Source organism: Cryptomeria japonica, chromosome 5, assembly GCF_030272615.1.
Source record: "Cryptomeria japonica chromosome 5, Sugi_1.0, whole genome shotgun sequence".
NCBI lineage: Eukaryota > Viridiplantae > Streptophyta > Pinopsida > Cupressales > Cupressaceae > Cryptomeria > Cryptomeria japonica.
The window spans coordinates 119,821,462-119,965,640 of NC_081409.1; the positions used below are offsets into that span (position 1 = coordinate 119,821,462).

At 36.9% G+C, this 144,179-nt stretch overlaps 1 protein-coding gene across 2 annotated transcripts; it reads left to right on the forward strand.

The window, feature by feature from the left end:
• The first annotated feature begins 93,772 nt into the window (after positions 1-93,772).
• LOC131875596 (protein NEGATIVE REGULATOR OF RESISTANCE-like) lies at positions 93,773-95,033 on the forward strand. Of its 2 annotated transcripts, none has more exons than XM_059220183.1 (2): positions 93,773-93,989; positions 94,214-95,033. In XM_059220183.1, exon 2 carries the CDS (start codon positions 94,232-94,234, stop codon positions 94,676-94,678), a length of 447 nt encoding a protein of 148 aa, XP_059076166.1. In that variant the 5' UTR covers positions 93,773-93,989; positions 94,214-94,231; the 3' UTR covers positions 94,679-95,033. The 2 variants fall into 2 exon arrangements, with proteins under 2 accessions (XP_059076166.1, XP_059076165.1); XM_059220182.1 differs by having other exon boundaries at positions 94,220-95,033.
• The last annotated feature ends 49,146 nt before the right edge of the window (positions 95,034-144,179 follow it).

Genomic DNA, 144,179 nt, shown 5'->3' on the forward strand with positions numbered 1-144,179 from the left:
TGTCAAGAATACTGATGGACTTGGTTACTCTGGTCATGAGGAAGGTGAGACCTCTAGTGCAAATGCTAAAGCATCGAAGAAGCAACTGACATTCAAAGGTAAAGGTAAGCAAAAATTCAAACCTGTTTGCTTTAACTGTCTTAAAGAAGGACATATTGCTAATGTGTGTAGGAGAAAAGCCTACAATAATTTTCCTTACTTTATAAACAATGTACCTAGATCCAATAAGTTCAATGGTAATTGTTATGCATGCAACAAGTTTGGGCACAGAGCATCTGAATGTAGGTATTTTATGAACAACACTAAAAGATATCCTTAGAGGACTCAAGGAGTTGGTCCAAAACCTTTTGTGAACTAGAATCCCAACCGGTTTAATACCTTTAATCATCAGTCAGGTAGCAGTGGCTATCAAGCGGCAACCGGATGGAGAGAAAACTGTTTGATTTGTCATTGTCATGGTCATACTGCTGCAACATGCAAGAGGAAGAATGGTAACATGAATAATGGACCATGGAGAGCACCTGGAATGGTTTTCTATCATTGCAACAAACCGGGTCACATTGCCAGATTCTGTAGAATAAGAAAGAACATATCAAATGACATACCAGTCACTCCAGAAGGAAAGATTGATATTGAAACTGTTCAAGTGGATATAAACAAAACCTAGAAAAAGAAACCATGAGTGTTGCAAGATGAACTGGTTTCTGCACCTAGTGTGGAAATTTAGAAACCAGCAAACTAAGCTACAAAAAGCTTAGGGGGAGCAAACGGTGAAATATCTCAAACCCCCGATTGACACCGATACAAGACCTTAATCGGTATGAGATACCTATCAGTCAGCAGAAGACTGGAAATGGTAAAAGGAAAATTAGGGTTTATGCCCTAATAGTGGAGCATTTATTATGGTAGGTGGAGAACCTATTTAAAAGGAATTTTCAAATCATTTCTCACTTATCATTTTTTAGTGAAGAAGTTTTGCAAGTTTAGAGCAAAGAAAAGTGATTTACACTATGATTCAAAGAATTTATCATAATCCTGAAGAAGAATCTGAGGCAATCATCTGTTCGAGAAGTGTAGAATGCAAAGCAGTATTTCAGCAACCCAAGGAGTGTGTAGCAAAGTTCAAATTGCGAAGCCCTAAATTTTGATCTACGAAGGTATTTTTCAAAATTCTCTGTTTATCATGGCTTCTGCATCACATGCTAGTTCTAGTGCACCTGTTGATTCTGTAGATTTCATCAAACGAAAGGAAAAATAAAATGCCCTATCCCTAGTACCCATTGGAGTTATAGTGGAGGAAGGCATTTCTGATTACATAGACTGTAAAATCGAAGACCTAGGGTCTCTTGTGATCCATTCCCAGTTGAGTTTCTTCTGCGGGAAGGATAAGAAGATTAAACTGGAATTCAGCATTCTGGAAAAGAAGAAACTTCACAACGCAGTCTATTTTCTTGAAGAATTTTTAGATGATCATATTCGCATCATTCTAAGAATACTACATGGTGATAAAATGTACTTAGAGCGGACACATGACATCACACCGGAAGTGTTTCATGCCATCACTGATTTCTGTAACATAGGGTAAGTGCCAACCCTAAGGAAGGTCAGCAAGACTGAAATGTCCAAGCTCACCGGTTCAATGAGCGACTCATGTGGAATGACTGTCAACTCAATCAAGGATGATCTGGTCAAGTATGCCTGCATGGTGATAAAATGTACTTAGAGAGGACGCAGTCTATTTTCTTGAAGAATTTTTAGATGATCATATTTGCATCATTCTGAGAAGATTGCACGGTGATAAAATGTACTTAGAGCGAACGCATGACATCACACCAGAAGCGATTCATGCCGTCACTGGTGTTTGTAACACAGGGTAAGTGTCAGCTCTAAGGAAGGTCAGCAAGACTAAAATGTCCAAGCTCATCGGTTCAATGAGCAACTCACGTGGAATGACCATCAACTCAATCAGGGATGATCTGGTCAAGTATGCCTGCATGGTGATAGGTTACCGGATGTTCTCTACTAGCAGAATTAATTCTATCTTTATTGTAGCGGTAAATGTCGCTTACAGGATGATCAAGGAAGATGCATCATTTGATCTATGCACTTGTATGCAAAGACAACTTCTCATGAATCTTAATTCGATCAAACAGGACAATGCACTAAGATTTAAGTTCGGACAACTACTGGTTGGGTTGTTCTTTTACTTCCAAGGCTACTTTCTAGGAGTAGGTGATATTTAGTGGTCTGCTGACCAACCAGTGACAAAGAAAATCAAGGAAAGTCTACAAGCAGTTGGAACTGGCTATCCGGAAGTACTGAACAAATGCTTTTATGAGTTCAGACGCAAGATGAGCCAAAGGGTAAGAATATCCAATGATATAGTCAAAAAGTATGAGGAAGACATCTGCTTCACCATCAAAGTGGATGAATCCATAATGGAGGCCATTGAGCCAAGACAAGAAGACGTGGAGCCTATGAGATATGAGGTAATGTATGATATACTGGATGGGTATGCTTATACCCTAATTGCCTCACCCCTTGATTCTAAGGCAAAGAGAACCAACACCTATTTGGAAAGGGTTACACCGGTTGAAGAACCCTCAGTAAAGAAAGGAAAGGTAGTGCCTTCAGCATCGACACTGGTTACTGCAGCTAGTCCCAAAGTGACCAAGCAGTCACCAGCTAAGAAGAAACCGAAAGCGGCACCTGCCAAAGTCTTTGAGAGGAAGCGGAAGACAAAAAGCAATACACTGAAATTAGAAGAAACTATGTCAAAAGAATCGCCTAAGAAGACTAAGCAAATGAAGAAAAAGAAAAAAAATGAACTGACAACATCTGCATCGGTAAATATTGATATTTCTTCTTACAAACCTTTGACACATTGTCAAAGAACTATAAAGAATATTAGGAGAAAATTGGTGAATGATTTAATTCATTATTTTGATGACTTCAATGATGATGAAAAGGAATAAGTTGAACAAGAAATCATTAAGTATTTGTGTGTTAATGACTGGTCGCCTTTATAAATTAGATCTGAGACACCAGATTCTTTGTATAATTCTTTAGACAACAAATGGTGCATTGCCATAGAGAAGGAACAGGAAATAAGGGAGAAAGTATTTGCCCAATACTTTCCTGACCTATCCAATTTTGAGCTATTTGAAGTCATTAACTGAAACAAAGGACTCTTCTTCACTAGAAGGAGAAGACTTTGGTTATTAGAAGAGAGAATTGATGATGTTGAAAAAGACACTCATCTTCACATGATTAGTGTTGTACATACTCATGAAATGCATCAAGCCAACAAGAAGGCTGACCAAGAACCGAAAATATCAAAACTGGATGAAGTATATGATAGTGAAGGGGAACCAGTCACTGAACAAATGGAACCCATTGACGTTGATGCCTTAGATGGTGACAAAGTTACTTAGGGTACACCATCAGAAGGAATGGGTTAGGAGAAGAAGGTAGAAGAAGAAAAGAAGCAACAAGAAGTAGAAAAGAAGAAACAAGTAGATGAAGAGGATAAGAGAAAAGAAGAGGAAAAGAGGAAAGAGGAAGAGGATAAGATAAAAGAGGAGAAAAAGAGGAAAGAGGAAGAGGATAAGAGAAAAGAGGAGAAAAAGAGGAAAGAGGAAGAGGAGAAAAAGAGGAAAGAGGAAGAGGATAAGAGAAAAGAGGAGGAAAAGAGGAAAGAGGAAGATGATAAGAGAAAAGAAGAGGAGAAGAAGAGAAGAGAAGAGGAAAATAAGAAACAAGAGGAAGAGAAAAAGAAGAAGGAAGAGGAAAAGAAAGAAGAGGAGAAGCAGAAAGAGGAAGAGAAGAAATAGGAAGAGGAGAAGAGGAAGAAGGAAGAGGAGAAGAAGAAGGATGAAGAAGAGACAAAGCAAAAAGATGAAGAGAAGAGACAAGAAGAAGAGAAAAGAAAGAAAGAAGAAGAGGACCAGAGGAAGACTCAAGAAGATAAGCAAAAAGAAAAGGACAAGGAAGCAGCAGTAAAGAGCACACAGGTGGAGACCCCAATGGCAACCGGTAGTTAGGCTAAACTTGCTGACATTACTAGTCCCATTGACCTCTAGTCTGCAAATGAATCAAAATTGTTGCAGAGCATTAAGGTTCCTCAAGAACGCCTAGAAGTGATAAGGAGGAAAAAGGAGCAAGATGTGATCCAAGCTGTGGTGGACACTCTTACCAGTTTGATACCCGGTATGAACCTTCCTAATACCGATTCCTCACTTGCACAATTGAAACTCCTATGCACAGTTGTAGAAGACCAGGTGCAAAGCCTAGAAGAGTTTGCGGAAGCAAATGCCAAGAAGGAACATCAAAAGGCTCTGGACACTGCCTTGCTGAGAAAGTTAATAGAGCTCCGGTATGATCTTTAGAAGGCACAAAAGGACATTAGAGATGCAATGAATGAGGGAAATCTACTACTCAACAAGATTTGTCAACCTCATGTATTCTGTGATGATGTGTTCACTCAGAAGGACAAACTACAAATTGATATGCAGTCATTTATTAGTACCTTCAAGATGCCATGTGACTCCTTCTCCACATATGGACAAACTACCCATCGGTTTCAACTTCAGTCTGCAAGACTAGAGGCAGAGATAAGCAACCAGACTATGTAATTTGCAGGAACTTCAACTGATCCTATTGCCAAGACTGCAAATTCTCCAGAAATGCTACCTCAGTATTGATGCCCTAACGGTTACTCAAGAAAAGAGTACCATGGATGCCATGGAGGAAAAGGTTTATCAGATGCAAACGGAGCATGAGGTTGCTACCTCATTGTTTGAATCATGGTCTTTATCCCTGAAGACATTTATGCAGGACTTTAAATCAGTTTTTGACAAGTTTCACTCTTTATTATCATAAACTCTTTAAATCAGTTATTAATGCTAAAGGAACAGGGGTTATTAAACTATACTTTGTCATTGTTCGCAAAGGGGGAGAATTATACTAGTACTTAAATTTTGATGCATACTATGTATACTTTCATGTTATTTCGGTTAAGGAGTAGTATACATTATATTTTCTGCAAAAGGGATAGTGTATATGCTTAGGGGGAGTAATTTTGATTATGGCATATTTTTTTGTTGTAAAACATTTAGATGTCAAAATTTTCCTAAGTGTTGCCATCAATACAAAAGGGGGAGATTTTTGGCATTTTTGATGATTGATACTGTGATTATCATTGATGGACACACACATTATTTGAGATAACTTTTTGTATGTATGAGTTAAAGCTCAACCGGTATTTGTTCCAACCGGTATGATGTATTATAGTCTTTAGACTATCGATGTTTTGCAGAAAGTGTTTATCAGTCTCAAGTGGTATGACGACCCCAAGCAGTTCAAGGATCTCAAGCGGTACGAAGGAACGAAGCGGCACAACTCATATTTCCCAGTCTTCATTTTGTCAAACCGGCAACCGATATTTTGCTTAAACTGGTATTTTGTTTGAACCAGTAATGCTCTATGATGAGTTACCAACCAGAATTTTGTGATGAGTTACCATCCACCGATTGTCTGGCGGTCCCAACACTTTGGCGGTGCATTTGTGTCATGTTACCAAAAGTGTCCAGATGCATTGAACCTAGGAAATTGTATTGTAATCCTATTGGACCAACTTGAAATCAGATTCCTTTATAAGGACATAATGTCTAGGGTTTTAGGGTGTTGCTAGGGTTTAAGGTGGTTGATGAGTTTTTTTAAGTGTGTTTATAGAAGAGAAGTTTAGGTCTGTGAGAAAAGGTAGAGTGTGAATGTGTTGAAGACTGAAGTAATGCAGGAATGCATTAGGAACGAGCTATCAAGGATCTAACCAAGCAATCTGTGTTATTTGTTAGATCACTCACTTGTTGATTACTCACATCTTCGACAAGTGTGAAGCCCTTAACCAAGTAGGCCCAAAAAACCTTTTGTAAATCCTCTAACAAGGTGGTTCACATCTGTGGATCTAAAATCCTCTAGCAAGGTAGTCCTTAATCGGACTTATCTCCTAACACAGATTGGGATTCCTAGCAGGATCTATTCTGGTAAAGAACATTGTATGACCTTGACCGGTCTAGTTCCTATTTTGTAGATAGTTACTTGTGAGTTTCATCTCACCATGGTTTTTCCCATTTGGGTTTCCATGTCAAAATCTCTTGTGTTATGGTGATTGTCCTTCTATGGGTGAATGCATTATTTTCTATTTGGTTTGCATGTGTGCTAACCAGTTTGTTTGCTAAATAGTTTTACTGGTTTACTACTAGACTAGTAAAGTGTTTAAGTATAGTAATTTTTGGCATACTAATTCACCCCCCCCCTCTTAGTATTCATCATTCTGATCTTTAGCCAGGTTTGGTGGATTAGGTTGACTCTATGTAGGACCAACATATCCATTCTTTGTAGTATCCCATATGTCTCTTCCAATGCAATTCAGATGTGTCTCCATCTTGATCTTCCATATACCATAGTTAATTCCATCAAGTTTCAAACTATCCTTCCTAAAATAGTTGGTTGCCATAGAATCTCCTCAAGTTGTTAAACTTTTGCAAAAAGAGGACTTAGCTCTGATACCAATTGTTAGAACCCGTAGGCAACTGAGAGGGGGGGGGTGAATCAGTTGTCTATTAATTTCAACCCAAATATAACTTAATCAAACTTGATGCATAATATTGATAAACCAAACTTAATGTCGGTTGACAGTTTAATAGTTAATAACAATACCGGTGAAGCTTAATGCATGAAAGAGGAAGAGAAATAACATCCACAACACATAACACATATATTTGTACATGGAAACCCTGTAAGGGGAAAAACCACGGTGGTAAACCTTACCCACAATTAGATGATACTACTGCAGATAGTATGTGTGTAGAAATGGGGTCTGCAAATGCAGTAAGGCCAACTACCTAGAGATCACTACTCAAACACAAAATGAGAGTCACATTGACTAGAATTGGATGCTTAAATCTAATGATAATGTACTGCTCAAAATAGCATCTCCATATGTTGGATTCAGTACCGGTTAAGCTTTGATTGTCTTCTTCAAACCTTCCTTGAAACTTGAAATGATGTCTGCATGAGTAGCTCTACTCATATTTGTATATACCGAATATCATAGCCTTATAATACCTTATGTCCTTCCTCTACCACATAATCTCACAAATGAGATCTTACATATATACCAAAACCTAATAGCAAATGTGTAGGTTGACTCACTAAGAATATTACAATAGAATCAATTACAAATGAATCAATATGTGATGCATCATGTCGGCTCAATTCATTTACAATAATAACCAATCAATAAATCATCTACATAATGTTTAGTGCTGATTTGAAATAGATAATGCTTGCCAGTCCATAACCTAGACCAATTATTGGTAGCAATAAATATGAAAACTTGATTAGACCAATAACCAAATCTCCAAAACAAGTGTCCAAAGCATGTCTTCAACATAACCAAGTGATCTCCAGATGATAACAAATCATCCTCAGTGTCGGTGAACAATATAACCTGTCAGTGAACCAAATACCGGTGACTATGTATAAGTCACTGAACATGCTGGTGAACATAACCAAAGATTTCCTGAAAGATAAGTGCTGATAAGTGTTGATATCAATGGAAAAACCAATGCAACACATCCATAATACCAACTTCAGATTCATCACAATGGATTGCATTTCATTCTTCAAGGCTTCATTATCTCTAACAAGTTTTTCACATTCATCTATCTTGTCGTTTAAGACTTGGTTGTCAATGCTTTGGGCTACTTTCTCCACGAGTTTATCCATAAGCTCCTTTCTCTTTTATCTGGATGTGTTCACATTTTATTTCAATGATTTAATGAATTATTTAGCATCACTTACATTTCTTCTCAGGCTATTTTCTTCTTTTCTTGCTACATATCTAGATCTTCAAGCACCACTGTGAGTTATTGAAGTGTAAACTGGAGTCCATTGATTCACTATTCTAGATCTTCCTCAAGATGTTAGGCTTCCTCTGAGGAACTAGGCTATGATAGGTCAATTGTTGGAATCAATGAACACTGAAAAGGGGGGTGAATCAATGTTCTACAATTTTTAACTTTCATGAAATGATTCTTAAACCACTTGATGCAAATGAATAAAAGTAAAGTGCAAAAACTCAATGCAAACAAGCACTAGAATTTTACATGGAAACCCAAAAAGGGAAAAACCACACTGCGATTGAGACCCACAATATTAAAATATTGCACGATCAGGAGTATAATAATATTACATAGGCAATGTGCATACATTCAGGCACCCTGCCTATAACTCACTACTCAGTTACAAGAGAGGGCTACAACCCCCAGAAGACCCACTATCTTACAAATGATTACAAATAATAACTTGAATGTCTAAACTGATGAATAGCATCTACAAATACCATAGTGCAGTTCTGGTTAAGCACAAAGTTTTTGTCTTCCACTATTCTGGCACACTACTTTGTTCTGTTGTTCTGTCATACACCGGAGCATAGATCCAAAGATAGCACACGTGAAACTATGCTCAAACACTCATACAATCTTCATAGACAAACATCAATCTCCAAAATGACCATGTAGATCGGTTTTATATATCCGCATCACATTTTTTAAGTCAACAATGTCGACTCCAAAAATATTTGCAAAATATGAAATGTGTAAAAAGAAGTCGGCTCAATTCAATTACAAATTCACATGTGGAATTAAAAAAATTATTATATGCTTCACATATGTCAGCTCAACAACCTCAAACTTGGAACCAATGAACAAAATTATTCCAAAGATTCTGCATAATACGCTACACCATTACTCACCCAAATAACCCTATTCTTACTGAAATGCCAGATGTCGGATCTTCAATCCTGCATGAGAATCAATACTAGATTGTGGACTAAACTATTCCAATCATCCAATCAACTACCTCTTCCACCATAGAGAAAAATGTGCACCCAAAATTGAGTTCTACTCAATGCAGTCTTACTGTGTTCCACCTTCTAGACTTAATCAAAATAGATGTCGAACTTCCGGTAGAATGATTCTGTATATCCCAAATGTAGCTTCTGATTTGAGTTGCCATGAATGACAACACCCAAACATTCCTCAAGCAGTTATCTCTTCCGATAGTGTCTCTCGCCAACACATTGTTTTATCTTCATGGATGTATTATTGATTGTAATAAAATATTCTATAAAAAATAAGTATGACAAGATTTTATTGAAAAAAGAGATGATATCATCTTTGCTAGTTGGTTATTAATTTTAGGTACCTATGGGTGTCCTTTCTATTGGATCTATGCATTAAAAATACTATATTATGAAGCTATAAATTAGACAACATAGAAAAGAAAGGTCTACAAAAGTTGAAAAATAAAAACATTTTTAAAGGTTTGATGGATTATAATCTGAGAGTTTTATTTTTTTCATGAGCCTTTTATTTTTATTTATTGACAATTAAATTGTACTTAATTTTACTTGATTTCACATACATATTGTGGTATTCTAAATCTTATTCATTATTGTCTTCTTTATATTGTTTGAGTAAATATCATTTACTCATGCTTAAGTCCAACCCTAGACATCATTATTTAATATTTTTCATTTATATTAATATTAATTGTATTGCATATTTCTTAAATGCATTGATACTTGCATCATACCTATCCTTGCATCTAATTGGGACACATATAATTTTATGTTCTCTCACTTCTCTAAGCTATTGCCTATATAAGCAAGCTGTTGCACACATTATAATATATCTCAACTCAATATATCATTTCCTAATAATTTATTATGTCTCTCTTTCTATGAAAGTGTTTGTGTTCAGAATCCTGACGTGGGAGCATTGCTCCAACATAGTATAAGAGTTTATAGATCAACATCTCTTCCTAGTCAGAGATCTCACTAGCTGAGTTGAGGTTCCCACTGTTCGTTTCTTCAGCTAGTATGATTTTTTAAGCAATTGGTGATTGCGAATATATTATTGGTGGCTACAAGCTCTTGGCAATTTCCTTGTGTTTAAGGGCAACAATGTATATCTAACGATTGTCAGGCGATCATGTTTTTTCAATACTTTTTGTAAGATTTGAGATTGAAAGCCATATTACTTGACCAACCCAGATTTGAGATTGAAAGCCATATTACTTGACCAACCCATCCATTGAATCTGACCACTACAGCATTATCTATTGGAGCATTTTTTTCGGTGGTGTTTTAGCTGCACCTCTAACTTTTATCTACAGAAGTCCATGTATTGGTATGGCATGGCTGTTTTTCGAATATTTTGTAGCAGTTCATTTTTTTTTGCATGGCCTTGCAGATCAAGTTGCATTTGGCTCATGGTTTAAACTCTCCAACCTATAATTTTAATGTTGTTTGGCTGAGTTCTTATTTATGTTACTTGACTTATTTGTGTGGCTCTCTAATTCGTCGATTTTCTATTATGGAATTAATTTTTAATATAGTTTCAAACATTTATATTTAAGGTTTTACACCCTTTCATGCATAGTGGAGATGAGGTGGGCTCGTTGAAGGTAGAGGAGTGGTTTCCCTTCATTCACCGAGTAACAAGGCATTTTATTGTTTAAGTCGAGTGCTATCATAGGTTCACCTAGCCACGCTGGACCTCTCTAACACGTGCACACAGTTTGTTGTTCTCCCTTGCTTGCCACAGTGGCATGTTGATTTGTCTGGATCATTGGTGATTAGTGCTTAGTTGGCGCGGCTTGCTCGCCAACTCCCCAATAACCGGTCCTCCGGGCCCCAATATTTATCCTTATGGACAAGGTACCTCTTTAATTTTTTGTCCATTATTTTTAGGTACCTTCTACAAAAAATTTCCTTTTTTTTTTTTAATCTTTGCAAGTTATTTAGTGTTTGGGAATTGTAGAGTAAGATTGTATCTATTTTGGGAGGAGTATGTATAGTACATTTTTGACTTTTGTATGTACTTATAAATCATGTTAGATCCTAGGATTGAATTGCTCACTCTACACAACTATCGTATGTGGAATCTTAAGGTGTTCCAATTTTTCCAATCTTGGTGTATTTGGAAAATGTTGGATGCTGGCCAAGGAAAATTCACTAAAGAATTTAAGCAGTTTGTTCATAGAAACAAAATGGATGGGGCAAAAAAACTCATAGATCTTCATGTGTTAGATAATTTTATTATTTCATATTGTTGAGTGCACAACACCTAGAGAATTGTGGGATAAGCTTGCCAAGTTGCATGGTAAGGTCAATCAATTCAATGTCTTATAGTTTGAAGCCGATCTCACCTCTCTCTCTCTCTCTCTCTCTCTCTTGACGCATTTCTCACCATCAATATTTCTTTGCATAGTTCAAGTTGATTTTTTCACAGTTTAAATGATGCGGTCATTCCAAAGAAGAAAAAGAGAGTATTTCATTGATCTTCTCTAAGCTTTGAGGCTTATTTGAAGTGTTTTCCTTTGTCTTCTATTCTACTATGGATTCTATAGGAGAATATCATAAGATGCCATTTTTTGAGGTGTTTTGTGATCGATTGACTAGGGCGCAAGCCAAGTTGATTTAGATGAATTCTCTTTGTAAGAGTCATGCTTTGATGAATCAATCTTTTAAGGGAAAGGATAAGAATAATAGCAAGCCCAAGATAGCATCTAGTGAGTCTCCTTTCACCACTTTTATGGAGGCTCATCATAAGAAGGTAGACCAAAATGTACCTTTTGTAAGAAACTCGACATAGTGAAGAAAATTTCTCATCACATGTGGATTTTGTAAGAAAGAGGAACATGGCGAATCCAGTTTTTACAAATAGGAAATTCATGAATTGAAGCAATTCATCAAGGAATATCATATTACATCTCTACCCTCTTCTTCATCTACCAAATATGAGGATACTTCTCCCAGATACAAGGGAAAGGGTCATGCCTTGATCACCACTCAAGCTCATAGAGATGTTGGGTAAATTGTTGATTCAATACCTTCAATTCACATCACCCATTCAAATGATTCCATGATTCTGGGTTTTCTTAGAGCATCACTTCAGGATAGATCTTAAGTACCAATAATCAATTTTTTTATGTTGTAGTGTTTGGTGATAGTGGTGAGGGTTGATCATCAGTGCAAGGTGCTTAGCTTTGACCACTTCATTGATGATGATAATCCATATGTGCCTTTGACTCTTTCATCTAGTTAGGGGAGTAATTTAGTTCTTCTTAATAAGTTTGTTAATCTCCTTAAGCTTCCTCCTACACATGCTTCTTTAGATTTGGAGATTTATTTTGTTCAACAATTTTATCATAGTGTTCCAACTTACTTTGATAGAGGAGTACTTGGCAGGTATTTCATGTTTGTTTGTTGAGTCTCATCTTGAGAATTTGGGAGACATACTTGAAAGGTTTCCGCTCCTCCTTGATTATAATTTGAGCACCATTGCTGGTTCATCTTTGGAGATTGAAAAGTTTCCTCAATTACTTGATTTTTCGCTTTCCTTGGTTTCATTTTATCATGAGCATGTGCTAGCTTACTCATACTTGGAGACTCCTACTTAGTTTTTAGAGAATTCTATTTTGAGACTTCCTTCCTCCATCTTTTAGTTGAACTTATTTTTTCCTAAGGGAAGATCTGTTACTTGTAGGCATTAGATAATCTTTTACTTCCAAGCATACTTCATCTACATTAGAGCTTCTTCATTATAGGGGGATATTATGTCTCTCTTCCTCCTTCCTATGGGGTGATTCTTGATTGTATTCTAATGATGGATGCACTTCTTGGGGGATATTGGTGCTGAGAACTTCATTCATTAGTCATCCTATCACTTATATTCATTTATATTATCTCTATTTTGGAGAGGAGTTTTGTCCCATGAGGTTCTCTCTATTTCTCCATTTGTGAGAGATTAGTTGCATTTACATTGTGCTTGGGTACATAACAAGGCCTAGTTGTTGGGACCCATATACTGCATTCTCATATTAGTATTGCATCGATTTATATAATAATTCTTCTCCCTAATGTTATCCTTAAGTTGTACTTAAGGTGGGTGTTGGAGTAAAGATCATTTACTCATGCTTAAGTCCAGCCTTAGGAATAATTATTTAATATTTTCATTTAGGTTAATATTAGATATATTGCAAATAGAACCATTAGAATATTCACATAGTTGTGTGATGCCATTGTGCGAAATTGTCAATATTAAGGTTTGCTACAATGGCTCTTGGAGCTCATCCATGAATGGTCTTCCTTGGTGGTGTCAGTAGGATCAATGGCCCTCTTTCCATGGTCGTCATGCCTCCTCAAACCATGATAAATTCTCCTTCTAGTGCTAAAACACTAGCAACCATCCTTTTCCCAAATTAAAATTTTTTCTCCAAAATTCCTATATGGGTAAGACTCTTGAATTTACCATTACATTTATAATTTAACTCCTGGTTTGAGGAAATTAGAAACTCTTCAGGAAATTTTTTTATTTTTGATGATGGGTCCTCAATGAACCCACACACAACCTCCACTGACATTTTGGCTGAAATAGACATCACCAAAGATCTATCTACAAAGATCTCTTCGAGCAATACTTATAGATGTTGGAACTAGATGGTATACTATGAAGGTATTCCCTTTCATTTTTGAAGATGTTATAATGTTAGACATATGGATGCCCAATCCTCTAAAAAAATGATGGATAATCAGGCTATGTAATGAAAGGATGTCTCTTATCATAATTATATTGTGGAAAATATGGTTTCATGCCAAGAGAGGAATATGATTTCTATCAGTATTGCCAAAGATTATTTTTCAAAAATATATTCTCCAACATGCAAGTTTGATCCTTTGGTCCCTTCAAAGTGCCAAGTTGATCCTTGAACCCCATCGAGGGCTTCCAATCCTGGGGCCAAAGCTAGTTCACCATCATCTAGGAAAGAAAATCCCAACGTAGTCAATGCTTCTCCCCCAATCATGGTGTTGTGTGGGATCTCTACATTCTCTCTTGCTAAGTCCCTTGGGGTTTGTAATTCTATGAAGGAATTAAAGGGTGAAGATGGTGATACGGAGAACTAGATAGTGGTGCAATGAAAAAGTAAGAAAAATGTGACATCTTTCAATGTTCTTGTCCACTCACAAAATATTAGTAGTGTTGTTTGTTGGAGTGAACTCTATTTATGGGGTCTTTCTTGAGATAAATATGGGGCCTCTCTTGAAATGGGTGGTTCATAGAATTGAAACTTCCAAGAGATTTGGGCAGTTTTTTTAGTGAAAAAAGATAGTTTTTTATAAAGTTGGTTTTGATTGAAGCCTATTGATGGGCTCTAGTGGCTCTTAGTCAAATATGTGAACTAATTTAATAGTAATGGAAATTAGTGAAGCTCTTTAGCTACTATTTACCTACCAAAAAAATAGATAACTAGATGTATTGCATATTTCTGAAGTGTATTGATACTTGCATCAGGTAGATATACTTTACCTTCTCTACCTACCCTTGCATCTAATTGGGACATGTCATATTTTATTCTCTTAATTCTCTAGCTTCTTACCTATATAAGAAAGTTATTTTACACATTTTAATATATCTCAATTCAACATATCATTTCCTTGTGATGTATTATCTCTCTCTACTTCTATGGAAGTGTTTGTATTTGTGATCCTAGCTTAGGAGCATTTCTCCAGCACATAATATTGATATTTCCTTGGTTGAATTTAAATATTAAATTCTTATTTATAGATGATTATATAAAAGTAACATGATTTTACTTCTTAAGGTTAAGTTTATATTTTTTAGTAATTTTAAAATTTTCAAGTAATTATTGAATTGGAGACTAGAAAAAAAAATGAAATTTTAAAGAATGACATTGGTAGTCACTTTTTGTCTAATAATTTTAAAACATTATGTAAGAAATATGGTATTTAGATATATAATAGAAGTCAGCAATCATTTTTTATGTGGAGCCTAATCAATATCAAAGTGAGAGATTACTGGTATGTGGTGATTGATCATGTTTTTTATTAAGGAAAAATGGGTTTTATAGGGACTCGAAACCATAGAGTTTACAAGCTAGATAAAAATATTCAACAAAGTTCACATAGAAAGAAAATCTACATAACAGATAAAAAAGGACAACAACAATGAACTAGAAGTCAACAAAAGCCGACACTAGATAGACAAAGCTAACCTAAGGACTTTAAGTTATCAATAATCTTAGCTTCAAGGTTACACATCTCCTAAGCCACCTTCTTCAACTCCTCGATCTCCTGAGGTGAATAATCTTCTTTTCTCTTCAGATTGGCTCTAGTCCTCTTTGAGGGGCAAAATCCTCTTTCTGGCTTTTGTCTTCGTCAACTTCCAAGCCTGCGAATATGGTCCCCTATTGGGTTTTTTCCGGCTTATCCACCAAGGTGCTCATAGTGGTGATTGATCATGTTGCTAGGCTTAAATGTTGACATTTTCACCCTAGGTTAATTACAAGGGAGCGCAGGGGCCAGATTCCATCTTGTATCTTGTAGGCTTAAATGTTGACATTTTCCCCCCATTAAGGCCTAAAGTTGAGCTGATGGTAGGGGTCTGGAGGCTACTAGAGATAGTTCCCTTGAAGAAAAAAATTGCCAGTATTTAAGAAAGGAGTTGATTGTTGGCATTTTGGCAATAAGTTATCATTGATGTCAACCGGTGGAGATTGAGCATGGTGGATGGTTACTTTGTTAATGATGAAGAGGTAGAATGTTAAAATGTGCAACCGGTACAGAATGCTACATCAGTCAACAGAAGAAGAACACTCTACTGGAAATGGGTTTTATCATTATGCGTTTGCCAAACGGACTGTATTTTGGGAGGCCGTGTCTTAATCGGTGTGATGTCGTGTGAAGTTAAGGTGGCAAGTAGGGTGTGGTTGGTGAAGCTTCATCCATAGGGTTGATGAAATAGATATTGACCATTAATGAAGGAACTACAAAGCAAGGGATTGCATCAAACTGAATGTAGCTCGAGGAAGAAGGAATGACAAAGGAAAATCGGGGGATTAGTTGGCGCCTGGATCAAAGCAAGAAGATTGGATTCAAAGAATACCTTGAGAAGGAAATAGTAGAGGCATTAATAGCAGTTTGACAGATGTAGATCTATATAATGGATCGTGTTTCCCTTCTCTGAAAAAAATGTATTGAAAGGGGCGAAAATGATAGAGATGAATAGATGAACATCAAGGTGATCATCTAATTGGATTTGGTTTTCCTCATAGATGGTGAGAAAACCTTAACTGTCAAAACTTTGAATTACTTCTTGGCGAGAAATCATCTGATAAGAGAGGTGAACTATCGATAGCAGAAGATTATGTAATTGTGAAGATTGTGTAGAGGAGAGAAGATAGTGAAAGCAATGAGAAAACTTGAGAAGGGGTTCCGATCAAGTTATAGTGTGTGTAGGCAAGAAAACTGGTGAGAGGATTCTATAGGTAGTTTCATAGTTAGGCACTTGAGCCTAACCGGTAAGGTGTGGCAGAGCAGGCATCATCCTAGTGTGACATGGTGCATTGAGAGACTGTGTGTGAAAGGGAGAGAAAGATAACAAGAGTTAATTGATTCAAGAGTTGTAGAATTCATGTGCAACAAGAAGCCTTAATTGTATTCAAATAGTATTTCAATATACATTGACAAGTTGAAGCTTGGTATAGGGGTTGGTGCTCCTTGGATAGGTGCCCTAAAAGTGCAGGGGTTGGTGTTCCTTGGGTTGGTGCCTTAAAAGTGCAGTGGTTAGTGCTCCTTGGGTTGGTGCCCAAAATCTTTGTAATTCAGTGTTTTACCTATGATGATGGATTGAAGTAGTAGTCTTCAGCAGTTTTTCTCACCAAGGTTTTTCCCATATTGGGTTTTCATCATAAAGTTGGTGTTGTGAATTACTTGTGTGTGTATGGTCACTTTGGCTTTCTTTCTTGTATTATCGGTTGGACCATTTAAGTGATTAAGTGCATAATTGATATTCTCAAGCTAGATCAGAAAGGGAAAACTTAGGAACCACTGATTCACCCCCCTCTAAGTGGTACTTTTTGTTCAACAATTGGTATCAGAGCCAAGTTCCCGGCTATCTCTAAACCTTGTGTAGATTCTGGACTTTGAGCACAATGGCAAGAAGTGAGTCTGCTTCCTCAAAATCCCCCATGTTTGATGGATCTAACTATGCCTTCTAGAGCAAAAGAATGGAGAAATATATTTCATCTATTGGCTTTGATGTATGCATGTTAGTCAAGAATGGGTATGTCATTCCTAATACTCCTCCCACTGATCCGAATGCAAAGAAGGAGTGTGAAAATAATGCAAAGGCTAAACATGCCATCTTGAGTGGACTGTCCGATAATGAATTTGTCAAAGTCATGCTCTATGTTTTAGAAAAGGAAACATGGGACAAGTTGCAGAGGTTGTTTGAGGGAGATGCAAAGGTCAAGGAAGCCAAACTGCAAACTCTAAGGAGCCAACTTGAAAGAATCAAAATGAAATATGATGAAAAAATTATAGATTACCTTCATAGATTTGATGAAACTGTCAATAATATTAGAGGACTTGGTGAAGAGATTGCAGATGAAATTCTTGTCAAAAAGATACTTAGATCTCTCACTCCCAAATATGACACTAAAGTGTCAGCCATAGAAGAATCCAAGGATCTGAAGACTTTTACTATGGATGAACTATTTGGTTCCCTAACACCCTATGAGATGAGAACAACCGGTGAGACTTCCTCAAGAGAAGAAGCTACTTTCAACACCACCAGTCACATACTTGTCCCAAAATAACCTTATGTCCCCCATGACATACACGCCCATATCTCCCCATATGACCCCCTTTGCATAAACATAAAAAGACAATGTAACAAGGGTCCCATAACCCTTGTGTATCTCTCTCTTGTAAGAAGAGAGTTTCTATACTCTTAGGCTGTCAAGCAGCCCTTCACCCTGAGGGATACTCTACCCTCCCAAGGGTGAGTATGGCCTTGAAAACACCCAAATACATAAACCAAACAACACAAAAAAAATAACAAAAGGAAGAACTCAAAAATGATCTTCCCAATCTACATAAACAACAAGCAAAAATCATATGCATTCTTTCCTTCACTATGACAATAAAATAAATTTATAAGAATAAAATTCCACCAACCTTAATTCTACAAATGGAATAAGGAGATGTTGAAGGAGAGCTACCCAATCCACTATTATTTTTCCTCTCACAACTTAGAGAATGCAACTCAAAAAAACCAAAACTTCAACAAGAATTCTAAGTCTCCAAAAGTGGAGAGTGGGTGATCAAAATCCTAAGTTTGAATCCCCTCCCTAAGTAGAATCTTGTCACACTTTCCAACCTCTTGGAAAGGGTGTGATATTTTATAGTGTTGGTATTTTGGATATGTTGATATGTTTATTTCATTAATGTCAACACCTGTCATTACTTGTCAACACTTATCAGCACTTGGAGAGCTTTGGTTATGTTCACCGACAAGTTAGAGACTTATGCACAATCACCGGTATTTGGTTCACCAAGAGATTATATTGTTCATCGACACTTGGAATGACTTGGAGACTACTTGATTATGTCAAAGACATTATTTGATCACTTGGTTTTGGCGATTTGGTTATTTGTTTATTCGGGTTTGCATATTTGTTGTTACTAGCAAATAGGTCTAGGATATACACCAGCAGGCATATCTATTCTAGATCTGCATGACATGTTATGGAGATGATTTATTATTATTGTAAATGTATTAAGCCGACATCATGCATCAGATATCAATTTATTTGTAATATCTTTTAGTGAGCTGACCTATTCAATTGATCTTAGGTTATGGTATAAATGTAAGATCTCATTTGTGAGATTGATATGCGATTGGAAAAAGAATTATAATAAGGTATATGCGAAAATAAGCAGAGATATACATGCAGACATCATTTGAAGATTGAAGGAAGGTTTTTTGTGAAGGCAATTAGAACTTAACCGATACTGAATCCATCATATGAAGATGCTATTTTAAGTAGTACATTATCATTGGATTTAACCATCCAATTGTAGTCAGTGTGACTCTCATTTTGTGATTGAGCAGTGAGCTCTAGGCAGTTGGCCTTTCTGCATGTGCAAAATCCTTATTGTACACACATACTATCTGCAGTAGTATCATTTGATTATGGGTAAGGCTTCCCACCATGGTTTTTCCCTTTACAAGGTTTCCACATACAAATATTTGTGTTATGTGTTGTGGATGTTAATGTCTTTCTGTTTCATGCATTAATCTTTACCAGTACTACAATTAACTGATAAACTGTCTACTGGCATAAAGTTTGGTTTACCGGCATTAAGCATTAAGTTTTGGTTAAGTTAATTTTGGTTGAATTTATTGAACAATTGATTCACGCCCCCCACCCTCTCTCAGTTGTATCTAGGACCTAACAATTGGTATTAGAGCCTTGTCCTTGTTTTGGCAGAAGTTTAATAGCTTGAGGAGATCCAATGTCTTCTAACTTTTTTAGGAGGGATACTCCGAAACTTGATGAAGCTAACTATGGAATATGGAAGATCAGGATGGAGACACATTTGAATTGCATTGGAAAGACATATGGGATATTACAAATAATGGCTATACTAATCCTACTCAAGTTCAACCTAATCCACCTAACTTGGCTAAAGATGAGGAAAATGATTGCGAAGCAAGAGAAGCACTTTTGAGCGCACTATCAGACCACCAAGTCATGGGATTGTCAGATAGATCTACTACTAAAGCTATTTGGGAGAAACTGGAAACATTGAATGAAGGAGATTCCACAGTCAAAATTGCAAAACTTGAATGCTTCTGGGTTAGGTATGAAAGTGTGAAAAATGGAAGATGAAAGAATTTCTGCTTTTATGGAAAGAGTAAATGAAATTATTTTGGGTATACAATGTTGTGGAGGAACCTTAAGTGAAGGTGAGATTGTTTCTAAAGTTTTAAGAGCTTTTCCACCAGCATATTAAATGAAAGTTACTGCTATAAATGAATTGAGAACAATGCCTAATGCATCAGTATCTAGAGACACCTTGGTTGGAAAACTTTCAGCTTTTGAACTTGAGGAATTTGGTCTTGTTGCTACTATTAAGATAGATCTAGCTTTCAAGGCATCATCATTATCTGCAACATCATCATCATTATCTTAGAAATCTGATTTGAAATCCTTCTATACAAGAGAACTTGAAGAAAGTAGGAGATAAAATGAAGAACTTGAAGCACTATATGCAAGGAAAATGCCTAAAGGACCAATTGGAAGTAAGTATGAAGGTAAAGCACCCTTTAAATGTTTTAACTATAATAAGATTGGTCATATGGATTCTAGATGTTCTAATAGACATGCAAGATTAAGAGAAGAAGCTAAAAGAACATATAAGCCTAACCCTGATTATCAGAAATACAAGTTTAAGAAGAATACAGACAAATCTTGTTATTATGCTGATGAAGGAGTTACTGGTGATTCTGATGAGAATCCAACATACAATGGATGGGATTTTGTTGCTATAATAGAAGATCAATCAGCACCTACTGTTCAATCGATAGAGTAGGCCTTGGCAGCTAAAGTTGAAGATAAGGATAAATAAATTATTGATTCAGGATGTTCACATCACATGACTGGTGATAAGAGTAAACTCCTAACCTTTCAGGAATACAATGGAGGTCTAGTAAGATTTGGAGATGATAAAGCTTGCTTGATGAAAGAAAAAGGCATTATACCTTTTGATGGTAAGCACAACACTGATAATGTTTACTATGTTGAAGGTTTGAAGCATAATAGTTTGAGTGTTGGTCAATTAGTTGAGAAAGTATTTCAGTTACAATTAAAGAATGGTAAATGCAAAATCTTAAACAAAACTGGTTTGGAAATTGCAATCGGTAATCAGACAAGAGGTAATATCTTTCATTTGAACAACAATGAGAAAGCATGTTTGATTGCACATATTGATGAAATTTGGTTATGGCATAAGAGCCTTTGTCATGTAAATCTTGATTGCATTGTGAAAATCAGTACAACTAAGGCAGTACAAGATTTACCTAAGATTGTTAAACCTCACAATCTAGTATGTAAGGAATGTCAATTCGGAAAGCAAGTTAGAGCAACTTTCAAGAGTATTCCACATAAGTCTAACAATGATCTTGATCTAATTCATGTTGATTTATATGGTCCAACAAGAACTAGAAGTATACAAGGAGATAGGTATTTTATGCTAATCATTGATGTGCTAGGTCCTAGAGACAACTGAGAGGGGGAGGTGAATCAGTTGTCAAATGAATTTCAATCAAAATTAATTTAACCAAAAACCAATGCTTAATACCGGTAAACAAAACTTAATGCCGGTAGATAGTTTATCAGTTAATTGCAGTACTAGTAAAGATTAATGCATGAAACAAAAAGACAACGACATCCATAACACATAACACCAATATTTGTACGTGGAAACCCTGTAAGGGGAAAAACCACGGTGGGAAACCTTACCCACAATTAGATGATACTATTGTAGATAGTATGTGTATACAATAGGGGGTCTGCACATGCAGAAAGGCCAAGCGCCTAGAGCTCACTGCTCAAACACAAATAGGAGTAACATTGACTACAATTGGATGGTTAAATCCAATAATGATGTACTGCTCAAAATAGCATCTTCATATGTTGGATTCAATACCAGTTCAGTTCTGGTATGTCTTTAGAAATCCTTCCTTCAACCTTCAAATGATGTCTGCGTGTATAGCTCCTCTTATTCTCACATATACCTTATTACAATCCTTTTCGCATTCCCATTCCTTACTTCCCACTTCAATCAAATAAGATCTTACATATATACTGAAGCCTAAGACCAAAATGTATAGGTCGGATTTACAAAAGATATTACAATAGAAACAATTTACAAGTAAAACAATAACGATGCAATATCTGATTCAACATGTTGGCTTAATGCATTTACAACAATAATAAATTGTCTCCATAGCATGTCGTGTTGATTTGGAATAGATAAGCTTGTTCATGCTTATCCTGGACCTATTTTCCAGTAACAACAAATATGCAAACACGAATATAACAATCAACAAATTTCCAAGATAAAGTGTCCAAATGATGTCTTCGACATAACCAAATGTTTTCCATGTCATTCCAAGTGTCGATGAACAATATATCTTGTTGGTGAACCAGATACCGGTGACTATGCATAAGTCACTTGCTTGTCGGTTAACATTGTCAATTTAGTAGGATGACCAGAGTTGATAAGTGTTGACATCAATGACAAAACCATATCAACATATCCAAAATACCAACATGACGACTATTCTAGAATGTGTTGGGTTACTTTTCTCAAGGAAAAATTTGAAGCATTTGGGAAATTGAAACTACTCAAGGTGATGGTAGAGAATGAAACTGGCAAGAAAATCAAATGTTTGAGATCAGATCAAGGAGGTGAATTCACATCTAAGGAATTTAATACATTCTGTGAAGTGAATGGGATTTAAAAGACAGTTATCAGCACCCTGAACACCCCAGCAGAATGGAGTTGTGGAAAGGAAAAATAGAACTATCTTGGATGCAGCCAGAAGTATGATATCAGAAGCAAATCTACTTCATATATACTAGAGAGAAGTAGTCAATACAACAGTTTATACATTCAACAAGGTTCACATGAGAGGTGAAACTGATAAGACCCCTCATGAACTATGGTTTGGGAATACTCCTACTCTTAAATATTTCAAAATATTTGGATGTAAATGCTATCCTAGAAGAGATGAGTATATTGGTAAATTTGATCCTAGAAGTGATGAAGGAATATTTCTTGGTTATTCATCTAAGAGCAAGGCATATAGATGTTTTAACAAGAGATTGCAGAAAATTGTTGAGAGTACAAATGTGAAGATTCATGAACAGTTTAGAGGAAATTCAAGGTACATAGACTCTGAACCGAAAATAGAGATAATGACAAATGAACCTTCTGTGAATACACCAGTACAGAATGGTGATCCAGTTACACCGACATCATCTGAGAATTCAACAGTCACTAAAGAACAACATCAAGCAAAAACACCCCAGTATGTAAGATTAAATCATTATGAAGATCAGATAATTGGAAACAAATTTCAAGGAGTTATGATTAGAGGAAGATTGGCAAATGAAGAGGTATGTCTTCTTTCTCATATTGAACCTATATCAATTAATGAGGCATATGAAGATAAATATTGGATTAAAGCTATGGAAGATGAATTGGAACAAATTGAAAGCAATAACACTTGTTCATTAGTTCCCCGACCTAAAAAGCAAAAATGTAATTGAAACTAAATGGGTTTTTAGAAATAAACTTAATGAAGATGGTAATGTAATCAGAAACAAAGCAAGATTAGTGTGTAAGAGATATTCATTGAAAGAAGGAATTGATTACAATGAAACCTTTGCACCGGTAGCTAGAATTGAGGTAGTCAGACTGTTATTGGCTTTTGCAGCACACAAGAACTATAAAGTATATCAAATGGATGTGAAATGTTCATTTCTGAATGGAGATCTTGAAGAAGTTTATATTGAACAACGTTATGGATTTTCTTTGATAGATAATGTTGAATCTAAATTTTACCTTGGAAACAAACAACCTTATGGGAAATTCAGTGATGGGGGACCAGTTGCACGGGTTTCACTAAATGACCTCCGGGATTGAGAAACTGACTCTTCCTTATGGGTTTGGTGGAAAGGGAAAAGAAGGAAAATTTTGAAACAATAAATCTAGACTATTGAGGAAATGCGCTAGAGCATTTTTAGAAGACACAAGCATACAAAACCCAAGTACATATGATTTCAAAGCCCATTCAACAATCTACAAGTCTGAATTAGGAACATAACTAAGACACAATTAAATTTCTTTGCAACATAAGGAAATACTTATCATGCATTTACCAGATAACAAGTGCAAAACATAGTTTAATTGACAAAATCTTAGATAAATGTATTCCCAAAGTTATTGGAATTTTAATAGAACAACACATAAAAGAGCATCAAAGCATACTGAAAGAAGTATCAGAAAGGCCACAAACAAAGTTTGAATAACCTTCTTCAGATAACAATAATTGTTTTAAAAGGCTAAAATTCCTACTAAGCAAACTTAATTGTTCTTCTTGAAAAGTTCTGAACCCCCACTAACAGGGAAAAAGCAAGTATAAATAGAGCCCACGGCTCTCGAAATAGCTCCCAAACACACCAAAAAGGCATAACCACCTGGAAATAGAAAACCATGTCATGTCACCCTGAAGATCACACGTAGCAAAATGACCCCAAGACTTCACTCCCTGCTGCAATGATCTTCATACTGTCATAAACCGAAAAGATTTCACTAACTACAAAGGTGCAAGCTAGGAAATCCTTCCAAACTAAAATGCACCAGCCAAAACATGACGGTGTTGGGTAACTGTTTGCTTTCTGTGCTAAAAGGTGGGCCCCGAAAAGAAGCCCAGTCAGGGATGTCTTTCCATTCATCGCCATCATGCTACTCCAAAAACTGAATGCCAAATACAGACTGAGGGAGTAATGTCAAGCTAATAATGGTCTTTTACGCCCCGCGTTGCTGGAAAGCTAAAAAAGGAAAAATTAAGCAACCCGACCAAAAACCTTAGTTATGGGCAATTTAATGTAAATAGTTCTTGGAGACTAATAGGGGAAATTTCGCCTGCAGAATATGGGAACCCAAAATTATTGGCTCACAGACCAGACCTTCTACCAAAAACGGAGAGAGCAGATTGAAGGCCTGCTACAAAGGGCAACCATTTATCCTCAGACAGTGAAACCTGTGCCTCTAAATTCTGGATATACTGATCTAGAAAAATCACTTCATCAAAAGGTAAGGATGCAGGTTTGTCCTGGACCTGCTTTAGGAGAGAAAAAAGCTGGGCCAAAGGGTGTAAAAGACACTCCACCTTGGCCGCCAAAATAGGATTGCTTAGGCACTGCAAGAAAGCTCTATCTTATTGCAAATTCTCAACCTGGCTTAATATTTGCTCAATCCTTAACACAATATCATCCACCAGAAATAGAGAAGGCAGGCCCAATGAAACAAACCTCTCTAAATGTCGCTTGACATCCATAGCTGAAAACTGTAAGGGTGCAAGGGTTACTTGATAACTTAATGATGAACGAATAGTACCAAACCGGTACTGATAGGGGGGGTGAATCAGTACATGCAAAATATCAATCTTAAACCGGTTTGTCAACTAACACTTATGCACTAACAAAAAAATAGCAGCATCGGTCCTTCAACAGAGTTCAAACGGCATAACCCAGTGTAACTAAGATGAGCAAAGACTGGTTGACACTTATCTTCTCATATAATCTAACTCTTCATTCCCATTTCACTCTAATGCATGAACAGGCAATCTACCATCAAAGATGTACATATTACAGCAAGATCAACATGCATCACCACTTAATCGGAAAACAATCATAACATCACACATGACACACATATTTTTCACATGGAAACCCAACTGGGAAAAACCACGATAGGGATGAATACCCACAAGATTGTTTTTGAACTCTTTGGAAGTCCGCTTTGTTAGGAGCCTTGTCCAATTAAAGACATATACAATAGGTTCTGTTAGGAACCGATCCTATTGGGGATCACCCGGTTAAGGGATGGCTACAATACCTGGTTAAGAGTTAAAACCTGTTAAGAGTACCTTGTTAGAGGATTTCAAGAACTCAATAGCTAAAGGATATCAATGACTCAATAGCTTCGAGTTACCTTGTTAGAGGATTTTCAACAAGCCGGTTAAGGCTACCCTATTAGGGGATTTCACAACTATTGAAGTAGTTAAAGATCAATAGGTATATCAATGACCTGATAATAGCACTCAATGCCAATGCAGATCCGCTTAAGCTCCTCTTCACCTTCTGCACTTACACTCTACAGATACGACTTCTCTCCTCTAGTCTGGCAAGAATCATGTATCTCTTCTCTTAGATACACACACACAACATTTGCCAACAAAAACTAAAAGAATCATAACATTGACCTTATAGAAAACAGTTAGGTCAGAAGCATAAACCCAAAACCCTAAACCTAATAGGTTAAGGAATTCAAACGGTTCAATCCTGACCATTGATCATACTGTATTGAATGCAATAGTCTTGATCCAATCTCAAGACATTCTCCTTCGTTCATTTTCAACCAATTTCATGGCGACTGATAACCCATCACAAGTTATCACTGTTTACAAACTTTGCACAATCCCGAGGTAGATAGGAACACTCTTCTTTTTGCAAGATCCTTCACATGCACAAGGCTTACATGGCAACACTATCTGTTCTTTGTTATCATGCTATCTTCATCACATAAAGATCATCGATTGAGTCACACAGGCTTAAGATACTCCAACTGGAAATCTTGAAGTGGAAACTACCTACCAACCGATAGTCATACAATGCTTCCATGTGTCGATTCCCATGACTACATTTCGGTTCACCTTGAACAAATATACCACTTTACTTTAGCATATATACCGGTTCTCACATATGTCGATTCTCTCTTCATATCACATATTGACATCAATGACAACATACAAATCATTATGTCCTCATACCGGTTCACATAATGCCAACAATCTGCCCCTTTGGCATTGATGGCAATATACAAAGATATCTTTCTGCAAACTCATCTTCTCCCCAATTTCTGTAGATATCTTCTCTACTACACTTCTTCTCCCCATTTGACAACAATGCCAAAGTGGAGGCACAAACATCCTTGTTCCATTATGCTTCTCCCCCTGAGGAGTAGCATCCTTCAACACATCAATAAAAAAAAAATTGACTATGCAATACCTGACTGATGTGGAACAAATACTTTTAATTTACCTCCTGAAGGGGCAATACCCCCAATTCACCTCTTAAATACACAAATGTAGTCTTTGGGAGAGGCTTGGTGAATTTATCTGCTAACTGCTCCTTACTGGAAACATGTTCCAGTGCAATCTCTTTATTCTAAACCTTTTCCCTCAAGAAATGATACTTAAGCTCAAAATGCTTGGTTCTAGAATGTAAAACCGGATTCTTTGAAATATTGATAGCACTTGTGTTATCACAGAATATACTTACTGGTTCAGATACAGGGATTTTCAAGCCATCTAAAACATGCTTCATCTAGATTGTCTGAGTGTAGTTAATGAAAGCTGCAACATACTCCACTTCCGCTGTAGACTGAGAGATACAGCTCTGCTTCTTACTCATCCCTAAGACCACTATATCACCGAGAAAGAATGCACCACCGGTTATGCTTTTTTGATCATCCACATTACCTGCCCAATCAACATCTGTGAATACTTTCAGGTTGAAATCATTGTTGTATGGGTACCACAATCCATAGTCAACTATTCCCTTCAGATACGTAAGAATCCACTTGACTGCAACCAAGTGGGATTCACTTGGATTTTTTCTGGAACCTTGCAATAATGCCAACTGCATGTGCAATATCTGGCCTGCTATGCACTACATAATGCAACTTACCAATCATTGATCAGTATTCCTTCTCACCAACCAATGCGGAATCATCCTCTTTTGATAATTTGTAACCGATCACCATCAGTGTACCAACCGGTTTTCTATCTTCCATGCCAAAGGTCTTCAACACCTCTTTGACATACTTGGACTGAGTGATAAAGATTCCATCATTCATCTGCTAGATCTACAGTCCAATGAAGAACTTAATCTCCCCTATGAGTGACATCTCAAACTCTTCCTTCATCTCATCAGCAAACTCATGACTCATCTTGTCATCTCCACCAAAGATAATGTCATCAATAAAAACTTCACATATTAGGATCTGATCTCCTTCAGATTTCAAGTAGATATTGCTATCTTCACTTGTTCTCTCAAATCCAATCTTCACAAGATGGGAATGTAGACGTTCATACCATGCTCTAGGTGCCTACTTTAGACCATATAAGGCTTTACATAGCCTACACACCATGTCACTGTCTTCAGATAGGGCAAACCCATCTGGTTGCTCTATACACATCCTCTTCAAGTACACCATTTAGAAACATAGATTTTACATCCATTTGATATACTTTGAATTCTTTAAAAGATGCATATGCAAGAAGCATACGAACTCCTTTCAACCTGGCTACAGGAGCAAAGGTTTCTCCATAGTCTTCTCCTTCTTCTTGAGCATGTCCTTTGCACACCAATCTGGCTTTGTTCCTGATCACTGTGCCATCTTCGTTTATCTTGTTTCTTTACACCCATTTGGTGCCAATGGCATTTTTATGTTCCGGTCTAGGTACCAGGGAACATGTACCATTTTTCTCTATCTGGTCAAGTTCCTCTTCCATTGCCTTGATCCAGTCTTCATCTTTATGAGCCTCTTGGAATGACTTAGGCTCAAATTTAGAGATCAAACATGAGTTTTCTTTGATCTTTCTTCTTGTAAGGATTCCTGCATCCTTATCTTCTATGATCTGCTTAGGATCATGATTCAGCTTGACATACCGAGGAATAGTCTTGACTGGTTCTTCTTGCTTTTCCTCTTCATCCTCATCTTCTTCAGTATCAACATTCATTGGTTTAGGAACACTATTACTGTGTTAGTGAACAGATTTGTCCCTTTTACAAATGATCAATCTTGAACTCTGTCGCCTTATTTTAAGAACAAGTGTTTCACTAAACAGTTGGGTAAGTGTTGTTTAAATCGCTTCCCTCTGAATTTTGCATAGGTACAACTCCCTATCTCAGTTTTTCAAGGAATTCTCTAAACTATTTATTTTGAATAGTAGCTTTTTAACCCGAAGGAATGTAAGGCTACCTACTTCATTCTTGGATGAGAGGCTGATATTTCACACATGTTTCCAAAAAGAAGAAAACAATTTTTCCTATCTTTTCAATAAATGAGATGACAGCAAATAAAACAAAGTTCAGTACACCATTTCCACAGGTTTAATAAAGAATGAACAGATTTAAGAAACAAAATCTGTCTCCAAACATGAATCTTCTCTAGAAGTAAACAAACACTCAAAGGAAAGAATATCAAAAGAATAATAATTTTCTGTAATGGAAAGATCATTACTGTTATTTGATCAGATAAACATATGCAAAGACATGTATCTACACAGATTTTCCTTCTCCCAAGAACAATATGATCAGTCTATATATATATATTTTTATGCAACAAAGGCATGAAAATACATCTACAAATCTTTTTCCATTCCAAATTTAGTAGTCTAATTCTTCCTTCGACCAAAACAGAAAATACACAAAATGGAGCGAAAAACCAAAAAATGGTCACAAAATCTAACCCCACTACTATCTATCTATCCTTAATTTATAGTTTAGAACAGGGGAGGTCTCCCTATAAACTCGACCATCCCCGTAAATAGTTATGAAACCAACAAGAAGTATTTTGGGACAGATGTCTCGAAGTTTTTGCACAATCATGAGAAATTACAAGAATAAATGAAACCGGCCCTAAAGTAATGCATTATGTCATTTTTCTATCATCTTCATCCTCTCCGCTTTCGTGGGTGTCATGAGCAGTTGTGATTTCTTGAACAATGGATTGGTTCAGAACTTTCATCGCATTGAGCTTCGCCTTCGCCACCTCCTTATTCCACCGGTGTTGCACCATCTTCTCGGAATGTTTCGGCAGTTGATCATTTCCAATGAAAGTCATAGACTCAATTCTAGCCACCCTAGTTATATATTCCAGAGTGAAATTACCCTTGGCCTTGATCTTCTTCATGTTCATCCAGAAATATCTGATTGCATCCTGTGTGTTCAACCCGCAAATTCCCAACTACCAATCATGGTTAGGGTTAACCACCTTGTTAGCATTAACTATGCTGCATTGGAGATCCTAGAGTTCGTAAACAGATGTCTTTGCATCGCTGATCACAGAATTGAAGGTAAGCACTCACCACATTATGATTTTCTTCAGCATAAAAAACTGACATTCATCTGCCACCAGCTTAATTGAGTGTTCTGTCAAAAACCTGGTAACTCCATACTCTTCTATTTTGGCAAATAGAGGCAAGATATTCTGCCATTTGTGCTCCTCCTTCTCCCATGGCACAAGCTAATTTTGAACCTCGCCAATAAGACCCTATATTTCATCACATAGTCTCTGAGAGTCGGTAATGCACTTCTCGCCATCCTTGATTATCCCCTCAATCCATTTCTCCACAGCTTCAGCAATACTCTTGGCCCGTTGAACTTGGTTCATTAGCTTTTTATTTTCCGGCAAAGTTGGGTCGAAGTTCTCTGTAGCATGAGATATTGGGAGTGCCCCAAGGCAACCAATACTATCGATGAACTAGGCCAAAATGTTTATGTGTCGCTTTAGTTCTCTCTTTTCTCGCCCATCCTTCTCTGACCTAGTGAGCATTTTCTTTGCCAACAATTGCAAGAAATGGTTGTCTGTGTCTCTACTCATGTTTCCCAATTCCACCTTTGTGATCTCAAAATCATAATGGCTAGCCTCCTTGTTTTCATCCTTGGGTTTATACGAAGCGATTTCAGCAACCCATTTTCCATTTCCCTCATCATTGTCCAAGTGAGCAGCAGTCTTGAACCTCTTCAGCTTTGGATTCTTCTCTGTGTATTTAACAACCATTTCCTGAATCAGAATAGTCACGAGAAGAAAACTCCATTTTTTGTCCACCGAGGTGGTCAACCACTTAGGAGTTGCACTAGAATGAGTGGTTCCTTTCATCATCTTTGAAGGTGGCGTCATAGCCATAGTCACCGTATGAGAATCCAGGGCACTAGTAACTTCATCATCCAAGTCTTCAATTTCAAATATCTAGGCATCAAGCATGGTATCTTTCACCCCCTTATCCTTTTCCTGATCCATCTCTCTTTGAGCGACACTTCATGACCAGGTATGCCGAGGAGTACAAAAATCCAAAATTGAATTAGACCTATGTCTAAGCTGGGGCAACTTGTTATCCTTACCTGTACGAATAGGAATAGAAGCATTGTTAGAAAGATGCTTTGGTGAAGGTAGAGGATCCTTATTACTTCTCGCAGAATTAGACTTAATGCTTGATTTCATTGCTTTCTTATTGGCCACCCATGCTGCGGTCCTTTCCAAAACTCCTTTGGTTCTTAATTGTATATCATCATTCTCTTCCTTGTCCCAGTTAATTGGAGGCATTTCAGCTTCTGCACGGGCCAAGTGCCCTAGTTCCAATAGCTCTAGATAATCCTCTTCGAGCCCCTTAGTATCCAACTTTATCTGCAAAGAAACAACTTGTTCTAACACCAATCTCATGTTTCCCCTTTTGAATATTTCAAGTTCATTTGTACAATCTTCCCAGAAATCTTCTAGCCGTGGCATGGGAAGATATGGCATTAGACCAAGACTTCGGGAAAATCCTTTATTATCAAAACCTTTCCTTTCAAGATATAGGGAAAAATTGAAATTTCTGAGGTCTGCTCCTATACTCAAAGCATCAGACATTGAACTACAGGACAACACATCGAATTGGATGGGAGAATGACTTTCCCATTTGTCCCTGGGCTATGCCTTTTTGATTACAGAGGTTAGTTGCCTGCATACCTCTGCTAGAACAAAGCAATCTAAACAAAAGTGAGGGATCTTGAAGGGATCCTCTTTAAAACCACCCACCCGTATGTAACATAAGCGTGGAAACTGGATATAAAAACTACCAAACCTCTTTATCAAAGTCTATGCATCATCAAAGATTCTTTTAGCTTTTATATTCTTCAATCTATGACACAAATCACCCAGAAAAGCGTTGTGCACCCTTCTGAAATCCTGTAAAGCTTTATCCTTTTGCAGCATAGGATAGAACTCATATACAACAACATCCTCCTCAGTGAGCTGTTTTGGTATTCCAAACAACTCCTTAACACAAGCCAAATAATAAAAGAGATATGAAGACATAAATAAATTTTGTTTGAACTGTTTAGCCAAACTCAGTTGTTCTCTCATTAAATCAGTGATCAACTCAGCTCAATCCAAATATTGCTTTCCTTCTAAAACCAACTGCACATAACAATAAATCTAGTCATCGAAGCTATAAGCTTCAACGGATCCTCTAGCTCGGTGCAACAAAAGCATTACATCATGGATGTGTGGCAACATGTGATTCTTATTAGGATTCTTGGGTAACCTGGAACCACCTCTTTGAGGAACCTTCAGCCAAAATTTTGCTACATTGTTTCGGTGTCTGGTTTTGTTTGTGTTGAACTTGGTGATTGACTAAGTAGGAGAAAAGTTGGAGAATTGGTAATCAGGTATCTTGAAGACTGAGGAAATTACTTCATGATTTATGACAAGAAGGGTTTCACCATTGTCTCTCCTAATGGTTTCAAACACTGGGTCATATCTAGCAATACATTCCTGAATCAATTCTGGGCAACGAGTGGCTGGGGGAAAAGTTTCGGCTTCTATGAGACCACTACTCAAAATATCCATACCAAAAGACTTGTTAATTCCCTTGAACACCCTTTCTTTCAACACCTCAAGGTTTTCCCCTTTTAGTTCAGTATCGATAACTATGGGTTTAGTGGATACTAGGCTAAATACATTCCCAAACAAATGCAGTGTGGACTTCATAATTTTAAACAATAAGACTAAATTGGTTACAGAAAAACTTTCTATAAGAGAAAAAATGCAAGCAAAAACCACTGGAGAGGACAAGGAAAAGACTCACCTTCATAGTTGAACAACCAGACGACGACTAGTAGCAAACAAGACTCCTATCCAGGAAAGACAAAGACACAGTAGTGAAGAACAAATGCAGAGTACTAACAATCCTTCATACTTTATTAGTGAAGGCAATGATACGGAAACATTGAATGCAATAATTCTAATTTTCAGTCTGAGTGTGTCGATTTTGTGGATTAGACATTGCACACATGCATTGAATGCATGGCAACATTTTGGAAGTAACCGCCAGTTCCCGAAATGATTATTTACTTCGAAAAACCAAAGATTGACGTCACTTAAGACATGGTTCTGCGTCTTCATATTTGGCAATGAATGCACCATCAAATCATTAAAACCCGCAGGACCCACCAACATTGAACACATATAAACATCCTGAACAGACTTCATGGGTGTTCAAGTAGTTCAAGATGTACACCGCGCTCAAGGAGAATTTTGCCGAGAAAACAAATAATACCAAGTTGCTGACCACTTATGCTATATTGAACATGTTGAACATGTTTGAACCTCTTGAACTTAGTTCAATGAGTTCAAAACTCGGCAAGTAATAAAGTGACATATCACCGAACAAGAAAATTTTAGAGAGCCGCTGCAAGACACTTAAAGAAAACATTAGTATGAAAAACCTCCCTAAACACCTTGGAACCTATGGAACCTAAATGAACCTGGTTCAAAATGGTTCAACATGTTCATAGAGTTCAACCAATTATCTAAACTTGACTTTTATGATTGAAAAAGGATTTACAGATGTATTAAGGACTTGAACCGAGGTATCACTAGAAGGATTAGGACTCCAACTGAAAATCTTAAAGGATGACTCACTCTTACCATGAGGAATAAATGATGTACTAATATTGGCTCTGACTGGGGATTGTATTTTTCAAAGGAAAATGCAAAGAACTCACAGACTCTGGTTTCTCATGACCAAAAACAAAAAGAAGAAAGGATAAGGGGACACACAACTAAGAACACCTAAGGTACTATATACAAAAATCTCGATCATAGGACTTACAATTTGTAGAGCTTGAGATCTTGCCCATTGTAGGTATAGGGCATAATCATTCCTTTGGTGTAGTTGAGTCTGAAAGCATTTTGTCCCACTGATTCACAGATCTTGAAAGGGCCTTTCCACAACGAATCAAACTTGTCGTGAGCACCTTTTGGCTCTTTCCTTTTATCCCATAACAGCACCTCGTCTCCTATTAGGAAACCTCTTGGCTGAGCTCTGATGTCAAAAATCCTCTTCACTCGGTTCTGATGCTTCGAGATTCTATCCACCAGCAACTTCCTCTCCTCTTCCAACTTCGTCAGGTACATAATTCTTTTCTCCAAAGCTCCAGCTTGGCTGCTGATAATTTCAAAGGTAAAGAAAGTTTTTCTCTGACACCATACACAAGTTCAAAAGGTGCCATTCCAATGGCCCTCTTGGGCATGGTTCTATCTACCCACAAAGCCTCATACACCTTCTTATGCCAATTCTGAGCACTTTCGTCAACCAACTTTTTCATGATGGCTATCAGGTTCTTGTTGCTGGATTTTGCCAGTCCATTACCCTGTGGAAAGTAATCAAAGGAATACGAGAGGGTAATCTAATGATCATAGCAAAACATAGTCAACTCTTCAGAAGAGAAATATGATGCGTTATCCGCCACAATCTTTTGGGGAACCCCAAAACGGACTAGGATGTAATCTTTAAGAAAACTACACACAACCTTTGAGTTTGCCTTTTTAGTGGGAATGGTTTCTACCCACTTGGTAAAGTAGTCAGTTGCTGTCAAAATGTACATATGACCAGCACTGGAATGAGGGTTTATTGGTCCAATGAAATCAATGCCCCACTGTTTGAAAGGTTCATCTATTACTACAAGCCTTAAAGACAGAGTTGCCAAATGTGGCTTCCCAGAAAAGAGTTGGCATTTCTCACATTCTTTAACATAAATATATGCATCCCTAAACATGCCTAGCCAATAAAAACAATTCCTCAGAATTTTGAAAGCAGTAACAAACAATGAGAAGTGTCCTCCACAAGCTTCACCATGATAGGTCTCCAGGATTTTTTGCTGTTGAGGTTTATCTACACACCTTAAGTATGTTCCATCTAAACCTTTTTTGTACAAAACATCCCGCCAAATTACATACTTAGAAGCTTTTAACTTAAGATTCCTTTGTTCTTTTGTTGACAAATGACTTGGGCAACTACCATAAGTCAAATAATAAGCCACATTAGAGAACCAGGTATCCTGCAATCCAACAAAAAGAGTTAATGTCAATTCGGCTTCAGTTTCCACCACATTGTCTACTATCAACCTGCATAAGCCTTGTCCTTTGACTGTCTTTGTAGGGTGAATATCTAAATCATATTCTTGAATTTTTGTCACCCAAGTTGCTCTCTTATTTAGTCCAACCTCTTGCTGAGTTAAAATGCTTTTCACTACGGAATCTAGGGCAAAAACCAAAGAGTGGGAGTGCAGAATGTAGTACCGAAACTGTTTCACAGCTTTAACTACAGCATAGGCATGTTTCTCCAAGAGTGAGTACTTAAGCTCATGCTTCTTGAGCAAGATACTCATGAACGCTATAGGTGCTTTGGCCCCAGATTCATCCAACTGTAATAGTATTCCAAACATCGTATGCTCTGATGCATAACAATACAAAATGAAGTCCTTTGTGAAATCCGGGTTAATAAGAGTAGGCGCATTTGCAATTGAACCCTTGATTTTTTCAGAAGCATTTTTGGCCTCTTCAATCCATTTGAAAGGATGTTGTTCGCTTAACAAGCTGATAATGTGTTTTGTGGTCTCTGCAAACTCCGGAACGAATCTCCTTAAGAAATTCACTTGACCAAAGAACGACCTTACTCCAGTCCGGTTGGAAGGTAAACTGAGACGTTGAATCACATTAACTCTTTCAGGATCGATCTTGACTCCTCCCTTTGAGACAATATGTCCGAGCAATTTGCCCTCCATGACACAAAAAACTGATTTCTTTGGGTTCAAGGAGATTTTGTGCTCTCGACAACGCTGTAGAATTGCACTCAGATCCCTAAGATGGTCCTTCCTTTCTTTTGAAAATACCATGAGGTCATCCAGGTAAACAACAATAATTCTATCTCGAAAATCCTTAAAAGAGGAATCCATAGCTCTTTGAAAGGTGGCTCCAGCATTTATTAAACCAAATGGCATACGATTATATGTGAATGTTCCCCATGGAGTGATGAATGCTGCCTTGTGTTGTTCATGCTCTGCAACACTAATCTGATTGTAACCAGAAAAATTGTCCAACATCGACATCATCTTTGACCTGGATACCGTCTGCAGAATGTGGTCCATATTGGGTAAAGCGTAGTTGTCCTTTAGACTCGCTTGATTCAGATTACGGAAATCAACACAAATACGAATTTCCCCGTTCTTCTTCCTTATGGGCACAATGTTGGCTACCCAGGTAGAATGATGAATTCGATATATGATTCTGGCCTTAAGAATTTTAGCAACCTCTTTAAAAATTGCATCTGCCATTATGGTGTTAAAATTCCTCAACTTTTGCCTGAAAGGAGAGGCACCTGCCTTCAACAGAATCTGATGCTGAAAATGCCCATTTCTAAACTCCTTTAGGTCATCATAGGACCAGGAGAAGACATCAATGTATTTTTTAGCAGTGTGCCAAGTGCTCACTTCTCCTCCATAGAACAACACTTGCCAATTGTTACCTCTTTGGGGTTGGATTCATCGCTCAAATTTATTTTCTCGCAATTTCCTTTTCCATCATCCTTGGGAACTTTCTTGCCTATGAATGCATCATCTCTGGTGAAAAACCTCTCTAGAGTCACTAGCCCTTTCAAAATTTTGTTGCCTTTGAGCTGAATAAAACTTTTTGTAGGATCAACCTCTGGATCTGGACTAAACTCCTTGCAGACATTTTCAGAACCTTCAAAATATGATTGGGAGAATGACTAAGCACATTCTAGGAAATCTTTGATCTGTGCATCTGCATCAAACACTTGCCAATGATTTACATTATCAGGGACACTGGGCCTACAAATCATTTCAATCCTATATGAATTATCCTTAAAGTCTGGATGCAGTAATAAAAATGAAGTTGAAACGGCTAACAAATCTGTCCTACTATTTTGTTCCCTCGGAATGGCTTCAATCGAGAAAGCATCAAAGAATTCTAACTCATCCCAAACCCTATTTCTATAATGTCTCAATCTATCATTCTTAACCGTATAAATATTTCTCACCTATCTGACAATCAACTCTACATCACCTTTAACTTTGAGCAATTTGATACCTTTACATCTAGCCTCATTTAATCCTAATAATAATGCCTCATACTCTGCAGTATTATTAGTATTCTTAAAATCCAACTTGAAGGAAAATGGGAAAATATTACCAGTGGGTGACAACAAAACTACCCCCACTCTAGAGCCAGAGTTGGCGCAACTTCCATCAAATTCCATCTGCCACAACCCGCCAAGTTCGTCAACAGCCTCTTCCGGTTCCTTTTCACCAGGTGCAAGAATGAGATAGTTTCCAAACTCGCATTCTTGAAACAAAATTTGGGCTTTGGGGTTGTTTGAAGGAAAAACAATGTACTTATTTTTAGGCTTGGGTTCAATCTTGATTCTCTATTTTCCAAGGGGAATAATGGCCTCAGACCAGTCCATTTTGATTTCACCTCCAAGGTCCTTGCAAAAAATTCTACTCAAAAGCATTCCCTAACTTGCGGGAATATTAGCAACCAGGATAGTTAATCTTACTCTTTTATCAGGGCATGCTGCTAGCACTGCCTGGACGCCTTTTACTTGTCCAATAAGAGGAACTTGTTTCCCATCCATCAAAAAGCATCTTCCAAATGTTTTAGTGAGGGTCAAACCTAGAGACTTAGCCACAAGTGAAGGCATTATGTTGTTTGATGCTCCTGAATCTATTATGCAATTGCTAAGCTTCTGACCATTCAAGAGAAGGGATATGTAGAAAGGTTTAGGTTTCGGGATCTCAACCTCAAGCCCATTTTTTGCATCATGGAAAGCACAGGGATCAGCCAAGTTAGCTAATGAGCACGGGACGGATGAAGACTTTTCAGCAGCAATTAAATCACTATTCTCCACACATCCATGTACCAGGGACTCGGAAGAAGAATCTCCCTTCACATATTTGACCAGTTTATCTAGTTCTTTTGGGTTCAATTTCAAATACTCAGTAGTAGGAAGTTGAACAGTAGAAGCTTTACAAAACTCAATGATGTCAAAGGAGGAGGAAGAGGAAGGGCTATTATTATCTTCATGGTTCCTTTGCAAAATCCTAACTTCAGGGATCTTTGAAAAGCTATTGCTTGGGAGATCTTTACCTTTGAAATTGCTTCCAGAAGGATTCACAAAAGAAGAAGCCTGGGAAGTTTGTTGATTCCTTGTTAGAATTGCACATGAAGGACCTTCAAAGGTTGCCAAAATGTTACTACCTTTTTTCGAATTTGACTCATACTCGAGGTAGAATGTTCTAGAGTCACCAGGTACCTCTTGAATTCTTTCTGCTTCAGTGAACTCAGCTAATTCATCTTTTGTGTTTTGCATCTGAACATGTCTTATTATATCAGGACAAGAATCCCCATCGTGATCTGTGGTGAGATGGAATGAACACATGACACCTTTGTCAGGAGGTGACTCTATTTGTAATATTTGTGGAACAACAGGCAATTGCAACGGTCATCCATAGTTATATTGATTTGGAGTTTTCCTGCTTATATCCTGATAAGGCTATGGATAAGAGATTCCAGGCTTGGGTATCTGCCTCTTCAGAGAAATCATATCATTGACAAGCCGCTGAACAAATGGGTCAGTGGAAGAGGTAGATGCCTGAGATTAGCCCTGAGGAGTTTGTATATCTTTCCTCCATTTTCTGGCTGTTGTCAGATCATCTTCAAGCTGTATGGCCTCATTTTGTGCAGTCTCTAGATTAGCCAGCCTACTTCTTCTAAGGTGGAAACCCACGTCAGGTGGCATGGAATTTATGAAGAAACATTGTTGATTATCCGCAGTTGGTCTTTTGGCTTGAGGAATTTTGTGGATAATCTTATTATACCTAGCTACATAATCCCTCATTGGCTCATGAATTTCCTTTTTCATTTGTGTGAGTTGATCTAGGAGCAAATGTTCATCGTCAGCACTTTTGAACCTTTTCTCAAAAGCTATTTTCATCGTTTGCTAGTTAGTTATCGACCCTGCTTGTAGATGGCTGAACCATTCTACTGCCCCCTCGGTGAGAGTTTGGGAAACAAGCCTAACGGCCACGTCTTCATATTGGACTACCAAAATTCCAGTGGCCACATTAAAATAATTCAAGTGCTCTTCAACTGGGACTTTTTCATCTCCATTATATTTAGGTAAAACATCCCTTACCACTTTTGGAAGTGGATTATGAGTTGCAAGAGAAAGAAGTCCAACAACAACACCCCATGGTTGGGCCATAATGAAGATAGGATAAAGGGTTACAATGGGAGGAGCTTGAACTCCAGTAAGCATTAATACTTGCCAAGGATTTGAAGAAGAAGGTATAGGAGTAACTTTGACAAGAGAGGAAGGTCTACTCTTAGCTTTTCTTTTGGGAGTAAAGTTTGTGGCGAATGACAACCCTTGCAATTCTTCAAAACATATATCAACTATTCCTTCTCTCCTTTGCGCTCTAGTATATGGATGAGAATCCAGTATTATCACCCTTAGGAATGCTAAGCTCTTTCAAGCAAATCTCAATCTCAACGGTTTTCCTGAATTATAGAACTGTGTCTTTCACAAAGCGACCTTTATGAAATTTTGCCAATTATAGGCTCAATTTTGTTATGTCTATGGCATACTAGTCTACTGAATGTTCGGTTTTCTCTTTGTTTCATTTTTTTTTGATCCCCAGTAGAGTCGCCAAAAATTTGTTAGTGAACAGATTTGTCCCTTTTACAAATGATCAATCTTGAACTCTGTCGCCTTATTTTAAGAAAAAGTGTTTCACTAAATAGTTGGGTAAGTGTTGTTTAAATCACTTCCCTCTGAATTTTGCATAGGTACAACTCCCTATCTCAGTTTTTCAAGGAATTCTCTAAACTGTTTGATGCTCTGCAAAAAGAATTAGAAAATCTGTTTGATGGCAACACACAAAAGAGCACAAGAAACAAACGTTAGTGTTAGCAACAAAAGTTTATCCTAAACAGGCATATCAAGAGAGATATTAAGCATGAAATAGAAAGCATATAAACATAGAATAAAATAGCTAATCAAGATGCTCATAGTTGCTCCTCCCTTGTTCCTCTCCTCTCCAAGTCCCAAATGAGTGTAGCTCTCAGCTTTTAGCACTAGCCATGGATGCCATATGGAGATTCAAGATGGTTGAATATGATAAGCAAATCCTATGCAAGTGTAGATAGTGATGCTATGAGAAAGCTCTATGCTAATGCTAGTATAACAACAATACTCTAATGCTTCCTTTTTTTCTTGAGGAGAAGGGTTCTATTTATAGAAGAAATGGGGAAATGAAGGGTTAAGATTGAATGGTTTAATCAAGGGCCAAGTTTGAAAGTTGGGGATCCATGTGCACAATTGGCACCAATAAAATGGTGACAAGTGTCAACATAGGATTGGGTTGAGAGAAGAGGTTGGAGGCATTAAAGGCCTGAGAAGACCTCATGGTTATCTAGAGGCTAAGGGTCAAGTCCAAATTAAGATTACCCATTGGATTAAGAATTAATCCAAGGATAAACCTTTGTGCAAATGTTTAAGAGATAATCATGGTCAAAGCATTAATGGCCTAATGAGACCTTTGGGTTGGGTAGAGGTTGAGTCAAAACAAATGTTTTAACCATGTGGGAGGGTTTGAGGTAACCATTAATGGTTATTGGAGACTTTGGGGATTAAGTGGTTGAAGGTTGAAAGCCTTCAATGGTTATCAAAGACTTTGAGCCATTTAGTGGTTGAAGGTTGAACGCCTTTAATGGTTATCAAAGACTTTGAGGGTTTGAGAAGTGACTTCCCTTTTGCTTAGGAATGTGACAAAGTTTAGAGAAGGGGTTAGGTTATTTAGAAGTGATTAGAAAATTCTAGAAGGGGTTTAGGCATGCAAGTGGATTTTGTAGGAAAATGCAAGTGGGAGAAATAAAATCATTTATTTCAATTAAATGGTGTAATTTGCATTTGGATAAATATTCAAATAAATATTAATTTATTTAAATGAGAAAATGAAGATAAAGCATTAAAATGCTTGAAGACTTTGAGGGAAACCATTAAAGGCTTGAAGACTTTAAGGAAAACCATTAAAGTCTTAAGAAGACTATAGAAGGAAGCCATCAAGTTTGAATACTTTAAGGGAAACCATTAAAGGTTTCAAGTGGGTGAGGATAAATAGGATTTTAAATAAATAATTTATTTAAAATAGTTGTGCAACTTGCTTTTGTAGGAAAATACAAGTGGGTGGAGGATAAAGGTGATTTTAAATAAATTATTTATTTAAAATAATTGTGCCACTTGCATTTGTAGGAAAATACAAGTGGGTGGAGGATAAAGGTGATTTTAAATAAATTGTTTATTTAAAATAATTGTGCAACTTGCATTTGTAGGAAAATACAAGTGGGTAGAGGATAAAGGTGATTTAAATAAATGTTAATTTATTTAAATGTGAGAGGTGGGATTTTGGGGGATTTAAATAAATATTAATTTATTTAAATGTGAGAGAAGATTTAATTAAACAAATATGATTTATTTATTTAATTAATGGTCTGGATTTTGTTAAGTGAATTAAATCAAATAAATTGAATAATTTATTTAATTAATAGGAGAAGATGGTTAAGTTGAATTAATTAAATATATTAATTTAATTAATTATTAATTGATGGTTAAATAATCAAATAAATACTAAGTATTCATTTAATTAAGTGGACAGATTTATGTGACTACATTTGCCCCTCTTTGAGACGGTGCGGTTTATCACGTCGTTTCAAAGAAAGAAAGATAGGTATGAGAAATATGCCCCAAAAATGTAAATTTAATGGGTGGTATGCCCCCTCGAAAGATGGGCCGAATTTTATTATTGTTATTATTATTTTATTTTTTTTTGAAAAATCGGGCGGTCTCTCGGAAAAGAATGAAAAGTGGAGGGGATGTAGAATAGAACAAATTAGAACTAATGATGAAAGAATGGGAGAAAATGGAGTGAATATGAAGAAACAACAAGCCAGCAAGTACCCTGAGGTCATGCAAGAGATACATAGCAGATGTAGTGTGGGGTTTGGATTGATGCTATACAATTGATCAAAATTGGTTGGACAATCTGGTGCAATCGGTTTAATTGCCCCAGTCAAGTCAAAGCGTGACAGTTGATGTCAGTTGGTCGCTTGGACATGATAAAGTCTGAGTAAGTGAATCAAAGTGACCTGATGTGACTTTAGACAATTGATATAATTGCCTGATAAAGTCAAGGTATATGAAGCAAAATACTCGTTGAGACGTAGACAATTGATGTAATTGTCCCTTGGATTGTGTTTGATTGGTTGATCAATTGATAGTGTGTGCGTGTGATGGATGGTTGTGGGGAATCATGGCAGCCCCGTTGAGACTAGGTCATTATGATAAATGTCTGATGTAGTCTAGGATTACCATAATTGATTACCTGTTGAGACCCGAAGATACTTGATCAGAGTATCTGTTGATAGTCTAGGTGTGTGTGAGTCGATGTATCTGTGTAGATAGAGTAACTTTCTTGACTTATTGGATGACTTAGGATAGGAAACACAATCCCTCCTCTTTAGAGATGGATGGTGATGAACGTGGCTTGGTTAGGTTGATTGGGACACGATGTAGGGTATGTGATGCTGATTGTTGAGATGGGGAGGGTGGGGGGCGGTTCAATGTTAGATAGAAGAAATGGAGGACCTATTACATTCCTATGGAAGAAGAGGAAAATAGAGTATCCATTGTCATTACTATGTATGAATGATATGCAGCTATTTATGAATGTATGGATGGATGGAATGCAACGAAATGCAATATATACAAATGAGATGGAATGATGATCCATGGTGCTTTATTTTTCATCATTGAGCTTTAAAATGTTGTAAGAAAATACAAGCAACTTGACATAAAGATTCAAGATGACCAAAGTATTTCTTACATGGATTTTGATATAGCAAGTTAATACAAGCAACTTGATATAATGGATCAAGTTGACTTGAGTATTGCTTGCAGAACAGACAAGGATTATCTCCATTCATGCATGACTTGGATCGTCCTCCTTGATCTTAGGTTGATCATATCCTGAAACAAGTGCATACCGTAATAAGAGATAAAACCTTTATCCAGTTTGGATGAGGTAGGAGGAACCAAAGAAAAAGCATTGTACCTGCAAACAAACAGTATATACATAAAGAATAAAGAATAAGGATCCTTGGTAATGGTTCATGCTCATATGGTCGAGGTATACACTATAGTCAGCAAGTCGTAGTGATCTATGATTGTATTTTTGCCTATGATCTCATAGCTTAGTGAACTTCCCACGCAGACACCATTAGTACATGCCCCAGAACTTCATCAGAAATAATGCACAAATGATACAAAATAATGCTGAAAGATCCTGATACAGATAAACGAATGATTGTACTCACAAATCAACCAAGTATTTGATAGCTTAACATAATTTTCTTGTCAAAGAAAATGTCACTTTTGTCTTTGTTTTGGTAAGGAAGGATGCATCCTTGTTGAAGACAGTTTCATTATTGATGTTGATTGTGTGGTTGATTGGTAAATGGTCATTGTGTGAGTAGTTTGTCAATGTTTATTTTGGTATCTGCATGGATGGGTATGTACAATGTATTGCCATGTTTTTTTGTTTGATTTTTTTTTGTTTTCCGATGTTTTGGGATTTTGAATTGTTTTGAATGTTTTTGGATTTTGTGAGTCATTTTTGAATGTTTTTTTGGATTTTGTGAAATAGTTTTGAATGTTTTTGGATTTTGTGAAATAGTTGTGAATGTTTTACCCAATGAATCACCATTAATGTAGAATTCACTTCCACCAACTAGATTTAAGGGCATTGCCCCCAAGTGTAGACATGACTATGACAAAGTGGGATGCAAGACGCATGAAGTACTTTCTTTGATTATAGATCAAATAACAAGCCATGGTTTAGATGGATGGATGTGTGGATGCATGAATGTGATTGCAACGAATCTGAAAGATACTGGAGCCATTGTCTTTACGAGTGGTGCCTGTTTGCCAGGTTTTCACCATCGCACTTACCCAAGGTGCCACCGGAGTGGTTGTTCACCGTTTGGATGCATGATTTTTCTTTACTTTTTTTGAATGTTTTTGTATTTTCTTCAGGACATTTTTCTGATTGTTTTTGGTATTTTCTGGTATGTAGGGGAGCCTGATACTCTGTACAGCTTAGGTATAAAACCGTTTGAGGTGCATGCTGTTGATTGGATCTGCAAGCGGTTCTCCTTCTGATGTAGCCAACTGATATGCCCCCGACCCGAACACAGCAGTGACAACATATGGGCCTAGCCAGTTTGATTCAAACTTGCCCTGATGTTCTCGGTTTGGTTGGTTGCGAGGATTCTCTCGTAGAACAAGATCACCTACCTCAAATGTACGAGGTCTAACTCGGTGATTGTAGCTTCTGCTCATGCGCTGCTGATAGGCTTTGAGATGGTTGTATGCAGCTTGTCGCTTCTCATCAAGTAACTCTAAGTCTTGAAGACGTGAGACTCTGTAAGCTTCATCATCAATGAGATTGTGCAAGGAAACCCGTAGTGATGGTATCTCAACCTCAATAGGCAAGATAGCTTATGCACCATAGACCAATGAATAAGGAGTTGCACCTGTAGGGGTTCGAATGCTAGTTCGATATGCCCATAGCGCTGGATTTAGTTGAACATGCCAATCATGGCCAGCATCATTGACTGTCTTTTTGAGGATTCTTAATATGTTTTTATTGGATGCTTCAGCCTGACCATTGCCTTATGGGTAATAGGGGGTGGAAAAGCGGTGTTGGATATGAAATTTCTAACAAAGTTCACGGACATCCTAATTTTTGAAAGGGAGACCGTTATCTGTGATGATGGACATGGGCACACCATACTGGTAGATGATGTAGTTGAGGATGAATGAGGTGATCTGCTTGCTGGTGACTTGGGTAAGTGGAACAGCTTCGATCCACTTTGTGAAATATTCGGTGGCGGTAATAATGAATTTGTGGCCATTGGATGAAGATGGATGAATCTTACCCACAAGGTCAAGGCCCCATTGATAGAAAGGCCATGGTGTCGTGATTGGTTGCAGTTCCTGAGCTAGTGCATGTATCAAGTCGCCATGAACTTGACATTTCTTTCATTTTCTGACAAAGTAGTAGGAATCCTTTTCCATAGATGGCCAATAATATCCAGCTCACAGGAGTTTCTTGGCGAGTGATGGACCACTTGAATGAGTCTCGCAAATTCCTTCATGTACCTCTTCCAAAGCCTTTGTTATCTCACCTTGTTCCAGACATCAAAGGAGAGTACCATCAAGACCGCGTCGATATAGGGTTTCGACAATAATGGTATATCGAGCAGTTTGGTGAATGAAGGTTTTTCATTGGTTATTTGATTGGTTGGGAGGAAGGGTATGATCGCGGAGATAGGTGTAGAACTCACCGTACCATGGGGATTCAGAACCGACAAGGCGACATATCATCTCGGATTCAGGGATATCATAAGCGGGGATCCAAAGTTGTTCGACCAAGAACTCATAGCGTGTTGAATTTTGTGGAAGATCTAGGAGAGATGCGATGGTAGCCATGGCGTCAGCAGCTTGATTTTGATCTCTTGGTATCTGCTCAAAAGTGATAGTAGTAAATGATGTCTTTAGAGTGTCCACCATTTGCTTATATGGCATGAGTTTATCATCTTTAGTCTAATATTCATCGGTTGCTTATCAAATAACCAGTTGTGAGTCGCCATATACTTGCAGTTCTTGTAATTTCCATTGTACGGCTAACCTGAGTCCTGTGATCAAGGCCTCATATTCTTCTATGTTGTTTGTGCATGGGAATGTGAGCCTGTAAGACTTCGGGATGCTATCACCTTGGGGTGTGATAAACAGAATGCCTGCTCCCGAGCCATGCCTAGTGTACGAGCCATCAAAGTAGAGTTTCCATGGTTGTGTTGTTGTGATCATGAATATCTCTTCATCTGGAAAATTGGAAATAAGAGGATGATCGCCTATGAGAGGTGCATCGGCCAATTGATCTGCAATAACTTGACCTTTGATAGCTTTACGGTCCACATACTCAATGTCAAATTCACTTAGAATCATCACCCATTTGGCCAAGCGACCTGTCAATGTTGCTTTGCTGAGTAAATACTTGAGTGGATCAATCTTTGCAATGAGTTGTACCTTGTGTGTTAACAGATAGTGCCTCAATTTAGTGGCTGCCAGGATTACTGCTAGGCAAGCTCGCTCAATAGGGGTGTAATTGAGTTCATAGCCTACTAGTGTGCGAGAGATGTAGTAAATAGCACACTCTTTTCCTTCTGCATTATGTTGTGCCAGTAATACACCTAATGCTGTACTTGTTGCCGAGATATAGAGTAACAATGGTCTACTTGGATCTGGTGGCATCAACAATGGTGGATTCATGAGATAGTTTTTAAGCGTCTGAAATGCTTGCTGGCATCGGGCATCCCACTGAAAGCGGATGTTCTTGTGTAGCAGATGTGTAAATGGGTGACACTTATCGGCCAATTGTGCAATGAATCTTCGGATGGATTGAAGTCGCCCTTGTAATGTCCTTAGCTGACTGATATTCTTTGGTGGTGGCATGTCCATGATTGCTTTTACCTTTTCTTGAGACAATGTATCCTAGAAGCTTCTCGGAGGTCACTCCAAAGACACATTTCTTTGGGTTGAGTCAAACATGGTATTGTTCCAGTCTATCAAAGATTTTATCTAAGATGTGGAGATGTCCTTCTCTGGTGAGTGATTTTGCTAGTAAGTCATCCACATAATCTTCCATCATGGTATGCATCATGTCATGGAAGATGGTGGTCATTGCTCTTTGATAGGTTTCTCCTGCATTCTTGAGGCCAAAAGGCATTACATTCCAGCAATATGTGCCCCATGGACATGTGAAGGTTGTCTTATGTTGATCTTCTGGTGCGATCTTTATCTGATTGTATCCTGAAAAGCCAGCCATGAGTGAAAGCATGGCATGTCCTGCTGTTAGATCCACTATGATGTCGATATTTGGTAGGGGGAAGTCATCCTTAGGACAGGCCTTATTTAGATCTCTGAAGTCAGAACAAATGCGGATGCCCCCTTTTGGTTTGCCAACTGGCACAATATTGGAGATCCATTCTGCATAATCAATTGGTCTAATGAAACCAACATCTAGGAGTTTCTTGAGTTCTATTTTGACTAGCACTGTAATCTAGGGATGCATCTTACGAAGCTTCTGCTTGACAGGTTTGGCTCCTTCTGCGACGATGAGGTGATGCATGACTAAATCAGGATCAAGCCCAGGCATGTCTGCATATGACCATGCGAAGTTGATCTGACGCTTCTGGAAGAACTCTATAAATTTAGGCTGTTCCTCTGGAGTGAGAAGAGATGCCAGATGTATGATATGAGGATTTTCAGGAGTCCCCACATTGTACTCTTTGGTTTCCTCGATGAGAATTGTTAATCGTTCCTGTTGTGTATTATTAGGGAGAATGTCAAACCCTTCATCCTCAAGCGCCTCAGAGAGGTTTTCACCATTGGATACACTCTTTCTTTTTACTTTTGTCGGATCAAACAGTGCCACAGTGTGGTTTTCATTGGAAGATCCATGTTTTAGTGTTATATTTTTGCAGCTGAAAGGTTTGGCATCCGCCCCAAAGTATGTTGCACTATTAAGTTCAATGGCGAATCCAGCTTTGTGATCCCCGCTTGGTAGGTTATCCCTTAATTCCAAAAAGTCAATGATAGCCTCATCGTTTTGGAAGAAGTCAAGACATGGGGGATTTGGTTGGTTCCATTCGATGAGTTCAGGGTGGATAATGGGCATTACTTCATCGATTAGGTTAAGTGTGTTAGATGTATCAGTGAGGGTTAAGACATTATGGTGAAGGTCGTTAATGGTACTCTCCCTATCAGAATCAGGCGTAGGATGAAACGTAGGGTTTGTGGAAGATGTTTCCAGCTCAGGAACCCAAGTGGTCTTTATCTGTGCTTCTCTCTAAACAGGGATGTCTTTGCATGGTGGAGGTGGTGATGTGTCTTCCTCATCTGAAGTATTAAGCTGTACCGAATCAAATTTCCATTCATGTGAGTCAGTCTTTGAATCACTTTCCAGCATCTGATTGCTATACCATACTGGGATGTCTTTTGAGTTAAACACTGCAGGTGTGATTGGTTGATGTACCTTTGTAGTGATCGGTGCTACAGGAAGTTTGATGGGGATAAAAGAATCTGGCACAGGAAGTATCGACAGTGTTGACTCAGTGGCTTCTGTGGGAACTGCTGGTACCATAGATGCTGCTGCGGATTCTGATACAGTTGCTGCTGCTAATGGTACTATGGATGTAATGGTTGTTGCGAATGGGATTACTGGTTTGATTGGTGGGATGATTGGTATTGTAGATGGTTGTGTTGGGGTTGTGAGCCTCGATGGGGCAGTCGGGATGGTGCTTAAGGTTGCTTTAATGATGAAAGGTGTCCTTTTTACAGTAGGTTGACATAATGGTTTGCTAGGTTTTCCTTTGAATCTGAGTTTAGGAAAGATTTCTTTCTCAAAGCCTAGGCCTGTATTACCTTTGGGCTTTAATTCTGGCAGCAGAGGTTCATGTCGTCCTTGTTTGCAATATCCTAAAGCACTCTGACCATCATACCCCATTCTTTGCATAATGAGGAGGCCTTTGCCATACTGATCCATAGGAAGTTTAACTTGTGGTAGATCAGTGGTGATGGGATCTTTGTAGATCCATTTTGCTAAGTCCTCATCTTGGGTTTCTTCTTCTTGACTCTTTCCAAGGATGAAAGGCGTCAAAGCACATGTAGGCGTGATTAGTGGTTGCTGGAGTAACTGCTATGGTTTACCATGTGTTCTAGGAGAAGTGGGCATCTGTCCCACACAAAAGAGTTGACTCAAGTTGTATTCCCCGGGACCTTCCTCTGCTATTTTCATCTTAAGCTTTTCTTGCTTTGGTATAGTGGTGTTCGAATTGGCAAGAGAGGCTGGACTTATATATGATGTGGAGGAAATGGCTTCTCTATTATTAGGAACAGTAATCTCTGGTTGATGGCTGATATTATGGCAAAATGCAAAGGGGTTTGCATCGCCCAGAATTGTGATCTCTACACCGTTATGTGGGAACTTGATACATTGATGGTAGGTAGATGGAATGGCTTGCATGGTATGTATCCAAGGTCTCCCTAATAATAGATTGTATGGCAGAGGAAGGTCTAGAACCTAACAGATGATGTGCTTTACCACAGGGCCCATGTGGATTGGTAGTACCACAGCTCCTTTGGATGAACGCTCTGCATCGTCATAGGCTTTGATTGTGATCTTCTTACAAGGATCCACTGATTCTACCGCATAGCCCAATGCTATGACCAATTGTAGTGTACAAATGTTCAGGCCTGCTCCATTATCTATCAAGACTCGCTTGATCCTATGTTGGTTAATAAATCCTTCGATGTGGAGTGAGGCATTATGAGGTTGCTGGAAGGAAGAGTTGTCACTTTCGGAAAAAGTGAGACAAGGTGAGGACTTTAGATTTCCAACCATGGCTTGAAATTGGTCTGTATTCAGATTTGCAGGGACTGACGCCTCTTGGAGTGCTTGATCCAAGATAGTTTTATGAGATGGCGATAGATGCAAAAGCTCTAAAATGGATATAAGTGCAGGGGTTTTGTCTAATTGTTCCACAAGATTGTACTGCTTTGGGATGGAGGTGGTGCCTTGTGGAGTTGCCTTTATGGTAACTTTGCCGCGACGCGTAACAACATTGCAATTTGAGTTGGGATTTTTGAAGGTTATAGTTGCAACTTGTTCATTGGCATCATACAGATGATTTACAGTGTAATTATATGCAGCCTGTGTATAATCAGTGGTATCAGTGCCTCGCCTAGAAGTGGAAGGACCCCTTTGATCTTGTGATGGAAGTGGATTTTTGAACATCAGATGATCATTATTTGTTGTTTTTGGTTCATGTCCTTCAATTTCAATTTCTCCTCGATCAATAAGATCCTGAATGAGATCTTTCAATCGGTGATAATTACTTGTCTTGTGTCCTCTCCCTTGATTGAATTCACAGTGTTCAGTATCTCTCCACCATGCTGGTTTGACTTGAGGCTCATAGCTTGATAGCTTAGGCAGAGTGACCAAATTTTGAGAAATGAGTTGTCGCAATACTGTTTCAATGGGTTCCCCTAAGGGAGTGTATGTGCGTTTTTGTTTTTGTTGATGAGGTCTTGGTTCATCATGAGATGTGATGCGACCTTGATTTGTAGGACCATTTGTGTTGTTTTGAGGTGGAGGATTCTGTCCTACAAACCGAACCACAGGTTGTGCATTTTGTATAGTCCTAGCATCCACAACCCCATCATTGACGATATTCTTGTTTTTATTCCAGAAGCTTGGTTTATCACTATTGAAGCGTGGGCGAGGACCATCTTTTGGTTCATTAAAGATTTTGATGAGTCCTTTCTTGATAAGTGCCCTTTCACATTTCAAACCCTTGCTGATCATATCATTAAAAGAGTCTGTGTCTTTGACATCCAGGTGAAATTCCATTTCTTCGTTTAAGTTGGAAATGAATATTTCCACTAGTTCTCGTTCAGGTAACTGAAGAGAACATCTGCTAGACATTTGACGCCATCGTTGTAGGAATACTGAGAATTGTTCACTTGGTTTTTGTTTGGTGTTGCACAGATCAGCCATGGTGATGTCGCGTTCAATGTTATGAGAGTAATGAGCTAGGAACTTATGGATGAGTTCCTCAAATGTTCTAATGCCACCTGGTAGTTGGGAAAACCATGATGTGGTTGTGCCTCCCAAACTTTGGGGAAAAAGGCGCATTAGGTATGTGTCTTCATATGCCACTTCAAGACAAGCAGAATAAAATTCTCTGACATGATCACAGGGATCTCCCTTTCCTCTATACTTTTCAAATTTGGGTGTTTCGAATCCTCAAGGAAATGGTGGCATGTAAAGATTCCTATCAAAAGGATAGGGACAGATGTCATTGAGTGAGAATTGGTTAGTCTTGACACCACTATGAAGCTGTTGGGAGAGATTCTTGACTTGTTGCCGCAACATCTCCATTTCATTGGGAGGAGGAGGAGGTGGTGGATTACCTCAAGGAATGTTATATCTGATGGGATCTCTATCTCTTTCCTCTTCATGGCGACTTTGTCTTTCTGATGCTTGTCTTAATTGGGCAAGATCAAAGTCAGATGGGAGTTTTGCTCCTTCTCGAGCAAGTCTTAAGAAGTGAGCATCCGCATTGCTCCTGAGTATTTCGTCAAAGAATCTGTTAAAGAGAGGGTTATGCTGAGCCCTTTCTATTGTTGCAGGAGTGCCAGTACTTGGGTTTTCATCATCTGCATTTCCTCCAAGTGCTTCTTGAAATTCATTAAGATTTTCCTCTTCTTCTTCTTCCCTTTCTATTTCTCGTTGCCTGGACTGTGATCGGGTTTGGGCCATTTTGTTTATAAGCTTTTTGTTGAAGTGGTGTGAAAATGATGATGAGTTTTTGATGAAATGAGAGATTGATGGTTGGTGAGTTGTGTTGCACGTGGATCTCTAGCACCTTTTAAGATGGATGTAACCGAAATTCCTTCTTTGAATTGCTTGTTTGTTTGATAAGTTTTGATGTGATAAGGTGTAGAGAAATCTGAGATGTGTTACAGATTTAACTACCTAGTAATGAGAGGATTCACTCATGAACTAGTTTTAACCTGCGTAGATGTGTCTCTTAGGATGAGCTTATCCTAGATGTAGAAACAATCTAAAAAGTGATGTGATGCGTTTGATTCAAGCAATATCTAAAAAGAGAACTTGGAGCAAGAACCTCTTAATGTTTTGAGAGTTGGAATGGATTGATGATGAAGTGATGATGTATGAGTGAGATAATGGATGAAATGTTTTCAACTTCAATAAAAACTTTGTGTTACAAATGGGACAAACTCTATCTCTTCCCTTTCGTGTGTTGGTGGTATTTCTCGAGCTGTGTTGTATCTGATACAGACGTTTGGGAAGAAGTTGGGATTAATCTTTCCTCCTTGGTTTTTGTGATAACTCAGAGCTCTATATTGCATAAAAGCTCTGCGGTTCAATGATTCGGAATCAAATTTGTTTGTTTTGCCTTGAAGATAGAGACACATGTGACGCAAGAAAACTCTATGGGAGACAAAGATTTGTCTATTGATATAGAAGAATTTCCTTTGTTTGATCAAAGCCTTTGAGCTTAATTGTCTTCTTTTCAAGTTGATATTTTGATGACGCTTCTTCTTTCGCAAGATGTGAAGAATGGTCATAAAATTTTTGACTCTTTTGTTGTTTGCACTTTGTTTTTGATGTTTTTGGTTGTTTTTGAAAGATGTTTGGTTGGATGAATACTTTGTTTTTGGGATTGATTTTCTGATTTGATGTTTCTTTGACAAGAAAACAAAGCAAGCACACAAACACCAAAATGTTGCCTCAAAGGCACAAATGAGTATGGGTCTAGATCAACCCAATCTTTGGACTTGTATATGACCCTTCCTTTAGATGTATTTTAAGGTGTATTTACAAAGCTTGAAGTTGGCTCAATTTGCACTTGGTCTTTAAAATGAACACATTTCAAACACTTTTTGTCCCTAAGGTCAAATGGCCAGTTGTGATAAATTTAGCCCACATCTTGATATTTCTTCGACTTTGTTACTACATACCTTATGAATCCCGCCGTGGTAGGTAAGGATGTGATATACTAAGTCTTGCACGAGCATAACAAATAGATGATCCCTATGATGGGGGAGTCACCACTCTTATCAAGCCACAAGTGACTTTTCAAAAAGCTATGTTTCTACTCAAGGAAATATGTATGGTGAGTATCTTGAGAGCAAAACCATCTATGCTCTTGCACTAAATTATATTGCAAATATCCTCAATCAATAGAACGGGTGGGCTACTACTAAAAGGTGTTTAGTCATGTTCGATGTTTTTGGACATAAGTTCATTCTGCAATGACTCACTTAAGAGCCTTGTAACTGGTGGTGGGGCCCATTTGTCCTTTCGGCCAGTTACGCTGTAGGAACAGCTATACCCAAGGCTACAACTTTCGCTCTCACCTGATTTCTATAGCGGCTCGAAGGATTTACCGCTCAAGGTCGTTCCCAAGAGTATCGATCCCTTGGCAGGCCTCTCTTAAAAAGATAAAATTTTGAGTGTTACTAACACTTTTCTCTTGCACCTAGGACCACGAAAGCCAAGGGAGAGGATAGTGTGTGTTAGAGGTAGGACCACTCGACTGACTTTTTGCACAAGTGTGCCAAGTACGAAAGACACTTGTTCTTTTTAATCCACCATTACAAATGTGATCTAACTATTTGGAGATGTTGCTCCAACAGCCATGGTGTTCTTTTTAACTTCAAAGGCAATGTGTTTTGTAACCTAGAATTCGGAAATCCTGGTCAACTTAATGAAAAAACACGTTTGCTTGAAGTAAAATTTGTTTTTGCAAAAATCAAAACAAGTGGATTGTTCTTTTTATTTGCCCAAAAATTGAAGTGTGACTTGTGGTTTTTAAGTTTGATGTAACAAAGAAAATTTGTTTTGTTGATTTTAAGCACCAAAACAAAATGTATCCCTAACTTGCAATGAAAGCAAAATTTTTGAAGTTTGTTGTTTTTTTTTACTTTGCAATAAAGAAAGATGAATTTTCTTTTTAAGCACCAAAAACAAGTTTGAGGTTCATTTTATGCACTCTAAAATAAAATGTGAGGTTTATTTTAACTTGTGCAAGAAGGAAAAATGGATTCTTTTTAACCAACTTTTGTTGAAAGAAAGTAAAAAGAAACTTTTAAAGCATTTAAACTAACTCCTTCCCCTGCACAAAAAGATTAGAACCTACATAAAAGACAATTAGTTAGAAAAATCCGCATGTTTTGGTGGGCTTCTACAAGCCTAATTTTTATTTTTTTTGGTTACAAGGTGATTTGTACAACGTTCTGTTACAATAGCGCTAGTCTGTGTCTGAACAGAGGCGCTATTTAACACAAACGCACTAAAAGAAAGGGAAAGACAGAGAAGGGAAAAGCGCTAAAACCAGGTGAATAGCACCAAAACAATGTCAAACGTGCCAAAACAATGTCAAAAGTGCAACCTGTGTGACATTTTCAACATTCAAACATGTTATTGGTTAAAAAAAAGTTGATCTTTGTGGTGTTTGGATTCACGTCGGGTTCACCAAATGATGCTCTGCAAAAAGGATTAGAAAATCTGTTTGATGGCAACACACACAAGAGCACAAGAAACAAACATTAGTGTTAGCAAAAAAAGATTATCCTAAACAGGCATATCAAGAGAGATATTAAGCATGAAATAGAAAGCATATAAACATAGAATAAAATAGCTAATCAAGATTCTCATAGTTTCTCCTCCCTTGTTCCTCTCCTCTCCAAGTCCCAAATGAGTGTAGCTCTCAGCTTTTAGCACTAGCCATGGATGCCATATGGAGATTCAAGATGGTTGAATATGATAAGCAAATCCTATGCAAGTGTAGATAGTGATGCTATGAGAAAGCTTTATGCTAATGCCAGTATAACAACAATACTCTAATGCTTCCTTTTTTTCTTGAGGAGAAGGGTTCCATTTATAGAAGAAATGGGGAAATGAAGGGTTAAGATTGAATGGTTTAATCAAGGGCCAGGTTTGAAAGTTGGGGATCCATGTGCACAATTGGCACCAATAAAATGGTGACAAGTGTCAACATAGGATTGGGTTGAGAGAAGAGGTTGGAGGCATTAAAGGCCTAAGAAGACCTCATGGTTATCTAGAGGCTAAGGGTCAAGTCCAAATTAAGATTACCCACTGGATTAAGAGTTAATCCAAGGATAAACCTTTGTGCAAATGTTTAAGAGATAATCATGGTCAAAGCATTAATGGCCTGATGAGACCTTTGGGTTGGGTAGAGGTTGAGTCAAAACAAATGTTTTAACCAAGTGGGAGGGTTTGAGGTAACCATTAATGGTTATTGGAGACTTTGGGGATTAAGTGGTTGAAGGTTGAAAGCCTTCAATGGTTATCAAAGACTTTGAGCCATTTAGTGGTTGAAGGTTGAAAGCCTTTAATGGTTATCAAAGACTTTGAGGGTTTGAGAAGTGACTTCCCTTTTGCTTAGGAATGTGACAAAGTTTAGAGAAGGGGTTAGGTTATTTAGAAGTGATTAGAAAATTCTAGAAGGGGTTTAGGCATGCAAGTGGATTTTGTAGGAAAATGCAAGTGGGAGAAATAAAATCATTTATTTCAATTAAATGGTGTAATTTGCATTTGGATAAATATTCAAATAAATATTAATTTATTTAAATGAGAAAAATGAAGATAAAGCATTAAAATGCTTGAAGACTTTGAGGGAAACCATTAAAGGCTTGAAGACTTTAAGGAAAACCATTAAAGTCTTAAGAAGACTATAGAAGGAAGCCATCAAGTTTGAAGACTTTAAAGCCATCAAGTTTGAATACTTTAAGGGAAACCATTAAAGGTTTCAAGTGGGTGAGGATAAATAGGATTTTAAATAAATAATTTATTTAAAATAGTTGTGCAACTTGCTTTTGTAGGAAAATACAAGTGGGTGGAGGATAAAGGTGATTTTAAATAAATTATTTATTTAAAATAATTGTGCAACTTGCATTTGTAGGAAAATACAAGTGGGTGGAGGATAAAGGTGATTTTAAATAAATTATTTATTTAAAATAATTGTGCAACTTGCATTTGTAGGAAAATACAAGTGGGTAGAGGATAAAGGTGATTTAAATAAATGTTAATTTATTTAAATGTGAGAGGTGGGATTTTGGGGGATTTAAATAAATATTAATTTATTTAAATGTGAGAGAAGATTTAATTAAACAAATATGATTTATTTATTTAATTAATGGTCTGAATTTGGTTAAGTGAATTAAATCAAATAAATTGAATAATTTATTTAATTAATAGGAGAAGAGGGTTAAGTTGAATTAATTAAATATATTAATTTAATTAATTATTAATTGATGGTTAAATAATCAAATAAATACTAAGTATTCATTTAATTAAGTGGACAGATTTATGTGACTACACTATTTATTTTGAATAGTAGCTTTTAACCTGAAAGCATGTAAGGTTGCCTACTTCATTCTTAGATGAGAGGATGATATTTCACACATGTTTCCAATAAGAAGAAAGCATTTTTTCCTATCTTTTCAATATATGGGATGACAGCAACTGAAACAAAGTTCAGTACACCATTTCCACAGGTTTAATAAAGAATGAACAGATTAAAGAAACTAAATCTGTCTCCAAACATGAATCTTCTCTAGAAGTAAACAAACACTCAAAGGAAAGAATATTAGAAGAATAATAATATTCTGTAATGGAAAGATCATTATTGTTATTTGATCAGATAAACATATGCAAAGACATGTATCTACACAGATTCAAAACACGTAGATTTTCCTTCTCCCAAGAACAATATGATCAGTCTATATATATATTTTTATGCAACAAAGGCATGAAAATACATCTACAAATATTTTTCCATTCCAAATTTAGTAGTCTGATTCTTCCTTCGACCAAAATAGAAAATACACAAAACGGAGGGAAAAACCCAAAATTTGTCTCAAAATCTAACCCCACTACTATCTATCTATCCTTAATTTATAGTTTAGAACAGGGGAGGTCTCCCTAAAAACTCGACCACCCCCGTAAACAGTTATGAAACCAACAATCATGAGAAATTACAAGAATAAAGGAAACTGGCCCTAAAGTAATGCATTATGCCATTTTTCCATCATCTTCATCCTCTCTGCTTTCGTGGGCATTGTGAGTGGTTGTGAGTTCTTGAACAATAGATTGGTTTGGAACTTTCATCGCATTGAGCTTCGCCTTCACCACCTCCTTATTCCACCGGTGCTGCACCATCTTCTCGGACTATTTCGGCAGTTGATCATTTCCAATGAAAGTCATAGAATCAATTTTAGCCACCGTAGTTATATCTTCCGGAGTGAAATTACCCTTGGCCCTGATCTTCTCCATGTTAATCCAGAAAGATCTAATTGTATCCTGTGTGCTCAACCTGCAAATTCCCAACTACCAATCATGGTCAGGGTTAACCACCTTGTTATCATTAATTATGCTGCATTGGAGATCCTAGAGTTCATAAACAAAGGTCTTTGCATCAGTGATCACAGACTTGAAGGTAAGCACTCACCAAATTATGGTTTTCTTTAGCATAAAAAGCTGACATTCATCCGCCACCAGCTTAGTTGAGAGTTCTATCAAAAACCTTGTAACTCCATACTCTTCTATTTTGGCAAATAGAGGCAAGATATTCTGCCATTTGTGCTCCTCCTTCTCCCACGGCACAAGCTGATTTTGAACCTCGGCAATAAGACCCTGTATTTAATTGCATAGTCTCCAGGAGTCGGTAATGTACTTCTCGTTGTCCTTGATTATCCCCTCAATCCATTTCTCCATAGCTTCAGCAATACTCTTGGCCCGTTGAACTTGGTTCAATAGCTTTTTATTTTCCGGTGAAGTTGAGTTGAAGTTCTCTATAGCATGAGATATTGGGAGTGCCCCAAGGCAACCAATACTATCAATGAACTGGGCCAAAATGTTTATGTGTCACTTTAGTTCTCTCTTTTCTCACCCATCCTTCTCCAACCTAGTGAGTATTTTCTTTGTCGACACTTGGAAGAAATGGTTGTCTATGTCTCTACTCATGTTTCCCAATTCCACCTTTGTGATCTCAAAATCATCAGGGCTAGCCTCCTTGTTTTCATCCTTGGGTTTATACGAAGCGATTTCAGCAACCCATTTTCTAGTTCCGTCATCATTGTCCATGCAAGCGGCAGTCTTGAACCTCTTCGGCTTTGGATTCTTCTCTGTGTATTTAACAACCATTTCTTGAATCGGAATAGTCATGCGAAGAAAACTCCGTTTTTTGTTCACCGAGGTGGTCAACCACTTAGGAGTTGCACTGGAATGAGTGGTTCCTTCGATCATCTTTGAAGGTGGCGTCATAGCCACAGTCACAGTATGAGAATCCAGGGCACTAGCAACTTCACCATCAAGTCTTCAATTTCAAATATCTGGGCATCGAGCACGATATCTTACACCCCCGTATCCTTTGCCTGATCCATCTTTATTTGAGCGGCACTTCATGACTGGGTATGCCGAGGAGTACAAAAATCCAAAGTTGAATTAGACCTGTGTCTAAGCTGGGGTGACTTGTTATCCTTACCTACATGAACAGGCATAGAATCATTGTTAGAAAGATGCTTTGGTGAAGGTAGAGGATCCTTATTACTTCTTGCAGAATTAGACTTAACACCTGATTTCATTGCTTTCTTATTGGCCACCCATGCCGCGGTCCTTTCCAAAACTCCTTTGGTTCTTAATTGTATATCATCATTCTCTTCCTCATCCCAGTTAATTAGAAGCATTTCAGCTTCTGCATGGGCTAAGTACCCTGGTTTCAATAGCTCTGGATAATACTCTTCGAGCCCCTTAGTATCCAGCTTTATCTGCAAAGAAACAACTTGTTCTTACACTAATCTCATGTTTCCTCTTTTGAATATTTCAAGTTCATCTGTACAATCTTCCTAGAAATCTTCTAGCTGTGGCATGGGAAGATATGGCATTAGACCAAGACTTTGGGAAAATCCTTTATTATCAAAACCTTTCCTTTCAGGATATAGGGAAAAATTGAAATTCCTGAGGTCTGCTCCTATACTCAAAGTGTCAGACATTGAACTACAAGACAACACACCTAATTGGATGGGAAAATGACTTTCCCATTTGTCCCTGGGCTATGTCTTTTTGATTACAGAGGTTAGTTGCCTACATACCTCTGCTAGAACAAAGCAATCTGAACAAAAGTGAGGGAGCTTGAAGGGCTTCTCTTGAAAACTGCCTACCCATATGTAACAGAAGCATGGAAACCGGATATAAAAACTACCAAACCTCTTTATCAAAGTCTATGCATCATCGAAGATTCTTTTATCTTTTATATTCTTCAATTCATGACACAAAGCACCCAGAAAAGCATTGTGCACCCTTTTGAAATCTTGTAAAGCTTTATCCTTTTGTATCATATGATAGAACTCATATACGGGAACATCCTCCTTAGTGAGCTATTTTGGTATTCCAACCAACTCCTTAACACAAGCCAAACAATACAAGAGATATGAAGACATAAAGAAATTCAGTTTGAACTATTTGGCCAAACTCAGTTGTTCTCTCATTGAATCAGCGATCAATTCAGCCCAATCCAAATATTGCTTTCCTTTTAAAACCAATTGCACATAACAATAAATCAAGTCTTCGAAGCTATAAGCTTCAGTGGATCCTCTGGCTCGGTGCAACAAAAGCATTACGTCATGGATGTGCTGCAACATGAGATTCTTATTAGGATTCTTGGGCAACCTACAACCACCTCTTTGAGGAACCTTCAACTAGAATTTTGCTACATTGTTTCGGTATCCAGTTGTGTCTGCGTTGAACTCGGTGATTGTTTGAGCAGGAGAAAAGTTGGAGAACTGGTAATCAGGTATCTTGAAGACTGAGGAAATTACTTCATGATTTATGACAAGAAGGGTTTCACCATTGTCTCTCCTAATGGTTTCAGACATTGGGTCGTATCTAGCAATACATTCCCGAATCAATTCTGGGCAAGGAGTGGCTGGGGGAAAAGTTTCGGCTTCTATGAGACCACTACTCAAAATCTCCATACCAAAAGACTTGTTAATTCCCTTGAACACCCTTTCTTTCAACACCTCAAGGTTTTCCCCTTTTAGTTCAGTATCGGTAACTATGGGTTTAGTGGATACTAGGCTAAATACATTCCCAAACAAATGCAGTGTGGACTTCATAATTTTAAACAATAAGCCTAAATTAGTTACAGAAAAAATATCTATAAGAGAGAAAATGCAAGAAAAAACCACTGGAGAGGACAAGGAAAAGACTCACCTTCACAGTTGAACAATCGGATGACAGCTAGTAGCAAACAAGACTCCTATCCAGGAAAAACAAAGACACAGCAGCGAAGAACAAATGCGGAGTACTAACAATCCTTCATACCTTATTAGTGAAGGTAATGATACGGAAACATTGAATGCAATAATTCCAATTTTCAGTCTAAATGTGTCGAGTTTGTGGATTAGAAATCGCACGCATGCATTGAATGCATAGCGGCATTTTTTAAGTAACCACCAGTTCCCAAAATGATTGCTTACTTAGAAAAACCAATGATTGACGTCACTTAAGACATGGTTCTGCCTCTTCATATTTAGCAATGAATGCACCATCAAATCATTAAAACCTTTGGGACCCACCAACGTCGAACACATATGAACATCCTGAACAGACTTCATGGGTGTTCAAGTAGTTGAAGATGTACGCCACGCTCAAGGAGAATTTTGTCAAGAAAACAAATAATACCAAGTTGCTGACCACTTGTGCTATATTGAACACGTTGAACATGTTTGAACCTCTTGAACTTAGTTCAATGAGTTCAAAACTCGGCGAGTAATAAAGTGACATATCACCGAACAAGAAACTTTTAGAGAGCCACTGCAAGACACTTAAAGAAAACATTAGTATGAAAAACCTCCCTGAACACCTTGGAACCTATGGAACCTAAATGAATCTGTTGAACCTGGTTCAAAATGGTTCAACGTGTTCACAGAGTTCAACCAATTATCTAAACTTGACTTTTATGATTGAAAAAGGAGTTATAGACATATTAAGGACTTGAACCGAGGTATCACTAGAAGGATTAGGACTCCAACTGAAAATCTTAAAGGATGACTTACTCTTATCATGAGGAATAAATGACCCAGTAACATACTGGTACTCAGTTGACTGACAATCAGTTCCTAGAAGGTTGCAACCGGTTCACTTACCGCTTGCACACTGTCGGTTTCCTCAGTTTTCTCAGAGGTTTCATCAACTCTTACATTGATGCTTTCCACAATTCTTTGAGTCTTGTTGTTGAAACACTTGAGAGCTTTTCTCTTGGTGGAATATCCTAGGAATATTCCCTCATCACATTTCCCATCAAATTTGCTCTGGTGTTCACTTCTCTTGATGTAACATTTTCTATCAAACATTCTAAAGTAGCTAACCACAGGTGTCTTATCAGTCCAATACTCATAAGAAGTTTTATCCTTACATTTCTTGATGAGTACCCAGTTCATTGTGTAGACTATAGTGCTTACCACTTCTCTCCAAAAGGTGTGAGAAACTTTTCCTTAAATCAAAATGGTTCTAGCTGCTTCAACCACAGTCCGGTTATTCCTCTCTGCTAGGCCATTCTGCTGTGGAGTCTGGGGGGCAGACAGTTTCCTCTTGATACCAAATTCTTCACAATACTTGTTGAATTCACTGGACACTTGATCCTTTTACCACTTTCCTTCTCCACTAATTCTCTAAAAGCTTTGAACTTCATAAAGGCTTTAGACTTGTCTTTCAAGAATGTGACCCACATCATTCTTGAGTAGTCATCAGTGAGAATCATGAAGTACCTATCACCCTGCATGCTCCTAGTTTTCATAGGACCACACAAATCAGTATGCACAAGATCAAGCAAGTTGTCAGCAGTGAAAGATTTTCCTTTAAAGGTTGAGGAAGACATTTTCCCCAATTGACACTCTCTACACAAGGTATTATCCAGTTTCTTAGCACCGACAACCCTCTAACTGCCTTAATGTTGCTGGCCTTTACAATGTTATCAAAGTTTACATGGTAGAGTCTCCTATGCCATATCCAGCTATCATCAAATTTAGCTAGAAGACATGTACTTATATTTGCATTTAGATGAAATAGGTTACCTTTGGTCTGCATGCCGGTGGCCACCAATTCACCATCTTTTCCTTTGATTCTACAAACTCCATTCTTGAATTCCAGAGTGAGGCCATTATTATTCAGTTGGGCAACACTTAGAAGGTTGTGTCTGAGACCATCAACCCAGTGCACATTGTCATCACTACTCTTTCCATTCAGAGAGATGGACCCTCTGCCTTTGACCATGCATGGTGCATCATTTCCAAAATGAACCACACCACCATCATACTCCTCCAAGGATAGGAACTTGCTCTAGTCACCAATCATATGGTGAGAACAGCCACTGTCAATGATCCACTCATTGGAATTATCAAAGCGGGAGACAAGAGCCTTCTTGTCTGACACATCTTCCTTTACAACAACAAACACAATATCTTCATTCTCTTCATCTTCTGATTCCTCATCCGTGACACCTTCATCAACTGCAACAAAACAGTTTCTCCAATTTCCTCCTTTGAATTTCCTGAATCTTTCCGGTTTATCCTTGTTGTCACTATTAGGACAGTTCATAGCAATATGTCCTCTCTGGTTACACAAAAAACATTTCAAAGGGAGCTTACCTCTGTATTTACTGCTTCCTTTTGGAAATTTCCTGGTAAGAAGAGCTTCAAATTCCATCAGAAACTCCTCATCATCCATTACTCTGCTATGTCTTAGTTCACCACTAGTGCTTGCTTCTTTTCCTTTCTTGGATGGTATAGCAGAAGCTCTAAAAGCTAATTCAGTCTTTTGAACACTACCATCAAAACTATTTAGCTCATAGGCTGTCAACTTTGCTATGATGGAGTCCAAGGATACTTTAGTCTTGTCTATTGATCTTAGCTCCTGAATAGCGGCAACCCTTATTGCATAGACCAGCAATAGGGATCTTAGGACTTTGCTTACCACAGTGGAGTCTTCTATTTTACCACCTGCACTCTTGATATCTCCAACAATGATTTTGATTCTTATTCCATACTGTTGAATGGTCTCACCTTCAACCATCCGCATATCTTCAAACTTCCCTCTCAGGCTTTCTTCCTTGACCTGTTTTACATGTTCATCACCGCCATAGATATTTTCAAGAGCATCCCATACCTCTTTGGGATTTACCTTGTCCTGAACATCAATAAACTCAATGTTAGATAGACTACTAATAAGGGCTTCCATGAATTGCCAATTTTCTTATATCTCTCTCTTTTGATCATCGGTGAGAGTATCGGTAGGGGCAACATAGGGATTCTCAACATAGTTCTAGTGTTGAGCACCCATGCTATTGATGTAAATCTTCATTCTATCTTTCCATATACTGAAATTTTCTTTGTTAAACTTTGGACCTTCCCTCTTCATCATTACAATAGGATCTTTCCCTCAAGTAGTTAAGCTTATAACATAGAGGACCTAGAGGACACTCTGATACCAATTGATAGCTTAATGATGAATGAATAGTACCAAACCGGTACTGAGAGGGGGGGGTGGGGTGAATCAGTATAGGCAAAATATCAACCTTAAACTAGTTTCTCAACTAACACTTATGCACTGACAGACAAATAGCAGCACCGGTCCTTCAACAAAGTTCAACCGACAGAACCTAGTGTAACTAAGACGAGCAAAGACCGATTGACACTTATCTTCTCATATAATCTAGCTCTTCATTCCCATTTCACTCTAATGCATGAACATGCAATCTATCATCAAAGATGTACATATTATAGCAAGATCAACATGCATCACCACTTAATCAAAAAATAATCATAACATCACACATGACACACATATTTTTCACGTGGAAACCCAACTGGGAAAAACCACGGTGGGGATGAATACCCACAAGATTGTTTTTGAACTCTTTGGAAATCCACTCTGTTAGGAGCCTTGTCCGGTTAAAGACAAATACAATAGGTTTCGTGAGGAACCGATCATGTTAGGGATCACCCGGTTAAGGGTTAAACCCTGTTAAGGGTACCTTGTTAGAGGATTTCAAGAAATCAATAGCTAAAGGATATCAATGACTCAGTAGCTTTGAGTTACCTTGTTAGAGTATTTTCAACAAGCCGGTTAAGGCTACCCTGTTAGGGGATTTCACAACTGTTGAAGTAGTTAAAGATCCATAGGTATATCAATGACCTGATAATAGCAATCAATGCTAATGCAGATCCGCTTAAGCTCCTCTTCACCTTCTACACTTACACTCTATAGATACGACTTCTCTCCTCTGGTCTGGCAAGAATCACGTATCTCTTCTCTTAGATACACACATACAACTTTTGCCAACAAAAATTGAAAGAATCACAACATTGACCTTATAGAAAATAGTTAGGTCAGAAGCATGAACCCTAAACCTTAAACCTAATAGGTTAAGGAATTCAAACGGTTCAATCCTGACCGTTGATCATACTATATTGAATGCAACAGTCTTGATCTAATCTCAAGACATTCTCCTTCGTTCATTTTCTACCGATTTCATGGCGGTTGATAACCCATCACACGTTATCACCATTTACAGACTTCACACATTCCCAAGGTAGATAGGAACACTCTTCTTTATGCAATATCCTTCACACACACAAGGCTTACATGGCAACACTATCTGTTCTTTGTTATCATGCTAACTTCATCACATAAAGATCACTAATTAAGTCACACAGGCTTAAGATACTCCAAGCAGAAAGCCTGAAGTGGAAACTACCTACCAACCGGTAGTCATATAATGCTTCCATGTGCCGGTTCCCATGACTACATGTCGGTTCATCTTGACATGCCGGTTCACCTTAAACAAATATACTGCTTACTTTGGCATATATACCAGTTCTCACAAATGTCGGTTCTCTCTTCATATCAGATATTGACATCAATGACAACAAACAATATCATTATATCCTCATACCAATTCACATAATGCCAACATTACTGAAACCTACATGATTACCCTATGCCGATTGATGAAAACATTCGTCTTTCTAATCAATTGTCGATATCGACAATTCCCTTTTTCCTTGATTCTTCATTTTGATTAGAATACAACAATTGAATAAGATCCTGGGCTACCCGGAACTTAGGACCGATGACAAGCATGTAACAACTAATGAGAGTATTGGCCTCAGCACAGAGGGATTGTGCTTCACTAAGGAATCTTAGCACAGGTTTCAGCAAAGGGCAGTACTATTTTACCTTTTCCCAATGAGAAACATACAACTCTGTCAACATGGTAGAAAAATCTTGGGAAACCTACTCCAGAGGTGGAATGCTCAGCAATTGCAAAATTTCATTGTCCTTCGCAACCATCTCCTACTGGAGCCTACTGCATTTGCTTTGTTCAATGGCCACTTGATTCTCCAAAGTGAGGATCTTTGCCTCTCCATCTTGTTGCGACTGTGATGTATCATCTTGTTCATTCCGCAAAAGGGTCTCCATCTCAGAAATGCGCTCACCGGATTTTTCGAGACTAGCCTCTCTTTCTTTTAGCTCTGCTTTGAATTTCATCTTTTCTTTAGACAATGATACTTGAGCCTCACTCAGTTCATGGGCATAACCTTGTTTTAGAAGAATTTTCTCACACAGCTGCATTTGGACCTGAGTAACATCCTTGGAGGCTGCCTTTAATTGTTGTATCTCCGCATCCTTCTCCTGCAATTCTTTTAGAGCCATGTTCCTTATCACCTCTTGGCCTTTTAACTGAGAGCTCACATTGTTGAAGGCCAAATGCAGCTTCCCTTTTTCTGAATTAGCCTGGGCCAGCAGGCTTTGCAGACGATTGATTTTTGAGCTCCAAGCTTTATCTTCCTTTCTTTGTTGGGTGAGGGAATCTCAAAGACTAGCATTGTCCGCTTGGATCTTTTCTAGATGGTGACTCTTCTTGATTAAATCTATGGATATGGGTTTTGAATTCTCCTCCATCATCTCTACTTTGTCATATGTCCTCGCAGTTTGAAGGCTAACACCAATGGTATGTAGTGTGTAATCATTTGGTCTCATCTGAGATTCTGGCTTGTCAAACTTGGGGAAAATATTTGCAAAGTAGAGACAATCATTTTTTTCATTGAAATGTGTCTGCAAATGAGGGCAAGCTGGATGAGAACCTTCCTTTTCCTTTCGCTTGCCCATCTTACCAAGGCGAGCAGTTCTATCATAAGCAACCTGATGCTGGAACTCATCTGGATTATCGATATCCAGACCCGCAAAAGCTGCACCAGGAGGAACTGCAAAAGGGAATTGCAAAATAAGCCCAGCAAAAGCAGTCTGGATGGGATGGGCCAGAGCTGATGGGGAAAATAATGGGATAAAGAGGGAAGGTCTTAACAAAAAAGGGCTTGAGGATGCTATTCCCATAACCTGAGTAGAGGATTCTCCAAAACTTAGCCTATGCGACACAGGGGCTGCTTCTGATATTGGCGAGGGAAAAGCTACAGATATAAAAGCCATGGACAGGAAGGGCAAAGAGGCCTGCGGGAGAACATTTTGGGGATCAACTAGTGTTCCTTCTAGGGCTAAAGTGAGAGTAGTAGGGATCGAGGCTTGCATTGTGGTCATGGGGAAAGCTAAAAAATATCCTAAGCAAGAGATGAGGGAAAAAAGGGACGTACCTGAGCAGTGGAAGACGCTGGCCACTAAAGATCTGAGGATGTTTCTGGGGTTTAAGAGGGAGGGCTCCCTCCTGATGTGCTAGGATGTTTCCTCTTCTTTGGAGGGCTTTCACATGACTGCTTCTCAGACCACCTTTTACCCACCTATGAGAAAGGTCTATGAGCTGCGCTATCCAAAGGAAGGAGAATTTGTGGCTCCAGATCTTTCCTTTCAATATTTATAACCTCTACCTCCTGCCGTGAGACAACCTCAGGAGACAAGTCCCTGCGTGAGGAACTGTCACCTGTCTCATCATCAGATTTATTTACCTTACACCATTCCTTCTCAAAACACTTATCCAAGGGGCATTTCCAATGCTAGCTCTAGGCTGATTCACCTCTTGCTGATAGACCCAAAAATATTCCCTTTTCCTTTTGGGCCAAGCTAAATTCTTCATATTATCCAACAATGTCCAAGGGATAGGCTTCGCGGGGTTGAATTTCTGCAAGGGGGAATAAAACTTTAGCCATGGGGGGCGTCTTAAGACAAGAAAGTCATCAGGGCCCACATACAAGCTCGGGTCATCAACCCAGGGGTTTGTGCGCTCCACCCATGAATTTTGAGGCTCATGCCTAACAACATTATTTCTTTTTCTTAAGCAACCGTCAAGGTTGTAGCTCCAAGAGTCATCAATCGCTACAAAACTGAGCTGCGCCAATTTTGACATCAGGATCGCTTTTGCAATTTTCCTTCTTAATAAAGTGATTGGGCCAATGGCCTTGTTATCTTCAATAATAGAGGTATCATGCTTTCCCGCTCAAATGGCCCCTTCGATCATTACTAACTGCCTTGCGATTTTGAGAGCCAGGGTTCAATCAGTTACGTAAGTAGGCAACTGAAAGGGTTCTTCAGAGAACCCATGCACCCAGATGAAAGAAAAATCAAGGTCCACGAACTAGTCGCAAGGAGGGTGCTCATTTTGCATCCAGTTCATCTGGACCTGGGAGAAACAAACTAATGGCTCATTGGGGATCACTCCAAGGTCTTTGAGCACGGGAGTCATGAAAAGGTCCAAAAACTAATATGAATCATAGGAGGCCAACAAAAGAGGTTTCCAACAAGACACCGACATTATGTTTTCGATTCATCGTAAGTGGTCAATTGCATGAATTGACTGAAGAAAGCCTCATTTTGGTGTAAAATCAGGTGCACCAATACTGAAGAGAATCTGAAGTGTCGCAATTGCTGGAACTCTGATAATTGCTTAATAATGGCCCTAGCAATAGTCATAGAGAAATCAAAGTGAAATAGATCCCTTTGTTTCCTACATTTGAAGAGAAAACCCATCATGGAGGCTGTGATATCCCACTCGTTGTCATGACCACACAGCCATGCCAGGGTAGAAGAGATATCCTTGAGGTCTTCTTACCTTAGATCACTGAAGGACAAAGGGAACTTTGGAAGTCCAGAAGATAGACTTTGATTGAGAGTGCTTTGATAGAATGTCAAAGCATCCCTCCTAGTGCTCTAGAACTCCTCCATTGAGCTTTCTGAGAAAACTTTTGTTGCTTCATAAATCGAGCAGCACATCATCTCCCTAATGGCTTCTAGAGATATTACCAATCTCAGGAGGGAGTCGTTGATAGAGCATGAGGTAGGATCGAAAACCTCCATGCAAGTTGCTATGAGCTCAGGGCAGTATGCGACCATGGGAACCATGCATTGGGGAGAACCACTACTCTAGAAACATACTGCCACAGATTAGGAGTCAGTTCTATGATGAAGCATCTGGGAGCATGCAGCCTCTCTAAGACTCTTAGGTTGCTTATGAACTTTGGGTTCGAAAATATTTTCAAGGAGTCCAGAACAGTAGATGCATTCCGAGTTGTCGTTTTAGCCTTGGTCTTCATTCTTGGATATTCCTTCTTTGGAAGGATGACATGTGTAGAATAGGATAGTTCCCCAAAAACAACAACCCAGAAACCTCCGGGAACAACACTTGTGGATGCAACCTCAAACTCCATTATGGACAGAAAGACTCTTTCTTTTGCTAGAAAAATTCTAAAATCGGGAGAGAAAATTACCTCGTCTTGCTTTTTTTTTTGCTTTTCAAAAATAGATGGATAAGAGGGAAGAGCCTCAAGCCTTAATTGCAAAATGCGATTAGATTTTTGCAAAAGCAAATGTTTAATGGCAAGTACCTGCTTACACGCTCGTCAACTCAAATTACTGCTGCAATAAACTCCCGCAGATGAAGCATGCCATCATTCCCGCTTCCCAAGACTACCTTTGGCTACCCCGTCATTACTCAAGGAGAATCATTTAGGTAAATCTTTTCTTTGATCGAGAGGATCGGCTGATAATAAAGTTCATGCAGGCTAAGACATTCTGGTGGAACTTGGTATTTAAAACACTATGTACCTATACATACACGTGGCTCTTGCTCATATCAACCTCCCTCTCGAGGTAATTGGCAGGACATCGATATTCTAAGAACAAGCCCATTCGCATGATGCAAATTAATGGAGATATGACAGAAAGACTGGGCTTTGGGAAGGCATGCACTTTGAGCATTCGCCATCTCCTACTAAAATTCTACTATAAATATGTCTTTTCAGACATTCTTTTACCACATTGAAAGCTTTAGCGCTGGAGCTTCTGTAGTCATGGATACTCCAGTTAGGCTCGTTAGTGACAAAGCGCAGGTCACTTTATTGGGAAATATCTCTGATCGTAGATTATAGAGGATGACGTGTAGGAAGAATCATTTAATATTAGTCGCCATTAAATGGATACTTAGAGAAGATTGTATTGATAATATAGACTGATACCGAGTGAATACGGACATTTGTTTGCTATTCATAGCCTCTCTGCTGGATTGCGGTTAGTCTGGGTTGCTAGCTTTGCAGCTAACTGAGGCTATCTTTTCCAAGGATTACTTGGGCAAATTGGAGAATGTGGTTGCATACTACATCCCTTTCTGAGGGATTCCCCTGTCATCTGACCTAGAGCAGTTTGTCACACACAACGAGGAGGTAGTTTGGCACCCGCTCATCAGTGGACTGAAAAAGATGACGTTCTCCTCTCATCGGTATTGCATCAAGCTTGCCGCATAATTTCTTTTGCGCATCCATTTGATAGTCCCAGTCCTGGAAGGTATTGACTAGTATATTGGATTCAGGGACTATATCTTCCCAAGGATTCTGATGCCAGATCAACAACCAAACCTGGTTGTTATTTTCATGTCCGGGGAGCTTGAGAGCGCTTCTGACTTAGAGTGGTCGGGAGGAGCAGAAACTTCTGGCACTGATGAGGATGAGACTGAAGAGAGTTATTGAAGATGTGATGAAGTTTTCTCTTCGACTTGAGCAAAACGATTGTAGAAAAGGAGGGGCCAAGAGCCTACTCATTTTGTAATGAAAATACAAAAATGTTTTTAATATAATAGATTTTTCGCTTTTCTCCTTTCTCTATTTTCTCTTCTTTCTCTACTTTCTCTTCTTTCTATTCTTGCTTGCTTGATTCTAGCTGGGAATAAATAAGATAAATAGGAACTAAAAATACAATATATACATTATATACATTTAAAAGGGGATGAAACACCTAATGAAAAGGTTTGAAGTGGAAACCGTTAACTAGGATTAGGAGGGGGTCCCCATTCATTTCTTCTAGCTTGAAAGCATTGAAACCTTTGCAATGTATAATGCGGAAAGGTCCCTCCCACAGGTAGTCTAACTTGGTGTGCTGACCAGGCTTTGCCGCCCTCTCATTATATTTCAATACAAGGTCCCCGAGGCTGAAGACTAGATCAGAGATTTTTTTACTGTCAAACCATCTTTTGATGACTTCCTATCTATCTTAGAGGGTCACGAAGGCTACCTCCCTCGCTTCTTATAGCTCCATAATCTCTACCAATCTTACGGCCATAGGGTCATTTTCAGCCACTTCCATTGATTTTAGTAATTGCAATGCTGGGATCTCTAGCGACATGGGGAAAAGTGCATCCTTTCCATATACCAGCTTATATGGGGAGTTTTTTAGAATCTTCTTGGGTGTTATGCAGTTTGCCCATAATGCGCTTCTCAAATGGTGATGCCATTCCCTCTTGTATTCAAAACCTATCATTTTAAAAAGTCTGATCAAGTTTTTGTTAGTGGACTCGGCAAGTCCATTCCCATGAGGATAGTAGTTAGAAGAGGTTTTGAGATAAATACCTCTGCTGAGGACGAATTGGGTAATTCGTGAGCCTATGAATGCACGCGCATTATTCAATATAATGGTTTTTGGGGGACCGTATCAGCATGCCAGATCCTCTAGGAAATCCAACACCTCACTTTTTGATGAATTCTGTAAAGGAATGACTTTCAACCATCTGGTGAAATAATCAGTAGCAATCAGGATCCACTTATGTCCAGCTGAACTTGGGGGGTTGATCATAATGAAAAAATCAAGGCCCCATTGAGAAAAAGGCTCTTCCACTGACACGGGCTTGAGTGGCATTGCAGCTTTCTTGCTCCTTCCCATGTAATACTAGCACTTTTTGCATCCCCTCACTAAATTATGTGTCTTTGAACATGGATGGCCAAAAATACCCGGCTTGAGTAATCTTGATAGCGATTGTGGGTGCAGAGAAATGGCCTCCCGAGGAGCCGTAGTGTAACTTGTGTAGGATTTTATTAGCTTGGCTCTGGTCTACATAGCGGAGCAGGACTCCATCAAAATTTCTTTTGAAAAGAGTTCCATCTATTAAGCGGAAACCACTATTTTGGATTTTGTAAAATCTCCTCTTAGCCAGGGGGAGATCTTCGGGAAAAATCCCGTTCTTCATGAATTGCTTTCTTTTGTCAATCCACCTATTGTTTGGAACATCAGGCAAAAGGATAACCATTTCCTCTGTGGCTACTTCACCATTATGGGGCTCACACTCTTGAGCTATATATTCATGTAGGCCTCTCTCATGAATGAGCTTTGTTGGCTTGATATCGACTTCATATTCCAGGATCTTGGTGATCCAATTTGCCCTTTTCTCAGTGATGTCACCCTCCATAATGTATTCCCTTACTATGAGATGGGCTACGTACACCATGGTTTTATTACAGGCAATGAAATGCCTAAATTTCTTTAGTCCTTTTACAACAGCTAAGGCCTGCTTCTCGACAAAGTTATATTGGGCCTCATAATCCTTAAGAGTTTTTGAATGGAAACAATGGTATGCTCTCCTCCCTTTAAGGCATCTTTTTGGGTTAAGACCATGGCGATGCCATGTTGACCAGAAAAAACATACATTATGAAGTCCTTTGACATGTCTAGGTTAGACAATATAGGAGCGGAATAGATAGCATTTTCAATTTCATCAAAAGCTTTTTTGGCTTCAGTAGTCCATTTGAAATGCATATCTTTTTTTAACATGAGGGTGATGGGTCTTATTATTCCAGTAAAGTTAGAAATAAAACGACTAACAAAATTGACCTTTCTTAAAAAAGATTGGACTCCCTTTTTGTTGACAGGGAGGGGAAGGTCTTTAATGGCTTTGACTTAGTCTAGGTCAATGGAAACACCCTCTTTTGAAACTATATGCCCAAGTTATTTTCCTTGAGGAACCCCAAAGATACACTTTTTTGGGTTTAAGAAAATCCCAAATTCAAGACATTTTTGGAGGACTAATTCGAGATGGTCAAAATGATCCTCCCGATGCTTAGAAAACACAGTCAGGTCATCTAAGTATATTAAGATGATCTTATTAATTAGTTCTTTGAAAGCTAAATCCATGGCCCTTTGAAAAGTTGCCCCAGCATTTGACAATCCAAAGGGCATCTTTTGGTATGAAAACGTCTCCCACTTAGTGGTGAATGTCATCTTGTGCTGGTCCTCGGATTTCACACTTAACTGGTTATATCCTGAGAAACCGTCACATTGAGAACATTTCTGATCTCGCCACTGTGCTCAGTAATTTCTCCATTGATGGTAGAGGATAGTGGTATTTGAGAGAGCGCTTGATTTAGATCTCAAAAATTCACACAAAGCCAGATATCTCCATTCTTTTTTCTAACAGGCACCAAATTTGACACCCATGTACTGTGTTTTATGGGGTAAATGATCCTTGATTCGATCAGTTTTTTCAACTCCTGAGCCATGAGAGACTCAATTTTTGGGTTAACCGGTCTTTGCTTCTACCTGGACTAGTTTGGCCTCATTAGAAAACTCAATGGTATGCTAGATGATATTAGGATCATATCCTCTTAAATCCTCATAAGACCAAGCCATGCATATTCATCAAATATCGGGCCAACTTCTTTCTATCTTCAGAGGAAACATCTTTCCCTACCTTGAAAACTCTCCCACTACACACTAACATTTTGACGTAATCCTCTTTGTTTGCTATGAGCTTCCGCTTATCTTTTTTGGCATCCTTGTGAACAAACAAGTTCTCTAAAGTGATGAAACCACTAGGGAGCTTGTTAGATCTCAACTGGATGACCTAATTCCTGCTGGCTTCCTTTATCTTAGGATGCAGCTAATCAACAAATTCTCCCATGCTTTGGATAAACAAAGCAATCTGTTCATCTCTCTCGAACACCTTCCAGTGAGTATCATTATCGAGGATAGCCGGGCAGACAACCACGCCAACTACTTGGGAGCTGGTGAGTAAGTTCGTAGCAAGATCAAATTCTGCTTCGATGGTGGCCATTTGGTCCGCTGTGGTATTTAGTTTATGAGGAATGCTTATGATTTTGAAAGCATTGAAACTCTCTATTAGATCTCACACTCTAGTGCGGTAAGACCTCATGCGGACATGCTTGGCATTGGATATCCCTCGAACTTGATGGACCACCAGATCAGAATTGCCAAAGACTTTCAAGTTTTTAATGCTCATCCTTTCCACCATATTCAATCCTGGAATGAGTCCTTCATACTCAGCTTCATTATTTGAGCACGTGAACTACAACTGGAAAGGCTTTAGGATTTTTTCGCCTGAAGGGGTACTGAGACAAACTCCTACTCCAGAGCCCATCTTGTATTTGGTGTCATCGAAGTGTAGGGTCCATAGTGCCGAAGACAACTCCTCTTCAGAGAATGGATCCTTAGTAAGCTTTGGGATGATCTGATTTCCTCAAAATTTCAATAGGTACCCAGGGTGGTGGCATGGTAGTTAGACAAGGGATCTGAATCTATGAACTCATTCAAGAAGGCCTCTTGCTTGGGTGGAGTTTCTCATGTTACTTCTTCATCTTCTAAAAGCTCTACCACCTTTCGTTCATCATTTGATATAGAGGTGTGTGTAGGTTCAAAATTGATCAAGGCCTGGTTGGCTATATGCTCAACATGGAGGGGTTCTGAAAGGATTTTCAGCTTGGCACCACGTTGGGTATGGAGGATGAGATGGGACCAATCTAGGGACATATAGCCTCCTATTTTAGTGATAAAATCTCAAGAAAGACAGAGCCCAAAAACAGGCGAGATATCAATGACCACCACTTCTTGAGACACTGTCACACTCGGACATGCAAACAATGTTAGGGGAAGGTTTTTAATGAGGCCTATCGTCTTAACCCTATTCCCATCAACCTTCATAAGCTCTTTATTGAAAGGGTCATACCTGATGTTTAATACTTCGGCGATTTTATTAGGCATGACGATAGTACTAGCCCCAGAATCTATCATGGAGTTATGCAAAAGTTTATCTCCAACTATAAGGATAAGGTAGAAAGGATTTGGCTTAGGCTTACCTTCTCCTTGGGTAGCAGGGGTGATCCTTCACTTGTTAATACGGCTAGAGAGTGCACTTTACCTGATGTGGGTCGGAGACCCATTCCGTCAGTGTGAAGAGATTGTGGAACTATCGCGCTTGTGTCTTTTTTCTCATGAGGCAACACCTCTCTTAGTTCATTCTTTTGCTCTGGAATACTCAAGAGGTCCCACAAAGAGACATGAGTTGGGGCCTTCTTCAATTATTATACCACGTCTAGCACCTGAGGTGTGAGAACCTTTGGCTTATAAGGGATGAACTCTTTTCTCGAATAGGCAGAGTTAGTGACCGGTTGTTCAGGGGGTCTATCCATGGGCACTACTCTCATACTGTCGGTGCTTTCCCCGGTCAAATGCCTTTTGGAGCAGAGATTGTAATCTGAGTGCACGAGAGGGGTTCCATCCTTCAGGGTGATTGCACTGTTGGTTAGCACAGAATCCTCATCTTCCATCCATGAAAAAAACACATGATCAGGGGCTATCTCTACTTCTTTTTGCAATGACATCCCTTACATCTGAGCAACAAAGGCCGCATTATCCATACTCAAAGATGTATATGCAGACTCATTCGATGTTAGGCTTGAATTTATTTGTTCTGCAAACCTCTACTACAAATTCCCTCTTGGGAAATTCCTTGGAGTCTGAGCATTGTTGCACGAAAAAGACAAAGAGATGGTGTCGTCAGCCACGTTATTTTGGCCCACTGTTAGTTCCCTACCAGTGGTTGGGTAGACAACCTGCAACGAATTGGGGACTGGGACTATTTGGCCATTCGGCTGAGGAGGTTCATCAGCATGATGATTTGTATGTTGGTATGGAGGTCGATTCCCTTGAAAATTTTGCTGAAAAGGGGGCTTGGCGGGAGAGACCTAGGCTCTTTTTAGGTTGACAATCTCATTGGAGAAGGATCTTAGGAGAATCTTCATATCACTAACTTGAGCAGCCAGAGAGGTAGTTTGGGGAGTAGGGAACGAATACATAGACTGTGGAGCAGATGTACTAGGAGTAGCTTCTTCTAAGACTTGAGTGGATATCTCAGAGAATACTAGCATTATAGGGACATCAGCTAGCTTCCCAGCGTTGATAAGGTTATTTTCAGCTTAGACTGCTATGTCAAATGCTTGCGGAAAAGTATTGCCTCCTAAAGATTGAATCATCAATGATATGTCAGAATTGAAATCTTTTAAGTAGAATACACATATCCGCCAGAGGGCGAGCAGACAAAGGTATCCTCTGCCAGGTTCATTGACTCAGATTAAAATCAGTTAGGGCTTCGATCAAAGCCCTCTTTATTGTGATGAGTTGGTGCATCAAGGACGATCTATCGACTTTATCCGAGAATCTCTGAAAGAAATGATCAGCCAACTGATCCCAATCTCCTATAGTGCTAGGACCTAAGGATCTGAACCAATATAAATCTTTTCCATTTAAAGAGGCTACGGGCAATCTTAGAGCCACATTTTGTTCAGTGATACCATGGACAATGCAAATAGTGGCTACATCTTGCAAATGCTCCCCAGGAGTTTTACAATATTCTCCTATGAACTTAGGAATGACCTTAAGAGTAGCTGCAGGCATGGCTCCCCAAACCACAGGTGGAACTGGGGGAATGAGAGGGCTACCATTATCCCAGGTCACAAAATTTCTAGGGGGAACATGTACCATCACAACATGTATGGCTGCAGGAAAACTCTGTGAGGATGAAGCTGTGGTAGAATGAATGGTCACCAGTGCCAGAAAAAGAAGTTGAGGATTTAAAGCTATTTGACTCCTGGTGATAGGCTTATGACTCATAAACTAGCTTAGAGATATATTTGAAGTAAAAGGTCCCACCGGGCGTACCAGAAAAAGAACTCTTGACTCAAAATTTTACCTTGGAAACAAACAACCTTATGGGAAATTGAGTGATGGGAGACCAGTTGTGCGGGTTTCACTGAATGACCCCCAAGATTGAGAAGTCGGCTCTTCCTTATGGGTTTGGAGGAAAGGGAAAAGAAGGAAACTTTTGAAACAATAAAGCTAGACTATTGAGGCGATATGCTAGAGCATTTTTAGAAGACATGAGCATACAAAACCCAAGTACATATGATTTTAAAGCCCATTCAACAATCTACAAGTCTGAATTAGGAACATAACCAAGACAAAATTAAATTTCTTTGCAACATAAGGAAATACTTATCATGCATTTACCAGATAACAAGTGCAAAACATAGTTTAATTAGTAAAATCTTAGATAAATGTATTCCTAGAGCTATTGGAATTCTAATAGAATATCACAGAAAAGACCATCAAAGCATACTCAAAGAAGTATCACAAAGGCCACAGGCATAGTTTAAATAACCTTCTCTAGATAATAGTAATAGTTTTAAAAGGATAAAATTCGTACTAAGAAAACTTAATTGTTCTTCTTAAAAAGTTCCAAACCCCCACTAACAGGGAAAATGTAATCATAAATAGAGCCTGTGGCTTTGGAAAAAGCTCCCAAACATGCCAAAAAGGCATAACCACCCCCGAATAGAAAACCATGCATGTCACCCTGAAGATCACACCTAGCAAAATGACCCCAGGACTTCACTCCCTGCCTGCAATGATCTTCATACTCTCATAAACCGAAAAGATTTCGCTAACTGCAGAGGGGCAAGCTAGGATATCCTTTGAAATAGAAATGCACCTGCCAAAACATGATGATGCCAGGTAACTGTTTGCTTACTATGCTAAAAGGTGGGCCCTGAAAAGAAGCCTAGTCAACGATGTCTTTCCATTTGTCAACGTCACACTACTCCAAAAACCGAACGTCAAATACAGACTGAGGGAGTAACGTTGAGCTGACAATTGTCTTGTATGCCTTACACTGTTGGAAAGTTGAAAAGGCAAAATTAAGCAACCCGATCAAAAACCTTAGTTATGGGCAATTTAATGTGAACAGATAACAAAGACATGGTTTGCAGGTTAAGGAAAGCTTTATATGGACTAAAACAAGCTCCTAGAGCTTAATATGCTAGATTAGACAAATATCTTTTGAAGCTTGGATACACTAAAGGTAATGCTGACAACAATCTATACTACAAAGTGACTAATTATGACATCTTGGTTATTGAAGTTGTTGTTGATGATATAATCTTTGGAAGAGAAGATGGATTGTGTAAAGACTTTTCTAACAAAATGCAACACGAATTTGAAATGTCTATGATTAGGGAGATAAAATTATTTTTAGGATTGCAGATTTCACAGACTGATAAAGGTATATTCCTATGTCAATCTAACTACTTGTAGGAATTACTAAAGAAATTTGGCATGGAAAACTGTAAACCAGTAACCACACCTATGACTACAACTAATAAATTATCTTTGAAGGATGAATCAACACCTGTAAATCTGAGTAGGTACAAGTCTATGATAGGAGGTTTACTGTATTTGACACAAACAAGACCTTATATTATGAATGCAGTATGTATTGTTTCAATATTTCAGAGTAATCCTAAAGAAAATCATGAATCAACAGTGAAAAGGATTTTTCGGTACCTACAAGGAACTACAAATCTTGGTTTATGGTATCCTAGAGATAAAAATTATGATCTATGTGCATACATAGATGCTAATTGGGCAAGAGATGTGGATGGCAGAAAAAGCCACCAACGGAGCATTTTTTCTTGGTAGAAGACTAATTTCATGGTTTAGCAAGAAACAAAGCTATACATGTGTATCAACAACAGAATCAGAATATGTTGCAACAACAAATAATTGTACACAGGTATTGTGGATCAAACAAATGCTGAAGGACATAAAGGTAAAATGCAAGGAACCTATAACTATTTACTGTGATAATATGGCAGCAATTGATATATCAAAAAACCCCATATTTCACTCTAAGACTAAACATGTTTCTATCAAATTCAATTTTCTAAAAGAGAATGTTGAAGCAAAAGAAGTGAAATTGATTTATGTGAATACTAAAGAGCAGATTGCAAATATTTTTACAAATCCTTTGCGTAAGGAGACTTTTGAATATCTTAGAGAGCAACTTGGAGTCCTACCCCTACTGGTAGAGACTTAGACAGTTGATGTTTGTCATCACCCGAAGAATTAATAGAGAAATATTTTATTTCGGCTTTGATGAGGAGAGCTACTTCTCAGGGGGACTAGTTGGCATAATAAGTTGTTATTTTGTATTCGAATCTGGTTTTTGTATTGCTTTGGCATTTGATGTCAAAGGGGGAGAGATATTATGGAAAAAAAAATTTGGGGAGAGATATCTTTGGGGAGAGATTATTCCTAGGGGAGAGACATTATGTATTTTAATTTTTGGTTAATGATCTCTTTGGGAGATTGTTGGTTTTTGGTTTTTGACATTTCTATTTTGACACTTTGATGGTTTTTCCATCTTGTGTTGCTATCAATGACAAAGGGGGAGATTGTTGGTATTTTGGATATGTTGATATGGTTTTCGTCATTGATGTCAACACCTGTCATTACTTGTCAACACTTATCAGCACTTGGAGATCTTTGGTTATGTTCATTGGCAGGTTAGAGACTTATGCACAGTCACTAGTATTTGGTTTACAGGGAGGTTATATTGTTCACCAGCACTTGGAATGACTTGGAGACTACTTGATTATGTTGAAGACATTATTTGATCACTTGGTTTTGGCAATTTGGTTATTTGTTTATTCAGATTTGCATATTTGCTGTTACTAGCAAATGGGTCCAGGATATACAGCGACAAACATATCTATTCCAGATCCGTACGACACATTATGGAGATGATTTATTATTATTGTAATTGTATTGAGCCAACATCATGCATCAGATATCAATTTATTTGTAATTGATTTTATTGTAATATCTTTTAGTGAGATGACCTATTCAATTGATCTTAGGTTATGGTATAAATGTAAGATCTCATTTGTGAGACTGATATGTGATTGGAAAAAGAATTGTAATAGGGTATATGTGAAAATAAGTAGAGCTATACATGTAGAAATCATTTGAAGATTGAAGGAAGGTTTTTTGTGAAGGCAATCATAACTTAACTGGTACTGAATCTAGCAAATGAAGATGCTATTTTAAGCAGTACATTATCATTGGATTTAACCATCCAATTGTAGTCAGTGTGACTCTCATTTTGTGATTGAGTAGTGAGCTCTAGGCAGCTGGCCTTTTTGCATGTGCAAAATCCTTATTGTACACATATACTATCTGCAGTAGTATCATTTGATTGTGCATAAGGCTTCCCACCGTGGTTTTTCCCCTTATAGGGTTTCCATGTACAAATATTTGTGTTGTGTTGTGGATGTTAATGTCTTTCTATTTCATGCATTAATCTTTACCGGTACTGCAATTAACTAATAAACTGTCTACCGACATAAAGTTTGGTTTACCGGTATTAAGAATTAAGTTTTGGTTAAGTTAATTTTGGTTGAATTTATTGGACAACTGATTCACCCCCCCTCCCCCCTCTCAGTAGTCTCTAGGACCTAACACATAGGTTGGTCTTCCCAACCTCTTACAGGCTCTCTAAAAAAGGCAACCCAAAAAGGTAAAAGAAAAATGGGGAAGACCAACTATCACTTAATTGGAAGGTGTCTAACTTAGGAGAAATCCTCAAAAGTTGAATTTCGGCCATCTTGGAAAACTCAACTTTTGAGGTGACTTGACAGTCACATGTGAGTGGACACATGGTTAAAATTGACCTTTACCCATAGGTATAACATATGGACCTTTAAAAATACCCCTAACCTAACCTTACGAGTTATTTTGACCCTCTAGAAACTCACCTAAAGTTTACCTACGGGTCAAACTTGAGTTGACCTTTCTAATGGCTCTCTATCCAAGACTCTCTTGGGACCATACTAAGATATTTTAAAAAATGCATTGGTTATATAAATTCCCTCCAAGGGACATGTCACTACCAACTCACTTCACAACAGAAGTGTCAAGTGACACCATAAAAATACACTATACTTAAATACAAATGGCAAAGTCCCTTTTTGGAATTAACAAATTTAATAATTTCAATTTAAACACACATTCAAGCATCCACATCTACAAATAAAACACATTACACACGAGGTGTTGTCTCTCCAAATAGACAACCCTTGGCTTCACAAACACACATAGTTTTAGCTTGATTCTCCAAATAGTTTCCATGGTCACATGGATTAGTTTTCTTGCACAACTCACTTTGCACATTAGTAATCCCAAATAATTGCATGTAGTATTAATATATGAAAAGGATATAATCCAGACACTTTGCATACAATTGAAGTCATAAAAATCAAATACCAATTATCCAATAAAATCCATATAAAATAATTTACTCAATGGCATCATCATAATCATCATAAAATTCAATAATTCATAAGGCATGCATCCATAATTTCTAACATCATAAATAAATGACATACACCATCTCAATGTTATCCAATCAGTAGATCATATAGAATCTATATTCATAATGCATCAAAATAAAGGATCAATAACAGGTCCAACATGAAAAATAGCTGCAATGCTATGACGACTCTGGGTAGGGCCTCACAACAACACATAATCAATTCATCCATAATGCCAACAATATCTCCTACCTACCCTTGTTTCTTATCGAGCCACATGTCATTTTTATGTGCTCACATATCCATATAGCCTTGCCTATAAAAGCAGGCTCATATTCAGTAAATGTAATGATTGATGATCCAGTTGATCAGTATTTTCATCTTGATAGAATACAGTTTATTCCTATCATCTATTTTATCTCTCTATTATACTTTTCATTGAGCTCTTGATCTTGGAAAAATATCACATGGTATCAAAGCCTAAAGGTTTTCTTTGATTTGTCTTGCAGAGGCATTTTCGGAGGCTTCAATTTTCGGATATGGGGAGGTGCTATTTTTGGGGGCGTCGTACAATGATTTAGACATCATGGTTGCGTCCGGGAGGCCATTTCCATATAAATTGAGTATAAAATCGACCTATTTTGAAGGAAGTCAATTTTGGAGCTTGGAGGAAAATTTTCCCCGATTTGGGCAGTACGGTATGATTTTCCCAAAAAAAATAAATAAATAAAATATATTTTTTATTTTTCTGCGAGAAATTTTTTTCTTTTTTATTTTACCTTTTCGCAGTTTTTTTAATTGGATTGTAAAAGATTTTATTTAAGAAAAAATAAAACAAAAAAAAAATTGTTTTTACGGGGGGTTTTAACCCCTCCCCATCACCGTACCCTGCAATTATTCTCCATAGGGACCGTACCACTGCCACCTCAACCAACCCTCACTTGGTACCTTCGTCACCGCTGCTGTCTCACCACCTCGGTCGCTCTGTCGCATGCTCCCCTCCAAAGCCGGTGTCAACTCCTCAGCCACCTTCTTTGGGTCATCCTTTCGGTCACCAGTACTCCAGCCATTGTGCATGTCTGTGGCCTAAACTCCATGCTTCCTGACGTGTGTTTGCACTGTTGGCAACCTTCCTAGCAATCAGGGCCCGAACTCCAAGCTGCTTGACATAATTTGCCTCCTGGCCCACCACCGCTTCATGCCCCTCCGACGTGGCGCCCTGTACCCTACCAGCTCACATGCCACATCTACAGAACTGTACATCACGTTAGGGCCACATGCCCGTCACATCACCGGTACGGACATTTTTGGGTGCACTGCTAACATCATATTATGTACCATTGATGTCATTTTCTGTATGATCAGAGAAGGGAGCCTCGATTTGGTGACGACCATACGGTCATCAAATTAAATATCATAAAATGCTCATGTCATCATTACAGCAACAATTTTTTAAATTTTTTTTACCTCTTCTCATTGAGCTTTTCAGTTTTGCAGCTCAACTTTGGAAGGCCATGTCTTGCTCCTTTTTTACTGCAATGTTTTTTGATATGGTCTACAATTTCATGCTCTTCGCAGTGGTGGAGGAATTTTCTGATTTTGATGGACGAATTTTTCAAAGTATGCAGATGTTCATGACTGTACCTATCTAATCTCCGATTTTGCAACTTCAAAGGATTCATTTGGGGTCATATTACCTTATTTTTAGGTGCCATTTTTTTTAATGTGCATAATTTTTCATCTACTTTCATAATCTGCCTTTAGTTTGCAGTGATTTTGAGTAGAAATTGTACTTTCATTATTTGGTCATTTTTGGCCTATTAGGTACTTGCATTTTACTTGGATCTCAGTTTAGATCGCTTGTAGTATTTGTTGGAATCTCTTATAGCCTATTTGAGACAGTTGTAAAATTGAAATCAGAAGTCCATCTTTCCTTGTTTGGCAAGTGTCCCATTATATACGCACTAAGTATAAAGTGCCAAATCACCATTTTGGTGGCGGTTTCATGATTGAGTATTTTGGGGGGGTGTCTTGCGCGATTGTGCCTCTCTCTATCTTGTTTTTTTATTTATTTTGGTGCTATGGGTTCTCCTAAATTTCAACTTTTAACTCCTCATAATTATGCTTCATGGATGATTAAGTCTTGGAGTAAACTAATAGAAAAATGACTCATTCATTATGTAAATGGAACTATAACAGCACCACCTGATCCTATGGCTGATCTTAATGCTCAAATTGCTTGGAACTCTTAGAAAGTATGTATCAGATGACCTCATTTTTCACATTGAGAAGTGTACAACAATCAAAGAGGCTTGGGATTTTTTTGAGAAATTGTATGGACAAGTTGATGGGATTAAGAGCTACAAGCTTGATAGTGAATTCACAACTTTGGATCCCAAGGATTTTGATTCAATGCAAGATTATGTCACAAAAGCAATTGAGCTAAGAGAAAAGTAAAGGATTGTGGAATTAACAAAAAGGATGCTTAATTGGTTTATAACTTGTTGAACAAGCTTCCTTCAGAGTATGTAGCCTTTGTATCTAGCTTTCACACCCATAGGTTAGCTCAAGGTTCCTCATACACTTCGCCCTCATTTTATGCATTCACAGAGATGTTGATACTTGAGCAATCTAAGTTGACCAAGATGGGAGTTCTCAAATCTTCAAAGTCACAAGCTTTGGTGGCTAATAAGGGGAATCAAAGCAATCAAGGAAAAGGCAAGAACCAAAAGAAAACTAAGCCTAAACAAGATGGATCACAATCCTCCTCTCCACAACAAGGTGACTCACCTAAGAGGAAATCATACGAGGACAATATTTTTGTGCATATTACAAGAAGTTAGAACATGATGAACATCATTGTTACAAGAAGGATATAGATGACTTGAAGAATCTTCTTGAGAAGAACAAAATCAACCTACCTTCTAGAATGTCTACATTGGCTTCCTCTTCCAAGGAAAAGGATAAAGGAAAGGATCACTCTTTTGGGACAGATAAAGAAAAGGGATGAGCTCTTTGTGCTACTACAAGTTGTTATTCAAGGAGATGAATTATAGATTGAAGGGCTTCTCATCATATGGCATCTTTGCAGTGTATGTTTTCTACATTTGAGCCTTGCCACATACCATATATTTTGATGGGAAATCATACATACATGGATGTGATTGGGAAATGATCTATTTCCATTGGGGATAACTCCTTCAATGATGTGTTGTGTGTACCCTACTTGACAAACAATCTTCTTTCCATCTATCAAATCACATATGGCGCAACTAGGAAAACTATGGAGTTCACACCTGATTGAGTTATCATTAGAGACTTGGAGACTAGAGCTATCATTGCGACTGGGTTAGTTGATCATGCATCTCGGTTGTACTCCTTTTCACACTTTGGTCCTATTGATGAGGTTGATTCTTCCTATGTTGATGATTAAGATTTTGAGAACTTTGGGTACTTGAACTTGGGGATTCTCACATGTGACCCCATTCTTGAGCTTGGAATTTCATCTACTCTTATTGATATCAGATTACCTATTGCACCTGATGATGCACCTAGTGCAATGATTTTTCCTTCTTATGATTCAATGCAGTAGGATATTACTTGTCTTCTAGCTTCAGTTCATTAGGATGACTACTTGATGCACATTGTAGGTTTGTTTGTGGAATCCTACATTGCATATTTGGGAGACATCATTGATGATATTCATCTTCTCTTTGATGAAGATGATCCTTCTTTGATTGTTGCGAGAGAACACTCTGACCCTCTGGTGCATTCTCTAGATGATCATTATTTTGAGGTTGACATGATTGTGGATATTTTTCTACAATAGTTTAAAGAGGTGTCTTTATGTTTTGAGGAGACATGTGAGTCTTTGGATCATGTTCTACATTCATCTCCACTAGATCTTAGAGTGCCTTTTTTAGTAGTGTGGATCAGTTCACCACCTTTGGAGGGGGTAACTTTGAGCATCGACATGGGGACACTTGAGCAATTTTCAGAGATTCCATTCATCATGAGTTTTTTTCCTACATCTTCCCTTCATGATTGGAGAGACTTCATTGATACACCTTTCATTTTGTTTCTTCCCAAGGGGAGGAACATTTTTTGACGTTCGTGGAGTAGTTTCTTCATACATCATCAAGCTTCTATCATTGGTGCAAATTCTACATTGAGGGGGGGCTACCTAGTCTCTCTTCTTCTTCTCTCATATGGGGGGAACTTTTTCCTCACATAGGGTTTTGTCCTTCACGTACTTCTTTGAGAGTTCATTGTATATGGTTTTCATCTCTCTTTGGGGGGAGGGTTTTTTCCATTAGGTTTTTCTCTCTTTCCCCGCTTTGTGAGAGATTTCATTACATTGGTTTGCATACATTTGCATTTGTACATGGGTACCTAGCATGGCCTCGTAGCCGGGACCCATCTTCCATTGCTTAGTTGCATTGTAGACTTAAGTTAAGTCCCTTAAGTTGCACTTAAGGGGGGGTGCTGGTATAATTAATTATTCATGTTGGATATTATTACAGCTTACTTAAGTTTACTTTGGAATATTCATATCATAGTAGTTTGGGTATGATACACTTGGGTGTTTGTGCCACATTGGGATAGTGTGTGTAGGAGAATTTCTACATTTTCTGGTCTTATCTTGTTGTTACCATCCACCTCGTGTGGAATATTATATTGTTTCTCCTACCTAACACACCTATTTCCTACCTACCCTTGTTTCTTATTGAGCCACATGTCATGTTTGTGTGCTCATATATCCATATAGCCTTGCCTATATAAGTAGGATCATATTCATCGTATGTAATGATTGATGATCTAGTTGATCAATATTTTCATCTTGATAGAATATAGTTTATTCCTATCATCTATTTTGTCTCTCTATTGTACTTTTCATTGAGCTCTTGATCTTGGCAAAATCTCATAGATAAAAGCGGGAAAATCAAACCTGATTTCATTAGGGTTTATGAAAAGGGTTTTCACAATGCGACATATTTTCTTGAATATTTTGAAGAAGAGAATGTTAGGATAATTCTTAGCCATGCGCATGGAGAGAATATGTATCTTGGAAGGTTGAATACAATCACGAAAGAAAGCAATTCATGCAGTGACTGGTCTTTGGTAAACCAATGAAGTTCCAAAGCTGAGGAATATTTCAAAAGAGACTGTGATTGCATTAACTCAGACCACCTCTAACAGCAACAACATTAAAGACCCAATAGTTAGACTTGAAACTATGATCATTGGTTATAAGATATTTTATTCCAATGGGATGAACCATGGGCCATCTATTCCTATGCATGCAGCTTACAGGATGATTGCTGAGAATGCAGATTATGACTTATGCGAGGCTACAAGGAGCCAATTGATGTTGAACTTGCAATCAATTAAGAAAGACAGTAGTCAAAAGTTCAAATATGGTCAACTGTTGATTGGTCTATTCTTCTATTTTTAGAACTTCCTACTGGGAATTGGTGACATTCAATGGTTAAAGGACATACTAGTAACAACTCAAATCAAGAACAACATTAAGGCTATAAAGAACACATTTTCTGCTACTGTGAACAAATATTTGAATGAGTTCCAAAAGAAGATGAGAATGAGGTTAAGGCTACCTGAAGATGTGGTGAAACACTTTGCAAAAGACATATGTTTCGCAGTTACCACAAACTTTTATCTTATGGAGGCCGTAGAACCCATGGAAGATGAGATGGAAGAAATGAGTTATGAAGTCAACTATGACTTATTAATCGGATATGACAACAACCTTTTGCCATCTCCCAAGGATAGAAGAAGAAAAGACTAGGAATTTACAAGGAAAGAAATGCACCTGCTGAACCAAGTATTGCCAAAGAGAAGAAGAAGAAGAAGATAGTTGAGCAAGCACCTTAAGTGACCACGGGGTGACAAAAATTGTTCAAGTCAAAAAGGAACCGACACCCAAAGTATATTCTAAGAAGCAAACTACAATGAAGAAGAGAGGTAGGCAACTCATTCTTCAAGAAGAATATGAGGATACCGACATTGAAGAGGAACCAAAGAAGATGAAAGCAACTGGTAAGAAAGCCAAACCAGTAGGAGACACTTCAAAGAAAAGTATTCCTATTGATGCGTTATCTTACAAACCTATGACTGATTTTGAGACATCTATTAAAATATTAGGGAGGAATAGGTTTGATAATGTGAAAGAATGTTTAGATTCATTTTATGATGATCAAAAGCAACAAATTGTTCAAGAGGTAATCAACCACTTGTGTCAATACAATCGGTTACCTCAAGATATTGAAAAGGATATTTCTGATTCTTTGTATTATATTCTTGTAAATAAGTGGAAAATGGTTGTTGAACAAGATCAAGAAATTATTGATAGAATGTTCATTCAATATTTTCCTGAATTACCTAGAGATGAATTATTAGCATTGCTTCACAATTTCAAAGGATAGTTTCATTTTAAGGCAAGAAGACTAAATTTATTGAATGGAAATGTTCAATCTGTTGAAGTTGAAACTCATAAGATAGATAGAAATATTCAAAGGATGCATGAGAAAATAAACTCTCATAAAACTGATCAAACAAAGACTAGAGCTCAACTGGAGTTAGATGAAGAAGAAATTATTACACCAGATATTGTCTATCCTATTAAGCATAAGGATGACACTACTTCTCTACTGGTTATTTTTGTAGATGATACTGATAAAATCAAGGACACTATTGATACAACTGGTAATATCATTGAACACATTATGGAACCTTTATAGTAACCGGTCATTACCATTACACAGGAAGCAGCTGAAGCACCGATCATTGAATCTAGTGTGGATATTCATTCGCCACCAGAAAAAGAACACAAAGTGGTAAATCAACTGCCACCGGTTACAATAGATACACATGAGAAACAAACAAAGGGAGAAATAGAGAAAGAGAAACTTGGAAAAGAGGTTGAACTGAAGGAAACTGAACAATGAAAGGAGGAAGAGAAAGAGAAAACAAAGGAGAAGATAGAAGATGAAAAGGAAAAAGAAAAGGTAAACCAACAAATTGATGATGATGATCACTCAATAGGAATCAAAGGGCCTATAGATTTAGATAATATGAGTGCATCTTAACTCATGGAGATTGCTATAGTAATGCAATCTAGAGCATAAAAGAAAAGATTGAAAGAGCAAACAAAAGAAGCAGAAACATTTTAAACCATCACTGAAATTCTGTCAAGTCTCCTACAAGAAACTGACACTGGGAATCTATCAAATCCAGTTAACAAGCTTGACTAGTTGGTTGTTGATGCTTCTGACCATTTGACGTCCCTTGAAGAAGCTGCTCAAACTTTAGCTGAGAAAAATTGTAGGAGGAAAAGAGGAGAGAAAATAATGAAAGATATTGATACAGGAAAGATTGCCTTATCTTTGAATAAATATCTTTTGAATACTGCTATTGAAACTAGAGGAAGCATACTGGCCTATACATCTAATGTTTCATTTTCCTATCCTGATTTAAAGAAGAGGTGAGCAGGGACAAAACAGGAACTGGAAAGGATATGTACTGCCTACATACCTTTACAGAATTTAGCCTTAGCATTTGGCAAATCAATTGATGATTTGTAAAATCAGTTAGATATCTATGATAATGAACATGCTAAGAGACTATGATCCTTAAAAGAGCTAAAGAACCAATTGAGACCTAAAGTGGACATCTTACAACGGGTATACAAGGATGCATTTCAGGTTTTGGCAACTCCATAAATAAGCACAGTGGATGCAATGGAAGAATTCTCTGCACAAGTTATGACAACCATTGAGATCACTCAAATATTATTGGAAACATGGGATAATTATTTTACTCAGATGAAGATAATTTTCAGTGACATTTTCTTGAAAATTGCAGTGAACACTCCTTGAAAGACTCTTCTATTTTTGTATATGTAGTTTTTGATGTAAATTTTGATATAATATATATATTTTAATTTTCAATTTGGAATTGTTTTCAAAGGGGGAGTAAAAATATGTATGTGTTGTGAAAATTTTGTATGTATTGTTAAGGGGGAGTAGAAATATGTTTGTACAATATTTGTAAGCACACTTCGTTGTAAAGCTGTAAAATTTTCCAAGTGTTGCCATCAATGCCAAAGGGGGAGATTGTTGGGTTGATGATGATTGTAATTTAGTTCAGACAAACCGGTATTGCTCCTAAGTCTTTGTATTGCAAAACCAGTATTATATGTATAGTGAAGTTCAATCAGTTTTGAGGATGTGTAACCGGTATATGTAGGAATGACATGATGCTATATTGGAGATTCAATGAAGATTAACAAAGAAGCAATTAGAGGACAATTGGTCTATGAGGTGAAGGAGATTAACTCTTAATCGATATCAGTGTTCCAAACAATTTCACTGATTGTGTGATGAGTTATCATCGGTCATGATGAATTAGCCCTAATAGATAGATTTGGTGGCAATCTATGATGAGTTATGTTAGATTGTCCAGATACACTGCACCTAGGAAATTGTGATGAAGTTCCTAAGCTGACATGATATCTAATTTCTATATAATGACATTATAATGAACTATTTTTATGGTGCGAGATAGAAGTGTTAAGTTGTTGCGATTTACTGAAGGCATTGCAGTGTATGTCGGTAATGCATTTTTGAGTGAGTAGAAGAGGATCTATTCAAGCAAGATATGCTACTTCTAGATCACACCGCCTGTTTTTTTCTAATCACTACAATAGTCAAATGCCCTAACCGAGTAAGCTCTAACAAGCTTCATTGTATAAATCCTCTAACTAGGTGATCCATTAGTTTGGGTTTGAAATCCTCTACCAAGGTTACTCTTAATAGAGCACTACCTTTAACAGGGTATAGCTCCTAACAGGGCTTCGGGATCTTTAAGAGGATTCGCTCCTAGCAGAGCATTTTTGTAGACCTTAAGCGGTCAGTTACCTATTACTATAGGTAATTAACTTGTGAGTCCCATCTCACCATGGTTTTTCCCAGTTGGTTTTTCCATGTATAAACGCTTGAGTTATGGTGGATGTTTTACTTGTTGTGGAAGCTTTAATATCATTTTGGATTGCATGCATAGTATTTAGTAAGTTGGTTAACTATCTTTATCACTCAGTATTTCAAGCGGTACTAAGAGGGGTGATGAATTACTACTGGCTCAATTCACCTTACCAGTATAACCAATACTCATCCTTTTCACTGGCAACACATCCTCTTGATAATTCATCTTTTCTTCTGGTATGTCTTCATACTATCCTCTTTGTTCTTCTCATCAGGTGTTGTTGTGATTCTTTTAACATTCTGCCTCTTCATAAAAAACAAACAACCAACCTTCATCCTGGTTTGTGCCTTACCGGTTAGGCTTCTTGACCGGTAGATGACACAACTCATGTGTACCGGTAGCCTTCCTTCTGTCTTCTCACTCATATGTGCATTTCCATCATATGTTTTTCTCTTCTTATACTAGTCACCACTTCTTACTTACCAGTGACCTTGCCAAACCAGTTGACATCAATGACAACTTAATGCCAATAATGACAACACCTGAATGCTAGTGCATTCCCCATTGTCATATTCCCACATTCTTTTGCAGAGTATCATCTTATTGTGGGTAGGTTTCCATCGTGGTTTTTCCCTTAACCCAGTTGTCCATGTCAAAATCTTGGTGTTGTGTGTTGTGCTATTTATTTTCTTATCTTTCTTGTTGCTATAGTTTATCAAATTTGAATTTATGGATAAGTTAGTTGATCCAGTGAAAATTGATTCACCCCCATCCCTCTCAGCTTTCCTTCATTGTTGTTTCCAATATCTTACTCTATCTAGTAGACTCAAGGTCAGACATTACACAAGCAATTGGAGTTGTGGCATGATTTCAAGCAACTCGCAAAGAAACACATGTTCAAATAGTAAAAATAATTTTCAAGTACTTGAAAGGGACTTTGGAATTTAGTGTATGATATCCTAGAAGTGAAGGCTTAAGCTAGAATGCAGACACAAGTTCCAATTAGGCAAGTAGTGTAGATGACAAGAAAAGTACAAGTGGCAATGCATTCTTTCTAGGAAATGGCCTTGTTTCATGATTGAGTAAGAAGCAAGTCTCAATTTTCCTATCTACCACTGAAGAAAAGGACATAGTAGCAACCTCATGTTGTACTCAATTACTTTGGATGCATCCAAATTTGAAGGACATGAAAGTCGAGTATGATCACCCAATATCTATATTGTGTGATAACACAAGTGCCATCAACATCTCTAAAAATGATGTGATGCAATCAAGGACAAAACATATCCTCATCAAATATCATTTATTGAGAGAAAAATTTGCAAATTAACAAGTGAAAATAGATTATGTGCCTACCAAAGACCAAGAAGTAGATATATATATAAAACCTCTTCCTAAAAGAAATTTTGAGTTCCTAAGGAAAAAGAAAGGGGTGACACACTACCCTTCGAAGAAGATATCCATTTAAGAATAAATTTTCATTAAAACACCCTTTTCCATTGATGTCAAAGCGGGAGAAAATGGAGTAAGGAGGAGAAATTAGAGAAAGGGGGAATAATGGAGCAAGGAGCATTGTATAAGATTATTATCTTGATGGTGTTGAAGAGTTGCCATCAATGACAAAGGGGGCCATTGTTGAGATGTCGTCATTGATGGTCAAGCAAAAGAGAAGATCACATACAAGTCCAAGATTGTTCAAATGCATCTAAGGAAACCATGTGTTAAAATGTTAAAGATATAATACTATGGTAAATATCCTTATTAGTATTCAAGACTTGAAGCTAAAGTAATTGTAAAGACATCGATTCACTATACATAATGTGCAAAGATTAAAGACAAGTCAACACATAAGGAAAATTAACAAATGGTAATAAACAATATGCAATAAATGATAAATGTGACAATGCAGTAAACTAGAAAATGAGACAAAAATTGAATAAGAAAAATGTCTTATACAAATCGTAGCATATAAAATAAATAACTTATTCAGCAATTGAAAGATCAACAATTTGAGGAAAGAATCAAAGGCTATGATCACTTTTTTTTTGTGAATCAAGCCAAACAATACATAATGCTAATTTATCTTTTTGACACTTCATGAAAGTGGTGTGATTCTCTTAAAAGAAGTTATCACCTAATGATTAAAAATAATAAATAATATGAAGTAACTATAATACAAAAAGTGTGATTCATTATGAAAGTATATAATCTACTTCTAAGGAGGTGAGTACTTATATGAATGAAGGTGTCTCTTGAGAGAAATTGGGAGATATAAACAATAATTGAAAATTGGATGGAGTGGGTAGAGATGTATGTGTGAGAGTATAGATCTGAAAACTCTTCTGATTTGATTTATGTTAGATCTAAGGAAGATTAAGGAGACACAAGGATAGTGAAAAAGGAGAATAAGGTGTGTATTATGAAACAAGAAGATCTGTGAATACCTAATTTGGAGAGAGCCTAGCACAAGTATATCATCTTTAAATAAATAAAAAATAGAAAAGATGTTGTGACATAATTGTGAGAAGTGTTCTAATCTGATTTGTGAAAGGTTTAAAGAAGAAATAAAATCTTCATTCTAACAATTTTAAAAATTATTTCTTGTAGACCAATACCAGACTTGTAGAATAGTTTTAGAGGAAGATTGATAGTATTATTTGTTAACGTTAATTAGTCACCTTGTGAAGGTGTGGATTTGAATGAGGGGTTGGTGCATCTAGCAAGTTGTTACTCAAAAAGTGAATAAGGGGTTAGTGCCTCTACAAAATATAGAAGTTTAATTTATATAAAACAATCTATTTGGAATTTACATACCTACTATGCTCTTGTGTTATTCGGATTTAAGTTGTTAATAAAATTTGAATTTTAGAAAGAGTGTGTTATACTGGTTCAACCCCACCCCCCTCTTAGTATAATAGTGGGCTTAACAGACCCTACCCATGCCAACATCCTTCACAACCAAGGCAACCCCCAAATAAGTAGAGTCCTTACCATCTAAATCATCATTCCCTGCTCCATCTGAATCCTCATCCTCTTTTTTACCCTCCCTTGAATTTGTAACCTCCCCTAAAACCCTAGTGCTTTTCTCATCCACACCTTTAATCTTTGTCCCCATCCTTTAGTTTTTAAATAAATTTTAATTATATGTAAGCCAATATTTTATTTTATAATTATCTATTAATATGTAAACCTTTTTAAATGTAACCTTATGTAATATTTGCATGAGTGTTCAATAAAATGTATTTTCTCATAATAATACATGAACTTCTCACTTGAGCTATGAGAAACAATTTGTACATTTAAATTTCATGGATGACTAGAGGATATATTTTTTATCACATTATGTGTTTCTTGCAAAGGCAAGAATCTAATGCTAAGTGAGAAAGTATTATATACTTTTCTATCACTAAGATCATCTATCACAACTAGAGATGTTGTCATATTTAATTGGATGAAATTTTTCGTTACATTATACTCTTTATTATAATGGCAAGAATCAAATACTAAGAAAGAAAGAATTATAATTCTTGTTTTCTATTATTAGAATCATGTAACACTCTAATTTAGATGATATTGATTGTATACATTTCCAAATACCACCATTGCTAGTTTTAAAATAGTTTTATGGAAGGGTTGAATGTTACTATTTTCTATGTGATAACAATTCCATGAAATAAAGTAAAAAGCTAAATTAAATTATATAAATTAAAAAGAAAAATACAAGATTAAAAAAAGATCCTGATAAATTAGGGGATACAAAGTTAATAAAAAAAATGAATTTGTAAAATAAAAAATTATACAATTTTGAATTGGTTATTGATATAATGGTAAAGTTGTATGGCTCTATATGAATGTGTCAAGGATCAAATGTCGTTGAGTGTAAGAGTCTAACATCATAAATAATGAGATTGCATCATATATAATGAGACTGAGATTGTCAACCCATGATGGACGCGTCTATTCTGGCTGCAAAAAGACAGTATGGCGTGTTAGTCGCGCATTTTACACCTTCGATTTTGCAATTAACGACTACGATTGACTAACCTGTCACTAACGAGTTGTACGAAAAATCTGTTTTGAAGCTAGAATAACTGCGGCCACCCATGACTCCTAATTTTCTTCATATAAAACCCTCAAACAATAAAAATTAATAAATATAATTGTTAATTAGTCGTAGAACCAAAGCCTGACAGTGAATTCTACATTAATTTAAATTGTATGATAGCCAGTGAATCGTACAAATTCATTCATGGAAAAGAAAAGTTGCTTAAGAATCTTGCTGACATCGTCCTTGGTAAATTTCGGCGTGATGTGAGATGAAAAAGAGAAAGGAACAAGCAATTCTGGCGGTGTATAGTTGTCGTGAAAGTTCTCTGGTTGACTAACGTGAGAAAGCAGAGTTGCGTCTCAATCACTCTACCACATTTTTCTTCTTCCCAGAAATGGAGCGATGGATTTTGCGAGTTTAGCGGACCAAATTTCCACACCCTTCTCTGCCCATCAAGGTCTGTCATTTTCAGCCTTGATTCATATCTTTAATAGATACATGCGCATGCAAAATAAAGTCCATATGCTTGTAACGGGCGTTTACAGGTTCGGACTATTCTGAATAGTCGGCCGAATCTTGCGGTGAGTCAGTGCTTTCAATTCTTCTTCCCTGTAAAGCTCAGAATCCCTATTTAGTGATGTGCCCACAAAAAATATGTGCATGGGTATATTCTTGTTCTAATATAGGCAACTTTTTTCAATGTATGGTTGTTTTCTTATTAAGATCTTATATCATGAGTTGGGTGATAGGTATTTTGGTGAAATGCGAGGCTGAATCTAATATCTTTTTACGCATTTCTTGAAAGGTTCAGTTGGGTATTCGCATGGATTTAAAGAGGCCAAAGAAGACGATGCAAAGTTGTCAAACTTATGAAGAATCAGGAAGGCATGGAGAAAACAAGAGCAAACGTCCACGAACAGATGACGATGAAAGAGAAGCCCAGGAATTTTTCGCTTTGGTGGAAAATATCCAAGCACTGAAGAAGCTAATGAATTCTGTTCCTGAAGGAAACAACTGTGCAAATCTTATCAATGGTAGATCACCCTGGAAGCCTGTATTACAGTGGGAAGATTTTTCTAACCTGCCACCTAAGCGCAGCCCTTGTGCTCAGATGGGTATGAGTTGTTTCACACAGGAGGGAATTAGCTGCGGAGTATCCAGAGAAGCAGATAATGAATGTGAGAAATATATGGGTGGGAAGAGTTTTGATCTGAATGAAGAACCCACCTCGGAACAGCCGGTCACCAGGTCATTGAACTTGTTTTCCTAGGGTTTTGAACATTCATGGTGTTTTATCTAAGGAAAGTCATAAATGGTGTGCTTATTACTGCTTCTGTTTCTTTATAGCCGGTCATCAAGGCATTGAATTTGTTATCTTGAGGTTTTGAACATACGTGGTGCTTTATCTAAGGTATAACAAAAGTCATATATGGTATGCGTATCGTTGCTTTCTTGTTCTTTATAGCAATGCGTAGGGCAAAATGTAATTTGGGTTTCAACTTGTGTGAAATATAGAACTTCCATAAGTGGCTTAAATTTCCTATATATATATATATTGCTTTCGGTTCTTTATAGCAATGCGTAGGACAAATTGCTAATTAGGTTTTAAACTTGTGTGAAATATAGAACTTCCTCCAGTCGCTTAAATTTCTTAGTCAGACATATGTGCAGGATGGTGTTTATAAGCTATAAGCTTTTGGAACATTGTAGCTATGGTTAGACATTTAGAAATAATTATTAGCTATGTAGTTAGTTACTGAGGCGTCAAGAAAGGAAGCATTTCAGTATTTTTGTTCTCCTTCGATTTGTGGGAAAAAAATGATCCGGGAGCTAGTCAAATATCATACTAATGTAATTGATTAATATGTACATATGACGTACTTGAGCGTCGCCATATCCGGAGGCTTAAAGGGTGTTTTTCAACGAACATTGCTATTTACTCAATAAAGATGGAATTGATATATATAATTTTTAAACCATACATAGTTAAAGTGCAGGGCGGTTATTTGACAATTTGACCATATATCGTTGTAACAGTTGTAAAATTGTAATTGATTTCGGCCCGTCTTAGCGACAAGTCACCGTACCTCGTTTAATAAAGCAAAGATGAGTCTATTTTTAATTGCATATCACTAGCTAATGTTTTTAAGTACTTATATAGGTATATTCGTTGGTTCATGTAGAGATAAACTAGTAAACAGTATGGCGATATTATAAATATATCTAGGTCTTATATTCGTTAAAATGGTCAAACAGACTATCCCCTTAAACGATAAGATCTTCTTAATTACTTGATATTTGAAATTTTCGTTTCTATACAACATTAAAGTGTGATTTACTTTATTTTATTATTTTTATTGTCATATTGTATTCAAAGGAGTTTTGTCAAAATAGTTCATATGATGAGTTATTTATTGAGAGGGGTTAGATAAATGATTAGGGTCGATTATTTTAGAATCTATTCATGTGTGTTCAAAACATTTTATGTTTGGCTCTATGTTTACTCACATTTGATAATCAATGATAAAATAAAAGTAATTTTTATATTTTCCATAATCTTACAATGCTTCATCTTGTCATGTTCCCTACCTATTAATCATATTTCAATGCCGTAAAAACATTTGAACCATTCAAGTGTTGAAGCTAAAATGGTCATTTCCTTAAGTTTGATGGTTTGTCAATGTTCCAATCTATTAGGGCTTCTCATACAATTATACCTTCCTAACAATCCTACGTACCCAATTACCCCTTTGTTAAAAGTTTCCTATGTGTTTTCTGTTGATTTTAAGGTTTATTGAGTTTCATGACCATATTGGTGCCGATAATCTAGATAAAATTGTAAGGTAATAGATTCTATAAGTTTGTCAAATTTTTCATGCTTTCCATTCTAGTCATCCAAGTTTTGAAATTCATTCTCTGATATATTTTTTAATTAAATGAGTGTTATATTTCATCCCTTGTTTATATCACTTATATTGTACCATTGATATCTAAACCACAATAGTTTGTTGAAGTTAATGTGTCTTTTATAGGAATTCAAACTTTATCACTCTATTCTCTTATTCGAAGTATAACTCTAATGACCTAAAACTTTATAGTCAAATTTTTTTGTCTATCAACCCAATGTATCAAGCAACCCTTGGATGTCACAACACTTGCATAGTTTGTCTACATTTATAAGGTCCACCCAGTCATCCTTTAGGATTTCCCAACATTAATTACCCCCTCCCTATATGCTCCATTTTCTTGATCCTCAACCAATCTGAAAGATATGCCTAATTATTTTGAAGGTATACACTTGGTTTTCCTTGTATAATATCTCATTCAACTTTGAAACATAAATGTTGATGACATTATGATGTTATCATTCTTCTATTGTGGAGTTTTTAATTGATCCATCCTTGCTAATAATATATTTTCTGTGGATTTCACTATTGAGTCATACCCACTAATGTTTATTTTTCACACCCTAAAGTTTCCTAAATGTTTTGGACCAAAACATGAGACCATAAGTTTTTTAAGTACATTTTCCACCCTTCCATAAAGTTTAACTCTTGCTTCACTATCTTCTCTAATATCTTTTAATTTTTTACTTTGAAGAATTGCATACCTAGGTAATTGCCATAAGGTCATCCCAATACCATAACCATGATAGCCTAAAAACATTTTCTTAATGAAATTTACAAGTACAACTCCTGCACCTATTCCCTACACACAAAAGGATATGAGATAAGTTGGGAATAGGGGTTTGCCTTAGGTCAAACCCTGGTTTTGAAATTAACAATGAAATTGAAATGATAAATGTAGTGAAAGACCATGATAAACTACTTTCTTTTTTAGGGAAATATACCTTGATGAAGTTTTGTTTGACCTTCACACAAAAGTTTTAGGATTTCATGTAGAATGCCCTCATAAAATATTGATCATGGATGTCATCTTCAATACTTGAACTTGACTTCACTTCTGCTCCAATGCTTAATGAATGACAAATTGCTTGTTTACTTGAATTGAATTTTTTCAAACTATAATTGATATCATAGAAGATGTTAGGCTTCAAATGAGAGTGGTATATATCCTTTTATGCTTGACTGCCCAAAAATAGATTAAATTTTTAGAGTAGGCCAACATGAGATCCATTTTCCTACTAATTTGAGATGACTATTGTAGGGCCCAAATTTAGGTCTTGATTAGGAAGACCAAGGTGCACAACACCCTAGTCTTAAAAAATTAGGACTCAACATGAGGGAGAGAAAGAGAAAATGATGAAAATGTAAGTCTGATAGTGGCTGTGAGAAAAATCAACATGATTATGAAGAATTTGAAGCCGAAACACTAAAGTGAGGTCTTGGTGAGGATGAAATTGTAAATGCATACAATTTATGATGCTAGATTTAGCCCCCACTTTAGCAGGAGTATGAGAGTAAGCATACTCATAGTAAAGTACACAGTTGTATTGAAAAATTTCACCAAGATATCAAAGAGAAAAGACATGCTAAGCCACTATGGACTTTAGGATCTTACTACTCTAATATTGGGATAAAAGGGACAACATATGAAAGAGAAAGAGAGAGCATGACTACACTATCTTAGAAAGATTTGCTTACTATGAGTCTTGAAAAATAAAAATACCAAATTAGAAATAAAGAGGCTTAGTTTACAAAGTAACTTGAGTATCAAAAACATGTCATGGTGTGTGCATAAAGTGTAACATTGAGTGAAGTGTATACCCCCACATTAAAGCAATTACAAATGCCTTTTTAGGAGCAATTGCTTTAGGGTAGAATATATCCACAATGAGATTCCCCCAAGAAAAGAAAAATGAAAGGATAATGGTCACAAAACATATAGAAAAAAAATACATAAGGGATCTACTAACTATGAGGTCAGTAATATACTCTTGTGATGCATAATTTATATCAAGAATATTTGTATTGAATTGACCTCATCCCTAAAAGGTATTGAACCAACAAACACAATGGAAGAAGAGAACAAGTGTCTTTTTGAGTAAACATAGAAGAGACCAAAAAGAGATCTCAATGCTTTACATCATCCCCAAGTAAACAACACAATGAACGACATATAGAAGAAAGGTAATATAAGTAGAAGAATGTGACCATAGATTAGGCCTCTTTATTACCTTGCACCAATGGAGTAACAAGGGTCATCCAAAGAGAACCTAACATAACATGAAAAAATATCAAGCAATACATCACATGGGAAACACAGTGAGGACAATCAAACACACAAGAGAGAATCTACGACATGAATGAAGCTACTCAAGAAAACCATTCACCTCCCAATCTTGTTGAATATTATTTAGGTATGGTGGACAAGTGTTGGTATTATGGATGACTTCGTCATGTGTTGCATTAGTTTTGCCATTGATGTCAACACTTATCTTTTTAGAGGTCTACATTATTGATTTGGCACTATGGTTATATTGGTTTATTGTTGAACCAGCACATTGTGTTTACTGGCATGGTTAGTGGCTTATGCATAGTCACCGGTATATGCTTCACCAACAGGTTATCTTATTCACTGGCAGTGATGATAACTTGTTATCATCTGGAGATCATTTGGTTATGTAGAAGACATGGATTGGATGTTTGGATTTGGTGTTTTTCTTATTGATCTAATCGAGTTCACATATTTGCCTTTACCGGTAGATAAGTCTAGGTTATGGATCGGTACATGATATCTATTCAAGATCAGCACGACACATTTTGGAAATGGTTTAATGATTGGATAATGTGTAAATGTATTGAGCTGACATATTGTATCACATCAAGACTATTGGCATTCTACACTCTGTTGAATAAATTGATGAATTGATCAGTGAAGCAAATAGATTAGTTTTTGCAAGAGGACACCTACATGTGAGCTTAATGGCTGGCAGGGTTAATGAAATTTCACAAGAAACAACTAACAAGTGGAATATTTTCTTTGTTGAGAAGGAAAAAATAGGAAGAGCTGAACAGACCAAAGAAAACCTTCAAAGTTTATCAAAAGGATAGAGACAAGGGGAAAGGTAAAGTAGGTGGATTACTAGACATTAAAGTAACTGATAACCTACCACCACCTTCAGTTACTCCATCAGTACAAATTGATAGTACATTGGCTACTGAGAATGTGGATACACCACATGAGGATACCAACCCTCAGTGAGAAATTTTGTACACTATGAATATTGACACTCAAGAAGTAAACATTGTAGTTGATAAGGAAAACATAGAGGAAAAGAAAAATGATATTGCTACTAAGCAACTGGTAGATAATATTGAGGTTAAGACACAAGAAGAGAAAGCTGAGCAAACATTGGACAGTGGAATGGTTAATGGTAATGTAGATGCTGACACAATAAAACCGAAAGAGATACCAACACTGGATAACACAGAGATACCGGTAGCAGATAGTACAGAAAAACAAACTGAGAAACCGATAGATTCACAGGTACACATTGAGGTAGTGAAATCGACAATCATAGAGAAACCAAAACTATTGCTAGTGGAAATCCAGACACAGACTAACCCACCAGAGGTTGTTTTAGGAAAACTAGCTACTCCCACCGGAAGCACAAAAATTGTAAAGGTAGTTGGCCAAACATCTGGTACTTCACTAACAGAATTTAGACCTACTAATGTGACTAGAGTACTTTTGGATTCAATAAAGAAAATAACATATTGTAATGAATTGGCCTATAAGGCAATTGAGGACACAATTCCTATTCTTAAGTTGAGTGTACCCAAATACAATTTAGAGAATGTAAAGGATTCTTTAGGTCAGTTAGACACATTGTCTAAATATATTACTAGTAATATACTGATAGTTGATCAAATAAATGAGGAAACATTCAAGGAGAAAATGGAAAATGGAAAATGAAAATTCTTTGAGGAAACAATAAACAAGTGCACGAAACACATCAATACACTTTTACAGGCACTGAATAAAAAAATTTTGTAGTATAAAGAACTGTACAGAGATGCTTGCAAGACAAATATATTGATAGTTGACATTGATAAGGAAATAAGCAAAGTTCAAAAAGAGATAAATAATATAGCTAATAATATCATTGGTTCATCTGAACCTATATCATTTATTGAACAAGAAATTGTTGGATTTGAGGAAAAACTAGAGAAGTTAGAGAAAGAGAAGGAAATGTTAAAGGGAAAAGCCAAAGAGCTTAAGTGCAAACTAAGTCCTAAGTTAGATAACCTTATCTCTCTAAGGAAAGAAATCTCTGAGGTATTAATACAAGGACAAAAGATACTGGAAGAACAAATGCATCATCTCACCGATACAATTTAGAGAACTGAGGCAGTCATGAAGGACAATAACAAGTTTATACGGAGTCTAAACTTGGTATTAGCAAACGTATTCCAGATTGTAACCAACTAGTTACAAAGTTCAAGTTGAAATTTTACACTCATTTGACAATTTTTGACAACCTTTGGCATTGATGTCAATGGGGGAGTAGTGGACAGAGAAAAATGGTAATCAAAGGAGATCATTTGCTCATGGGGAGCACACATTTTTGGTAAAATTTTGGACTTCATTTTTGTGTAAAATTTTTGGATTTTTCTCATGAGTGTTGCCATCAATGCCAAAGGGGGAGATTGTTGGCATTCTACACTCTAGTGAGAAATGATGGTGTTGTCATTAATGGCAACTTACCGACAACCTGCGATCAGCCACCGAGCATTCATTTGGTAAATCATCGGTAGGCACCGACACTGGCAGACCCTTCACCGACAGCGGCAAGAATGTATACCGACACCCCAGTTGACACAATTTTGTTTATTGTATTTAATTGTAAATATCTTTTTGTAAAGCCGACATGGCATATTGTAATAAGACTCGTATATGTATAAGATCTTGTAAATCATTTTGGTACTGAAATAAATAGGATGGACACATGGATAATGTAGAAGTGATGAGCGAATATTAAGGTAGATTTTGTATAAGGGTTTATGGTTATAGTATGAGCTTAAACCGGTACTGAACCTAGCATAGAAAATGCTGAATTATAGCAGTACATTATATTGGATTCTCATAATCCATTTTGTAAGTCAGTGAGACTTCCTTTTGTAATTGAGTAGTGAGCTCTAGGCAATTGGCCTTCCTACATGTGTAGGCCCCTCTTGTAAGTAATATCCATTCATTGGCTAGTGAGTGAATATTGTGGGTCACAAATCCCACCGAGGTTTTTCCGACACTGGGTTTCCTCATTAAACATCTTGTGTTATGGTGTGCTTTCTATATTGTCTTTACTGCATTAATTCTTGTTTACCGGTGCACTATAATTAATAAGGTTAAATATTCTGTTAACCGGTTAGATACTGATTCACCTCCCCTCTCAATATCTTTGGGACTATCATTAATCCTAACAAAGACTTATTTGTAATTGATTTAATTGTAATATCTTTAGTGCACCAACCTTAACATTTGGTCTCAGGTTTTGTATAAATAATTATAATATCTTATTGAAGATCATCATTATGAGTGTATGAATATTGAAGATCATTGAAGAGAAAAAATAACCAAATCCTATGCAAATCACGCAAACATTATCTGAAGGTTGAAGGAAGGTTATGAAGGTGTTTGGCACTCATGGTCAAAGCTTAAATTGGTACTAAATCCAACATTGCAGATGCTATTCTGAAGTAGTACATTATTATTGGATTTAACCATCTAATTGTAGTCAGTGTGACTCCTATTTTCTGATTGAGCAGTGAACTCTAGGCAGTTGGCCTTTCTGCATGTGCAAACCCCATTTGTATAGAATTACTATCTGCAATAGTATCATCCGTTTGTGGGTAAGGTTTCCTACCATGGTTTTTTCCCTTACCGGGTTTCCACATCAAAATCTTTGTGTCATGTATTGTGGATGTTGTTTCTCTTTCTATTTCATTTATTAAGTTATATCGGTATTGTTATAATTGTTATTCTATTTCACCAACATTAAGTTTGTTTTACTGGAGATAAGTTTCAAGATGGATTAATTGGTTTTGAGTTGTAATTCATTGACAACTGGTTTGCAACTAATTCACCCCCCTCTCAGTTGTCCTTCTCAGTTCCTAACAATTGGTATCAGAGTTAAGTCCTCTTTTTGCATAAGCCTAACAGCTTGAGGAGATCCTATGGCAACAAATATTTTCAGGAAGGACAGTCTGAAACTTGAATGAACTAACTATGGTATATGAAAGATCAAAATGGAAACACATCTAAACTACATTGGAAGAGATATATGGGATGTTAAAAATAATGGCTATGTTGGTCCTACTCCGAATCAACCTCATCCACCGACATTGGAAAAAGAATTGGAGAATGATTGCAAAGCAAGGGAACCACTTTTGAGCTCATTATCAGATCAACAAAACATGGGATTATCAGATCGATCTACTGCTAAAGCTATTTGGGATAAATTGGAAACATTGAATGAAGGAGATATCACTATCAAAATTGCAAATTTGGAATGTTACCGAGTCAGGTATGAAAATTTAAAAATGGAAGAAGATGAAAGAATTTATGCATTTATGGAAAGAGTTAATGAAATTGTTTTAGGAATACAATGTTGTGGAGGATCCTTAAGTGATGATGAAATTGTGTCTAAAGTTTTAAGAGCTTTTCCACTGGCTTACAAAATGAAAGTAACTTATATTAATGAGTTGAGAACAATGTCTTATACATCAGTTTCTAGAGATAGTTTGGTTGGAAAAATTTCTGCATTTGAGCTTGAAGAGTTTGGTCTTGTTGCTATAGTCAAAATTGATATAACTTTCAAAGCATCATCATCATTATCATCATCATCATCATCATCATCATCATCATCATCATCATCATCATCATCATCATCATCATCATCATCATCATCAGACAAAACTGATTGGAAAACACTTTATGCAAAACAAATTGAAGATATGAGAAGAGAAAGTGAAGAACTTGAAGAACTTGAAGCACTATTTGCAAGGAAGATACCTAAAGGTCCAACAGGAAATAAGTATGAAGGTAAAGCACCTTTCAAATGTTTTAATTCCAATAAAGTTAGTCATATGGCTTCTAGGTGTCCTGATAGACATGCAAGACTAAGGGAGGAAGCAAAAAGAACATATAATACTAACCCTAAATATCAGAGATACAAATTTAAGAAAAACAGAGATAAGTCATGTTACTATGCAGATGAAGGTGTTATACATGACTCAGATGAAGATCCAACAAATAGTTGATGGGCTTTTGTTGCAATAAAAGAAGATCAACTGGATCCTATTGTCAAATCGATAGAGCAGGAACTAGCAACAAAAATTGAATAAAAGGATGAATGGATTATAGATAGTGGATGCTCACATCATATGACTCGTGATAAAAGAAAATTCTTATCATTACAAGAAATTCATGGAGGTCTAGTAAGATTTGGAGATGACAAAGCTTGTTTAATCAAAGGAAGAGGCACTATATATTTGGATGGTAAGAACAATACTGACAATGTTTATTATGTAAAAGGTTTGAAGCATAATATTTTGAGTGTTGGTCAGTTAGTGGAAAAAGGATTTTGATTACAATTCAAGAATGGAAAATGCAAAATCCTGAACAATACTGGATTGGAGATTGCAACCAGTAATCAAAATAAAGGTAATTGTTACGTCCCAGAGACAACTGAGAGGGGGGGGTGAATCAGTTGTCAAATAAATTCAAACCAAAAACAACTTAACCAACTTAATGGTTAATACCGGCAAACTACTTCAATATGTCAGTAGACAGTTTTAACAGTTAATTGCTATACCCGTAAGGATTAGTGCATGAAACTTAAACACAAAGTCATCCACAACACATAACACCAATATTTGTATGTGGAAACCCTGTAAGGGGAAAAAACATGGTGGGAAACCTTACCCACAATCAGATGATACTACTACAGATAATAAGTGTACATAAATGGGGTCTGCACATGCAGAAAGGCTAAGCGCCTAGAGCTCACTGCTCAATCACAAAATGGGAGTCACACTGACTATAGTTGGATGGTTAGATCCAATAAGAATGTACTACACAAAATACAATCTTAATATGCTAGATTCAGTACCAGTGTAGTTTTGATTGTCTTCACAAAAACCCTTCCTTCAATCTTCAAATGATGTCTGCATGTATAGCTCTGCTTATTCTTGCTTTTCACATCTGATCTTACAAATAAAATCTTACATTTATTCCATAACCTAAGACCAATTTTAGTAGGTTGGCTCTACAAGATATTACAATAATTTTTTTTTACAAACAATACAATATCTGATGCAATAACCAATTGAACATGTCGGCTTAATGAATTTACAATAATAATTAATCATCTCCATAGCATGCCATACTGATCTGGAAAAGATAAACCTACTGGTGTAACCCTGGACCTATTATTTTCCATATCATTCCAAGTGTCGGTGATCATTATATCTTGTTGGTGTACCAGATACCAGTGATTGTGCATGAGTCACTTGCTTGCCGGTGAATGTTGCTAATTCTCCAAAGTGCTAGAGTTTTAGTAGGTGTTGACATCAATGACAAAACCATACTAAAATACCAACAATATCCCCCTTTGGCATTGATGGCAACACAAGATGGAAAAACCATCAAAGTTCCAAAATAGAAATGCCAAATACCAGAAACCAACAATCTTCAAAAAGAGATCATAATCAGAAATCAAAATACAGATACAGAGAGTAATAATCTCTCCTAAACAACAATCTCTCCCCCTAGGAGCAACATGAGTTTTCCTTGTGTTTTTCAAAGTTTTTCCATACCAATCTCTCCCTCTTTGACATCAAATGCCAAAGTTACAATAAAAACCAAGTTCATATACAAAATACCAGTCAATTCAATATACCAACTACTCCCCCTGAGAAGTAGCTACCCATCAAAGACCGGAATAAAAGATTTCTCTATTAATTATGTCGGTTGATGTCAATCATGAACTGTCTAAGTCTCTACCAGTGGTGGTATGACTCCAAGCTGATCTTTGAGATATTCAAAAGTCTCCTTAGGCAAAGGTTTAGTGAAAATATATGCAATCTGCTCTTTAGTATTCACATAAACCAGTTTTATCTCCTTTGCTTCAATATTTTCCCTTAGAAAATTTAGTTTGATAGAAACATGTTTGGTTTTAGAATGTAATACCGGATTCTTAGATATATCAATTGTTGCAGTGTTATCACAATAGATAGTAATAGGTTCCTTGCATTTTACCTTTATGTCTTTCAACATTTGCTTAAGCCATAGTACCTGTGTACAGTTAGTTGCTGCTGCAACATATTCTGATTCTGCTGTTGATAAAGATGTACAACTTTGTTTCTTACTCAACCAATAAACTAATCTGTTTCCAAGAAAGAATGCTCCACCAATGGTGCTTTCTCTATCATCCACATCTCCTACCCAATTTGCATCTGTGTATGCACATTATTCAAAGTTTTCATCCCTGGGGTACCATAATCCAAGATTTATAGTGCCTTCTAAGTACCAAAAAATCCTTTTTACTACTGATTCATGATTTTCTCTAAGATTACTTTGAAATCTTGAAAAAATACATACTGCATTCATAATATCAGGTCTAGTTTGTGTCAGATATAGTAAACCTCCTATCATAGATTTGTATCTAGTTGGATTAACAGGTGTAGATTCATCCCTTTGTGATAATTTGTCATTTGTTGTCATAGGTGTGTTTACCGGTTTAGATTTTTTCATCCCAAATTTCTTTAGTAACTCTTTTAAGTACTTGGATTGACTCAAGAATATACCTTTATCAGTCTATGAAATCTGCAATCCTAAAAGGAATTTTATTTCTCTAATCCTAGACATTTCAAATTCTTGCTGCATTTTAATAGAAAATTCTTCTACATAATCCATCTTCTCCTCCAAAGATTATATCATCAACAAATACTTCTATAATCAGGATGTCATCATTAGTTACTTTATAATATAAATTGTTGTCTGCATTTCCTTTAGTAAAACCAATCTTTAAAAGATACTTATCCAATCTTGCATACCAAGCTCTTGGAGCTTGTTTTAATCCATACAAAGCTTTTCTTAACCTACAAACCATATCAGTGTCATTTGTCAAAGAAAATCCATCAGGTTGTTCAATGTACACTTCCTCTTCAAGATCTCCATTCAAAAATGGACATTTAATATCCATTTGATAAACTTTATAGTTCTTGTGTGTTGCAAAAGCCAAAAATAATCTGACTACCTCAATTCTAGCTACCGGTGCAAAGGTTTCATTGTAATCAACTCCTTCCTTCTGAGAATATCCCTTACACACTAGTCTTGCTTTATTTCTGACAACCTTACTATCTTCATTAAGTTTGTTTCTAAATACCCATTTGGTTCCAATTACATTTTTATCTTTAGGTCGGGGAACTAATGTCCAAGTGTTATTTTTCTCAATTTGTTCTAATTCTTCTTCCATAGCTTTAATCCAAAATTTATCTTCACATGCCTCATTAACAGATGATGGTTCAATTTGAGAAATAGGACACACCTCTTCATTTGTCAATCTTCCTCTTGTCATAACTCCTTTAAACTTGTTTCCAATTATCTAATCTTCAGAATGATTTAGTCTTACATACCGAGGTATCTTTGTTTGTTTTTGTTCCTCAGTTACTGTGGAATCCTCAGATGATATCGGGTTAACTAGATCTTCATTTTGTACCAGTGGATTCAATGTAGGTTCATTTGTCAAAATTTCTGTTGCCAGTTCAGAGTCTATATACCTTGAAGTTCCTCTGAATTGTTCATCATTTTTTACATTTGTACTTTAAACAATTTTCTGCAATCTTTTGTTAAAACATCTATATGCCTTGCTCTTAGATGAATAACGAAGAAATATTCCTTCATCACTTCTAGGATCAAATTTTCCAATATACTCATCTCTTTTGATATAATATTTACTTCCAAAAATTCTAAAATACTTAGGAGTAGGAGTATTACCAAACCATAGTTCATGAGGGGTCTTACCGGTTTCACCTTTGATGTGAACTTTGTTGAATGTATAGACCATTGTACTGACTTCCTTTCTACAATATACATGTGGTAGGTTTGCTTCTAATAACATACTTCTTGCTGCATCCAAGATAGTTCTGTTTTTCCTTTCAACAACTCCATTTTGTTGTGGTGTCTGAGGTGCTGATAGCTATCTTTTGATTCCATTCACTTCATAAAATGTATTAAATTCCTTAGATGTAAATTCACCTCCTTGATCTGATCTTAGATATTTGATTTTCTTGCTGGTTTCATTTTCTACCATTGCTTTGAACAGTTTGAACTTTCCAAGTGCTTCCGTTTCTCTCTGAGAAAAGTAACCCAACACATTCTAGAATAGTCATCAATGATTAGCATAAAATATCTATCACCTTGTAAGATTTTAGTTCTAGCTAGACCACATAAATCAGTGTGAATCAAATCAAGAGCATTATTGGATTTTTCTGGAATACTTTTGAAACTAGCTCTAACTTGTTTTCCAAATTAATATTCCTTACATACTGTATTCTGAGGTTTGACAATTTTAGGTAAATCTCTAACTGCCTTAGTAGTACTGATCTTCACCATGCAATCAAAGTTTCATGACAGAGTCTCTTATGCCATAACCAACTTTCTTCTATATGTGCAGTTAAGCATGTCTTTTCACTGTTATTCAAATGAAAGATATTACCTCTAGTCTAATTACTGGTTGCAATTTCCAAACCAGTTCTATTCATGATTTTGCATTTTCCATTTTTGAATTGTAACTGAGATCCTTTCTCAACTAATTGACCAACACTCAAAAGATTATACTTTAATCCTTCAACATAAAAAAACATTGTCAGTGTTATGCTTACCATCAAGAGATATTGTACCCTTACCTTTTATTGAACAAGCTTTGTCATCTCCAAATCTCACTAAGCCTCTATTGTATTCTTGAAAGTTCAAGAATTTGCCTTTGTCTCCTATCATATGATGTGAGCATCATGAATCAATGATCCATTCATCTTTTACTTCAACTTTAGCTACCAAGGCCTGTACTACCGGTTAAGCAGAAGGTGCAAGTTGATCTTCTGTTATAGAAACAAAAACTCATCCATTGTCTGTTGGATCCTCATCAGAATCATCAGTCACACCTTCATCAGCAATGTAACAAGATTTGTCTTTATTCTTCTTAAATCTGTATCTCTGATATTTAGGGTTAGGCTTGTATGTTCTTCTGGCTTCTTCTCTTAGTCTAGCATGTCTATCAAGGCATCTTGAAGCCATATGACCAATCTTATTATAGTTAAAACATTTAAAGGGTGCTTTACCTTCATACTTACTTCCAAATGGACCTTTAGGCATTTTCCTTGCAAATAGTGCTTCAAGTTCTTCAAGTTCTTCATTTTATTTCCTGCTTTCTTCAAGTTCTCTTGCATAAAAGGTTTTCCAATCAGATTTGTCAAATGATGGAGTAGATGATTTTTGATGCTTTAAAGGCCAAATCTATCTTTATAGTAGCAACAGGACCAAATTCTTCAATTTCAAAAGCTGAAAGTTTCCCAATTAACGTATCCCTAGTAACTAATGTATTAGGCATTGTTCTTAACTCATTTATAGCAGTGACTTTCATTTTATATGCCGCTGGCAATCATCTTAAAGTTTTTGAAACAATTTCATCTTCACTTAAGGTTCCTCCACAACATTTAATACCCAAAACAATTTCATTTACTCTTTCCATAAAAGTAGAAATCCTTTCATCTTCTTCCATTTCCAGATGTTCATACCTAACCCGGAAGCTTTCAAGTTTTGCAATTTTGAATATGGAGTCTCCTTCATATCGTGTTTCCAAATGATCCCAAATATCTTTAGCAATAGACCTATATGATAGTCCCATGATTTGTTGATCTGATAATGCGCTCAAAAGTGCTTCTCTTGCTTTGCAATCATTTTCCTCATCTTTAGTCAAGTTTGCTGGAGTGGTTTGAATTTGAGTAGGAGTAGTATAACCATTCTTTGTAACATCCCAAATGTCTTTTCCAATGCAATTTAGATGTGTCTCCATTCTAATCTTCCATATGCCATAGTTGGTTCCATCAAGTTTAGGATTGTCCTTCCTGAAATAATTAGTAGACATTGGATCTCCTCAAGCTGTTAAACTTCTGCAAAAGAGGACTAATCTCTGATACCAATTGTTAGGTCCCGGAGACAACTGAGAGGGGGAGGGGGTGAATCAGTTGTCAAATAAATTCAAACCAAAAACAACTTAACCAACTTAATGCTTAATACCGGTAAACCAGTTCAATATGTCGATAGACAGTTTTAATAGTTAATTGCTATACCAGTAAGGATTAGTGCATGAAACATAAACACAAAGTCATCCACAACATATAACACCAATATTTGTACGTGGAAACCCTGTAAGGGGAAAAACCACAGTGGGAAACCTTACCCACAATCAGATGATACTACTGCAGATAGTAAGTGTACATAAATGGGGTCTACACATGCAGAAAGGCCAAGCACCTAGAACTCACTGCTCAATCACAAAATGGGAGTCACACTGACTATAGTTGAATGGTTAAATCCAATAAGAATGTACTACACAAAATAGCATCTTCATATGTCGGATTCAGTAAGGGTGTAGTTCTGTTTGTCTTCACAAAAACCCTTCCTTCAATCTTCAAATGATGTCTGCGTGTATAGCTCTGCTTATTCTCGCATATACCTTCACACAATCCTTTTTTGCATTTCACATCTGATCTTACAAATAAGATCTTACATTTATACCATAACCTAAGACCAATTTTAGTAGGTCAGCTCTACAAGATATTACAAAAAAAACATTTTACAAACAATACAATATCTGATGCAATAACTGATTGAACATGTTGGCTTAATGCATTTACAACAATAATTAATCATCTCCATAGCGTGCCATGCTGATCAGGAAAAGATAAACATGTCGGTGTAACCCTAGACCTATTTGCCGGTAACAACAAATATGCAAATATAAATATATCAATAAACAAGACTCCAGGACAAGATGTCTGAATGATGTCTTCGACATTACCAAGTGTTTTCCATATCATTCCAAGTGTTGGTGATCATTATATCTTGCCAGTGTACTAGATACTGGTGACTGTGCATGAGTCACTTGCTTGTCGGTGAATGTTGCTGATTCTCCAAAGTGCTAGAGTTTTAGTAGGTGTTGACATCAATGACAAAACCATACCAAAATACCAAAAATAATATCCTTCACTTGAATACCAGTGATAAGACATGTTTGATTGCACACAATGATGAAAGTTGGTTATGGCATAAAAGACTCTGTCATGTGAATTTTGATTGCATTGTAAAGATGAGTTCAACTAAGGAAGTAAGGGATTTACCTAAGATTGTGAAACCTCATAATCTGGTATGTAAGGAATGTCAAATGGGAAAGCGAGTTACAACAATATTTAAGAGCATTTCTAAGGAATCTAATAATATTCTTGATTTAATTCATACTGATTTATGTGGTCCAACATGAACAAGAACTTTACAGGGAGATAGATAATTTATGCTAATTAGAGAACCATGAGACCCACCTTGGGAAGCTGAGTTATACTTCATGACTCATAGCTTGCACCAAGAAATCCTATGTGTGTGTGTGGATAAGTCTTTTAGAATATTTTCACATATTGAGTTCTATCGACCTGCTTTTCCCGCATACACTAATAATTGATGATTATTCTAGAATGTGTTGGGTTACTTTTCTCAGAGAGAAATCAGAAGCTTTTGAAAGATTCAAGATATACAAGGCAATGGTAGAGATTGAAACTAGCAAGAAAATCAAATGTTTGAGATCAGATCAAGGAGGAGAATTTACATCTAGGGAATTCAATTCATTCTACGAGGAGAATGGAATCAAAAGACAACTATCAGGACCCTAGACACCCAAACAAAATGAAGTTGTGTAAAGGAAGAACAAAACTATTCTAGATGCAGCAAGAACCATGATGATGGAAGCAAATCGACCTCATGTGAACTAGAGAGAAGTAGTGAATATAATGGTTTATACTTTCAATAGAGTTCACATCAAAAGTGAAACCAGTAAGACCCCTTATGAACAATGGTTTGGTCATACTTCTAATCTTAAATATTTCAGAATATTTGAAAGAAAATGTTATATTAGAAAAGATGAGTATATTGGCAAATTTGATCCTAGAAGTGATGGAGGAATATTTTTTGGTTATTAAACGAGAAGCAAGCCATATAGATGTTATAATAAAAGATTGCATAAAATCATTGAGAGTACTAATGTGAAGATATATGAACATTTTAGAGGAGATTCAAGATCTATAGAACTGGTAGTTGAAATGATTATAAATAAACCAACACAGATTGCACCATTACAGAGTGAAGAACCAGTCACACCGACATCATCAGAGAACTCAACTATGACTGAAAAACAAAAGCATGTGAATGTAAATCAGAATAAACCCAGGTATGTAACATTGAATCATTCAGAGAATCAAATAATTGGAAATAAAAACCAAGGTGTTATGACTAGAGGAAGATTGGCAAATGAAGATGTATGTTTAATTTCTTAAATTGGACCAGCATCTATTATTGAAGCATGTCAAGAGGAACATTGGATAAAAGAAATGGAAGATGAATTAGAACAAATTGAAAAGAATAATACTTGCACATTGGTTCCTCGGCCTAAAGAAAAAAATGTAAATGGAACTAAATGGGTATATATAAAGAAACTTAATGAGGATAGTGAAGTAATCAGAAAAAAAGAAAGATTAGTTTGTAAAGGTTATTCATAGAAAGAAGGAATTGATTATAATGAAACCTTTTCTTTGGTAGCCACAATTGAGGCAATTAGACTATTTCTTGCATTTGTAGCTCATAAGAACTATAAAGTTTATCAGATGGATGTAAAATGTGCATTTTTGAATGGAGATCCTGAGGAGGAAGTCTACATTGAACAACCTGATGGATTTTCATTGACAAATGATATGGATATGGTTTTCATGTTAAGGAAAGCTTTATATGGATTGAAGCAAGCTCCCAGAGCTTGGTATGCTAGACTTGATAAATATCTTTTAATGCTTCGATACACAAAAGGTAATGTTGACAATAATTTGTATTACAAAGTTACCAATGATGATATTTTGGTTATTGAAGTATTTGTGGATGATATCATTTTTGGAGGTGAAGAAGAGTTATGTAAAGACTTTGCTAATAAGATGCAACAAGAATTTTAAATGTTTATGATTGGAGAGATAAAAAAAATTCTAGGTTTGCAGATTTCACAAGCAGATAAAGGTATATCCATATGTCAAACAAAATACTTGAAGGAAATTTTGAAGAAATTTGCTATGGAAAACTCCAAACTAGTAAGTACTCCTATGACTACAACAGATAAATTAACATTAAAAGATGATTCAGCTCCTATTAATCCGACAAGGTCCAAATCTGTGATTGGAAGATTATAGTATTTGACACAAACCAGACCTAACATAATGAATGCAATATGTATTGTATCTATATTTCAAATAAATCCTAAAGAAAATCATGAATCAACAGTTAAAAGGATTTTTCGGTACCTACAATGCACAACCAATCTTGGTTTATGGTTTCCTAAAGATGAAAATTTTGAGTTATGTGCATACATAGATGCAAATTGGGCAAGAGATGTAGATGATAGAAAGAGTACCACTGGCGGTTCATTCTTTCTTGGCACAAGATTGATTTCATGGATAAGCAAGAAGCAGACTTGTACATCATTATCTACAACAGAATCAGAATATGTTGCAACAACAACTAGTTATACTCAGGAATTATGGATCAAGAAAATGTTGAAGGATATAAAGATAAAATGCAAATAACCGATAATTATTTATTGTGACAGTTCAACAACAATTGATATATCAAAGAATCCAATATTTCACTCTAAAACAAAGCATGTTTCTATTAAGTACAATTTTCTAAAAGAGAATGTTGAAGCAAATGAAGTGAGATTGGTTTATATGAATACTAAAGAGCAAATTGCAGATATCTTTACAAAGCCTTTGCCTAAGGAAACATTTGAATATCTCAGAGAGAAACTTGGGGTAATTTCCCCACTGACAGAGACTTGAATGATGAAGATTGGCATCAAACCAGTAGGGACTAACGAAAAAATATTTTTATGACTTTGATGAAGGAGAGCTACTACTTAGGGGGAGTAGTTAGCTATATGTTATGTTTTGATTCTTAACTTCTTTGGCATTTGATGTCAAAGGTGGAGAGATATCTATAGAAAAACTTTGTACTTTGGGAAGAGATGTATTTTTTGTTTTTGTTTTTGGTTTTGGCACAAAACTTTGTATTGATCTATTTTGGGAGATTGTTGGTTTGTTGGTTTTTGGCATTCTATTTTTTGGCACTTAGATGTTTTTCCATCTAGTGTTTCCATCAATGCCAAAGGGGGATATTGTTGGTATTATGGATGACTTCGTCATGTATTGCATTGGTTTTTTCATTAATGTCAACACTTATCCTCTTGGAGGTCTACATTGTTGATTTGGTACTATGGTTATATTGGTTTATTACTGAACTGACACATTATGTTCACCGACATGGTTAGTGGCTTATGCACAGTCACCAGTATATGCTTCACCGACAGGTTATATTTTTCACCGGCAATGATGATAACTTGTTTTCATCTAGAGATCATTTGGTTATATCGAAGACATGGATTGGATGTTTGATTTTGGTGTTTTGCTTATTGGTCTAATTGAGTTCACATATTTGCCTTTACCGACAGATAAGTCTAGGTTATGGATTGGTACAAGATATCTATTCCAGATCAAGATGACACGTTTTGGAAATGGTTTATTGATTGGATAATGTGTAAATGTATTGAGCCGGCATATTGTACCACATCAGGACTTATTTGTAATTGATTTAATTGTAATATATTTAACATTTGGTCTTAGGTTTTGCATAAATGACTGTAAGATCTTATTGAAGATCATCATTATGAGTGTACGAATATTGAAGATCATTGAAGAGCGAAAATAAGCAGATCCTTGTACGAATCGTGCAGACATTGTCTGAAGGTTGAAGGAAGGTTATGAAGGTGTTTGGCACTCATGGTCAGAGCTTAAACCAGTACTGAATCCAGCATTGCAGATCCTATTGTAAAGTAGTACATTGTTATTGGATTTAACCATCCAATTGTAGTCAGCGTGACTCCTATTTTGTATTGAGCAGTGAGCTCTACAAGGTTGGCCTTTCTACATGTGCATACCCCATTCGTATACACTTACTATTTGCAGTAGTATCATCACATTGTGGGTAAGGTTTCCCATCATGGTTTTTCCCCTTACCGCGTTTCCACGACAAAATCTTTGTTTCATGTGTTGTGGATGTTGTTTCTCTTTTTGTTTCATGCATTAAGTTATATCGGTACTATTATAATTGTTAATTTGTTTCATCGGTATTAAGTTTGTTTTACCGGCACTAAGTTTCAAGTTGGATTAATTGGTTTTGAGTTATAATTTATTGACAACTGGTTCCCAACCGATTCACCCCCCTCTCAGTTGTCCTTCCCGGTTCCTAACAACAAAATGAAAGAGGAGACACTTAGAGAATAGAAGATGGAGCTACTATAGGTTCCAAACAAGGACCATTCTCTAATGAAGAGTCACTTTGTTTGTCACTGGAAGCTAGGGCTAATGCTTTTGAAAAATGTGAAGATAAATCATGATTAACTTCAACAAGCTCATACATACAATCATAATAAATAGAATAAACATTGTTAGCATGAACAAGAACATCATCCATATCATCATCTCAATTAATAAAAATAGGATCTCGAACACAAAAATGAACTCGAAGCATCATTTGTTTAAGAATTTTTAATCTTGGTGATTTCAGTTGAGCTTTCTCCCTAGGGTTAGGCAAATTCTTAAAAATGGATTGTTACATCATAAGTTATGCCCTGTGAAATTTCATTACACATGAGCACCTTCACTTTAGGCTGATTGGGTCATTCTTCATCCCCTTATCCTCATGTCCACATGGATCTCCTTGTTAGCTTCGAATTTGCCCTCATCTCGACCATGGTGATCATTCAACTCATGCACACTAGTGTGTCATGGAGTTATCCACACATTGCACTATCATCCCATGAATATGTCAATTCATAGGTGGTTGTTTAAGCATTAAACATGCCCTTGGAGGAGTTCATGACACCTATATCCACATCCATCAACGTCAAGATTCTTCTTGGGATTCTATATCTCATTCATTTGAGATGATTTTGGAACTTCTTGATCATTTGGTAAATTTTTGAAGCTCTTGGCATATTTCCTACATGTCTCATAGATTTTTTTCAGCATCCATCATTATCAGTCTATGGAGAGCCCTTGGAACTCAAATTCGTTCATCCAGATGATAGTTTCCTGAGTGTTGAAGGGTGTTCATTTCTCTCTTTGTTTTCTTTATATCTCTTGTTTCCATGTAGCATATCAATTGTCTTAGCTATCTACTATTGTCTTTTTCATTTTTCTTTCACTCGTGGCCATTATCTTGGTTGTCTATGGAGGTGGAGACAATGAAGCAGTGGTCTAATTGAGGCAGACCACTTAACATAGCCCCAACATTTTCCCTTTTCTCTATGTGTAGGTTCATGATCGAGGGAATAAGTTCACTTTGTAGGAGGTTTCAATCGTGGATTGGTTGTAAGATTCCTTTAACTTTCTTTATCTTCTTTTAATTATTCACATTTCATCCTTTTGATTTTATTTAGCACAACATCATTAATTTAGTTGCATTGTTGCATCCACCTCTGATATATGATCTTTGTACTCTGTTGGTATAGGATGCTACTATGTCATACTATGTACCGATTCTGCATGTTCATCTCAAGAACACAGGCTTAGTAGAGTTTTTTTAAGGGCTCTCTTTGGTGTTAGTTTTTTAGTTTTGTAATTTGCACCCCCTAGTGCACATTTAGTGCTAGTAAAGTGAGGTAGAGCGAAGGTCGATTTGGTCCTCAAATTTTGTCACTTTGAGTTTAGCAAATCCCATCCTTTACATTTTGGTGAATCCCATGTGAAGCTAGTTATTTTTTTAACTCTCTCATTGTAATGCCCCTCCCTTGATCGGACTCTATTTAACTTATTTTGACTCTGGTTGACTTCTTTTATTATTTATGTGACTGGATGATACTCTCTAAGGTAATGAATTTTATCATGATTCTAGGATACAATGTTCGTTATGCACTTTATCTCTATGAATGTTTAGATATTAGATTATATGCTATGTACTGACCTTGGAATGGGATAGTTCTACTTTATGTATGAGATATAACTATTGTTCATCATTTTGTCTAGGTAAGAGTCTTTATGGGGTGTGAGGGGATGACCTTTCTTCACCCACTTTAGCTGGACACAGAATGTCACGAGTCTCCTCCGCTAGTGTACCCATAAATGTTGGAGAAATGTATGTATGGTTTCTTGGTGATGCAGCTACAGGTACCGAGCATTAACTCCATCCGAATCTCAGGTGTTAGCATGCTCTATGACCCAATGGTAGTGTTGAATTTTATATTTATCGGTCAGACCCTTGACGTGACCATCGTTTCTATGGGAATGAGATCCTTCTCAAGTATCCTTGTACTTTAGCTGTCCTGTCATGTTAGTGGGTAGCCCCGTTAGTCTTCATGTTTTGTTAGGTTGCAGTTCTTTGATCTAGAGTATGGGTGAAAAGATATCTAATATAATTAGTAAGCGAATATTAACATTAATATATTAATTGTAATTGAGTATGAATGACTAATTAATTAATTAATTAATGGAAAATTGAGCAATATTAAATTAAAATAACTTTATTGACTTAATGACTCAATTTATTTTGCCCTTGTCGAAAATCATTATCTAAAAGTGAATAAAATAATTAATTGGTTGTTTTATTTATGTTCATGGGAAAATAGATTAAAAAGAAATAATTAATATTTATTTATTTTAAAATTTGATGCGTAAAGGGGAGTTATGAAATATAATGAATTATTGATGATAGTGGGAATATCTTCTTGCATGCAATTCGTTTTGGGGGGGGATTTTGAAGAAAATGGGGAAAAGAATATTTCCCAGTTTTTGGGGAAAAATGAAAATTTGGCTAAGAATTTTTGGGGTTTACAGTTTGAAATCGGATTTATAAAATTTGGGGGGTTTTTGGTTTTAGAATTTGGTGTTGGATCGATGGAATTTGGAAGGAGCTCATGGATCTAGTATCCTAAAGAAATTTGCAATGCTAGGGATTGTCTTCAGGCATTGGACTCCGGGTCAGAGTTGTTTATTTTGTTAATGGTTATTCTTTGTACATTAATGGATTGAAGTTTTTAGTAGGATCTCGATCTTAAGCTTGCACCACTTCCCTTTGTATGTTTATTTCAGTTTATGCCAATTTAATTGAAATCTATTATTTAATAATTATATTATTTGTTAATGGTCTGGTTCTAGATTTTTCTTTCTATGATTAACCAATCTGCATGCTATATTATTATTTTCTCTTCCGTATGATTTGATTGATATAATTGGTTTAGATTTTGTGCATTCGGATTCTTAAAATCAGCATGTTGCTTCCTTTAACCTGTTGATATTTTGCCTTAGTCAAATAGTTTCTCTATGTTCAACGATGTTTATATGGAAATAATCATATTTTTTCTATGGCAAATGTTGCATGCTTCCATTCGATAACCATTTATGATTTGTATGTCTTCATTATTTAACTCTGTTATTATTATTTGTTTTTCATTTATTCTTTCCATCATTTTGGTATGGTCAAGATGTTATGCGTTGTCTTTTAATGACATATCTGTATACCAAGATATATTGGTACATCATGTTTCCTTCTTAAACCAATTTTTCTTTTGGAATTTATTCTTTTTGTTGTGCTACGCAAACCTAGAAATCCGCCCTAGACATTCTTGAAGATCAGCATTTTCAATATTTAAAAGATTTAAAAAAAAAAAAAAATTCTTTTCTTTGCATGGGGCCTTACCCATGTCATGGGTGACAACGGCTGTGGATAGCTCTTCTCATTCTCTAGGAGACCACAGCTGTGGGGACCTCCTCCCATAGTCTATGGGATCCTCCACAACTATGGAGGTGTTAACCCCACAGATCGTGGGAGTCTGTCATATTAATATAAAAAAAAGTTATTAAATTTTAATTTAATTTCTTTTTGTTTTTTTGTTGTTATTTACTTATATATATAGGTAAGTTCTATCATTATGGGGATAGCACCCTATATTACTTTTAAAAAGAAAATTACATAAAGTTTTCGAGCATCTAGCATAACAACATTGCCTCAGCTAGATGCATCTTTCACTTGAACAGACATACCATACAAAAGAGAGCAAAAGTCCACATACAACATAACCAAATTACATATTTCCACTTAATGCTTGGTAAATCACTGTTGCATATTCTCAAATGCAAATAACATTGTTGGTAGACTACTCTGGAAGCCACCACTCCATTGCTTTGGTCAAGTTTCTGAATGGTGCCATGTGTCCATTGAATATTGCACACCGGAATACTTCCAACATGTTCTCCCCACATACCTTTAGATGCTCACGCTCTTTCAGCCACACTTCTCGCCATGCCATCTCCCTCTCGGTTTTGCTATCCATGGAACCTTCACTATTCTCCGCAGCATCCTCATTGACATCCTCAGGGGCATCCTCCGGTTTGGAGGACAAGTAGTCCTTGGCCTGGAAATATACCTTTAGTATGCTTACTCTGGTGCCCTCCTCAAGACTTAGGATGTCGTTGGCCACATAGTCCATGATTAATGGTTTCACAAATCCATCAAAAAGCTCCATCGCACGCTCCCCTAACTCTATGACATCAACTAGGGGCATCAGAGCCACCTCCAAGATAGTAGCATCACACTAGTATCGTCCAAAATTGAGATTGATGCCAATGAATCCCTGAATAGCATCATAAATAAAGTATTCAGTAATAAATAAGTTTTGAAGTTGTGTTCCAAACACATTGCTATAGTTCACACAACTAATATCTCCAAAATGAGTCATTTATATCCACAGCATAGACAATTCTGAGAGATCATTCTTTCTGTCAAGTATTTATGGATATAAGCATGATCTAGTTCCCAATTATCATCATTCCACAAAATCCACCAAATTATTCCTCCGAACTTGGGCAATCTCATTTTGATGGCATGTCTCAATCTACATCCAATACTTCCCAAATACGCAAGCCACTGCTTATCCATGTGAAGCCTCAATCTACTATCACTTTTAGAACTCATGTTCAGGGCTTATGTACTTTGCCATTTATATATATAGAGAGAGTTGTCTTGGATATAAACCTTTTTACTTTGTCCAATATAATTATATTGTAGTTAATATAGTTATATTTAATAATGTAAATGTATTTGGTTAGACATGGATAGAATTAATCAATGAGATTTATTATTGATAAAGTAAAGGTATATTGGAATAATGCTAAAAGGAAAATATGTATGCTTTTGTTGTCAATTCTTTATAAAACAAGTTCTGACTTAGATGAATTTAGATTTGTATTTGGTATCATGATTTTTATGTGTTATGTGTTTTATGGTTATTCTAGTCTTTTTCCTTCAAGAGGTCTTGAGATGTAAGTTGAACTGTCTGGTTATATGGAAAACCTCTAGTTTGGTGTTAGATTGGGAAACTAAATTAAATTAAGTAAAATTGATTAGTGTGAAATAAAAGTTAAGGTTTAATTGCATAATTTAAATTGTGACTTAGTTCTCTCTTGTACAACACAATGTGTTCTTTTCTTTCTTGAGACTTACCTTTGATGTGGAGTTGATTATCATTGTTCTGGAATCATGGGGTTGTGGTATTAAAGCATCCCATTCTAGAGACTAAGGGGATGTTTGATTCCTTCATTGCGTATTAAAATTCTTTGTCTTTTAATGTTTTTCATTTTGAGTCATGTATGTCTTTAAGTGCTAGAGGTTCTTTCCTAGCTTGCCTTCATTTCTTCTTGATCATTTCCTGGTTCTAGAAAATGAGTTAAGACTTTCTATGGTCGGGACCTTGTCATCTTGTGGTTTGGATGTCATTGGTCTTGTGGAGTATTTTGGATTCCTATGTGCAAGTCAAGGGGGAGTGGATTTCATTAGGGGTCGGGACCCAAAGAGGTCGCCAGCTTAAATTAATGAGTGTTTTGTAATCAAGTGGAAATTTAACTAATGAACCTGGGTGGGTAGCTAGTTCACATTAAAAAATATTAATTGGTGCCTCTCCTACTCTCAGATGCTTGTTTAGGTTGGGGTAAGGAGAGAAGGCCTAGAATGGTGTCCACCAATCTTGTCCCCTTGAAAGGTTGTTGTGATCCACTAGTGTTTGTATGGGGGGCGGGGGTTGGTAGAGGTCACTAGGGTAAGCAAGGATGGGGGTTGGGACCTAGTGAAGACTCACCAGGGTAACTCATGATAGCCTAGTGATGACACTCTTTCCTATTGCATACCTAGTGGTCACTCATGTTAATTATCTTTCTATGGATTTCTTTATACCTCTGAATATTGTTTGGTTTTCTTTTGAGTCTCTCATGATTATAGCCTTGTGAGTCTCTCTTGTGATAATGGTCTTGTGAAGCTCTTGTGAGTCATGTCGGTACTTTCTATGTTTCTTTCATCTTTTGGGTCTGACTAATACCTCCTAGCATGGGGGGTGGATCTTATGGTACCACATGATTGAGTGGAGTGCAATTCACACCCATTGGGTTTTGTTCATTCTTCATCTTGTTCATGTCGACTCGAGAGAATATTGAAGACCTTCTTATTAATGTAGATCTACATCTATTTTGTACTCTTGGATAGTATATCCTTTGGATCTATTTTAATGTAATGTATTATGTTCCATGATCCTATGTAAGTATAGATTTTGTAAATTATTAATGATGGTTCATATGATCTTGTATATATGGTTAATATAATTCTTGAATAACAATATTGTGGGGCCTTGAGGACTATTGTTAATTGTTATATGTGTTTGTGTTCTTATAATGTTGTTTCTTGAAACTCATAAATGAATTTGTATGTGACTCATTGCATATGTATCATTTATCCTTTCAAAAAAAAGTTTAAAATCATATTTCCATTGTTTTACTTGTTTAAGTCCTCGAGGCCTTATAGCGGGGTGTTACACTCATTGTCTGTGTTTTTATATTTAAAAATAAATAAAAAAATTATAGACAAATTTTAAACTAAGTTCCTTCAACTCTAACTATTGTAGAACCCTTATCATACCGTGGTCGAGGTGCTATGGAGCTTGTCTAAGTTTTATGACCCAGACTACCATATGGGTTGTTATGAGAATGATGTTAGGAAAAGAATTCCCCCACATAGTTACAATCATCCACAACCAAGTCTAATATTTAATGAACTACTTCTCAATCCAAATGACTTCATGGCCTCTCACCCTATTAGGACCATTTTGATAGGGGGTCAATTCTCCATCTAGTTCACAACCAAATTCTCAAAATAACACCATGATGAATTCTCACCCATCTTCTCTTCCTACTACTGATCATGCTTCCATCATCACTATTGAGTTTGACTAGATTCATATGTTAGAGAAATTGAGATATTTTGAAGGCTTCTTGAACTAATAGAATGTCCTCCCCTAGGCTCAAAATGTTGTGAATTGTAGTGTCCCTCCTTGATTTGTCTTTTGGCCTTATGCATTGTTAGACTTGCTTAGATTCTATGATGACATTTTTTTTATTCTTATGACTCTATTTATATCTCAGATGTTTTTGATAAAGATAAATGGATTTTACAAGGACTTGATACCCAAAAACATCCAGAAAATTAATAGGGTTAAATAGTAACTAATCAATAGCTAAACAACAACAAAAACAGGGGCCTTGCCCTAGAAAGTCTAACAACAACAAAAAAAAATAGAAACAAGGAAAACCAACCCTAAAAACTAAGAGCTTTCAAAAGCTCAGTATTCTTATGGATCGCTCTATTAGTGATCTCTTGGAGTTCTTCCATGATGAACCTCAAACTACTTGTTTCCTATTTCTTGCTCCTGGTCCTGGTGGAGGACCCCATAGATGCTTACATATCCTGGATTATCTTGTCCTGGTTAGTGCCTAAGGGTAATTCAGATCTGGTCATGTGAACTTTCTACTAGGTAATTTCCTCATTGACTCTTTTGAGGCCCTTGACATTGTTATGCATTGTTTCCTTACTAACTTCCACCAAACCCTTAAGCTTACTCTTTAGCTCTTGGATTTCATTCTCCAACCTATCAATCCTACCCTCATCTCTAGTCTTCATAACCTTAATGTATTCCATATTTTTTTGGGACAACTTCAGGAGTTTGTCAGTTTTATAAGGTGTCAGATTCTCCATGAAAGTGTCCACACTATCCATTATCCCCTATTTTAGGAAGCTAATTTCAACAAAAATCCTTTGGAAGCATTTCTCCTTGTTAGCCAATGAATTTTCCAGGAGCTTGTTGATATCTATTTGATCATATTTAGTCTCATTGGGGTCCACATTAAGGGAAATATAACATCTAATTTCATTTTCCCCTTTTTCTTGAATCTACGCCTTTTTTCCAAATTTCTATATTTTAGGATTTTGTAGGCCCAAGGTTTGGGGATGGGACACAAGGGATTTCAAATTTTTATTTGCCCATCTAGGTGGATTTTTCTTGCTATTGTGTCTGCTAGGTGTGGACTTCTACAGGGGACTGTCATCCTCCAAGGGTTTATATTCAGAATCTTCAGAAAACCTGGATGTCATCCATGTCCATAGCAACTCCGCCCTCCACCTCGCCAAACTCTATATCAAAAATATCATGCACCTACTATCTGGATAAGGTCCTAGGGTCTCTCATAACAGGGAGGGTTTAACCTCATGGGTCTTAGCGAACTCCAGAATTAAGAGGATTAAACCCTCATGCAAAACTAGGTTTTCCTCATTGTAAAAATGCTTATAGATGGAATTATGAAGAGATGATAGAAAATAGAATGGAATTGAAATTCTTTTGTCATGCCTAAAGTGGTTTAGAATAGTAAAGTGATAGGAAAAAATACTAGCATAACGACCATTGAGGGTTATGTACCTCATGATAAATTCCACCATATCTGCCAATAGATTCAAAAGGGCATTTCGATTGTAGCCTCCATTTGAGTTCTTCTTGAATCTACTTAGTTCACTCTTCTTATCATAGAAAGAAGAAATGGATTCTTCCAAAAAATTTTGCTCCCTATAAAATTTTTTACCCTCAATGCTAAGCCCATAAATCTCAGCGATGAAGGGTTCATCAATTCTGAACTCCACCCCATACACACTTAGAACCCCATTATTCTAATTTTTCACAAACAAGTCCGTGAGTTGGTGATTTTGACCACTGAGTTTCCTAACAAATGGTTCCATACCTCCGTCCATTACTTCCCTCCAAACCTCTTCATTATTCTCCCAAATCTCACATGAAGATGACTCCAATCTATTCTTGTCTTCCACCATAATATTATTGCCTCTATAAATTTTACCCATAATACTAAACCCAGACTTCAAACAATTAAAAACAAACCAGACCCATGGGAAAAATATTGAAGGTCCTTGCCACCAATTTTTATGAATGGCTTTACACATGTGAATATTATTAGAAGGATCCGATAACTACTGAGAGGGGAGGGGGGATGATTCAATACTTAAACAATTATGCAACTCTTCAAAAAATAGTACCGATAACTACTCAAACAATCTCCTTAAGAAGATTACCAAACCATTCACTCAAGTGTTCATCAGTATGAAAACATAGTAAACATATCAAATGCACACATCAATAATGCAACCGCCATATGAACAGAGTGATTTTTCACGTGGAAACCGAAATGGGAAAAACCAAGGTGGGAATTAGCACCCACAAAATATTTTCACTCTTTTGGAATGTGCTCGGTTAAAGGCCTAGCCCAGTTAGGAGCTTTAAAATATACCCGGTTAAGAGTAGACCCTGTTAGGAGTCACCCGGCTAAGGGATTTTCCTTAGCTCTATTAGGATCTCTACCCTGTTAGGAGTAACCTTGTTAGAGGATTTTGAACCCAACTTAATGAATCACCCAACAAATAAGACCTGTTAGGATCTACCCGGTGAAGGGATTTCAAACTGTTGTAACTATTAGGGAACAATGGGGAAAATGATCTGATCACATCACTTCCTTGCTTGCTAGTACAGATCCTTTTCAACTTAACTCTGCTACACACATGTAGACACTTCAAGATGGTTCAACACACTCTTCTTCTCAAATTACCAACACAAAAATCTCTTCTCCAACTAGTCTTAAATATATTTTTCAGTTAGGTCAGCTACATAACCCTAACTACATTCAAAATATAATTAATTTACATTTATAGATTGTTACAACAAATTTCTAGATAATTTCTACCATTGAATGATCATCGGACATCACCGCATGTCGATTTGATAAGAAATCAAACCCTTGTCACATTCTACTAAGCATTTTGTTGTTTCCCTAGAAATCTTATCCTTATACATGCTCAAATGCCATCTTATCATTACACACGGTTTCTGACATGTCATCACTAAGTTATGAACATGATAAGATCCACCGCCAAACCAAAGATCATTACCGGTTAAAAATCTGTTACTGGTATACATTGTTCTTCACAAAGTTCATGACATTTAATCATAACTCACTCAATACACTAAATCTACTGATGCGGTTGCAATCACAGACTCATGCTAATCTCATAAACATATGTTAAAAACCGCAACATCTAATTCTTCACTAATCGTCTGTACCGGTGTCTTCATCATCACATCATTTTTGTTGTCTAACACATTCCTCTACCAGTTAGGCTTTAGCGGTAGGCCTAGATGACTAAGATGACTCAACAAACATGTTTTCCATCAATGAAAACAAAAATAAAGTCATTAAACAAATTATAACTATATCATCATCATCTAGCCAACAATCTTCATCAACTTTACAAGTTATGCCAATAATAACTTTATCGGTCATCTCTATCTCATCAACATCTCCATATGCCAACAATCTCCCCCTTTGGCATTGATGGTAACACCAAAATAGAAATACCAAAATCTCACCAAATTCTTATCATGCAAAACTGAATACTCACCATACATAACTGTTAGAGTTCCAGTTATGACCATTGTTCTTGATTTTCTGTCATCATTTCTTCTCTTTTTGTTCTTCACTATTCTTCTCCTCCTTTTCTTTACTTCTCCCCCTTTGACAACAATGCCAAAGGTACAAAGTGTAAAATTCATCTCATGCTTCTATTGTTTTCTTCATCTCTGCTGCTCTTGTTTTCTTCATATCAACCGATCCCCCTGAGGAGTAGCCCATCTCTCATCAATCCATAGTCAAATATCTTCAATTACTCCATTGTATTGATGCTTCAATAACATCTTAGTTGACCTTCAGTAGGGGTATAACCTCTAGCTTACCTCTGAGATATTCAAAGGTCACTTTAGGCAATGGCTTAGTGAAGATATCAGCCAACTACTCCTTACTTGACACATACTACATCCTGACTTTCTTTTCGTACACTCTTTCTCTCAGGAAAATGATACTTTAGTTCAATATACTTTGTTCTAGCATGCAATGTCGGGTTATTTGAAATACTTATTGCACTCATATTATCGCAATATATGACCACCATTTCTGTAATAGTTTGCTTGAATCCTTCTAATACATGTCTCATCTATATTGCTTGAGTATAGTTCATAGATGCAGCCACATGCTCTGCTTCTTCTACAGCCTGAGAAATGCAACTTTGTTTCTTACTAGTCTAGGATACCAGTTTTCCTCCTAGAAAGAATGATCCACCGGTTGTGCTCTTTCGGTCATCTATATTACCCGCCCAATCAACATATGTGAACACCTTCAAAGAGAAGTTGTCTTTGTATGGATACCATAATCCATAATCAATAATTCCTTTAAGATACTTGGAAATTCTCTTCACTGCAACCATATGAGTATCTATAGGATTATTCTAAAATCTAGACACTATACATTTCTATCATTGCTAATGGATGTCCTCCACACTATTTCAGGAATTCTAGAGGTCTAAAGCAAGGTGATCCAATATCCCCCATTCTCTTTACCATTTTGGTGGAATGTCTTGGTAGAAATTTGAAGAAAATGGTTGATCAGGGTTCTATAATGGGTCTAAGACCCTCTTCCAGCAATTTGCTTTTCTCACACCAATAATTTGTGGATGGTACCATTTTGATGGGGAGATCAACTATGAACGAAGAAAGGAACTTGAAAAAATCTTTGCATGACTATGAGGGGGATTTTGGTCAAATGGTCAATAGGCAAAAGTGTTCTCTCTTTTTATTTAATACTTCTGAGCATAGGCAGAACAAAAATGACAAAATTCTTGGTTGCAACATTGAGTCTTTACCCTCTCTTTACCTTGGCTTGCCTCTGAGTGTCAAGCCTCCTTACTCCTTTTGGAACACACTAATTGAAAAATTTAGTAAGAAGCTTACAGGATGTAAGGGAGCTCTCCTAAGTCAAGCAGGTAAAATTCAGCTGCTCAAAGCTACTCTTTAGAATATTCCTATTTATGCCTTAAGTCTTTTTAAAATCCTTGCTAAATTTGTGGAAGTTATTGAGAAGATCCAAAAATATTTTCTTTGGTCAGGGGCAGAAGAATGCAAAAGAATGTCATTCATTGGTTGGGAAGTTGTTTGTAGACCTAAACATATGGGAGGGCTTGGATTAAGAAGAGTAAAGATAGTGAACAACGCTCTCGTTGCAAAACAAATTCGGAGAACATTCTTTTCTAATGGAGAATGGAATAGTATATTAAGGAGCAAGTATTTGACAAATATCATCTCGCTTAAGACTTTCTTGGATTTTCCTGATCTACCCCATGGTTCTTCTCTCTCGAATGACATGATGAAAGGGATAAATTTGATAGAAATGGGACAAGCTGGAGTATAGGAAAAGGGAATCAGTTTAATTTTTGGGAAGATAGATGGCTAATGAAAGAGTCATTAATTTTTTTCTATGTCTTTGCTAGATGGCCTAAAAGTGGTAAGGACTTATTTGGTCCTTCTACAAAAGATTATAGAAGTAATGGTGAATGGGTGGATCTATGTTAGGTCATCTTAGATCTTATGCCTATTGAGTTGGCTTTGAGGGCAGTCAATATCAATCTTGATCACCAAGAAGAACTTTTAGTTTGGATGGCTAATTCTAATAGAAATTTTTTTATTTCCTCTACTGTCTCTCTCATGTCCTTTTCTCCTACCCCTTCTCCCTGTTCGGTGAAAGCATGGTTTAAAAAAATGACTCCCAAGATTAACATTTTTTTCTAGATTCTTTTACAGAACAAAGTTCTCATAGTTGATATTTTTTTTTTAAGAGGGTCTTCCAAATTCTGAATAGATGTTACCTATATGAGGAAGAAGCAAAATCTGTGATTCATCTTTTTATTCACTGCTCTTAGATGACTTCAATCTGGAGTAGAATCCTATCACTTTGAAACATATCTTGGGTGTTTCCTGCCTCTATAGAGGACCTATTCTCTCTATAGATTTCTTCTTCTCTGAATCCATTTATCCACAGGGTTTGGTCCTTTTATTTCCCATTTTCGGTTTGGGGAGTTTGGGAGTATAATAATAGAATTTTCTGGGATAAGGAAACTCTGGAGAACTTGATTTTTGAGAAAAAAATTAGGCTTATAGTGGAGAATATCAATAATATCTCTAAGGAGGAGAAAAGGAAGGAGGCTGAGAACTGCTTAGATTATGATCTTAAGATGGCTAGGGCTTGGATGGTTAAACATGACATCTCCATGACTTCAAAACTTGCTAAAATGAATCGTGAAGGCATTCATTGGATTCATCCCCCTAGGGGATGGATTAAAGCCAATTTTAATGGGGTGGCCAAGCGAAACTCAAGGCCGACTGGGAGTGGGGGAGGGTTCAGAGATGATAATGGTAGTTTTATTTCAGTAGTGGCACTCTCCTTGGGTTCCCAGTCAAACCAAACTGCCGAATCCATAGGGGCTTACAATGTTTTTTCCTTATCTTATAAAAAGAACTTCAAAAATATTTAGATAGAAGAAGATTCAAAAAAGATAATTGATTGTCTACAAGGGAAGTTGCCCCCATCATGGACTATCAAAAGAATAGATGAGGCTAAGGTAATCCTCAACAACTTTGATAAAGTTAAGATAACCCATAATTATCGAGAAGCAGGTAGCTGATTTTTTTTGCGCATGAAGGCGTAAAGCTAAATAGATGGCGTACATGGCATGCTTACAATGATCTTCGTGCTGATGTCAGAGCCTTAATTAGCTTTTATATCATGCACGGGAAATATTTTTCTTTAAATGATGATTTATATAGAAAAGGATCGATACTTTTCTCTTATTCATCATGATGAAGGTGCATTAATTACACTTAAAGGAGATAGAGTTTGGCACGTTTTGTTGGCATTTTGGCTCTGTTGTTAGAATTTTTCTCTGTTCATTCAAGCTACGAGACATAGATGAAATATCACTAGAAAAATGGGAGGCATTAGGAAAAGGGATGAGCCAACTGCGTTCGACAAGAGTAAGAAGAAGATCAAATTTTAAAAACACATTAAAAGATGGGGATTGGTCCCCTTCATTGATAAGCTTCATGGCCCAGACCCAAAAATCACCCATAATTTCGCAAAGAATTAGGAGGGTGAAATTATCCTTTTTCGTTAAAGGGTAAAAGTTGATGAGAATGTGATTGGAGAAGCTACTGGGCTCTCTATGAAGGGGGTTAAATTCTTCAGGGATAGAAAGTTCTCTAACGAAGTTGTCCTAAAATTTCCTAAAACTAAGGAAGAGAGGGAGGCCCTTGTTAAAATTTATAGTAGTTACTTCGAAGCTCGGACTGTAAAGACTATTTGGAGGGAAGTTCTGAGAATTATCATGGAGTATATCACTTTCAATGGTTGACTCACTAGGTTTTATGGCTATAAATTTGCCCTTCTCAACCACTTTTGTCATAAGGTGAGGGTTTCCTTTTCCTATTTTTTTTTTGTTCTTTGAACCATAGCATTAAGCTGCATATAAATAGATCTAGGAAAAACTCTGCGATGCATGCAGGCCTAATCAGATTGATCTATGAGCACTATAGTCAAATTCCTTCTTTGTCAAACCCTATATCTGTCTTAGCCTCTGAAGGTTATTTTACTGATGTTAGTATGTCTCAGAATGATGAGGTCTTTCTTAATAATTCTAAAGATACTCTCAAGGGTTCCTCTAAAGACATACTGGAGAGGGAGAAGAACACTTCTAAAAAGAAACTTGTGTCATACTTTGAAGACACCCCTAATGAGAGTATTGCTTTCTCTAAAGATGCAAAGGGTTCCTTTTCTTCTCACCCAACTACTAATAGGGAGAATTTCCCCAGATTCTTAGGTAACCTCAACTTGGATGATCATTGTTTTAAACTGGATAAGGAATTCCCTAATGATATCTTGGCTATTCCAAGAAATGGGGTGGTTGATTATTTTCGATTGATCAAATGGGTATTTCATAAGGTGAAAGAGCTTAGCATCAAGAACAAAGTCATCTCTAACAAGTTGGAAGAGTTGGAAACCAAAGGCATGACTCAGAATGTTAATGGGGCTTTATGGTCTGAAGAGGAAAAGGTCTCAATGGCTGAGTGTTTACAAAGAACAATTTAGGTTATGGAAAAAATGAAAATTGATAATGACAAAAAAATTAAATGCATGGAAGGGGAAATGGACAAGATTAGGGGAATCATAATTAATATAATGGAGCACACTCAAAAGATAGTTAAGCAAACAACATCTACTCTGAGTACCATGGTGGAGAAATAGGAAGTGACTCAACAAGGCACCCTGATTGTTGACCTTGAAGACGACAAAGACAAAAAAGAGGATTCGGGACCCTGCAAATGGACTAATGCCAACCTGAAGAAGAAAGCATACACAAAGTCTCTTGAGATTGAGGACCTGAAGAAATTTTCTCAGGATATGTGTGCCCTCAAGATCGATGTGATTGAAACTCTTACTTGACTTTAGGTTAGGGTGTTCCTTTTTTGTGCCTACTTTTTGTTGGGTTTTTTGTTTTGTTGTTGCTGGCTTTTTTTCCTAGCTATGCAACTTTCTTGTCTGGTGAATATGATGTTTTAATCTTTTTTTTGTAACTCTGTGGTTTCGGGTCCCTGTAAAATCCATTTTTTTATTAATCAAAAACAATCTGATAGGGTTCATTATCTCCCAAATAAACTAGCCAAAAATCCCCTTAGACATAATGAAGAAAATAACTTCTATGGGGCGTAGCATCAAATGAATCCACTGAATATAAAGCACATGAATCATTAGCATTATCTAGAGAAAGAATCAAAGAATCTTCTTTCATATTTATTACTTACCACATTTGCCTCCTTATTACCTTCTTGTTTGTCTCCTTCTTTATTCTTCTGAGACCTGCAATCTTTCTTCAGATGACATGGCTTCCCACAGTACCAGAAATCTTTCGGTCCTCTGGATTGGAATCTCTTGTCCTTTGATTTTTCTCATGACTTCCCATGACCTCTAGAGCCTTTTCCTATCTCCTTTGGTCTATAAGTGATTTTTGCATTCAAAAGACTACTTGATGTGGATCCACCTAAGATTTTCCTACTAATTTCCTCACTTATAATAACACCAACAATATCATCAAATTTCAAGGTATTTGAACCAGAAGTAGAGTTACTAACTGTTAGTACCAAACTATTCCAACTTTCAGGCAAGGAACATAATATCAGAAGACCTCTAACTTCTTCATCGAAAATTACCTATAGAGAAGTCAACTAACTGGTAATTGTATTAAAATCATTTAAATGATCTATCATAGATCCACCTTCAATCATTTTTCAGATTAAATAGATGCTTCATGAGAAATACCTTATTGGAGGTTGAGGGTTTTTCATACAATTTAGCCAGTACTGATATCAATTTTGCAGTCATTGTTGCTTTTGTTATATTGAATGCTACAGATGGTACCAAACACATCTGGATGGTTCCCATTTCCTTTCTATCCAAAATATTCCAATCCTCATCCTTCATTGTGCCTTTCTTGGTTGTTCCTTCCAATAGCCTCGATAAATCCTTCTGATAGAGATAATCCTACATTTGCATCCTTCATATCTAATAGTTTTGCCCATTGAATTTTTCTACCTTCAAATTACCCTCATCCATCATTGCTCCCACTTAATCATGAGACTCCCACTCAACCGTGATATCTTTCTGCCGATGATAATTGAACACAACTAGCTTTGATACCACTTGTTAGGAATTGCATGCATAAACTATCAATTATATGTAGAAAAACATTAAACATGGGAATGAAAAACATAGAAATAATAACAAAGAAGAGACAATATTTAATGTGGTTCACCCAATCTCAAGCTACATCCACAAAACAAAGAGTCCAATATTATTATCTAGTACATCAAAACTGATTACAACCAATGATCCCTTTGCAACTCAATACTGCTACAAAATTATCTACAAAAAACCCCAGCCCTTAGCCTTTTTATAAAGACTTATGTTGGTTACAAAATTAGGCTTACAACATGTGAGCCAACAAAAAAAATAACACCCAACTCCTTCATAAAATAATAATTCTTATTGGCCTTGTGGGGTGTTGTCCCTCAACCTTGCCTTGTATCGTGATAGAAAGTGCGCTAGGGGCACTTCCCCTAGACCCCATAAGGGGTACTGCCCCTTGACCCCATCTTGGGAGCATTGCCCCCAAATCCCCATTGAAAAATATGGAGGGGAAACAACGCTGATAGAAGTAGGGAATATTTAACCTCCGAGTTTGATTAAGATCCATATAACAACCTGGTATGGTTTCATGTTATTTTTATATCTCTATTTAAATTGTAGATCTATACAACATTAAATTTTAGATTTGCATTATTTCTTTAGACATACATTGTATTTGTGATTTGAAGCATTTACATTACATTCATTTTAGGATTTTTACTTAAAACATAGGGTAGAACTCTAGTTTGCATTTTAGCTTGTAGGAATCTTACAAACATATGAGATTCTAGGGAACACACACTTTTCAATATAATATTAGCTATTTATGGAGGTGGAAATCACAAAAAAAAAAGGGTTTTACTAAGGGAAAACACTATATATCCACAAACACCATTTTCCAACTTACAGGTGTAGTTACAAATTTTTGCCAAAGAGGACAATTTCTAGGAAGTTCAGTCAACTATCATAGACCCATTTTCAAAATTAGGACCTATATCTCAAAGACCAAGGAAACCATACCCTGGTCCTCCCTCACTTAGTTACAAATTTGATAGAAAAGATTAAAACAAACTCAGTTTCTAGATTAGTAGTTTCCATATCAGTTTAGCTACAGGGACCAGAGCACCTAGTGCCCTAGTTTGGTTTGATTAGGTTGAGTTTTTAGTATCAGGTTCACATCAAATTCTCATTTCTAGATATGTGCCTTTTGTTTCAGTTTGGCTCCTATATCAGATTGTTAGTATAGTTTTTCTAGTTGTTTTCATTCATCCTAGTAGCTTAGTTTAGCATTCTCTCACATTTGACACATTCCCTTTCATATCAACAAAGGAATAGAAACCCTAAACGTATCCATTGACTCTCTTTCACAAGAGTGCATAAAAGTGAATCACTTCCATAGGCTCTTTTATATTCTAATGTATGAATGAAAGTTGGATTAAGCTGTAATCAATCTGAATCCATTTTCATCCACCACAAGTAACCAATCAAACATTAACATGTGAACATTGAATATCAACAGATTAACACCGAATTTATATAGAAAACCCAAATAGGGAAAAACCATGGTGAGAATCTAACTCATAATATGAATATGAATGCTTATAAGGTATTAGGATCACTACCAAGGAGAAACCAAATATAATAGACTTGCAAGGCTAAGGCACACTACCATAGGGAAAGATACAAAGACTTGGACAATTGAGGATCACTGCTTTAGTTCAAGATACAAGATTCTATATTAAGGGACACACAATCAATTAGAAATGAAGGAAATAGTAGAATTGATTATGAGAACGATCTACTGAACATGAAATTTTCCTTGAACAACTCGATCAAAGGACCAACATCATAGAAAACATCTCTAATAACCACCACTACAACAATACACTATCTCATTGTTTATATCAAATTCAAAGCTCTGACCTTTTCACTCTCAAATATACTTGTACACCATTCACATAATCTTCTCTTTAATCCATATATATTCCATATAGCATACTTTCAACTCATACATTTTCACTCCTTAAAAACCTAATTGAGAGTAGACAAAGAACAAAATAAGCATTATTACATAAAATAAGCCACCTAGACCAGAAATACTCAAAGTGATCCACTTGAAGAGAAAGAGGGGATCAAAACAAATTATAATACATCCTTCTAGTATGAATCCAATAATATTTATACATTAGTACATTCTCCAAAGATGTTACCAAATGTAACATGTAGAAATAGCAATCAGTCGGAGAAAGAACACGTTTTGATATGAAATACTCCATGCAGATATAAGAACATATTTTCATATGAAATACTTCATGTGGATGTCCTCATGCCATTAAGAGACCCATAAAAACTTCTTCATACATCCTCTAATGCATATCTAAACCAAAATAATATGATCCAACCAAGATAACTCAATCAATCACACTAAAACATAACACAACTAAATGTCCCTAACATGAAACAAGAAAGCTCTCTTGCAAAAAAAGAAACCACCAAAGAAGTATAATAAGAATACTATATGAACTATAAATACATGTCCACTAAACTGTAACACCATCTAGAATATATCCAAAGTTCACTAAAGACTTTCTGAACCAACTTGATAGACACACTTACTCCCAAAGAATAGAAATGACCATTCAAAATAAAATGCCACAAACAACACCAAAAATACGAAACATAATGTACAATAAAAACCATAACGACAATAAGAAAGAGCATATCTAGACCAAAATCCATCTGCATAACCAATTTTGATGTCAATGACAACCATACAAGCACATACTTACAACAATATTCCCTTTGTCACTGATAGAAATAGTGGCAACATTTGATCAATACTTGCATCAATCTCACAACAAATATCTCTTAAAATCTCACAACTCTCTCTCCCCTTTTAACATCAAATACAAAGGGTGTTGCATGGCATACTGACCAACACATGCCACTTCTCCCCCTAACACCATTAACAACATTGATCCAAGAGATATAGAATAAGCATTGAATCTCCCCTTGGAAAGATGCACCACTATAATGCATAAATTTAGAAAATAGGAGAGGTTAAAAACCCAACTTTCTATCTGAGTTACTCAAAAGTATCCTTCATCAACACCTTAGTAAAAATTGTTGGCATTATGTTGTCATTGATGTCAACCGATATAGAATGGCTACCAGTATAAGACATGAATGTGTAGCACTGTCATGGATGCATACAAAATGAGATATCTTTGATATCGCCTTGTGTTATAGAACACTGGTAAGATAAGGTACAAAATGTCACACAGTAGAATGACCTTTGGAGTCACCAGTATATAAGTCAGTGTTTGACTTGTGCTGAAGATATGAATAGGTTACCAGTACAGTCTGTCACCGGTAAGGAAAGGATGTCAACTAGTAAGTGATGTGTTGACAAAGAGTAGTTGCCAAATGGAAAGCTTATGACCAGTGTACAAGAATGATGAGAAAAGTGCTTGAGATGTTGTTTGTGATGAAGAGGTGAAATGTTACCTAAATCACATCAACATAGAAGGAGAAGGATGTACAGGTCACATGTATGCTGTGTAGGATGAGAAACAACAAGCCTCCCACATGATAAAGATGCAGTCACCATATAAAGAGATGACTAATAGTGAATGTGCCCTACTAGATCATATGTGCCTATTTGAGGATATGTCTACTCAAAAAAGGAAGTCATATTGGTGCAATATAGGATGAAGATTGCAAGGATCCACTCCCACTGGTAAGTGGAGCTTATCTGCTATTATGCATGGAATGCATCATAGTCCTCTAAGATAAGACAAAAGGTTAAAGGTAGCTGATTGAAGTCTCACACCAAATGAACTGGTGAAACACTAAGCTGCCTTAGGTGCATGAGATCAGGGATATGCACAGGATTAGCTAGGTAGACATGTTGAGATGCCGATACAGAGACTGAAGGATATTTTTGTCACTTTGACAAATAAATTAATAGGAGAACCGGTCTAATGAATGAAGAAGGAAAAGTTTAGCAGATTGCAGATAGATGGAGCATGTTGAAGATTGATGACATGATGTCATCAAGGTGTTTATCAGTAAGAATGTCCACCAGTAATGTTGTCAAAGTGTAGATGCAAAAGGCTCCCAACTATTGATTATTTGCATGAGATATGTTTGAAAATGTCCCGACCAGGTTGAGTTCTCCATTGGAAGAAAGGAAGACTGCAAGGTTGAAGGTAGATTAGTTAGGGTATAACTGACAGGGTCTGTGAACCAGTAGATGAACTTAATTGAGTGGCTAGTTGGTGATATTGTTTGGACTGACATAATCGACCTAGCAAAGGTGGATGTCAATAAAGGGGCCACATGGAGGTGAAGTGGCATGCATGCATAGGTCGGTATGATGTGTCAGTGAGGTCGTTGGCAACTGATCCAATATTTTATGATGACTATAAATACAAGCCTAACCTTGAATATTAGAGATACAAATTTAACAAGAATAAAGATAAATCTTGTTATCTTGTTGATGAAGGAGTCACTGATGATTCTGATGAGGATTCGACAGACAATGGATGGGTCTTTGTTTCTATAACAGAAGATCAACCGACACCTACTGTTCAACTGGTAGAGTAGGCCTTGGTAGCTAAAATTGAAGTTAAGGATGAATGAATCATTGATTCAAGATGTCCACATCATATGACTAGTGATAAAAGTAAACTCTTGACTTTTCAAGAATATAATGGAGGTCTAGTAAGATTTGGAGATGATAAAGCTTGTTTGATCAAAGGTAAAGGTACTATATCTCTTGATGGTAAGCATAATACTGACAATGTTGACTATGTTGAAGGTTTAAAGTAGAATCTATTGAGTGTTGGACAATTAGTTGAGAAAGGATTTCAGTTACAATTCAAGAATGGGAAATGCAAAATTATGAACAGAATTGGTTTGGTAATTTCAACCGGTAATCAAACTAGAGGTAACATCTTTCATTTGAATAACAATGAAAAGACATGCTTGATTGCACATATTGATGAAAGTTGGCTATGGCATAAGAGACTCTATCATGTAAATTTTGATTGCATTGTGAAAATCAGTACTACTAAGGCAGTTAGAGATTTACCTAAGATTGTTAAGCCTCACAATCTAGTATGTAAGGAATGTCAATTTGGAAAACAAGTTAGAGCATCTTTTAAAATTATTCCAAAAAAATCCAATAATGCTCTTGACTTAATTCATACTGATTTATGTGGTCCAGCTAGAACTAAAAGCTTACAAGGTGATAGATATTTCATGCTAATCATTGATGACTATTCTAGAATATGTTGGGTTACTTTTCTCAAAGAAAAATTAGAAGCACTTGGGAAATTTAAACTATTCAAGGCAATGGTAGAAAATGAAACTGGTAAGAAAATCAAATGTCTGAGATCAGATCAAGGAGGTGAATTTACATCTAAGGAATTTAATACATTCTATGAAGTAAATGGAATTAGAAGACAGTTATTAGCACCTCGGATACCACAACAAAATGGAGTTGTAGAAAGGAAAAACAAAACTATCTTGTATGCAACTAGAAGTGTGTTATCAGAAGAAAATCTACCACATGTATAATCGAGAGAGGCAATAAGTACAGAAGTCTATACATTCAATAAAGTTCACATCAAAGGTGAAACTGGTAAAACTCCTCATGAACTATGGTTTGGTATTACTCCTACTCTTAAATATTTCAGATTATTTGGAAGTAAATTCTATATTAGAAGAGATGAATATATTGGCAGATTTGATCCTAGAAGTGATGAAGGAATATTTCTTGGTTATTCATCTAATAGCAAGGCACATAGATGTTTTAACAAGAGATTGCAGAACATTGTTGAGAGTACAAATGTGAAGATTGATGAACACTTTAGAGGAACTTCAAGGTATATAGACTCTAAACTAGCAATAGAAATACTGACAAATGAACCCACACCAATACAAAATGAAGATCCAGTTACAAAGGTATCATCTGAAAACTCCACTGTAGCTAAGGAACAACATCAAACAAAGACACCCCAATATATAAGACTAAATCACTCTAAAAATCAGATAATTGGGAACAAGTATCAAGGAGTTATGACAAGAGGAAGACTGGCAAATGAAGAGGTATGTCTTATTTCTCAAATTGAACCATCATCAGTTATTGAGGCATGTGAAGATAAACACTGGATTAAAGCTATGGAAGAAGAAATAGAACAAAATGAAAAGAATAACACATGGACATTAGTTCCCCAACCTAAAGACAAAAATGTAATTGGAACAAAATGGGTATTCAGAAACAAACTTAATGAAGATGGTAAGGTAATCAAAAATAAAGAAAGACTAGTGTGTAAGGGATATTCACAGAAAGAAAGAATTGTTTATAATGAAACCTTTGCACCAGTAGCTAGAATTGAGGCAATAAGATTATTCTTCGCTTTTGCAGCACACAAGAACTACGAAGTATATCAAATGGATATTAAATGTGCATTTCTGAATGGAGATCTTGAAGAAGAAGTTTACATTGAGCAACCTAATGGATTTTCTTTGATAGATAATAAAGATATGGTTTGCAGGTTAAGGAAAGCTTTGTATGGGTTGAAGAAAGCTCCAAGACCTTGGTATGCTAGATTAGATAAATATCTTTTGAAGATTGGTTTTTCTAAAGGTAATGCTGACAACAACTTATACTATAAAGTGACTAACGATGACATCTTGGTTATAGAAGTTTTTGTTGATGATATAATCTTTGGAGGAGAAGATGGATTATGTAAAGAATTTTCTATTGAAATGCAACAAGAATTTGAATGTCTATGATTGGAGAGATAAAATTATTTTTAGGATTGTAGATTTCACAGACTGATAAAGGTATATTCTAGAGTCAATCTAAATACTTGAAGGAGTTACTAAAGAAATTTGGGATGGAGAACTCTAAACCGGTAAGCACACCTATAACTACAAATGCAAAATTTTCACTAAGGGATGAATCTACACTTGTTAATCTGACTAGGTACAAATCTATGATAGGAGGCCTACTATATTTGACACAAACAAGACCTGATATTATGAATGTATGTATTGTTTCAAGATTTCAGAGTAATCCTAAAGAAAATCATAAATCAATAGTAAAAAGGATTTTCCGGTACTTACAAGGCACTACAAATCTTGGCTTATGGTATCCTAGAGATGAAAACTGTGAATTATGTGCATACACATATGCAAATTGGGCAGGATATGTGGATGACAAAAAAAGCACCACCAGTGGAGCATTTTTTCTTGGAAGAAGATTAATTTCTTGGTTGCATAAGAAACAAAGTTGCACATCTTTGTTAACAGCTGAACCAGAATATGTTGCAGCAACAACTAACTATACATAGGTATTATGGCTTAAGCAAATGTTGAAGGACATAAAGGTAAAATGGAAGGAACATATAACTATCTATTGTGATAACACTGCAGCAATTGATATATCTAAGAATCTGGTACTACATTCTAAAACTAGACATGTTTCCATTAAACTGAATTTTCTGAAAGAGAATGTTCAAGCAAAAGAAGTAAAACTGGTTTATGTGAATACTAAAGAGCAGATTGCAGATATTTTCACTAAACCTCTGCCTAAGGAGACTTTTGAATATCTCAGAGATCAGCTTGGGATCATACCCCCATCGGTAGAGACTTAGACAATTGATGTTTGTCATCAACCGACAGAACTAACAGAGAAATCTTTTACTCTTGCTTTGACGAGGAGAGATACTTCTTAGGAGGAGTTGTTGGTATCTTGTATTTGAACTTGGTTTTGTATTACCTTTGGCATTTGATGTCAAAGGGGGAGAGATTGATATGGAAAAATAGAAGGAAAACACATGTTACTCTTAGGGGGAGTGATTGTTATTTTGGGAGAGATTTTAATTACTCTCTGTATCTGAATTTTGATTTCTGGTTATGATCTCTTTTGCGAGATTGTTGGTTTTTGGTATTTGGCATTTCTGTTTTGGCACTTTGATGGTTTTTCCATCTTGTGTTGCCATCAATGCCAAAGGGGGAGATTGTTGGTATTTTGGATATGTTGATATGGTTTTGTCATTGATGTCAACACCTATTAACACTTATCAACTCTGGTTAACAATTGGAGAATTGGTTATGTTCACCGGCAAGCAAGTGACTAATGCACAGTCACTGGTATCTGGTTCACCACCAAGATATATTGCTCACCAAAACTTGGAATGACATGGAAAAAACTTGGTTATGTCAAAGACATCATTTGGACACTTTGTCTTGGAGATTTGTTCATTGGTATATTCGTGTTTGCATATTTGTTGTTACTGGCAAATAGGTCCAGAATAAGCACCGTCAGACTTATCTATTCTAGATGAGCACGACATGCTTTGGAGATGATTTATTATTGTTGTAAATGCATTAAGACAACATGTTGAATCATTTATTGCATTGGTTATTGATTTACTTGTAAATTGTTTTTATTGTAATATCTTTATAAAGCCTGTTGGGAAAAATGGTGTCTCAACCTTGCATTTATGCGAGGTTACTATTTATAGTAAGTTTTTATTTGAGCACGAAATGGTGCGAAACTCTCCCTGAAGCTTCTGGTTGGCTAGATAAGCATTCCGATAAAGTTTCGTCGCAAGGTAACAGCTAGTTTTGAAGATATTAAAGTTTTCATCTTGGAGGGGTGCAATAAAATGTTTAAACTTAATTTTGGGGACTTTAGAGGCTCCGAAACGCCCTGAAAAGTTGCCGAAACCGGCGAAGCGGGTTACGAGGTGATAGAGCACTTCACGAGCTTTCCGGCGCTTCAAACGGTTCGTCAATCGGACACCCGGTTCTCAAGTTATGGCCTCCGGAAGTTTGTACTCCTGAAATAGGAAAAATAATTTGTATCGAATACATAAATGAGCTGTAAAAGGGAGCGACACGTGTTGATGTGTGCTTTAACATGTCATAGAAGGGAGATAAGGTCGGCTACACCTTATTGGGTGGTTTTAGCCCATGGTTTTGTAATACCGTTTGACGGTTTCTTGTATTGTATCTCCTATTTATGAGGTGTGTGAGATAGAGGTTGTGTGTAAGAGTCTTATGGCTATTGAGTTGCCTCTGAATCTCTGATTAGTGGTACTCCTGTGAAGAGCTTGCTCTGCAAGTATTTTGTAATCTGTTTTTGATTGCTGAATAAAATATTGAGCTGCTTTTGGAGGGTGGGGTTTTTCTCCCGAAAGGGTTTTCCCCACGTAAATCACTGTGTTGTGGTATGAATGCTATTGTATCTATTTCTATTTTCTGTAACTGTTGTAACAATCTGAAAAAGTTTTGCATTACCCTCCTCTCAAGGTTAGTGTAGGAAGTTGTTTCCGCTACTTAACTTCCTTACAAGTGGTATCAGAGCCTGATCACCTTTGGTTTCAATTGTGGGCAGTTGGGTTTTTTGAACTAATCCAGATTTGAGTGGGAGCTTGTGCAGAAGACACTTTTTGATCTTGTTGCAGGAATATTCAGATGGCGAGTTCGTCAGGGAGAATAGAGGTGGAGAAATTTAATGGAAGTAATTTTGAGATGTGGAAGCTGAAGATGGAAGATCTGCTAATAGATCGAGATCTTTGGGATGCTGTTGATGCGAATGTCCAAAGGCCCTCAGATCCTACTGCGGCAGCTCAGTATGATGTTATGGACCGAAAAGCCAAGGGTCTAATCAGACTGTGCCTGGCAGACTCTGTTCTAATCAATGTCCATGAAGAGAACTCTGCAAAGAAGCTATGGACTAAGCTTGGTGAGATGTATCAAGTGAAATCTTTATTAAATCAAATTTTCTTAAGAAAGAAATTGTATTCCTTGAAGATGGAAGAGGGTGGACGAATTGCAGACCACCTAGAAGCATTCAATATGATTGTGGCTCAATTAGTATCCGTCGGTGTTAAGATGGATGAGGAGGAGAAATGCCAGATCTTGCTTTGTTCTTTGCCTGATTCGTGGGATTCTCTTGTTATGGCTATTGGTAGTACTTCTGTTGTTTTGAAATCTGAAGACGTGGTGGGTGCCCTACTCGGTGAAGAGATGCGAAGGAAGGTATCCATCGGTTCAAAGGAAGCCCTAACCGTTCGTGGAAGACCTAAGGAGAAAGGCAAGAAGAATGAGAAGCGCGGCAAGTCCAAATCCAAAGGGAGATTGAAATCTCCTGGAAAGTCCAAAGTCATTTGCTAGAATTGCGGTAAACCGGGTCACATCCGTAAGGACTGCAAAGAAGAAAAGAAGAAGAAAAAGAAAAAGTTCGATTCTGATTCTGAGTCCGACAAGGAAGATGGCGATGCATTTATTGCGGCTTTGGCAACTCATGCAGGTAATGATGCCTGGCTAATTGACTCAGGTGCATCTTTTCATATGACTTCCAATAGAGATTGGTTTTCTGAATATGAAGGATTTAATGGAGGTAAGGTGTACTTGGGTGATGATTCACCTCTAGACATTGTTGGTCGAGGTAAGGTTAGAATCAGGTTTTCTGATGGTAGAATAAAAGGGATTAATGGTGTGCTGCATATCCCTGGATTAAAACGAAACCTGTTATCTGTGAGCAAACTGATAGATGCGGGTGTGCAGGTAGTCTTTTCTGAAACAGGATGTAAGATGATTAAGGGTGCTATGGTAGTTGCTAGAGGTGTCAGGTTTGGCACTTTGTATAAGCTTGAAGCATACATTGTTGAGTGTAATAGCACTTCTGTAAAAAGAAAATCTGTGGATACTTCACTGGAAGATTTGAAGGTTTCACCTTCAGCAGATGGAAATGGTTTTTGGGTACGTAAGGGTGCTCTTTCGTCTGAAGCAAAGTTACCTGCAGAGAAGACTATGTTATGGCACCAGAGACTTGGCCACATTGGAGAAAAGGGTCTAAGGACCTTGAAAAATAAAAACCTTGTTGAAGGTTTGAATGACTGTAACCTTGACTTTGATTTCTGTGAGCATTGCATTTATGGAAAACAAAACCGCGTTCAGTTTTACTCGAGTTCTCATAAAACTTGTGGTGTTTTGGATCTTATCCATTCTGATGTGTTTGGTCCAGTAGATGTCTCTTCGATTGGAAAATCCACATATTATGTTTCATTTATTGATGATTTTAGTAGAAGGACATGGGTTTATTTTCTAAAGAGTAAATCTGAAGTTTTTAATCATTTTAAAGAATTTAAAGCAATGGTTGAGTTGCAGACTGGAAAGAAAATAAAATGTTTGAGAACTGATAATGGCGGTGAGTTTTGCTCTAATGATTTTGATAGATTCTGTAAAGACTGTGGAATTAACAGGCAGAAGACAACTCCGTATTCTCCACAGCAGAATGGAGTTGCAGAAAGAATGAACAGGACACTGATGGAAAAGGCTAGGAGTATGTTGAGTGGTGCTGGTCTTGAACAAAAGTTTTGGGCTGAAGCTGTTGCCACTGCTTGCTACCTGATTAACAGGTCTCCTACATCAGCTCTTGTTGATAAAACGCCTATGGAAGCATGGTCAGGTCACAAGCCTTCATTGAGACATCTTAGAGTTTTTGGTTGCGAGGCATATGCACATGTGCCAAAGGAGAAGCGAACAAAGTTGGAGAACAAGGCTGTGAAATGTATCTTCATCGGGTATAGTTATGGTGTGAAAGGATACAAGCTTTGGGACCCTGTTGCACAAAAGGTAATTCACAGTAGAAGTGTTATTTTTAGAGAAATTAAGTCTCCTTCTGTTACATTGCAGCCAGAACAGACTAAAAAGGAAGATGTGATTCAACTTCCTTCTACACCTGAAAGAGTTGAATCGAGACCCCTAGATAGGCAAGAATTTGAGGAGAGCTCATCTAGCTCTGAATCTTCAGAAGAGGAGGAAGAACCTCCAACTCAGCTTGTTCGAAGGTCTACAAGACATAGACAACCACCTGAAAGGTATTCACCTGATGATTGGAGATGTATTTTTGCTTTGAATACTAGTGTGGATGAACCAAAATCTGTAGAAGAGGCATTAGGTATGAATGATGCAGAATCCTGGAAGATTGCTATGGAGGAAGAAATGGCAGCTTTGAAAAAGAATGATACATGGGATCTTGTACCATTGCCTGAAGGACGAAAACCTGTTGGTTGTAAATGGGTGTTCAAGAAAAAGATTGGTTCAGATGGAAGCATTGAGAAGTATAAAGCAAGGTTGGTTGCAAAAGGTTACTCTCAGGTTGAGGGTGTTGATTACGGTGAGATATTTTCTCCTATTGCAAAAATGACGTCCATTAGATTTTTGCTTTCTATTGCTACTGCTTATGATTTAGAGGTTGAACAAATGGATGTGAAAACTGCTTTCCTTCATGGTGATTTGGAGGAAGATATTTATATGACACAGCCAGAGCACTATGTGGTGAAAGGCAAAAGTAATTTGGTCTGTAAATTGAAGAAATCTTTGTATGGCCTCAAACAAAGTCCTAGGATGTGGTACCAGAAATTT

Coding starts and splice junctions, on each gene's coding strand:
- LOC131875596 (XM_059220183.1), top strand. CDS start 94,232: ATGGATTTAAAGAGGCCAAAGAAGACGATGCAAAGTTGTCAAACTTAT.